Source organism: Hippopotamus amphibius, chromosome 9, assembly GCF_030028045.1.
Source record: "Hippopotamus amphibius kiboko isolate mHipAmp2 chromosome 9, mHipAmp2.hap2, whole genome shotgun sequence".
Classification (NCBI taxonomy): Eukaryota; Metazoa; Chordata; class Mammalia; order Artiodactyla; family Hippopotamidae; genus Hippopotamus; species Hippopotamus amphibius.
This window is the reverse complement of record NC_080194.1, coordinates 140342387-140481761: the sequence shown is the minus strand read 5'-3', so window position 1 is coordinate 140481761 and position 139375 is coordinate 140342387. Positions and strand designations below refer to the sequence as shown.

Genomic DNA, 139375 nt, shown 5'->3' with positions numbered 1-139375 from the left:
GGAGAGAATCCTGGGGTTTATTTATTCAACTTGCCTTTTTTGCCCAGATGGTTGGGTCTCATTTTCTCCCGAGCTTGACGCCACGATGCTCGAATGAAGAGGCACAGGCGGGGTGGGGCCGACCGCGTCCTGGCCTGTGACGCGGGCCAGGGCCTTTTCCTCTCGGGCCGGGGGTCCGGGCAGTCCCGGGGGGCCTCTCCGTCCAGATCAGAAGCCTGGCCCCTGGGTCTGCCCTAAGGTGACTGACAACACCCGTGTCCTGGGCTCACTGTGAGCGTGAAATCCGGTTCATGTATGGCTGTGACTGCGACCTGGGTCACGGTTACAAGACCCACCACCCCCTCATCCCAGCCTCACCACTCCCCCGCTGGCTTCCTCAGCTCTAACAAGGGGCTCCTGGGGTGCCCCGGTCCCTGTAAGAACTGGAGGAGGGGAGGCAGACGGAGGCCGCTCCTTGCACCGGTGGGGAGGAGACCCTCATCCCTCCACCACCTGCTGAGGCCTGGCCTGCCCCGCACGGCCAGCTGGCCGGCCCTGGACAGCCCCGCCTCTGCCCGGCCAGGCCTCCGGACCCAGCCAGCCGCCTCCCCCTCCCGGCTATGTCCTGGGCAGGTCCCTCCCTTCTGTCTCTGTCTGGCTCTTGGCTGCACGTACAGGTTGATGGGAAGATTCTAATGGGCTTTAAGTTAATAAGTTGGGAATAAATTAGGTTTGACTCTGCAGGAAGCAGATGGCAGAGTCCTGGCGGCCTGGAACGGCCCCGTGGGAGCGGGGGCGGGGGCGGGGGCAGGGGCGCATCACTGGGCCCTCTTTCTCCCCCCACCCCCGACATTGTGTCGTGAATATTTTCAACATAAAGAAGAGTCGGAAGAATTACGCAGGGAACCCGCAGACGCTCCCTGCCTGCATTTTGCCCTGAGAGAGCTGTCCATCTCTCTACCGCCCCCACCCATCCACCAACCCACCTTCCCTTTTTTAAAGCAGTTCAAAGTCGATTGCAGACATCAGGACACGTCACCCCTAAACCTGCATAGCATTAGCTGGAGCTCAATATTTGGTTTTGGTTTGGGGATTTTTTTAGGCAAAATTTACCGACAGTGAAAGGCACAAATCTAAAGAGAACGTGTGCTGAGCTTTGACAGATGGACACATTGGATTAGCCAAACCTCTATCAAAACAGAGAGCATTGCTCATCCCCGTGCCGCCTCCCACCCTCCTCGAGGGTAAGGACCGCCTCGATGACCTTGGCTTCATCCCGCCTATTCTAGAATTCCATGTGGACGGAACCATAGGATGCCTGTTCTTCTTTGTCCGTCTTTTCCACTCGGCATGATGTACTTGACGGTCATCCAGCTACTGGGGTACAAGCCGTGTGTCCCTTCTTGTTGCCCAGTAGTATTCCACGGTAGGGGTGGACCACAGTCTGTTTAACCATCTCCCCTTGAAAGGCCCTGGGCTGTTTCCAGGTTTCTACTATTATGCATAAAATCTGTATACCTCTTTTTGTAGACATTTAGTTTATTTTTAAGATTGAGTCCCTTCCCACCCACCCCCAGACAAGCCAAGCCTACTCTGTAGCTGGAGGGGACAGGAAAATACCCCAATACGCCCGCTGCTCTTCGGGTGGGCACATCACCCCACACTGAGTCACCTTGGTGGGCTACAGCGGTCTGGGGTGGCGCCTACTCCCTGGGGAGCGATGGACCGTGGGCAGGCTGGTAGCTGTTGTCACTACAACAGTGGGAGTTATTCTAAAAAGTCTACCTTGGGCCCAAAGTGCCTCCGCTGAGAGTCACGCACAAGGGCACCCACCTGGAGGGTTGGTTAGAAGGGCTGCCAGGAGTAACAAACCCAGGAGCCTCCAGGAGAGGAGTCATCTGAAGGCAAAGATCAAATGTAGAGTACGGCCAATAAAACATGGTCTCAGGTCAAGCAAACTCTCAAGATACCACTGTTAGGAGTACAGGACATGGTTAAGAAATATTGAAGGTAGTGCCTGGAAACGCTCTCAGCTAGATGAAACGACTTCTAAGAATTTTAAAAGCATGCATCTTAGACTTTCTCGATCAGACTAGAGAGCCTCTAAAGACCCTAAGGGCCTTGTTCCACAGCCCAGCACAGAGAGACGTGTGGGTGCAGCTTTTACCTAGTGGAATGTGCTAGAATCTGATACACAGGAAGCCCACAAAGTTTTTGCAGTAAGTATATCAGCCTGGACTGAGCAGCGGAGCCGCATCCCTGCCGGTGGGACCTGTGGCAGAAGAACCCACCAGCCCACCCGTTCCTCAGCAGCGACTGTGCGGGAGGAAACGGAGAGGGCAGCTGGGGTCGGAACACTCTGGGCTGAGGGTGTTACCCCTGCAGGCCCCGAGGAACCGTGGGAGAGGGTCAGTGGGAGAAGAACACCTTTTAGAAAGCTCATTCTCTCTGCCTGGGGAGCAGGGTCGGAGGGCACGGCGGAGGGATCTCAGAGACCTGGTAGCCATCCTGCTGAAACTGACTCTGGGGGGCGCACCTGAGGCCATTTAGAACAGCGCCCAGCCTCTGCCAAGTGAGGGCCGAGCAGGGCTCCTGGTCTCTGGCGGTGGCAGCGCCCTGGTCCCTGTGCACCCCACCCCAGTCTCTCCCTCCACCAGCCCGGCTGCCTTCACAAGCCCAGGTAACAGCACAGGGATGGCTGCTGGGCCCTCCCTCAATCCTGCCGCGGCCTGTCTCCTGCTCATCCTGTGGGGCCTTAATTGGCTGCATTTTTCTTCCTGGCGGGTGGCTTTTCTCCACGGGAAGGTTGCTAGCAGGAGTGGCACGGCAGGCATCGATCAGCAGAGTCCTTGCCGCTGTCAGAGAGGCTTGGGTGTCATCGGCAGTGACAGCAGGCTGGCCCCGAGCCTGGCACCCTCACAGAGAACACTTTCCTGGGTCTGCCTCTCACCCCCCACAGAGGCAGCCACGCCTAGCCGCAAGCACAGGATGCAGAGCCGCAAGACTCAGCTTCGACCTGCCAGCCAGGGACCTTTTGGGGCCTCAGTTTGCTCGCATGTAAAATGTGTGGTGACAGTAGAGGTCTCCCAGCACAGGGCAGCTGGGAGAAGTCAATGGAAGGATGTCTGTAAAGTGTTTCCTGAGAACTTAGCAAGTGTCAGCCCCCTGTGAACAGTGTTATGTCTTTTGTGCCTCACAACAGTCCTTTCAGTGCCCCTTTTCCAGGTGAGACGCAGAGAGGGGTGGCAAGTGGTCAAGGGTCACACAGCCGGAAGGCTGAGCTCTTACCAGCTGCTGAGCTGCCGGAGGCCTGAGGGTTCCCGTGGGGAGATGAAGGCATGCTATCTCCCTCAGAGGGTAAAGCGAGTTGACATTTAACACCAGGGCACAGGGCAGAGAACGAGTCAGTCAGTCAGTCAGTGTATCTGTTATCACAGCCACAGCAATGCTGCGTAACAAACACCCTCCAAAGGTCAGTGGCATAGACAGTAAGTGTGTGTGGCTTTCACATCTCAGGCGGCCCTGCAGAGCTCACAGCTGGACTGGCCCCGAGGAAGGGTCCTGACACAGCAGGTTGTGGGGGTTGCCTGCCCCTCTCAGTTCTGAGCCCCCCTCAAATGCATCTGCCACCACCGGGGCCCCTCTGAGTCCCCAGGACACAGCCCTGAGCTCCCCATCACATCACCAGCCCCTCCTGTGAGGTCCCTTGGACACTGAGCACGTCCATCGCCCTCCCAGACCTTGGCCCTAATCTAAACCCCAAAGCCTCTCCCCGCCCCCAGCACGTGGATGGGCTTTCCCCTGCGCAGGGTGAATACACGGTATGCACAACTGTGTCTCGTGCTTGTCCACTTAATGTTAAAAAGTTCAAAGTGTACAGAAGGCTGCAGTGAAAACATAAGCATCCTTTCTCCAATCCTGTCCCCACCCCACCCCCATCGCCCTGCTCAGAAGCAATCACTATTTGCTAATATTTTATTTAGGGTTTTATGCTGATATTCACAGGCGAGACTGGTCTATTGTTTTCTTAGGGAAAACTCTGTCAGGTTTATGATGTTCTTTCTTTTTTGCTGTGCTCTGGAATGAGTAAGTTGCACTGTGGCTCCTTATTCTTTAAAAGTTGGGTAGAACTGTAATTCTGTGAAACTGCCCACACCTGGGGTTTGGGAGCCAAGGAGAAGTAGTTCCTTAACAAAATTCTGTCTCCTCTCTGGTAAGTGTTCTATTTAGATTTGTTTCTCATCTGACGGCAGCCTGTCTGCTCATTTTTATTTTCCCAGAAAATCATTTTACCCAGCTTTTCCAGTTTGGGGCACAAACGCAGAGTGTATTTCCGGCTTCTGTGTCAGTTGCCTTCACGCTGTCAGTTTCCCACGTTATTATCAGTCCTTCATAACTGTACATCCTAGTGGTGACTGACGTCATTCCACTAGTTTTCTTGGTTTTTCTCAAATCTAACAATCATGTCGTCTGTCTCCCACCATGATGAATATCCCTTGTCTTCTCTTCTTGGGTAATCAGGCTATCTGCAATGTTTGCCTATTACCATATGATGAACATTTTTGTATATAAAGCCTTTTCTATATTTAGAATGATTTCCTTAGGCTAGATGTTCTGGATCAAAGGCATGTTTTTTTTTAGGCCAATTTACTTTCCAGAAGGGTTGTTCCAATTTGCACTCCCACCAGGAGTCTAGGTTTGAAAACCTCCTCCACTAAAACATGCCAGGGGCCTCCCTGGTGGTCCAGTGGTTGAGGCTCCACCCTTCCACTTCAGGGGAGCTGGTTCCATCCCTGACAGTGGAACTAAGATCCCACATGCTGCCTGGAACCAATAAATAAATAAAAGACTCCAGGGGCTCCAACAAAACCCCCCCCCCCCCGCCCCCCGCCGTATTCTCCCCTGGGAATGGCTTCTCCCTTCCTTTGTTCCAGATATACTGGCCTTCTTTCTGTTTTTGAATAGAATGTGCTTTTTCTGGCCTCAGGACTTTATACTGGCTGTTCCTCTGCCCAGAACACCCTTCCCACAAACCTCCCCACCAGGGGCAAGTCTCTCAGGTCCAGGCCACCTTCTAGTGGCCTTCCCTGACCACTGGACAATGACGCCCACCCATCCCCATAGACACAGGCCATTGTCTGTCCCACCACTGTCTCCCAGTCTTCCAGGCATTTGATGCTTCTGGAAATGACTGTACCTGTTTATTGCCTGCAAAACCCCATGGGGGCAGGGACCTGCTGTGTCCCCTGCATCTAGAACAATGTCTCACAGGCACCAAGTAATTTTCATTTACACCCAGGGCAGCTCCGCGTGGCTTCCTGAATTGGCCCTTTCAAAGCTCTAGAGCCATGGGAAGCATCAGGCTCATTAACTTTGAGATTAATTACTTTGAACAACTGGCCCTGTCCCCGCAGCCTACCCTCATTCACCAGGGGTGGGTCTCCAGGGAGCAAGAGGGGATAGTTTGGTGGACACCGAGGGGAGGGCATCCAGGTAGGGACTTGGCACCAGCCCTGGCAGGCACCTGTGTTGATCCCACCTGGAGGGCTCAGCCCTGGTTGGGGGCCTCCATGGGCAGGCTCATCTACCTCCCTCCTGGTGGCTGTTCTCCCCTTGAGGCTGGACCCCTTTCCTGGCAAGGAACACTCCCTCCCTCCTCCCCGTCCTGGGTTCCTCCCAGAACGCTCTCTCCTAGGGCCACGTTACAGTGGAGGGAACCGAGGCTGAGAGAGAGGTGCGCGCTGGGACAAACAGCCCTGGGGAGGGTTATAATTCCATCTTCCTGGGAGAAAACTGAGGCTCCGTGATAGGAAGCGACCTCGTCAGGGCCTGACCTGCTACGAGCAGGGGGACTCCGGGCAGGGATGGGGACCAGGTGAGGGAGCCCCTAGACCTGTTTGGAATCCACACATTCTCCTGCCCACGGAGAATCAGGTCACCCGGTGACCTGTCCCACCCACCCTTGGAGCAGCGCAGGCCTCCCCCGCGAGGGGACACGGGTGGGTGGGCCTGGACGGGGTGGGGGGTGGGGAGCAGTAGGCCTGGGCACCCAGGCGGGGAGGTGGGCAGGGGGGTGGCGGGCGGATCGGCCACAGGTCACCCCGGGGTCGCTGGGGCCACCAAGTCCCCCGGGGCGCCTGGGGCCCCCGACCGCAGCTTCCGCCCCTCCCCCACCGCTGCGGGCGCCGAGGGCGGGGGAGGGCGGGGAAGGGGCGGGGCTCCGCGCGGGGGGCGGGCCGGGGCGGAGCGCGGGGTCCCCCGCCGTGCTCGCCGCTGCCGCTGCGCCCCCCGGATGCGCTCGCCGACCCGGGGGCCGGCGGACCGGGCACCCACGGAGGACGCCGGCCGCGCCCGGCCCGAGGCGGGGGGCGGGGAGCGGGGCGCAGCGGGCCGGGGCGCGGGCGCCCAGGGGTCCCGGCGCGGGGGCGTTGGGCACGGGAGGGGCCGGGCGCGCCGAGGACCCCCGGACCCGACCGGGCCGAGGTAAGCGCTCACCACCGGGGAGGCGGGCGGGGGCGGGGACCGGCTGGGACGCGGGGACCTGTCGGAGCCTTTGTCTGAGGCGCGCGCGGCCGGGCTCCGCGCCTCCTCGCGCTCCGAGCCGGCTCCGGCCGCCGAGCCCAGGGGCGGGGGCACGTGACCCCAGAGGACCCCCCCCCCCCCAGTCCCCACCTTCCCACCCTCATCCCGGAATGAGCGGGCTCCCACCGCCGCCCTGTCCAGCATCCGGACCGGGCCAGCCCCCCGCCAGCCCATCTGCGAGCGCAGGACCCAGACCCGGGAAGGAGGAGAGTGGCCGGCGGCTCCAGGCCCTGCCCAGGGCCACGCGCCACCTCCTCCCCGGGCACACCCCAAGTGGCCTTCCGCCTGAAGTTGCTCCCGGGAACCTCCTTCGCACCCCCTCACCTCTTCCTCCTGCCGGCCCCCTCGCAGCTCTTGGGAAAGCGGCTGGAAGAGGTGGGGCCTGCGCCCAGAGGTCACCTCCCAGTGGTCCTGGAGTCTGTCCTTCGCCTAGGAGCGTAGGCCTGGGAACCAACTTTGTTGCGGATGGGGCTGGACTGGCAGAGTGAGCCTGGGGTTGAGGGGAACTGCAGCACCAAGGCCGGGGGGCAGGGGCCGGGCACCCCAGGAGCCGGCCAGCGCCTGTGGCCAGCGCGTTGGCGCATCCCCCCAGGCTCCAGGGAGGGGGTGGCCCAAGGTCTTGAAATCCGCTTTCCTGTGGGCAGAACCAACAGGGAGGAGTTGGGCAGGTCCGGAACACTTGGCTGGGGAAAGAGCCGCAGAGAAGTAAGCTGGCCCAGGCACAGGGGGCCAGGGCCATCCAAGGGCGTCCAGGCAGCCGGGCTCGGGGCTCACGAGGAGCCTGAGGCTCGAGGAGGACCAGCAGGCTGGCTTTGCAGATAGAATTCAGGCTCCCCTGTGCCCTCTGGCTGGAGCGCTGCCCGAGGGGGTCAGCCTGGCCTTGGGGTTCAGAAGCCAGTGCCTTCTCCATGCCCTGGGGGCACTGTCAGAACCCGTGTCCACTCAGTTGCCTCTGAAATGGGGGGAGGCAAAGGTGCTCGGCCTGCTGGGGCTCCAGTACTAGCTGCAGGACCTCTGGACCTGGCTCTCTGTACCTCCGTCTCCCTTTCTGCAAACTGGGGGCAGAAGCCAGGCCTTCAGAACCGCTGGGGTTGGGAGAAGATCTCTGTTGCTGTCCTTAAATTTTAATTAAAAGGGGACCCCAGTGGGGAGGGGGTTGGGGGAAAAGCTGAAGCTCTGAGCTGCTGGTGTGGAGCGGGGGGTGGGTCTGGAGGGGCGGGTTGAGGCCTGCAGCCCAGGAGAGGTGGGGGCAGCCTCCTCGGTGCACCCCCTGCCCTGCCACCATGGGAGGTCACATCATGGACCATGGGAGGTCACATCAGGGGTCATGGGGTCACGGCAGGGGGAGCCAGAGCACCTCCCAGGAGGGGGCCTGGAGGAGCACGTGGGGACAGTGGCTGAGGTGGGCAGTGGGGGTGGCAGCTGCCGGCCTCACCCGCTGAGCGGGAGGGAGCCGTGGGGCGGCCTCCCGGCTTCGTGAGGAGCGCGTCCCCCTTCCCCGGGTGGCGTGGCCTCTCGGCTGGGCGGAAACCTCAGCGGGAGGCCAGGCGTGTCCAGGGCGCTGCAACCGTCTTGGGAACACAGGCCAGGGGGTCGGGGGTCGACGTCCTCCAGGGCTGGAGGGAGGAGTGTCCATTGGTGTAGACGCCGCTCTGCCGCGGGCTCCTTTCCCGGCCCCACCCAGGAGGCTGCGTGGCTGGGGACCGAGGGTGTCCAGGCCTCCAGGGCAGGATCCTGCCCAAGGCCACGGTCATTCAAACCCAGGGCAAGCTCTCTCCTGTCTTGTTCAGCCCCCCAGCTCCACATGTGGCAGGAGGCCCAGGGCTGGGGGCACCAGGAAGAGCACCGAGCCCAGAGGGGTTCACGCCTGGCTTCCCAGCCCCAGAAGGAGAAGCCCGCAGCCCTCTCCTCCGCTGCTCCTGAGTGCCCATCAGCCGGGTCAGTCCCCAGCTGGCAGGACCAGAATTTCCCCAATCCTCAGGGCCCACCCGGAAGCAGGGATGGCTTCTGGCTCTCAGACCCCAACGAAAACTCTCTATGGGGAGTGAGGAAGGGGGAAGCCCAGGGGAGGTGCTCGGTAACTGGTCAGCACACCCTGTCTGGAGGCTGGGGAGTGGGTAAACTGAGGCAGGGTTGCTGGAGGAAATTAGATGAAACAAGCAGAGGCAGAGGAGGCGGGCGTGGCCGTGGGCCAACCTCAGAGAGACTTGGAGTAGCTCCGGGCACACGGGATCCCCCGGGAAGTGGTCCCTCTCCCCGCTTCTTCCGTGGGTTCCCCCAAACATGGTCGGGGCAAGCGGGGAAGCAGAGGTGCTACACTCAGTACTCCATGCTGCCGTGTCCCATCTCCATCTCAAATTCTCTACGATGAGGGTGTATCTTGCAATCAGATAAATGAATAAAGGTTGTTAGAAAAACAAATTGATCAACATTTTAGGGAAAAAACTAGACCCTCCCCAACACCCACAGGGTTACCTACACAGTGGGGGGGTTAGTCCATCGAGGATCAGTCAGCTCCTCCCCTTCCTCCAGAGATTAGGGCTACAGATTTGAACGGCGAGAGTGACGGAGGGAGGACTTCCTGCTGCTGCACGGGGTCGGCCCCAGAACCGTGGGCCGTGGTGGCTCAGGGTCCCACGGGCCTGGGTCCCGGTTCAGGCCCCAGCGCTTACTGCCTGTGAGGTCGGGGCGGCGGGGCAGGGGGGATGGTCACCCGCTAATGCTCATTTTCCCAGGCCGTCAAATGAGTGACCCTCGGAACCTCCTCCCAGAGGGAAATGGTTCGTGGGACACTCGAGCACGGTGCTGGCATACAAAGTGTTCAAAATATCTCTCCCCTCATCTATTTCTCTCCACGCCCACTGCTGCCGCCCTCATGCAGGCCTCCAGCCTTGCTCTCTGCTGCAGCCAGGGAGCCTCTTAAGACACAAGTCACGTGGCATCACCTGTCTGCTTAGGTTTGTGTGCTCCAGTGCGCAGTTTCAAAATGGGTGGTATAAAACTCCTAGAGGAAAACATAGGCAGAGCACTCTATGACATACATCAAAGCAAGATCCTTTTTGACCCACCTCCTAGAATAATGGAAATAAAATCAAGAATAAACAAATGGGACCTAATGAAACAAAAGCTTTTGCACAGCGAAGTAAACCATAAACAAGACAAGAAGACACCCCTCAGAATGGGAGAAAATACTTGCCAATGAAGCAACTGACAAAGGATTAATCTCCAAAATATACAAGCAGCTCATTCAGCTTAATACCAAAAAAGCAAATAACCCAATCCACAAATGGGCGGAAGACCTAAATAGACGTTTCTCCAAAGACATACAGATGGCCAACAAACACATGAAAAGATGCCCAACATCACTAATCATTAGAGAAATGCAAGTCAAAGCCACAATGAGGTATCACCTCACACCAGTCAGAATGGCCATCATCACAAAATCTGGAAACAATAAATGCTGGAGAGGTGTGGAGAAAAGGGAACCCTCCTGCACTGTTGGTGGAAATGTAAGTTGGTACAGCCACTATGGAAAACAGTTTGGAGGTTCCTTAAAAAACTAAAACTGGAACTACCATATGATCCAGTAATCCCACTACTGGGCATATACCCAGAGAAAACCATAATCCAAAAAGAAACATGTACCATAATGTTCATTGCAGCACTATTTACAATAGCCAGGACATGGAAACAACCTAAATGCCCATCAACAGATAAATGGATAAAGAAGATGTGGCACATACATACAATGGAATATTACTCAGCCATAAAAAGGAATGAAATGGAGCTATATGTAGTGAGGTGGATTGACCTAGAGACTGTCATACAGAGTGAAGTAAGCCAGAAAGAGAAAACAAATACCGTATGCTAACTCATATATACGGAATCTTAAAAAAAAAAAAAAAAAAAAAGGTACTTATGAACCCAGTTGACAGGGCAAGAATAAGGATGCAGATGCAGAGGATGGACTAGAGGACACAGGGTTGGGGGGCAGGGGGCAAAGGGGAAGCTGGGAGGAAGTGAGAGAGTAGCATAGACATAGATACACTACCCACTGTAAAATAAATAGCTAGGGGGAAGTTGCTGTATAACAAAGGGAGATCAACTCGATGATGGGTGATGCCTTAGAGGGCCAGAACAGGGAGAGCGGGAGGGAGGGGATGTAGGGATATGTGTATACATACAGCTGATTCACCTTGGTGTGCCTCAAAAGCTGGTACAAGAGTGTAAAGCAATTATATTCCAATAAAGAGCTTAAAAAAAAATGGGTGGGATGAATAGAGAGGATGGTGCCCGGGCACGCAGGCTTGGCTGTGTGACAGTGGGGCGGGGGTCCTCTCCTGCCCCCCCCACAGCCAGCCTCCTCTGCTTTCTCTGCAGCAGGGCTGCCATGGGCTCGGTGGGCAGCCAGCGCCTCCAGGAGCCCAGCGTGGCGAGCACGCCGCACAGGAGCACAGGGGTGAGCTTCAGCTTCGACAGCAGCCAGCTGGAGGAGGCCGTGGCAGGGGTGGCCCAGGCCCAGGGCGCTAGGGCCAGGGGCATCCCGGTGTTCACGGACTCTGGTGAGTGAGGGTGTGGCCAGGGTGTGTGCCCCAAAGCAGGGACGGCCATGGGAGCCCTCAGGAGCCTTCCTGGGACGGGAAACCTTCGGGGGTGGGGGGTCATTGAGCCCGGGAGCCTGCATCGGTCAGGATGGAGTAGATCTGCTGCAGGAACAAAGGAGCCCACTGGCCCTGTGCCTTCACCAATGCCATGTGCCCCGGGAAGATTCCATCTTAACGTGGGTTTCTACAACCACTGGGCAGGTGGAAGAGCACACAGCAAATCATGCGCTGGTCCATATGTAAACTTCTGTCTGCAATCGATGCATATTGTGTTGGCCGCGTTCTTTGGCCAGAGCAAGCCATTCCTCACTTCAGTGGAGACAGGAGTGTCTGAAAAGAGGGAGACTGATGTGAGGTTCAAAGACCCCGGTTTTTGGGAATTCCCTGGCAGTCTAGTGGTTAGGACTCTGTGTTTTCAGTGCTGCAGTTGAACCCGAGGACCTGGGTTCAATCCCTGGTCAGGAAACTAAGATCCCACAAGCCATGCAGCACGGCCAAAAAAAAAACCAAAAATAAGAACAAAACCAAAGACCCAGTTTTCTACCTGGCTGTGTGTCCTTGGGCAAGAGCCTCAACCTCTCTGAGCCTCAGGTTCCCTACATGGAGAAAACAGGCCAGTTGCCTGTGAGATCAGACTTGTAGAATGTGCAGCGTGTGGGTCTGGAGTCAGGCAGATTTGAGTTCCACCTCAGCCCCCGTCTCTTTGTCCATTCAGGGACCTTGGGCAAGTCACTGTTCTCTGGGCCTTAGTTTCTTCATCTGGAAAAGGGGAATGATCCTGGAGCCACCATAACATGCTTGCAACAGGATCCACAAAACGTGGTTTAGGACATTTCCTGGCACTCAGGAATCCTCCTCTAAGGGATAGCTCATCTTGGGGGTGGCTATAGGTTATACCAGGACCAGTTCAGGCTCAGACAAGGGGGCTTATTCTCAGGTTCCATCACCTCTCTGCAAATGGGGAGTGGAGATTCTGCTGGCTGAGGCCCACACTGGGTGGGGATGATCTCCCTGCACCCGTGTGTGTGGATGGTCAGCTCAGGGCCCACCCCCAAGGTGCCAGGCTTCTGGGCAGGCAGTGGATAGTGTGGTAGTGGCCATAGAAGTGGATGGTAGCCATGGTAACCAGGGCAGTGGTCATGGCCATGGTGATGGTGGCTGCATCAGTCAAGGTTCTACCAGAGCCAGCAGGATAGACAGACAGACAGACCTAGAAAGAGAGTTCAAGATGCATTACAGATACATACATCTCTGTACGGATTTATTGCAGGACATTGGCAAACTAAAGGGGAGGCTGACTAAGCCAACCTGAAGTCCATCAGGCAGGTGGTCAGGATGGAGGAGCACAAGCAGGCTGGAATCCCAGGGGCACGAGCTGTTTGGGGTCCCTGAGCTCTGGGAAGGCCTCAAGGTCTTACCTGATTAGGTCAGGCCCACCCAGGGTCTCCCTTTTGTTTGAACCTGAAATATCTAAGGAGCTGCTTTGCAAAATCTTTTCACAGCAGCACCTTGGTCAGCATTTGATTGAACAACTGAGGACTGTGGTTCAGCCTCCAAGCTGACCTGCGAATTGGCCATCACAGTTCACCCCTGGCCTCCTGTACACAGCTCCCTAAACCACAGTTAACCTCCAAATAAAGACACTAACAGTAAGACTCCCACCTGCCAGGCATAAGCAACCCCTGTAACCCCTGTACGAACAAAAACACACAAACCCTTGCCCCAGAGGATGCAAAGTCCTTGTGTGGTGGTGTTCACACCTCTCCTCGGGTCCCCGTCACTTCGGTACTGAGATACAGAGTTAGCTGTTATGAGCACATCTTATGGGAGATGACACAGGGGTGAGAAAGGGAATACAGTAAAAGCATTTGATGAATACATACACACACACGTTCCTATCGACATAAGGAAGAAATACTCGTAGCAATTAGTCCTCGCGTCTGTGACGGGTCACGTGGTTGCAGCTGGTATTTCTAACACCTTCTCCCACCACCCACCCATCCCGTATTCCCTTTGCCCACCACAAGCACCTTAACTGGTCACGGTTCTTTACCTGGTGCGTGACCCAACCTTCATTCTTTTTTTTCCCCACCCTGGATGCACCATGTGGCTTATGGGATTTTACTTCCTCGACCAGGGATCAAACCCGGGGCCCCAGCAGGGAGAGTGCCGCCTCCTAACCACCGGACGGCCAGGGGATCCCCTCAACCTTCCTTCTTTAAGGGTCCGGGCCACCAGCAGTCCGGCTGGACTTGGGTTGGTGTTGTTTTCCCTGAGTGTGTCACAGGGAGTACGCGTCCTGAGAGAGGCCATGACGACCGTCCTGTCTTGCAGACCTGCTCTCTTACTCCCACACATGGGAGCAACCTGATTTCCCCGTGATGGTCGGGGTCAGTCCCGCAGCCAGCGCAGCGACCCTGTCCTCTGCAGGGTCCCTGTGTCTCGGGGTGGAACCGTTCCTCCCTTTGGGGTGAAGCCCCCGGACCAGCGGAGCCTCGGGCCATGGGGGTGGGAAGCGGACATTTGCTCTAAGGGTCACAGTGAGCGGTCCTGCCCCCGCCTCCGCCCGTGGTTCCTGGATATGTGAATGCTAACTGTAGGAGAATCGGCCCCGTGTCCTGGGCGCTGATTTAGAGTGTAGACAGCCTCCCAGAGGACACTGCCTCAGCCCCACCACCACTGGTCTGGCCACCCAGCTGGCCCCGGAGCTGAGTCTCTAAAAGGCCATTTCACCGTTCTCTCCAGCCAGCTGCTTCAGTGGCCGTGATGGTGAGAGTCTCAGTGGCAGTGGCCTCTTGGTGATGGACAGTGGCCGTGGTTTTGGTGGTTGTATGTCTAGCAGCCATGACTGATGACTGGGGCAGCTGTGGCCATGAAGGTGGACACTGGCCATGGTGACAGTGACCACAGTTACCATGGCTGTGCAGGTGATGAAAACAGCCATGACATGGTGGCTCTCGCAACCATGGCTATGGGGAGGGACGGTGGCCAGGGTGATGGCAGCCGTGAGGCTGGTGGGTACGGCGGCAGTGCCCGCAGGGATGACGGACCGTGGGTGGGGGATGGTGGCCATCATGGTGGGTACGATGGTGACAGTGGCCATGGTGCTTGGTGACTTTGATCATGGCCATGACGGCGGTGGTCTGGGCGGCTGTGGCCGTAGTGATGGAGAGTGGCCATGGTCATGATGGCTTTGGTGGCTTGGATATAGTGGGAGTGGCCATGGGACGGTGGTCATGATGGTGGCTAAGGTGGCAGTGGTTCTGGTGGCAGCGACAGATGAATGGTGGCCTGGGATGGTGGGGTGCCATGTCTGTGGTTAGGCGCACAGCCGGAGTGGCTGTGGCTGTGGTGGTCATGATGGTAGATGCTGTGGGACTGTGGCCATGGTGGCGGACCACAACCCTGATGTGGTGGCCGTGGCCACCAGTGGGCTCACCCGCATCTCACCTGGTGTCTGGGCTCATCGGCAGAGGAGCCGGTGCCTGACGACCGCTACCACGCCATCTACTTTGCGATGCTGCTGGCTGGTGTGGGCTTCCTGCTGCCGTACAACAGCTTCATCACCGACGTGGACTACCTGCACCACAAGTACCCAGGTGGGTCCCCACAGTCGCGTCCTGCCATCACACACTGCCCTGCACACTCAGCTCGGGCCTGCCACCCTCCAGAAACCCCTCGGGTGGGACCTCGCTCAGGGAGCTCGTTTTATTCAAACCCTAGCTCAGCTGTGAATTGCTGTGTGACCCCAGGGCAGCCGCTCACCCTTTCTGGGCTGTCAGCCCCTTTGGGGCAGAGGGAGGAAGCAGTGCCCAGTGGGGGCAGGTGCAGGGGTGGGGCTCCCCTGAGCCCCTGCTACCCTCCCCCGCCCCAGGGACCTCGATCGTGTTTGACATGAGCCTCACCTACATCCTGGTGGCGCTGGTGGCCGTGCTCCTGAACAACGCGCTGGTGGAGAGACTGAGCCTGCACACGAGGATCACGGCGGGTATGCCGCCCACCCGGCTCCCAGCCCGCACACCTGGCCGCACGCACCCTCCATTCCCTGCGTGTGCCTCACTCTCCTTGTCTGTAAGATGGGCACACCTAGGAATGTCATGGGGTTCAGCTATGAAGACGGGCAGGCCCAGCGGGTGCAGCGCACACGGACGTGACCCCCGCACCTGGGGAGGCCGCTGTGCGTCCCACGTGTGTCCCAGGGCCTGTGCTCTTCCCTGCTCTTCCTCTCCCACTTGTCTCCGTGGTAACATTCAGCTTCAAAGCCCAGCTCAAAAGGCGCCTCCTCCAGGAAGCCTTCCAGGTGCCCCTCTTAGACCTCTAGGATGTCCGCACCCGCCCAGTATTAAGGGGAAGGGCAGAGAGAGGGCTCCTCAGACCTGGCTCTATGAGGGGATGAGGGGGCTCCCGCAGCCCACCGCCCATCGCCCCCTCTCTGGCCTCTCCCCACACAGGCTACCTCTTAGCCTTGGGCCCCCTCCTCTTCATCAGCATCTGCGACGTGTGGCTGCAGCTCTTCTCTCGTGACCAGGCTTACGCCATCAACCTGGCCGCGGTGGGCACCGTGGCCTTCGGCTGCACAGGTAGGGCCGGGGGCCGGGGTGGGTGAGCCCCCCGGGTGCCCACTGCAGGCTGTTCCACCGCCTGTTCGCGTGCTGGGGGCACGTTACATGGGGTGAGCCAGGCTCGGTGCCGGTACGTGTCCGTGGGCACACACACTGCACACCCACCGGCCGGCACGCGCTCGGCACACAGTGTCAGAGCACACCCGCCACGCACACGTCTGCACACCCACGTGCCACGTGGACATCGAGGCGGGTCCCTTGTTTTCTCAGGTCTAAACTGTGCCTCACAAACTCTCCTGCCCATGTCACCGTGTCACTGTGTTTCTCTTCAGTGGTGGCTTTCAAAGTTTGGTGGGGTTTTTTTTTTTAGTTTTTTTTTTAAGATGTTTATTTTATTTTTGGCTGCATCGCTTCTTAGTTGCAGCACGTGGGATCTTCGTTGAGGCACGTGGGATCTTTCGTTGTGGCGTGTGGGCTTCTCTCTAGTTGTGGCGTGCAGGTTTTCTCATCTCTAGTTGTGGTGCGCAGGCTCCAGGGCCCATGGGCTCTGTAGTTGTGGTGTACAGGCTCTCTAGCTGACACGTGCGAGCTCAGTAGTTCTGGCGCGCAGGCTTAGTTGCCCTGCGGCACGTGGGATCTTAGTTCCCTGACCAGTCAAACCTGTGTCCCTTGTGTTGTAAGGCGGATTTTTTTACCACTGGACCACCAGGAAAGTCCCCAAACATATTTTTTTAAATGTTTTATTCTGAAATGATTTCAAACCTATGGAAAGTTTTAAGAATAATATACTGAGTTCCCGTGCACCCTTCACCTAGATTCACCAATTGTTAACATTTTCCCGCATATGCTTTCTTTCCTAATCTTGCTTTCTCTGTTCCCCCCACCCCACCTTCTAAAGTAGATGTTTATATATAAATTTTCCCCCTAAATATATATAAATGTAAAATAATACATGTTTTCTCTTTAAGCCATTCGGGAGTTACTTGCAGACATCATCACACTTCTTGCCTGAACACTAGCAGTTCAGGGTGTTTAACCGATAAACCTAAAACATTTCTTCTAGAACCATGTTTACAGTTGCCAACGTCAGGACATTTAACATTGATACAGTACATTATCAAATCTATGAACTGTATTCAGATTTCACCGACTGTCCCGATAATGTCCTTTACAGCGTTTGGTTTTTCTCACCCAGGACCCCGCCCAGGATCGCACATTGCATTACTGGTCACATCTTTAGTCTCCCTTAATCCGAACGGTCCTCAGCCTTTCTCTGTCTTTTGTGGCAGTGACGTTTGCAAAGGTCCAGGCCAGTTGCTCTGTTGATCATGACTTCCAGGAAGAAACACATTTCACATTATGACCCAGCAAACGTGTGTGTGTGTGTGTGTGTGTGTGTGTTTATAAATGAAACCAAGGCTTTGTGAAACCATATTCTCAATCCAGGCATTTCACTCAGGTCTCTTCTGTTCTACTTCATTTTAAAAACAAAAACAAAAACAAATGCTGGTGATGAGCAGGAGATCCTAGCTTGCCAGCCCTGCTCCAGGGTTTACATGTAGGCGTGGAGTCACTGGACCGTAGGGCGTGAGCCAGTGTGATTTCATTTTCCCCGGATACTGCTGCACTTCTGTCTTGTTGGTCAGGATGAGAGAGGTTTTGCTGGTAACAAATGAGCCCGGAAATGCCAGTGGCTTCGCAGAACCAGGCTCATTTCTGGCTCTCGCTACACGTCCACCATGTTGGCAGGGTTATGTCCACACTCGGACTGACAGCGGCTCCCTGTCTAACACACGGCCTCTTCTGTGGCCACCCCTGGGGAAGAATAGCCCAGAAGACCACGTGGGCTGTTCCTACCCGGTCCAGGAGTGACGCGCATCATTTCTGCTGGGGGGTGAATAACCACAGGGGGTTGGGGAGCCTGAGTCCCGGGTGGGGATGTGGAAGGCAGGACTGAGCTATGTGGGGGAGGGGTGCTGTTTCCATCACGCCCTGCGAGGGGGTTGGACATGGTCCCTCTGCCCCCAGCGGTGGTAACATCTTTTCCCGCACCCTTGCCAGCAGTGTTCTCAAACGTCTGAATTCTGTTCCAAGCCAATAGGTGATAAGTGGTGTCTCATAGTTAACTTCTCTCTCTCTCTCAAGTGCAGCAATCCAGCTTCTACGGGTACACGGGGATGCTGCCCAAGAGGTACACGCAGGGGGTGATGACGGGGGAGAGTGAGTATCCGCAGACCCCAGGAGCGGGGCGCTGGGCTGCCTGGGCTCTTGGACCCTCTTCCTGGGACCCAGGAGGGGCTTATGAGCTTTGGGCACGCGGGGCTGGGAGGGGGTGCGGGGGTGGGACTCCCAGACGGGAAGGATGCGGCTGTGAGAGGTATGGTCTCTTGCGGTGTGCGGTCCTTTGTGACGTGAGGAGCGTGTGTTCCTCTGAGATCGGGTCTAGACTGTCTTGGAGCGCCTGTGCGAGGCGGGTGCGTGGGGTCAGCCCATCCACACCCGTGATGTCAAGTGCCAGCCCTCCGCATCAAGCTCTCCTCAGATCCCCAGACCTACGAGCCATCCTGACTTGGCGTCTCACTTTCCCAAGCCCACCTGTCATCTCTGCGCCCCCCCCAGCCCCGCTCAATGAAGGGCACCCCCTCGCTCAAACCTAAAACCCACCCGACACCCAGTTCTCCTCCAAGTTGTGTGCACCTGCCCTCCGTTCCCGCCCCCAATCTGAGCAGCTGACTCCCCGTCTTGCCCTGCCAGCCCCTCTCAACACTGGGGCAGCACGGCCCTCAGCCCGGCCCCAAGCACCAGAGGCCCCGCACTGTGACGTGCCTCATCCAGATGCTCTCACCGTCCTTCCGCGCCTGGATGGGCCAGGCTCAGTGGGGCGGTCTGGCCGAACACACATGGACTCTGGTCCCCATTTCTCCCCTTTGGGATACTCTGTAACCTCTACCATACGGTGAGGTGCCCCCCAGAGCGCCGAGCCTGGCGTCTGTGGAGTTTGGTTCCAGGAAGGCACCCTGCTCGCTGTGACCCCCCTCCCACTTTCCCCTGGGACCTCAGGACCCCACCCACCTGGTTCCAAGCCCACCACGTTCTTTCAGCTCCTCCAACACAAACACGCAGAGCTCATGCCAGCCCCCTGCCAGGGATGCTCGTCCCCTAGTCTCTCTGCCTGTCCCCCTAAATCCTGCACAGTCATGGGTGTTTTTCTGTGACCTGTTTGGGGCCTCTGCCCACTGAGCCCCAGAAGGAAAGGGCCGTGTGTGTCACCCCACTGTGTCCCCAGGGCGGGTCGGTGCCAGGCACGGCAGCAGGCACTCCGTCAGTGCTCCTGGGGGGTGCGTGTGAGCAGGCGGCAGGCCGGGGAAGGGCGGTCTGCACGGACGCAGCCGGTGGGCATCCATGGCCGGGGCGGGGCCTGCGGCGGGGTGGGGGAGGGGCGGCGTCACGGCCCCTCTCCCCGCAGGCACGGCGGGCGTGATGGTCTCCCTGAGCCGCATCCTCACCAAGCTGCTGCTGCCGGACGAGCGGGCCGGCACGCTCATCTTCTTCCTGGTGTCCGCGGGCCTGGAGCTGCTCTGCTTCCTGCTGCACCTGCTGGTGCGGGGCAGCCGTTTCGTGCTCTACCACACGGCGCGGCCCCGCCACGGCCGCGCGGGCCGCAGGGCCGGCTACCGCGTGCACCACGACGTGGCGGCCGAGGACGTGCACTTTGTAAGTCGCTGGCACGGCCGCCCCCGTCCCAGCCTGGCGGCTCCGGCCGCGGCCCCCCTCCCGCTCCAGCTCCTCCTGTGGCCCCAGGCTCTTTCCCACGCGACCTCCTCGGTTCTGTGGGCTAAGCTTTCATCCCTTCGTGGCACCATGCCCCTGTGGCCTGAGCCCCCCGTGGCTGTGATGCCCAGGTCTGTGCCCTGACACACCCCGCCCCGGCTATGACAGCCCACCCATGAGGCCTGAGCCCCACGTCCACACCCCCTCTGCGGTGGCCCAGCCCTGTGGCCTGAGCCCCACGTCCACACCCCCTCTGCGGTGGCCCAGCCCTGTGGCCTGAGCCCCACGCCCAGCCCCTCTGCGGTGGCCCAGCCCTGTGGCCTGAGCCCCACGTCCACACCCCCTCTGCGGTGGCCCACCCATGAGGCCTGAGCCCCACGCCCACCCCCTCTGCGGTGGCCCACACCTGTAGCCTGAGCCCCACGTCCACACCCCCTCTGCGGTGGCCCACACCTGTAGCCTGAGCCCCACGTCCACACCCCCTCTGCGGTGGCCCACACCTGTAGCCTGAGCCCCCCCCCAGGCCCGCCCAGAGCCGTCCTGGGGGCTGGGGCGCCCTCTGGCGGCGGCAGCGCCACATAGCAACCCCCACAGGCCCAGGGATGGCGGGTGTGGACCGGGAGGCGCAGGGGGGTCAGGCCACGAGGAGGGCAGGGCAGGGGGAGCCAGAACGCTCCCGAAGACGTCGTTCCCGCGAGTCACCCTTGCTGGGCTCTCGGCTGCGGACACCGCGGTAGCCAGCGGTGGGCCCCAGGGAGGCCTGCTGTGACAAGGCCCAGGTCGGAAACCGGGGCCCCCTTGATGGTCAGGGAGGCCGAGACCGGAGCCCTGCGCTGGGCGGAGGGGGCGTGGGGGGCAGAGGGAAGCGCCCGGAGGCTCAGCGGCTGGGGGGAGCTTGGCGTGCTCGCGGGACAGCGAGGAGGCCGCAGGGGCCCCCGCCCAACCCCGGCCCACCCCGCTTTCCCGCCAGGAGCATCAGGGCCCGGGCCTGGCCGACGGCGGGTCCCCGAAGGACAGCCCAGCCCACGAGGTGCCCGGCCGCGGGGGCGCCTACACGCGCTTCGACGTGCCTCGGCCGGGAATCAGGCGCAGCTGGCCCTCCTTCCGAGGTGCGGCGGGCGGGGCCGCGTCCCGGCTGCGCGCGGGGGCGGGGGGCGGGGCTGGAGGGCTCAGGCGGGCAGGGGGCCTCGGGGGGCCGCCCCCCGACCTTGCCGGCCGCCCACAGCCCTGCTGCTGCACCGCTACGTGGTGGCCCGCGTCATCTGGGCGGACATGCTCTCCATCGCCGTGACCTACTTCATCACGCTGTGCCTGTTCCCGGGCCTCGAGTCCGAGATCCGCCACTGCATCCTGGGCGAGTGGCTGCCCATCCTCATCATGGCCGTGTTCAACCTCTCTGACTTCGTGGGCAAGGTGGGCGCCCGCCCCGGCCCTGGGGGGAGGACGCCGTGGGCGGGGGGCGGGAGACACCAGGGCCCCTGGGGCGGCGCAGGCCCCGAATTGCGGACGCACCGCGGCTCCAGGTGGGGGGGGGGGGGTGGGAGCCGAGCCGCGTCCCAGACCACAGCCGCGGTGGGGGTGGGGGGCAGGGTCGCTCTGGAGGGCGGCTGTGTCCCAGAGGCCGGCACCTGGCTCTCACCCCTCCGCCCCACCCTCGCTAGTTGATGGGTGTCTGACGGCACAGGGGCGGGCACACGAAGGGGAGCAGGAGCGCCCGGAAGTGGCTGGCCTGTCGCTGGCCTTCTCTAGAAGAAGGCAAGGTTCAGAGAGGGAGAGCCATCTGCTTGGGGTCACACAGCTGGGAGGTCTGAGAAACGCGAGTGTGTGCTTCCCGAGGGAGTAAAGCTTAGTGAGCGGCTTCAGCTGCTACCACTGCCTACGGGCCGACGCCGGCGGGGCTGACCCTCTGGGCCTCCACCTCCTCGTTTCTCAAATAGGATCAAGAGCCCCACCGGGTGGGGGTGCTGTGAGGACTGAAACGGGCCACGTGTGTTGTGTTTAGCTGGGTGTCGGGCACACGGCAAGGACCGTGTGTTGCCACGATGAGGGGTTTGTGGGTTTCCGTGGACAGAGCTGGGTAGGGACAGGGACACGGCCTGAGCCGGGAGTGTCCGGGGACGGGGTGTGTCTGGAGGCGGCGGGGAAGATGCGAGGGGGCGGGCTCGGGGAGAGGCAGGGGACCCACACGTCTGCCTCCGCACAGATCCTGGCGGCGCTGCCCATGGACTGGCGGGGCACCCACCTGCTGGCCTGCTCCTGCCTCCGCGTGGTCTTCATCCCGCTGTTCATCCTGTGCGTCTACCCCAGCGGCACGCCTGCCCTCCGCCACCCGGCCTGGCCCTGCGTCCTCTCCCTGCTCATGGGCATCAGCAACGGCTACTTCGGCAGCGTGCCCATGATCCTGGCGGCGGGCAAAGTGAGCCCCAAGCAGCGGGAGCTGGCAGGTAAGGCCCCATGAGGCCCGCACCCGGCTTGCCTGCGGGACCGTCCATGGCCAGGCAGGGAAGCCCAGGCCCATAGCCGTCAAAGCCACACAGCGAGAAGCTGCATTTGGGTCCCTGGGTCAGGTCAGCCTGGGAGCTCATAGCTGGGGACGTGCGCCAGCCTCTTCCTCCTTCGTCCGTCCTACAACTACTTGGTGAGCTGTGCCGGCACCAGGCACTGTTCTAGGCTTTGTGGACACAGTGGCGACAAAACAGCGATTCCTGTGCTTTGGGGTTGACTGTCTACAGGTGACAGAGACAGATTACAAAAAGATGTAATATGTTGGATGGTGATGAGCGTGACTGAGGAATGTGAAACAGCAGCGGGATGAGGGAGTCAGGATGGGGGCTTCACGATGGAAGCAGAGCAGTCTGGGAAGGCTTCACGGAAGAGGTGACTTAAGCAGAGACCTGGAGGAAGTAGTGAGGGGCCAGCCACGTAGCAATGCAAAGGAAGAGTGTTGGGGGTGGCAGGAATAACATGTCCAAAGGCCCTGGGGCAGAAGTGGCCGTGCGTGGCAGGGCAGTGGCGTGAAGAGGCAGGAGGAGCCTGGAAGAAAGTGCTGGATTCTGGGTCTGTTTTGACTGTAGGGCCCAGGCGGCCAGCTGACAGATTGGGAGATGGAGTGAGAAAGGGCCGGGGGGGCTGGGGGTGGGGTGGTGGTGGTCCAAGAAGGACTCCCAGGTTTGGGACTGCTGCTCAGGGCAAGAAGATTGGGTTGCTGTCAAGTGAGATGGGGAAGGGGCACTGGAGGTGGGTTCTAGACACGGTATGTGCAGGAAGCCAAGCAGACATCCCAGGTCATCCATGACGAGGAAGCAGTTGGAGGCGGGAGGCTGGAGAGAAAGGCAGGTGAGGCCTGGTGCACCTGGCATGTCCAGTCAGGGCACAGCAAACAGTCCCCGGGAGGCCGCCTCCCCGGGCAGGAGCTGCCTGTGGTCACTGCTTCCCACCTGAGAAACCAGGGCTTCGGCTCCAGCCCTTGCTGTGGTCCCCCTCCCCAGGGCCCCTCGAGGCCCTGCCCCTCCCGCCAGCTGAGGTCCGGTCCTGTCCGCAGGCAACACCATGACCGTGTCCTACATGACGGGGCTGACGCTGGGCTCGGCCGTGGCCTACTGCACCTACAGCCTCACGCGGGACGCGCACAGCAGCTGCCTCCGCCCCTCTGCTGCCAACGCCTCCTTCCCGCCTGGCCTCTGAGCCAGGCCCGGGCCCCCAGCCCTGTCCAGGGAGGGCCACGGGGCCCCCTCCCCACCCCTGCCTGCAGTGCCTGCGGGGCCCCGGCCTCCTCCCTGTGCCAATAACGCCACCCTCTCTGGGCCCAACCGCTGTCTCTCCGGCCCCAGGGTTCTGCCGAGTTCTCGGAGGCCTGGACGTGTGGCTGCCACAGGGTTCCGCCAGCACTGTGCTCCGCGTCCCGTCTCACGCCGCCCTCCGCGCCCCGCCTGTGTCCAGTGGTCCCAGCGCTAGCCAGGCCAGTGCTCTGAGGGGTCCCATACAGCCGTCCCTGCCATGGGGAGCAGACCACCAGCTGGTGCCCCTCCTGGCGACCCTCACCTGGGTCTGCTTTGAGGGCCCCATGGCCCTGATCACACGGTCCGCCGCACCTCCTTCACCAGGGACCCCTCCCCCACCGACCTCCCCCCTTCCGGATCTTAAACACTGGGTCTCCCCAGCGAAACGCGTTTGCTGTGAAGGAGCTGTAGCCGGGGGTCTGAGTGGTCTCAGCCCGCGGTCTGCGCTGGCCTTCCTGCAGCCCCACCCCACGCCGGCACCCTGTGCACCGGGTACCCACCTGATGCCACAGGCCTGGGGGTCTGTGCCTGCCTGGGGACCCCCATCGACTCCTCTGGCTCCTCCACCTGTGATAGAAGAGGGGGATGGTTTGGGGGCCACAGAGCAGGGCCCACACCCTGACTGATGTCAGCCCGTGACCTAGGCCTTGAGCCCTGTCCAGGGAGGCTCCAGGAGGGGCAGACATGACAGAGTCCTTGGCAGGTAGGATGGAGTGGGGTCCCCCCCAGAGGTCCAGGCTGGCTCGGTGCCCTGAGCTGGGGGATTCCCAGAGCATCCTGCCAAAGACAGGCTTCTCCAAGGGGAGGACAGGTGCCCTTCCACACCCGTGGCACCCATGACCACCCCACCCCTCTGTGTCCCGTCCAGCTGTCTGTCCACTCACTGTACCGCACTGGCCATTAAAGATGAAGGCAGAGCAACTGCCCCACCTGTGCCTCCAAGGAGCATCTGTGCCGCCATCTCAGCCCCTGGGGTGGGAGGAGGGGTCCTGGCTGGGACGCCAAGTCTTAACCTCCACACACCTGGGAGGCCCAGGACAGGTGTGTGGAGCGGGTGGGGGTGGGGACAGGAAGCATTTGGAGTTTGAAGGGCGCCTTGGTGCCCCTTTGGCCCTGAGGACGGTCAGAGGCAGTGGCTGCATCCCGCCCGCGTGAAGGGGACGCGAAAGGGGAGGCTGCTTGCCTGCACCCCCGGGGATCAGAGCCAGGCCCTGAGGCCGAGCCTTCTGGGGGCGAGTCCCAGCTCTGTTGCTGATTTGTGTGATGTGGACAAATGCCTCCACTGTCCTGTGGCTTAGTTTCCCCAGGAGCGCAGCTGCTGCACTTTTTGACGTGGGTTCCTGGGAGGAGGGTTGGGGAGGAGGGGTCTAGCTGCTTGAGGGTAGCCTGTGCTCCAGGCAGGCCCGTGTCCTTGGGGACCCACCCACCTCCCAACAGGCACAGCCCCCGGCCGCCACATGGGCCAAGACCGCCCGCCGCTGCTCCCGAGATGCCAGGTACTGCGGGGGCGGGGCACGCACTCCCTCGTGACTCGGTTTCTCTGAAATGGGAAGACTGTCCGAGCCCTTCTCTAGCCAGACACTGAGGGGCTGTGTCCGCCACCGCCACCTGTTCCCTCCACACACAGCCCTCAAGCAGCAAAGCCGGACGGCCCTCTGTGTCCCATGCACGCCCCGTGCGTGGGGGCGCTGGGAAGGTGCCTGTGGGGTCAGGCCCGAGCTGCCCTGGGGTGGGGGCTGGGGTAGCAGCGCCAGGACCCCGGCCCAGCCTCCCTGACCCCGGCAGGGGTGCCACCCTAGCATCTCGCACCGGCTCAGGGCTGCTCAGACCATCGGCACCAGTGTCAGCTCTTCCCGTGTGGGTGCGGCCGGGAGCCCTCAGCTCCACGTGTTTTTGTTTTGTTACTGTCTTGCTTTTCTTAAAAGCAGTCCCTGTTGTAGCCTCCTCCACTCTCCTGATTTTTTTTTTTTTTTTGAAGTGTGGTTGATGTCCAATATTGTGTAAGTTATAGATGTATAGTGTAGTGATTCACAATTTTTATTAATTAATTTATTTATTGGCTGCGTTGGGTGTTCCTCACTACAAACAGGCTTTCTCTGGTTGTGGCGAGCAGGGGCTACTCTTCGTTGCTGTCACGGGCTTCTCAGTGTGGTGGCTTGTCTTGTTGTGGAGCACAGGCTCTAGGCACTCGGGCTTCAGTAGTTGTGACACACAGCCTCAGTAGTTGCGGCACACAGGCTCAGTAGTTGTGGCTCACGGGCTCTAGAGTGCAGGCTCAGTAGTTGTCACTTGTTTTACTTAGCATAGTGCCCTCCCAGTCCATCCATGTTGTTGCAAATGGCAACATTTCATTCTTTTTTATGGCTGAGTAGTGTTCCGTTGTACGGATGTTCCACACCTTCTTTATCCATTCATCTGTTAGTGGACACTTAGGTTGCTTCCATATCTTGGCAATTGTAGATAATGCTGCAGTGAACGTTGGGCTGCATGTATATTTTTGAATTAGTGTTTTGGGTTTTTTTTTTTTAAGTATATACCCAGGAGTGGAATTGCTGGGTCGTATGGTAGTTCTATTTTTAGTTTTTTGAGAAACTTCCATGCTGTCTTCCATAGTGGCTGCACCAGTTTACATTCCAACAGTGTACGAGGGGTCCCTTTTCTCTGCATCCTCACCAATATTTAGTATTTGTGTTCTTTTTGATGATGGCCATTCTGACAGGTGTGAGGTGGTATCTCATTGTGGTTTGATGTGCATTTCCCTGATGACTGGTGATGTTGAGCATCTTTTCATATGCCTGTTGGCCATTTGTATGTCCTCTTTGGAAAAGTGTCTAGTCAGGTCTTCTGCCCATTTCATTTATTTATTTGTTTGTTTGTTTGTTATTGGGGTATAGTTGTCTTACAGTGTTGTGCTAGTGTCTACTGTGCAATGAAGTGGAGTTCCCTGTGCGCTACAGCAGGCTCTCATTAGTTATCTATTTTGTACATATTAGTGTATATATGTCAGTCCCAATCTCCCAATTCATCCCACCCCCCTTCTGCCCATTTTTTTAAATTATTTTTTTTAACTCATTCATTCATTTATTTATTTTTATTGGCTGTGTTGGGTCTCTCTTTCTTGCTGTGTGTGGGCTTTCTTTAGTTGTGGTGAGTGGGGGCTACTCTTCACTGTGCTGCACGGGCTCCTCATTGCCGTGGCTTCTCTTGTTGCGGAGCACGGGCTCTAGGCGCATGGGCTTCAGTAGTTGCAGCACATGGGCTCAATAGTTGTGGCTCATGGGCTGTAAAGCACAGGCTCAATAGTTGTGGCACACAGGCTTAGTTGCTCCGCGGCATGTGGTATCTTCCTGGAACAGGGCTCGAACCCATGTCCCCTGCATTGGCCGGTGAATTCTTAACCACTGCGCCACCTAGGAAGCCCTCTGCCCATTTTTAAATCAGGTTTTTTTTTATGTTGAGTTGTGTGGACTGTTTATATATTGATATTGTGGATATTGATCCCTCATTGGTCATATCATTAGCAAATATTTCCTCCCATTCAGTAGGATGTCTTTTTGTTTTGTTGTTGATTCCCTTTGCTGTGCAAAAAGCTTTTAAGTTTAATTAGGTCCCATTTGTTTGTTTTTGCTTTTATTTCCTTTGCTTTAGGAAACAGATCCAAAAAAATATTGCTACGATTGATGTCACAGTGTTCTGCTTGTGTTTTGTGCTTTTTCTAGGAGTTTTATGGTGTCTGATCTTACATTTAGATCTTTAATCCATTTTGAGTTTAATTTTGTATATGGTGTTAGAGAATGTTCCAATTTCATTCTTTCACATGTAGCTGTCCAGTTTTCCCAGCACCACATGTTGAAGAGACTTTCTCCACTGTATATTCTTGTCTACTTTGTTATAGATTAATTGGCAATAAGTGCATGAGTTTATTTCTGGGCACTCCATTCTGTTTCATTGATGTATATGTATGTTTTTGTGTCGCTACCATACTGTTGATTATTTTAGCTTTGTTGTACAGTCTGAAGTCAGGGAGCATGATTCCTCCAGCTCCATTCTTTCTTGAGATCATTTTGGCTATTTTGTGTTTCCATACAAATTTAAAAATTATCCTAGTTCTGTGGGAAATGCCATTGGTATTTTGATTGGGATTGCACTGAATCTGTAGATTACCTTGAGTAGTGTGGGCATTTTAACAATATCAGTTCTTCCCATCCAAGAAGACGGTGTATATTTCCATCTGTTTGTGTTGTCTTCAGTTTCTTTCATTGATGTCTTACAGTTTCAGAGTACAGGTTTTTTATTTCTTAGGTATTTCATTTTTGATGGGGTGGTAAATAGGATTGTTCCTTGATTTCTCTGTAATTCATTGTTAGTGTGTAGAAATGCAGCCGTTTTTTGTATATTAATTCTGTATTCTCCAGTTTTACCAAACTCATTGATGAGGTCTAATAGTTTTCTGGTGTTTTTTTAGGATTTTCTATGGATAGTGTCCTGTTATCTGCAAACAGTGACAGTTTTACTTCTTCCTTTCCAATTTGGATTCCTTTTTCCTTTTCTTGTCTGATTGGTGTGGCTAGGACTTCCAATACTATGTTGAATAGAAGTAGCAGGAGTGGGCATTCTTGTCTTGTTCCTGATCTTAGAGGGAGGCTTTCAGTTTTTCACCATTGGGAATGATGTTTGCTGTGGGTTTGTCATATATGGTCTTTATTATGTTGAGGTGTGTTCTCTCTATGCCTACATTCTGGAGAGTTTTTTATCATGGTGGATGTTGAATTCTGTCAAAAGCTTTTTCTGCATGTATTGTGATGATCACATGGGTTTTATTCTTCAGTTTGTAATTTGGTGTATCACATTGATTGATTTGCAGATATTGAAAAAAATCCTTGTATTCCTGGGATAAGTCCCATTTGATCATCGTGTGTGATCCTTTTAATGTATTGTTGGATTTGGTTTGCTAGTATTTTTTTGAGGGTTTTTGCATTTATGTTTATCAGTGAATTGGCCTGTAATTTTGGTTTTTGAGATACCTTTGGTTTTGGTATCAGAGTGATGCTTGCCTCATAGAATGAACTTGGAAGTGTTCCTTCCTCTGCAGTTTTTTGGAGTAGTTGGAGGAGGATAGGTGTTAACTCTTTTCTAAATGTTTGGTAGTATTCATCAGTGAAGCCATCTGGTCCTGGACTTTTGTTTGTTGGGAGTTTCTGAATGACTGATTCAGTTTAATTACTGGTAATTGGTTGGTTCATATTTTCCATTTCTTCCTGGTTCAGTCTTGGGTGATTGTACATTTCTAAGAATTTGCCCATTTCTTGTTGGTTGTCCATTTTATTGGCATGTAGTTGCTTGCAGTCATCTCTTATGATCCTTTGTATTTCTGTGGTGTCAGCTGTAGCTTCTTTTTCATTTCTGATTTTATTGATCTGGGCCCTCTCCATTTTTTTTCTTGGTGAGTCTGGCTGAAGGATTGTCAAATTTATCTTTTCTAAGAACCAGCTTTTAGTTTCATTGGTCTTTTCTATTTTTATTTTTATTTTTTAGTCTCTCTTTCATGTATTTCTGTTCCGATCTTTATGCTGTCTTGCCTTTTACTAACTTTGGCTTTTGTTTGTTCTTTCTGTAGTTCCTTTAGGTGTAAGTTTAGATTGTTTCAGATTTTTCTTGTTTCCAGAGGGAAGCTTCTATCACTATCAACGTCCCACTTAGAACTGCTTTTGCCGTGTCCCATAGGTTTTGGATCATCATGTTTTTCATTTCCACTTGCCTTTAGGTATTTTTTAATTCCCTCTTTGACTTCTTCAGTGGTCCATTGGTTGTTCAGTAACATATTGTTTAGCCTCCATGTTTGTGTTTTTTGCAGTTTTTTCCTTATAGTTGATTTCTAGTCTCATAGCATTGTGGTCAGCAAAGATGCCTGATATGATTTCAATTTTCTTAAATTTACCGAAGCTTGTTTTGTGGCCCAGCATGTGCTCTGCCCTGGAGAATGTTCCATGTGCACTTGAGAAGGAGTGTGTTCTGCTGCTTTCAGATGGAATGTTCTGTGTATATCAATTAAGTCCATCTCGTCTAATGTGTCATTTAAGGCCAATGTTTCCTTATTGATTTTCTATCAATGGGTGATCTGTCCATTGATGTAAGTGGGGTGTTAAAGTCCCCTACTATTATTATGCTACTGTTAATTTCTCCCTTTTTGTTGGTTAATAATTTCCTTCCATATTTTAGGTACTCCTGTGTTGGTTGCATACATATTTACAATTGTTATATTTTCTGCTTGGATTGATCCCTTGATCATTATGTAGTGTCCTTTTTTGTCTTTTGTAACAATCTTTATTTAAAGTTTACTTTGGGGAATTCCCTGGTGGTCCAGTGGTTAAAATTCTGAGCTTCGACTGCAGGGGTCCAGGGTTTGATCCCTGGTCAGAGAACTAAGATCCCACAAGCTGTGTGGGATGGGGAGTGGGGGTGGGGATGAATCCTAAAGTCTATTTTGTCTGAAACAAGTATTGCTACTCCAGCTTTCCTTTGATTTCCATTTGCATGGAATATCTTTTTCCATCCCCTCACTTTCAGTCTGTTATGTGTCTCTAAATCTGAAATGAGTCTCTTGTAGACAACATATATACAAGTCTTTGCTTTTGTATCCATTCAGCCACTCTGTGTCTTTTGATTGGAGCATTTAGTCCATTTACATTTAAGGTAATTATTGATGTGTATGTTCTTGTTGCCATTTTGCTAATTGTTTGCAGGTTGTCTTTTTTTCCTTTCTTCTTTTGTTCCTTTGTCCTTTTGATTTGATGACTGTTTTAAGAGTTATGTTTATATTCCTTTTTCTTTGTGAGTATCTATTATAGATTTTTGGGGGTTTTTCAGTTTTAATATTTTTTATTGAAGTATAGTTGATTTGCAATGTTGTTAATTTCTGCTATACATCAAAGTGATTCAGTTATAAATGTATATATTCTTTTTTCATATTTTCTTTTCCATTATAATTTATCATAGGATATTGAATATAGTTCTCTCTGCTGTACAGTAGGACCTCATTGTTCATCCATTCTATATATAAAACCTTACATCTGCTAACCCCAGCCTCCCACTCCATCCCTTCCCCAGCCCCCTCCCCCTTGGCAAGTTCTGTTCTCTATGTCTGATTCTGTTTCTGTTTCTGTTTTATAGCTAGGATCATTTGTGTCATATTTTAGATTCCATATATAAGTGGTATTATATGGTATTTGTCTCTGTCTGACTTCACTTAGTATGATAACCTCTAGTTGCATCCATGTTGCTGCAAATGGCATTATTTCATTCTTTTTCATGGCTGAGTAGTATTCCATCTTCATCCATTTATCTGTTGATGGACATTTAGGTTGTTTCCATGTCTTGGCTATTGTAAATAGTGCTGCTATGAACACAGGGGTGCATGTATCTTTTTGAATTAGAATTTTGTCTGGATATATGCCCAGGAGTGGAATTGCTGGATCATATGGTAATTCTACTTTTAGTTTTCTGAGGAACCTCCATACTGTTTTCCACAGTGGCTGCATCAACTTACATTCCCACCAACAGGGTAAGAAGGGTTCTCTTTCCTCCATACCCTCTCCAGCATTTGTTATTTGTAGACATTTTAATGGTGGCCATTCTGACCAGTGTGAGGTGGTACCTCATTGTAGTTTTGATTTGCATTTTTCTAATAATTAGCAATATAGAGCATCTTTTCTTTTTTTTTTTTCTTGAAAAAAATTTTAAATATTTATTTTTGGCTATGTTGGGCCTTAGTTGCAGCATGTGGGAATCTTCGTTGTGGAATGCAGGCTCTTCATTGCAGCACACAGGCTTCTCTCTAGTTGTGGCATGTGGGCTCTAGAGCACATGAGCTCTGTGGTTTGTGGCACGCAGGCTCTCTGGTTGAGGCACACAGGCTCAGTAATTGTAATGCATGGCCTTAGTTGCCCTACAGCATGCGGGATCTTAGTTGCTCAACTGGGGATCAGACCCACATCTCCTGCATTGGAAGGCAGATTCTTTACCACTAGACCACCAGGGAAGTCCCTAGAGCATCTTTTCACGTGCCCACTGGTCATCTGAACGTCTTTTTTGGAGAAATGTTTATTTAGGTCTCCTGCCCATTTTTCGATTGGGTTGTTTTTGTTGTTGAGTTGTATGAGCCATTTGTATATTTTGGAGATTAAGCCCTTGTTAGTCACATAGTTTGCAAATATTTACTCCCATTTTGTAAGTTGTCATTTTTTTAATGATTTCCTTTGCTGTGCAAAAGCTTGTAAGTTTGATTAAGTCCCATTTATTTTTGGTTTGATTTCTATTGCCTTGGAAGATGGTCCTAAGAAAACATTGGTATGATTTATGTCAGAATGTCTTGCCTATGATCTCTTCTAGGAGTTTTATGGTGTCATGTGTTATGTTTAAGACTTGTTTATATTTGGGGTTTATTTTTGTGTATGATGAGAGGATGTGTGTTCTAACTTCATTGATTTATATGCGGCTAACTTTCCCAGAACCATTTGCTAAAGAGACTGTCTTTTTCCTGTTGTATATTCTTGCCTCCTTTCTCAAAGATTAATTGACCATAGGTGTGTGGGTTTATTTTGGGGCTCTCTATTCTGTTCCATTGATCCATATGTCTGTTTTTGTGTCAGTACCACACTGTTTTGATTACTGTAGCTTTCTAGTATTTTCTGAAGTCTGGGAGGGTTATGCCTCTTGAGATTTTTGGTTTGTGGTTACCATGAGGTTTTTAAATAGTGGTCTACATATACATATATACAGTCTATATATACATATATATACACACACACACACATACACATAATTGTTTTAAGCTGCCAACCTCTTAATTTCAAATGCATTTTAATTTTTTTTAAGTTTATTTATTTGTTGGCTGTGTTGGGTCTTTGTTGCTGCGCGCAGTCTTTCTCTAGTTGTGGTGAGGAGGGGTTACTCTTCTTTGCAGTGTGCGGGCTTATTGCAGTGGCTTCTTTTGTTGCAGAGCACAGGCTCTAGGTGCACAGGCTTCCATAGTTGCGGCACGTGGCTTCAGTAGTTGTCCACTCATGGGCTCTAGAGCACAGGCTCAGTAGTTGTGGCACATGGGCTCAGTTGCTTCACGGCATGTGGGGTCTTCCTGGACCAGGGATTGAACCCATGTCCCCTGTGTTGGCAGCGGATCCTTGCCACCAGGGAAGTCCAAAATGCATTTTAAATACCCTGCATTTGTAGTCTCCTCCGCTCACGATTACTGTTTTTGATGTCATATTTTACATCTCATTATTTTGTGTATCCCTTAACTGCTTATCATGGATATGATTTTACTGCTGTTATCTTTTAACCTTTCCTACTAGCTTTGTGCATGAATGATTTCCTGCCTTTACTGTATGTTTGCCTTTACTAATGAGCTTTTTCCTTTCATAACTTTCATGTTTCTAGTTGTGGCCTTTTCTTTTTCATTTAGAGAAAATTCTTTAACATTTGTCATAAAGCTCGTTTGGTGGTGCTGAACTCTTTTAGCTTTTGCTTGTCTGTCAAGGTTTTAGTTTCTCCATCCAGTCTGAACGAGAGCCTTGTAGAGTACTCTTGGTTGTAGGTTTTTCTCACTCATCACTGTAAATATATCATGCCACTCCCTTCTGGCCTGTGGGGTTTTGGCTGAAAAGTCAGCTGATAGCCTTATGGGAGTCCCCTTGTATGTTGTTTTTCCCTTGCTGCTTTTAATATTCTCTTTATGGTTAATTTTTGCCATTTTAATTACAGTGTGACTTGGTGTATTCCCCTTTGGGTTAATCCTGTGTTGGACTCTGTGCTTCCTGGACTTGGATGACTGTTTTCTTTTCCAGGTTAGGGAAGGTTTCAGCTATTATGTGTTCAGATATGTTCTCAACCCCTTTCTCTGTCTTCTCCTCCTGGGACCCCTATAATGTGAATATTACACGCCTGATGTTGTCCCAGGGGTCTCTTCAACTGTCCTCATTTTTTTCCGTCCTTTTTTCTGTTCAGCATCAGTGATTTCCAGCTCACTGATCTGTTCCTCTGTACCGTTTAGTCTACTGTTGATTCCTTCTAGCGTATTTCTCATTTCAGTTATTCTTCATCTGTGGTGGTTCTTTGTATTTTCTAACTCTGTTAAGAACTTCTCACTTCTCGCTCTGTGCGTCCGTTCTGCCTCCAAGTTCTTGGATCATCTTTACAGTCATGACCCTGAACTCCTTCTCCGGTAGGCTGGCTGCCTGTCTCCCCTCACTTAGTTGTTCTTCTGGGCTTTTATCTTGTTCCTTCATCTGGAGCACGTGCCTGTCGCCTCATTTTGCCTAAGTTGCTGTTTGTGTTTCTGCATGTCTGGCAGGCGAGTTACGTTTCCCAACCTTGGAGAAGTGGCCTCTGTAGGAGACGTCCTATGCACCCCAGCAGCGCACTCCCTTCCTCACCCAAGCTGTATGCTCCGGGAGGTCCCCCGTGAGGGCCCCATGGGTATTTGTGTTGTGGTGGGCTGACTGCATGGGCAGTCTGGCAGGCTGGTTGGCCCTTGTCCAGTTGGTTGCCAGACTGTGCTGTGTGGTGGCTGCTGGCTGCTGCTTGGTAGGGCCAGATGACTGCAGAGGTGGCTGACTGCAGAGCCCCAGCGGGCTCCGGGGCTCGTGCCGCCTCACTCCCTGGTGGTTGAGTCAGAGGCCATAAGACTCCAGGGTTGTTGCTTGCCCACTGGTGGGAGAAGTCAGGTCCTGGAGTTAGTGCCTGACTACTGACAGGCAGAGCTGGGTCCTAAGTTTGGTTGCAGGAGATCCCAGAGCTGGTGTCAGGTCACTGAGGCGAGGGGTGGGGTAGGGGGATTCCTAACAGTTGGGGCTAGGGGGTCCTGAAGCTTGTGTTGGCCTGCTGCTGGTGGCCAGGACCTGGACCCAGCTTATCCCAAGGCAGGGTCTGGCCTGCTGTGGGCAGGCTGTGGGATTATGGTTTTCTTACAGCTGGTGTGTGCCCCCTGGCTGGGGAGGATGGTCCAGAGGCTGCAGCAGGCCTCTTGGAGGGCAGGGCCAGGGCCTGGGGCTGCTGCCTGCTCACTGAGGGGAGGAGCTGGGTCCTGGGCCCTCTGGTGGGCAGGGTCATGTGTAGAGGCGGCTGTGGCCTCAGGAGGTCTTGAGGCAGCCTGTTGATGGGGGGGCTGTGTCCCCATGCAATTAGTTGTATGGCTGGAGGTGTCCCCGCACTGGTGCCTACAGGCTGTTAGATGGGGCCAGGTCTTGGCGCTGAGGAGCTGGGGAGAATTCCACAACTGCCAGCAGCAGCATCCACGCAGTAGACGTGCCCAAGAACGGCCACGGGCAGCGTCTGTGTCCCCAGGGCAGCTGCCTGACTCTCCGGGAGCCTCTCCGAGACCAGGGTCCTGGAGCACGTGAAATTTTGTGCACCCTGTGAGAGTGGTCTGTCTTTCCCCTAGTCCTGTGGAAATCCTGAAAGTAACCCCACTGGCCTTCAAAGCCAAAAGCTCTGGCGGGGGGGGGGGGGGGCACGTCTTCCCGGTGTAGGACCCCCGAGCAGGGGCGCTGATGTGGGGCTCAGAACTCACTGCTGTGGGAGAACCTCTACGATGCGATTCTTCTCCAGTATGTGGGTCGCCCCCCTGGGGACATGGGCGTGACTGTACTGCAGGTCTGCCCCACCTGCTATACCCGTGCGCTCCCTTCTCTGTGTCTTCAGGTGCAGAAGACCTTGTCTGTAGGTTCCGCTCTTTTTCCTAGACGATCGTTGTGTAGGGCTGTGATTTGGGAGTGCTCGTGAGAGGAGGTGAGCGCAGGGCCTTTCTGCTCTGCCCCCTTGGCCAAGCTCCAGCTCCAGTCTGGCCAGAACAGAGAACTTTCTGCCCTGGTGGACACGGGCCAGCCTCCGCCAATACAGTAGCCACTAACCACGTCTGACTGTTGACCACCAAAGACAGCGTCGGTGCAACCAAGAAACTTTCCATTTCTTTTCATTTGAATTGGCTCATAAACAGTCACACGTGGCCAGGGGCTGCTGTACTCCCCCCGGAAACGTCCGCCCCCCCCCCCCCCCCGCCTCCAGGAGCTGCATCCTGACGCCAAGCCCACCAGCCCCTGAAATGAACCACTCCAGACAACTGTATTCTTCCAATTATAGCTTTTTCTTTTTTTTATGAAAAAGATCACACAGAATTCGCCAACAAACAAAATTCCAAAAGAAACTTTAAAAAAAAGGAAAACAATAATTCCCCCAAAAAACAAAACCGAAGTCTGGCTTTTCCTTCCCTTAAGATTGTCTGGACGAGGCCTCCGTCCCCTGGAAGGCGCGGGGGCTGGTAAGTGCTTTCGTGGGCTGAGCAGGGCCGCCGAGCTTGCGGCTCCCTCGCCCCCTCCCCCAGCCTCTGCTCTCCCTCAGTCCTTCTCCATCCTGGGGGCAAGTACAGTACACCTGGGCAGGGGGGTGGGTGGGCGGGCGGGGTGTGCTTGGGACAAGGTGGGGGGGGGGGGTCCCGTGAAGCTGGGTGCTAGACACTCACAATCTAACAGGAAATAAAAAATAATATTCTGCACGTCAGAATGTGTTCGCTTTTTTTTTTTTATAATTTCATAGCTATTTTTTTCACAGTTTTAAAAAGTTTATATTTATATATATTTATATATATTTATCTTTATATATATAATTAAAAAGTTGACTCCATTTAAAGGCGTATGATACAGGGGAGAGTCTCTCGGTACAATAAAACTGTACAGGTTAAGAACTGCCGCCTCCCTCCGGGCGTGGCCGGGACAAGGATTTCAGCACCATGGGGGTTGTCTGTAGTGTGAGGATCTGGACCGGCGGGGTGGGCCCTCCCCAGGGCCTCAGGGTGCGCAGCCCCGTCCCCTGGCGCCTGGCCAGCGCTCCTGGGCCCCACCCCCACCTGGCTCTGTTCCCCAAGTCCAGGCCATCCTGAGAGGACAGAGGCCAGGCCCCAGGCAGGCACCCAGAGCAGGCCCGGCCTGGTCGGTGAGGCTGGGGGACGCCAACCAGGCCGGGCGACGTGGGGCTGCCCCTATCCTGTGGTGGGAGGCTTGGGACGGGCTCCGTGCTGAGGGGACCAGGCACTGGGAGGACCCACCCGCAACGGGAACCCCTGAGCAAGCATCCGTGTGGCTGCTCAGAAACCCCCTCCCACTGAATCCCCAGCTGGCATCGGCCTGAGGGCACCAGGGTCCTGGGGGCCTGGCCTGGCCAAGTGCTTACAAGGTGCCGAGGGGGCCCCGGGGGGCCGGCAGAACCATACCCTGATAGCTGAGAGGAGCCCCTCTTGTGGGGGCACCGGAGGGTGCAGGAAGGGGATCTGGACGTGTGCACACGTGCGCACACCCGTGCATGCGTCCAGGCACGCACACGCACACACTTACGCACGGGGTGTCCGCGGGCACACCTGCATGCACACAACCAAGCACGTGGCCGCCGAGCCGTGGCAGTGAGGGCGCGCCCCGCCGGCCGGGCGCTCAGCAGAGCACAGGCACGCCGTCGGTGGAGAATATCATGCCCGTGGTGGGCTCGTAGGTGCCCGCCAGGTAGTACAGGCCCTCGCTGTCCTGGTACTTCTTGGTCTTGAGCATCTGCTCATACTGCTCCAGGCCCACCACCAGGCACTTGTGAGACACCGTCTGCACATCGTTCTCGTCCACGTGGGAGGACTGGTACAGGGCACGCTGCGGGCACACGGGCGGCATCAGGGGGAGGGCTGGGAGGACCACGGGGAGAGCCCGAAGGGCAGAGAGGGGCTGCGGACGCGTGTGGACAGAGACCGAGAGACCCGAGGAGTGAGAGGCCCAGGGTGACAGGCAGGCAGAGGCTGGGAGGGACAGGCCAAGAAACAGCCGTTCAGGGGCAGAGAGAGGGGACCAGAGGCGAGGGAGCCTGGCCCGCCCCGCGTCCTCCTACCTCCATGAAGTCCTTCCTCTGGCTGGAGGCCCGCAGGGCTGCGGGGAGGCTGCGGCCAGACTTCTGGTCCCAGTGCTGTGTGCGCAGACAAGGGGCCGCCGTGAGCCCCAGCCCCGCCTTCCCTGACCCTGGACCCTGACGCAGACCCGGCCATCGCCGCCCCCAGCACCGGCGGGGCCCCAGCTCACCTGGCCCTCGTGGAGGCGCTTGCCCGGGCTGGTCTCCTCGGGGTGGTAGAACCACTTGACGCGGACCACCATGTTGCTGCCCCACGACTCCCACATGCTCTGGATGCGGCCGATGTAGGGCAGGTTGGGGCGGCCGGCCGACAGGAAGACGGCGCAGTCCCCGATGCGGATCATCTCCTTCCCGCGCACGATGGCCTTGTAGAAGAGCTTGCGGGCCTTGCCCTTCATGCCGCGGCGCTGCGGGCAGGCGAGGCGGGTCAGGGCGTGTGCACCCACCTACCCCCCCCAAACCCCGGGGTTCCACAAGGAGGGCGGGAGGGGAGGAAGCGCCCTGCCCGCTCTGCTCGGGGAGCCCCCGCTCATCCCCTTGGCGGACTGGGTCTCCAAGAGGACCCTCAAGGGCAGGGAGGGCTCTGCAGCTGAGCGCGACGCGCAGCTCCGCAGCGCTGACCGTGCTGGCCAGCGAGGCCGGCGGGGCCCAGGGACGCCCGCACGCTGGAGCGCCGCAGACGCCACCGCCGCCGCCCGCCCTGGAAGTGCCACCGGCCCCTGCGGGCCCCCGATGTCCAGACGGGGACAGGGAGGTCCCGGGAGGGCCGCATGTGCCGCCTCGCACATCGGGGCGCCTGGAGACAGACCCACGCCGCACCCCGGGGCACGGAGCGGCCCACTCGCGGCGCAGCCCCGACCTACAGCACGCCGAGCAGCCCTAGCGGGGGTGAGGCAGCGGGGCATGGGCCGCGGCAAACCCCGTGACCCCAGGGAAGCCACCAACCGGGACCAGAGCCCGGCCAGCAGGGTCCGGCCCAGGGCCCACGGCTGCCGGGCCCCCAGTGCGGCCAGATTTCTTTTTTTTTTTTATTTACGCTCAAAAAACACTTCCTGGAGCCGCCTCAGTGCCCCGGCCTGGGCAGGCTCCGAGGAGGGGCGAGACCGGCCATCAGCCCAGAGCCCCCCACGAGGCAGCTGTGGCTCAGCGGCCAAGCGCGCCTGTCCTTGCCCGGGACGGCCACTAGGCGGCGCCAGAGCCTGTTTCTTCCTTTTCCTTTTTTCCGGGCTCATTTCCTCCCTTATCTGGCTGTCCCTTTTCTACTTTTAATTCCCTGGATCTCTGGTGAGACTTCTTTTTGTTTGCCCACATTCCGGCATGTGGGATCGTAGTTTCCCGAGCAGGGATTGAACCTGTGCCCCCTGCAGTGCAGAGCCCTAACCACTGGACAGCCAGGGATCCCAGGAGACCTTTTAATGTCCATGTCAGTAATTTCTTATGTGTTCTGTAAACTGCTCTGTAAAATTATTTTCAGCTTAAGGCACGTACAAACTGATTTCAAGGTGAGATGGATGGCTAAGATTGCTAAACCAATGCATCTCTTACAGCAGGTATGCTTCTCACAGACTCCTCTCCTCACAGACTCGCAGATCCGCCCGCCTTGGTCCATGGAATTCCCAGTGCGGCTGATTCCACCTCTGTGGCCCGCACAGGACTTGGTCTGGCCAATCCAAACATCCCATCCTCCCCCAGCCATTGTGATTGGTTCGGGACCTAAGCCAAAGACACTACACCAACTTTAGCTTGAACCCTAAAAAAGACATTTCCTGCTGTCACTTCTGGAAGGTCAGCTGAAAACTACCAGACTACCTTTTGCCGAGAAGAGAGGGGCTGCCAGAGAAGGAGACCAGCACAGAGGAAGGAAGGAGAAACTGAAGCCTGGAACACAGGCCCAAGAGTGGATCTGAAGACAGCCTTCAGGCCCCTGGATCCAGCTGTACCTGAAGCTGTACACCCTGGACTTTTCTAATAAATGGGTTTGGTTCTGTGCTCTGATCTCTGCAGCAGTAAGTGCCCCCAGTAACACTGACATTAGAACATGCAAATGGCAGATGCTAAGATAAGGAACTGCCCAATCACTGCGGGGGAAGGAGAGTGAGGACGTGCCTGTCCTAAGCTCAGAAACCATCACTGATACATTCCTGGATAAAGTGCCTGCCAGGATCAGAGCTGGAATGTCTGAGTGTGGCTTGTGTCAACTATAAATTGGAACTTGCCATCTGCCTGTACAAGAATTAAATCACTTTGTGCTGTTATAGCTGCTGACCTTCCACATCCCCTGAAGGGAATTCAGGGTGGAGACCAGGAATGAGGCACTCTGTGCTGTGGAGGATGGGCAGAACAGGTCTTTAGATAGTTAGATGTTTTCAGGAGCTGATTTTATGAGCCCAACCCTTGCATCCTCTCATATCTAGAAAAGCATTAAATCCCTACATGGTGAACCTGTCTGCTCCTCGTGACGAGCAGAAACCCCCTACAAAAAAACGTATTTGATCACATGTACTCCTCCTTTACCAAGAATACATATACACTAATCTTCTCCCTGTCTCTTGGAACAGTTTCTCAGAGCTATCTGGGATCCTGTCTCCCAGGCTGCAGTCCTCATTTTGCCCCAAATGAACGCAACTCTCACGTTGTCCATTTTTTTTAAGTCAACACTTGTCAGTGAAGATTCTACAAGAATCTGCAGGTACAAGTTCACTGTCTCAAGTGGTGGCCTTGCCAAAAGAGGCTCTTTCAGCCTGGACCCCACAATCCAAGGGGGGTTAGAGTCAGAGAACACATGCCCTGCAGGGTCGGAGAAGCTGAGCACCTGCCCCAGGTTCAAGGTGCTGCCTCAAAGACAGGGAGGCTGGAAGGAGTGCAGGAGCTGCAAGGGTGGGGAAGACCCTCACCAACGTCCTGCTCTGCACCCTTTGCCTGACGAAGGGGGGAATCCCCCACCCTATTCTAAAGCGCCTTTGGGGGTGCAGCCTGGGGCAGGAGGAGCTGTCCAACTGCCCCTGGGTGGCACAGTGGGGGCCCTAAAAGGCTGCTGCTGAGACAGAAACCCCCAAGCTAGAGTCTTCCCTCAGAACACCTCCCGCTCCTCTGGCCTTGCTGATGCAGCCAGGGAGCGCCACATGCCGGAAGCTTCCTAGATGGTCCACAGCCAGAGACCCCACCAGCTCATCACCGGCAGCCCCCGACCCCTAAACCCTGCCCAGCAGCACTGGCGCTGGAGAGGTCCAGACCCAGCGTGGCACCTCCTCCAAGCCCGGCCCCGGTGTGGCCTCGGGGGACCCCGGACCAGGGCAGCGCATGCCCGGGCAAACCTGACTGCTGGCACCCAGACAAGGAGCCCGGCTCCTCCGGGCCAGGGGCATGGGACGGCCTGGTGGACTCCAGGCTGCCCCCCTCTACACACAGAAGCTTTGCGGCGTGCACGTGAACGCAGGTGCATGCATGTGTGTGCGTGCATGTGTGTGCGTGCACGTGTGTGTCCATGTGTGTCTGCGTGTGCACAAGGCACGTGGTGGGCCAGGAGGGCTCCTTCTGGAGAACCAGCCCCACCGACTACAGGGGTGGCCATGTGACTCAGACCCAATCAACCAGAATGTTCTGCCTTCCAGGCCACACGGATTAGCTCAGGGGTGGATAGTGACGCAGGCCAGGCCCAGGAGACAACCTTGGATTTCCACCGGCAAAGAGAGGGAAAGAAGCACCTTCTGCGACAACTGCTAATAACGTGGCTGGCCAGAAGCCTCGGGCCACGCGTCTTCCGTGGAAATGAAGCAAAGGCAGAGAGACTAGCCTGTGGCCACGCCATCGTGAGACCCCCTGCCGCACACACGTAAAGGCCTGCCAGCGGATCCGCATGCGGCCACGGGCTTCCGCAGACAGCGGGTCTGGGCCCCAGGGACGGGCGAGCACTGCTGCTCCGTCAGACGGACGCCACACCTGTCACACCAACCCTCTGCCGTGGGGATGCCGGGAGGACAGAGAAAGACTAGCCCAGGCGACGCCCACCGCCCTGCTACCTGGGTGGGCTTGCCGAACCACTTCCAGAGCTGCCGGGCGGGCAGGAAGGCGGCGATCTTGGGCCGGTTCTCCACGGACGGCAGGCGCTGCCTCTTGGCCAGCTCCTTTGTGGTGGGGAGGTGGACGCCCTCCCTCTTCTTGGGCCGGCTCTTGGCCCCGGCCTGAGCCTTGGGCTGCAGAGGCTGCGGAGGCTGCGGCGGGGGGGCCTGGGGCGCGGGCGCCGGCGCCTTCTTGCCTGGAGAGTGGGCCGAGGAGCGGGCCTTGCCCGCCTGTTTGGGCGCCTTGCTGGGGAGGGCCGGCGGGGCGGAGGGCCCGGCTGCAGGGGCGGGGGCGGCCTCGTCATCTGAGCTGCAGGAAGACTCGTCTGTGGTGGAGGAGGAGGAGGAAGAGGAGGAGGAGGAGGACGAGGAGGAGGACGAGGACGAGGAGGACGAGGAGGAAGAGGAGGAGGACGACGAGGACGAGGAGGATGAAGAGGAGGAGGAGGAGGAGGAGGAGGAGGACGAGGAGGAGGAGGACGAGGACGAGGAGGAGGACGAGGAGGAGGAGGAGGCCCTGGAGCTGGAGGCGCTGCGGTTCCGGCCGCCCCCGCCGCCCCCGCCGTCCTCCTCTGCCTCCGTCTCGGAGCTGCTGCTGCCGCCGCTGTCGCTGCTGCTGCCGCCGCCGCTCTCCGACTCCTCGGCCCCGTCCTGCTCAGCCTGGCCCTTGTCCGGGCTCTGGGGGTCGCCCGAGTCCGCGAACGTGAGGCCGGCCCCAGGCTCCTGGGCCAGGTCGCCCTCCCCCGCCTTGGGCCAGGCCGCCTTGGGCTCGCCGCTGCCGGCCGCCGGGGGGTAGCTGCCCAGGCTCAGCAGGCTCTTGGGCTCCTGCCAGCCCCCCGCCCCGGGCTCCTCCCGCAGAAGCAGGGCCTCTTTGGCCTTCTTGCTCTTGGGTGACGTCACGCCCTCGTGGTCCAGCTTGACGAGCAGCTCAGCCTCTTCCCCGGGCCTCCGGGCACCCTTGGTGGCTGACTCCTCAGCAGCCCGGGCCTTCTTGGGCTTGGGACGGGTGGCGGGCATGGTGACGGGCACGGGGACGAGGGGGGTGGGGGCCAGGGCCGCGGTGGGGGCCGGTGGCTCCCCAAAGGGCTCGGGAGCCGGGCAGCTGGCGAAGGTGGATGGCGCTGGGCTGGGCTGTGGGGGTGCTGGGCGAGCCTTGGGGGCCTTGGCCCGCTTGTCCACAGGTTCTGGCGGGCTCTTCTTGGAACTTGGGGTGCTGATGGGCTCCAGGGCCAACGGGGTACTGGGGACCTCATCCGTCGAGCCCCCCTCCTCCAGGACGGCAGCTCTGTCTGGAAGAGAGAGGAGAAGACCCACGTGAGGCCAGGGCTCCTGAGCCAGGGAGCCCGCCTCCGCCCTGGTTCTGCTGGGTCCTAGACAAGCGAGGCTGGGGCGGCGCCTCTCAGACCTCAGGATGAGCAGCTCCCACACCTCGGTGTGCTGGCCCCAGGGTGGTCCTGGGGAGCCTGGGCTCTTAGCCTGAAGCACTTTGCTCTGGGCTCTGGAGGGAACACACCTGGCTGGATCCCAGCTTTGCCTCTCACAGATCAATGCACCTCCCTGAGCCTCAGTTTCCTCATCTGTCACAGGGTTCAAACAGCCCCACGGCACCGAGTTCCCGCACAGGTGGGGCGTGGTCTCTGTGCAGAGACCCTGTGTGGGCAACAGTCTCGGCGGGCCAGGCATGGCCAACGTACCGCTCTTGGCTTTGGTGCTGGGTTTCCGCCCACGCCCCCGCGCCTTGGCGCCGGACTCCTCGGACCCTGGCGCGGCCCCTTCTTTGCTCTCCCCGGTGTCTTTGCTGGTCTTCCGGCTGCGGCGCTTGGCGCTCGGCACCAGGAGGGCCGGGGACGGCTCAGCACCTGCGGGGCAGGACAGACAGTGGCTCAGGCCCGGTCCCCGCTCTCCCGGCGGCCAGAGCATCACCCGTCGGGGGGAGGAGGGGTGCAGGGAACCAGGTGACACTGCGCGGCCGAGCCCACGTGGCCTGCCCGGATAGACTGTGCTGTCGGGCGGGAGGCCCGGCTGCAGGGACGCCGCTTGGGTGCCTGCACACATGCACAACGGGGGCTCCTCGAGTCAATGAACAGGGCAGGGCTGACTACGTAGTTTTAATGATCCACTTGGAGGACTCACAAGAGTCCTAGTCGAGGGACCCTGGGTAAGTCATTTTACCTCCTAAACACGAGTTTCATGTTGGTCAAAGGGGATGGTACTTCCAGACACACAGGCCTGGACAAGAACTGAACGCGACCACGGACACAGAGCGTAGACCTGTCCGTAACAGTTACGGATCCCTCCCCTGGCCTGGACCGTCTGGCCTGGGGCTGGTCTCGTGGGCCTCAGGATGCAGATCTGGGGAGGCCTGGGATCCCTCCCCCGAGACCATTCTGGGAGCCCCTCCAGACACTTTCTGCCGGGGGCGGGCCCACCACTCACACTGGATCTTGTAGTCAGGGGGCAGCAGGCGGATGTGCGAGAGGGGGATCCTCCCAGTGTCCCCATCGTCGAACTCCACGGTGATCAGGTCCCCGTCGTCCTCGAGGCCCAGCAAGCCTGCGGGAGGAGGGCGCGGTCAGCGGAGGCGAAGGGCAGCAGCCTGGGCGCTGCAGGCGCGAGGGCGGGTATGCGGCGGGCAGAACGCGGGCGCGAGGGCCAGGCAGCCCCGGGAACACCAGCTCCCCCGTCCAGCCGAGCACCAGGTCGCGTCCACTCATCCCAGGACCCTCCCCAGAGCAACGGGGGAACAGCAAGGGCGGGACCGTAAGGGACAGAGGGAGCGGGTGAGGACCGCGTGGACAAGCTGAACTGCCTTCGCTCCGGGCTCTCTGCTCGGTTAGGGGCCTGGGAGGAGGCGGCGTCAACGAGAAGAAACGCAGCTTTCACAGGGGAGCCCCGGGATACCGTCTCCTGAGCGCCGAGCACCTCTGCAGGCAGGGGTGCAGGGGACCCCACCACTGGACACACTGGGGGTCACACAGCAGCAGAAGCTGTGAGCTTTATGCCTGGACACGGGGCACAGCAGAGGAGGGTGGTGGGCACCACACCAACCAGGGTGACAGGGAAGTCCAAACACTGAGTGGTGACCACCCCATTCCCAAGTGCTGGACGCTGAGCCCGGCGCCCCGAGGATGGAGCCGTGACGGCCGAAGAGCCACAGGTGCTGGTACTCGGCGTCCCCCCAACAAAACATCCCTCCCCCACCGTCAGGAGGCCCTGGCCACACACAGCTTCACCTCCTGGCCTGAAAATTCCAAGCACTTTCTCAGTTATTCATAAGTGGATCCTGAAGTGTCATTTTCATCTTGGACAGTCTGAATTCTAAACCTCTAGTTCAGTGCATCATGGAGGATCGCCTAAGGATCGCCCGCGACAGAAGAACAGCCTCCAACAAAGGACAGCACAGGACAGGGAGGTGCAGACACAGAGCCACAGGGAGAGGAAGGGAAACAGGAGGAAAGGGAGCTGAGGACATCTAAACTGCAAACAGCACATCCCTGGAAAAAAAAAAGAATCCACAAAACAGATTATTTTTTTTTAAGGAATATTCAGAGATAAGAAAGAACTCTTCAGAATTTTGTAAATGATAGCAAAAATATCAAAAATTCAATAGTACAGAAGGGCCAGAAGGCACAGGTGAGGGAATCTCCCAGAAAGTAAGAACAAAAAGATACAAAAATGGAAAAAAGATACCAGTCTTGAGGGCCACCAGATGAGTGTGAGTTCCAGGGAAAAGAGGGTAAAGGAGGGAAGGAAACTCCAAGAAGTAATATGAGAAAAATTTCTAGGAACAAAGGAAATCTGCTTCCAGATCAAAGCCCCTTTCCCCCAAATGCCCAGCAAAACACACACACACACACACACACACAGCGAGAGAGCGAGGAAGAGAGACCACGTGAAATTCCAGATCTAGGAATACTGAGAAGATTCTGAGTTTTCAGAGAGAAAAAGCAGGTCTCCTATGAAGATTTGGGAATAACCCTGGTGTTGAATGCCTCCGACATCAGAATTTAGATAAAAATAGAACAGTGACTTCAAAAGGGTGAGGGAAGATTATTTCTAATGTAGAATTTATACCCAGCCCTACTATCTCTAAAGAACAGGATAGAATAAGGAGATCTCGGGCACATGTGTACTTGAGGAATTTACCTGAGGACCCTTCTTCTCAGAAAGCCACAGAAAGATCCTCTGCCACAAGGAGGGAAAGAAATGAGGAAGAGAAAGACCGGGATGCAGCACCGGAGAGAGAGAAATGGAGTTCTCAGCACGGCAGCAAGGGGCAAGTGCCAAGAGTGACACCATGAGGCAGGCCTAGAAAGCCGCCAGCCCACAAGGCTCGGCGGGCAGAGAGCCCCAGGAGAGCTGAATGCAGATGAACTTCTCTCTTTGTAAGAGGACCTCCTGCCCGGCGTCCCGCTCCCATCTCCTGGGCGTGAGTGGATGACGTTCGGTGGCCAACGGGTGGACTACCTTGGGCCTCTGGTTTTGGCTTTGGGCTGTAACACACCAGACCCCCGGCTCCCGGATGCGTTGGTTCTGTGACGGCTGAGTGTGCACTGTATGCTCCTGCTGGTGTGGTCTGTCAAGCATGCACACCCAAGGCACCTGGGCTACCTGTTGTTGTGTCTGCCCAGCTTCCAATCTCTTATCCTGCTAACAACGCCAACTTAACTGGGGAAGCAGCCTTCCCATCTCTCAGTCCATATGCAAAATCGGGAAGCCACCTCACTCATGAGCAAGGACCAGTGAGCCCCGTGAAATCCACGTGACCCAAGTCAGTTCAGTAGGACTCCACCCTAAGACTCAGATGGGGAACGTGGGAGGTTCTCTGATGACAGGATTTGTTAGAAGGTGAGAGACAGTCCCCAGGAGCAGGGTGTGGAGCCAGCACAGCTGAGAGCACGGCTGACAGACACAGGGAGCCTGCGTCCTGATGACACCGTGGAACAGTCCCTGGGTCCAGCCATGCCTGAAGCCCTGCAGGTCTTCACTCACACAAGCTGATGAAACCCACGCTCAAGCGCATCTGAGCTGGACTTCGGGAACCGAACGGATCCACGCTGACACACTGGGAAACAGGGTTGCCGGGGACTGTCTTAGGGGAGGATCTCACCTCGGACCACGGTGCCTGGGTAGAGGCAGCGGTACTGCTGGCTCCAGTAGGCTGCGATCCTGGTCCCTTGCGGCAGGAAGCGAGTGGAGGCCGGCCTCACATCAATGATCTGGGGAAGGGAAGGACCGAGCTCCAGGTGGTGACCAGCAGCAGCCCCAGCCCCACCCTCCCAGCAGCCCAGCTTCCCCTCCCCTCACCGCCTCCTGCAGCAGCTGCTCCAGACAGTAGATGTGGGGTCGGTTCCCGCGTTCACCCTCCACCACCACACGGTATCTGCAAGGCCGGGGCAAGCGTGGTGTGAGGTCCCCAGGGGGACCCCTGCACCCCTGACTCCCGGCCCCACCCAAGCCAGCTCCACCTCCCAGACCCCCGGGACGTGAGGTCGGAGCCTGAGGGCGTGCTGACCTGCCGCATACACCCGGGGCGGGTCTCTTCCCGCTAGGCCCCAGGCTCCTCATCCGCCCAGCCAGGGGTCTCAGATCCGGGAGGGGCCCGGCGCGCCCCCTCCTGTCCCCCCCTCCTGCACCCCCGCGCACCGGGCCCCAGCGGAGGGCCTGCCCGGAGCGCGTGCTGCCCGCAGGGCCGGCCCTCGCCCCGGCCCCAGGAGCGGAGCCACAGCTCAGAGGGTGGGAGGGGCGAGGCGGCGTGCCCAGGGGCCCCGCCCACTCACATGTCCGGCGAGTGCACGGTCTGCACGTGCCCGGCGTACAGCAGCTTGTCGTCCATGGGGATGAGCACGCGCAGCCCGTCCTTCAGCTCGTCCTTGTCGATGAGGCAGGAGCGCGGGGCTGGGGGCAGGCGGCGAGGGGCGGCTGGGGCCGGCGCGGCCGCGAGACGCCCCTCCAGGCCCCGCCCTCCCAGGCCCGCCCGGCCGCCCCCGGTCACCCCCGGTCACCCCTGGGCTGTGCGCCGGCGGACGGCCCGCGTGGCGGCTGCACGTGCGTGCCCCGTGTGCCAGCCCCACCCCACCCCCAGCCGCCGCAGAGGCTCCAGGCGGGCGGGAACCAGGGTGACACCCTGCACGTGCTGCCGGCGTGAGACTCGGCACCGTCAGACCCCATCGCGGCCCCTAGGCCCCGGCCCCGGGACTCTCCCAGCAGCTCTTCTCCACCTGGAACTCTCTCTTCTGGCGGAAACGATCCCCACAGCCAGGCCGCCGGCGCGCGCCCTGCCCCAGCCAGGCCTCAGCCCGAGGCTGCCACGCCCCATCACTGCCCCAGGCCACATCCCTTCCTGGGACCCCCCACCCCAGACTCTCCTCGGTTCTCCTCCTCTGGCCTGACCACACCGCTTCCACCTCCCGGGCCTGCTCTTCTTCTCTGCAGGACCTTGAACCTGGCCCCTCCCTGCCATTACTGCACACAGGGAGACCCAGATGGCTCGCCCAGGTGGACAGAATGACGGGCTCACTTCTCAGCCCCCATCTGCACCACACCCCTGCCACGGACTCACCATGGGCGGAGTGGACTTCCCACCTCGCGACCTTGGGCATGGCCTCGTGATCTACTTTGGCCAATGGATGAGGGTAGAAGTGCGTGAATCTGAACCGAGGCCTCAGGGGGCCTCACCGGTTCCCACTCTCCCTGACAGCACACCCGTGAGAAGAGAAAAACCTGGCCAGCCCAGCGGCCCAGGTGGGGCAGAGCCGTCTCTGCATCGGCGGACCCCGAACCATCCCATCATCACGGGAGCGAGTCCAGCTGAGGTCACCCCGCCATCCTGCTGACACTTATTGCCACCCACCACTGAGCCTGAGTGCTTGGTTGTTATACAGCAATAGCTGACAGATACACTCCCAAGCAGATGACAAAGCTCCTCAGGGCTGGCCCTGCTCTTCCTCTCATTCCACCCCCACCCCCACCTAATTCATATCCTCAATCTCAAGCTCCAGACCCCTAGGTCCAAGCGCCTACTAGATGTCACCTCCCTGGAACATCCTCCAGGCAACCCAAAGCCCAGCTTCTCCCCTCTGTGACCCGTCTCGATGACAGCTGCCCCCCCCAATACCCATCCACACCCCTTTTCTTCCCCTCACCTGCTCACACAGCCCATGCACTCCTAATGAGCTCAATCCCACCCCATCTCGCTCCCGGCTGCCCCCACAGGAGCTCCACCATCCATCACCTGGATCCTTACAACGGCCTCCTCCAATTCCTTCTCTACATGGCAGTCAGAGAGCTCACCTCAAAACTAATCTGACTGTACTGATCTGCTTATAACCGCTTGTTTTCATCAGGCAGAAGACCAAGCTCCCACCGAGGCGCTCGAGACTCCTGCCTGCCCCCCAGCCCAAGACCGCTCTCTTGCCCCCTGGTTACCAACACAGAGTCAAGCTGGCCTTCCTTCAGTTTACCTTGGGCACTGTGCTCCCACCCAACCCCAGGGCCTTTGCACACACCATCCCCTCTCACCCTATTCCCTGCCCGTCTCAGGCCCTAGTAACTGCCCCAGGGGAACCTCCTGCATCCCCAGCTTCCAGGCCTGAGCCAACACAGTGCTGGGCACTCACCAGGAGTTAGCGGCCGCTCCACAGCCCCGCCGCGTGGCAGGTGCTCATCCTCAGAGAAGCTCGAGTCCTGGTTGGGCTCAAAGTCCTCCTCGGCAGCCATGCTCTCCATCAGCTTGCTCACGGCTCCCCCTTTCCCCCGGTTCTGGGGACACAGCAGGACAGCCCAATGGTTTAGGACAGGGCATCCCAGTCCTGCCCGGCCAGGACCCTCCCCGGAAACCCGGGCTCACTAGTTAGGCCACGGTGGAGTCCGCCACGTGGGGGCCTGCGGTCCCAGCTGGGCTCACCCCCCAGGCCAGAGGGAAGACGAAATGGGCTGAAGCAGCACCTCCAGCCACACAATGGATCTCGGGGTGTGGGGGTGGGGCACATCCAGGGATGCCCTCATCTATCAACCAAGCAAAGCAATTCACCTAAGCCTGGGGCCACGGGGAGCCTCACCTCCTTCTTCACCTCCTTCCCTTTGGCTTTGGCCTTGCTCCTCTTGGCAGCAGCAGGGGAGCTGGTGTGAGGGGCCCGGGCCTCAGGGGGCAGGGCGGGAATGCGGGGTGGGGGCAGTGAGGCTCCTGATCCGGCCTCCTTCCCCTTCTTCTTCTGGGGATGAAGCAACAGAGCGGCCGTCAGAGGGCAGGGAGGGCCCAGGCCCCGCCGTTCACCCTCCAGAGAGACGAGCAGAACACCCTCCAAAAAACCAAACGGTATATAGGTGAGCTCCTCTCCAACGATCCCACAAACCGCAGAGGTAACTAGAGGGACTAACAACAGCGTGGCGTGTCCTTCCAGAACTTTCCGCAAGCACACACAACCATGTAAACACACAGGCTATGCTGACACACTTGTGCATACACAGTACTTTTTTTTTTTAAACACAGATGGGAATTTACCAAAAGTTCCACTCTGCAACTTTTTCTCCCTGGTATGTATGTCTGGTAGACACAGAGGTGGCGGCCTCACTTTTTATTTTGAACTGCTGCCCAAGGGGCCTCGATGAGGAGACCTAAAATTCATCTGACCACCTGCCTCTGTTTTTTCTTCTGCCGAACGATGCCAGAAAAAACGACAGCCGCGATTAGTTCTACAGCCATATTCCTGGAAGAGGCGCTTAGAACTGTGCACCCACTGCCCGATCGTTTCTGGAGGCCTGAGTTACTCTCCTCTCCCCCCAGCAGTGGGAGTGCCACATCTACTTCAGCTCAAAGCCCCCGGGGTGGCTCTGGGATGCTCCCCACGCAGGGAAACTGGGCCAGTGCACGGGGACTGTGCACGGCTCCACCTGTCAGAGTGCGGGGGTGGGGGGAACAACCTAGATGCCCTGCAACCTGGTGCGTCCACAGATACAGTTACAAGCTTTTATCACAGCAGCCCAGGGTCCTGTTCGGAGGAGGAGGTGACAGCATGGGAAACGGAAGTGACGATACTTTGTACAAGCAGCAGGCTCAGGCTACAGAGGTGACGGGCAGCGGGGGTGGGGGTCACTTTACGCCTTTTAAAAGAGACATGCCCAACGTCAACGACCCAGTCGTGGGGCCAAGGGAGGTGGAAAATTAAACAGAAAAAAGGAAGACTGGGTGCGTGTTACCAAGACAACAGCAGAAGTCACAGCTCCCGCATCAGAGGAGTGAGATTCAAAGCCAACAGTGTTAAAAGGAGCAAAGTGGGAAATGTTAGCGGGATAAAGGTATTCATTTTAATCTCTATATGGGGGCAGAAACACACACACACACACACACAATTATATTTTCTTGTTTCCGGTGCATGTCTTAATCCTGTGCACATTTCTGAAATCAGAAGGCATCTTGAGGGTTGAAGGACTTTTTCATGTGGTTATGTCTCCTTTTCCCCCTGACTTCTATTATAAAATAGACAGCTTGTCTTACGGGCACATCTTTGCAGCTGTACACACGGGACAGGGGAAACCGAAAGCAAAAAAAAAAAAAAAGTTATCTCTGTGTGGAATTTAATTTTCTTCCTTTTCTTTACCATCCAAATTACTGTTACAATCAGATAAAATTAATAACTGTTTCTTTCCCATTGACCAGAAAGCCTATTTCTGGGAAACTATTATTTTTTTTTAAATAAGAAAAGAGCTCCAAAAGTGACAAGTTCTGTACACAGAACGGAGATGTTCGCTGCTGTGGTAATCACCATAGCAAAACACCATCCTCAAATCACCAGTGGCCAGCGTGGCTGACAGCAGGGGATACTGAAAACCACGGGACAGCAAGATGGTGGGGGTTATCCAGCCATTTAGAGATAGTGGTTACAAAAAAAAAAAAGTAAAATAAAAGCTCATGGCATATGGCAATGCACAACACCTAAGGCCAGGGCTAAAAAGTGGGATACAAAAGTGTATCTCACAAAACTATGAACACTGCTCGTTCCTGGAGTGATTTGCTTGGTGTCTGACTTCTCCCTTTGCTGATAATTCGTCTGTTCTGTTCCAGTCTCTGACTGTGCCAGGAGAAGGCTGGGCTCAGGTGAGCCCCTGGGCCTCTCCCCAGCAGAAGGTGCCATCTTGGGAAAGGCCTGAAGAGGCTGGGGGCCCAGTGGTCCAGGCGTGGCTCTGGCGCTAGACCCCCAGCACTGAAAGCTCAGCTCTGATCATTAGCTGCTGGGCTAACTGGGCAGATTCCAGGACTACCTGTGAGGGGCAGTTAATATGAGTAACCTACTGCCTATGGCTTTGTAAGTACTCAACTATGACATCAAAAGAAATACATATTTGGCACTTCCCTGGTGGCGCACTGGTTAAGAATCTGCCTGCCAGAGCAGGGGACACGGGTTCAATCCCTGGTCCAGGAAGATCCCGCATGCTGTGGGGTAACTAAAAGCCTGTGCTCCACATCTACTGAGCCTGCGCTCTAGAGCCTGCGAGCCACAACTACTGAGCCTGCGTGCTGCCACTACTGAAGCCCGCATGCGTAGCGCCTGTGCTCCGCGACAAGAGAAGCCACTGCACTGAGAAGCCCATGCACCACAACAAAGAGTCGTCCCAGCTCGCCGTGACTAGAGAAAGCCTGCGTGCAGCAATGAAGACCCAACACAGCCAAACAATAATAAAGCTCTTCAAATAAAATAAAGTAAAACTGAACAAAAGAAAATAAAATGGCAAGGGCATAGTGAAAGGAAGGAAGGAAGGAAGGAAGGAAGGAAGGAAGGAAGGAAAGAAGGAAGGAAGGAAGGAAGGAAGGAGGGAAGGAGGGAAGGAAGAAAGACATAAATTTGGTCCTGCCCCCATTCCTGACACAGAGCTCCTAAATCCCTTGGAATTTCCTGGGTCTTAGGAGCATCTTTTGTTCTAATGAGGTGACCCTTGGTGAGCCCCTAGATGGCTTCATAATGGGGCCTGGTCACCAGAAAGACCAGCCGCGACTAAAAGCTTGAAACTTGCAGTCCCACCCCGACCCCTGGGCGGCAGAGAGGGGTGGAGACTGACCCACTAACTGACGGTGCCTCTGCGATGAGGCCTCCCTCCACGAAAACCCTCCACGGCAGGGTTCAGCGCGCTCGAGGGCTGTGAGCACACTGAGGAGGGCAGTGTGCCCCGACAGGGCGCGGGAGCTCTGCACCCCTTCCCACACACCCTGCTCTGTGCACCTCCTCCATCTGGCTGTTCCTGAGCTACATCCTTTACAACAAATCATAATAGTAAGTAAAGTGTTTTCCCCAGTTCTGTCATTCTGGTGAATTATCGACCTGAGGTGGGGGTCATGAAAATCCTTGATTTATAGCTGGTTGGTCACAAAGCACAGGGGACAACCTGGGACTTGTCACTGGCATCTGGAGTGGGGGTGGAGTGGGGGTGGGGCAGGGGCAGTCCTGGGGGGACTGAGCCCTTCACCTGTGGGGTCCGCGGCAACTTCGGGTAGTTAGTGTCTGACAGGTTGTGAGTAGAGGAAACGAGTTTTCCTTTACCAGCACATTACGTGTACATGGCAATGTGGTTAGAAGACGCCTGGCCCCACCATGGGTCAACCAGCATAATCACCATCGTTTTCTATTATTCCAGCACCTTCTCTCCAACGACCAGAAAAATCTGTGATGGCTTCAGCTGTGAGGAACCAAGAACAAGAGGTCCCTCTGGATGGCACTCAAGTGCAGCCCCTTCCTCACTACCGCCTGTAATCAGGAAACGGATGCCAAGTATCGTCCCTCTGTGTGGCTTTCTCTAGAATGACACTGTTACTTGAGGGTTCGTCCCCCATCAGGGATGTGCGGTGGAGAGGTCTGAATCAGAGAACAGTGTTGCAAGCTGGCCATTAGGTCTGAATGCAACCACCTAAAGGGGGAACTACTGGCCGTGAGCTTCCTAGCAGCCAGTGTAAAAAGAGTAACAGGTCTAACCATCACAGAGTTCTTGAAAAGCAGATGTTCCCAACCTGTGGTGTCCACAGAGAGAATCCACGGACCTCCAGACTTTGAATGGGGAAAAAGAAATCCCATCTCTGTTTTCACTAATCTCTCAAGAAACAAGGCTTTTTCCTTCAGGTGTGAGAGCTGAGACTTTGTCACCAACAGCAACCTCATGCAGCACAATGACAGTTACCGCAGACACCTTGAAATGTCACCTAAGCCCCTCACGTCACACAACGGCACTTACTAGCCCAGCTGCCAGGCATCCTTATCAAAAACACTCATCAAGGGGCACCCGGAGGAATACGCATCACTAACAGAGGTTTTCGGTAGGTGGGTAACTGCGTTTCAGCGTCACTGCTGCCCTTTGGGGTCCCTGCATCTCACGCAAGTCTGAGAACCTTACTCCAAGGCAGAAGGTCCAAAGGCCCCCGCTCCGTGGCCGCGCAGCGCCGGGCCCTACCTTCCTGGGGTCCTTCCTGTCCTTGGCGCGGCCGGCATCCTTGCGCGGGCTGGACAGGCCAGCCTTGCCGCAGCGGCCCGGCTTGGCAGCGGTGGGCGCGGCACTGCTGGGCGCAGGCGCGGCCGAGGCGTCATGCAGGAAGATGCGCTCACTGCGCCGCCGCGTCCACAGGTCATCGTCGCTGGCCTCGGGCCCCGCCTCCAGGCCAGGCTCCTTGGGGCCCCGTGGCTTGCGGGCCTTGCGCCCCTTCTCGGTCGCCAGCTTGGCCTTCTCAGGGCTGCCGGGGCCAGGACCCCGGGCACCGGGCGCCGCCAGCGCGGGACTGGGCTCCCCAAGCCCCTTCTTGGGCCGCAACAGCCCGGCGGGCGACCGCTTCCGAACCTTGACCTCACTCTCCGAGTCAGTGTACTCGAACTCCGTGCCTGCACGAGGGGAAGGGAGGCGCTATGGACAGGGGCTCCTGGGCCCCACTTCCCTCCCTCCCACCCACCCACCTGCGGCCCTAGCCACCAGCAGAAAGGCTACACAGCCCCATCCCTCCTGCAGGGAACCTCGCCATCCGTGGGGGTTTCTCCCCGTTTTGGGGGAGGAACTTAAGGCCCAGAAGAAGAGGACTTCTGGCTGCATGCCTGTGAGTGGCAGATCCTACAGGCCCTGCTCCCATCCCGAATCCTCCCCAGCTGCCCAGACTCTACTCGGAACCCTTCACCCCAAGAGCATCGTCTAGGAATGTGGACATTCCTGCCTGGGCAAGTGTGAGCTTCTCAGCTCTTCCTGTGCCCCCCACAGTAATCCCAGAAGCCAGGGCAGGGGAGCCGGGGAGGGCCCCACTCTGTAGGGGCAGCAGCTCTAAGGGAGACAGGTGGGAAAGCCCGCACAAAATCCCCGAGCCCAGTGGGGCCTCTCCTCTGCTTCCTGGTGCCAATTCTCAGAGCTGGGAGGTCCCCGGCACCCACTCCCCTTTCCAGAAGACAGGATGCACCAGAACCCACACGTCCCTGGCGCCCAGCCCCTACCCTTGCCCCAGAGCCCCCCCCCCCCCCCCGCTTCCCTCTGCCGCAGGGCAGCCCTGAGCCTAGGGCCCAGCTCCTGGGCTCCTTCAATGCACAACCTCTCACCAATATCCACTGTCCCCAGGTCTTTGCTCCTTCTGGTGCCTCTGCCCAGAGCACCATCTCTCCCCTGACCTCCACCTGGACAGCTGCAGCCTCCTTTCTGAGAAGACCCACTCTGTACCCTAGGGAAGTCCTCTGGCCACCCCTCCATCACCACAGGCACACAGCACATTGCAGAGGTCCCGACCATGTTTGTCTATCCTGTCCTGCTCTGCCACCCAGAGGTAGATCCCCGAGTTCTCCTGGAGCCCCCAACGTTGTCCAGCTCAGAACTTGGCCCCGAGCTGGTGGGCAGGGAAAGAATCTAAACGGGGAGTTAAAGGTGCTTCTCCCCATGGGGAGAATGAGGACAGCCTGCCTCGTCCAGGCAGACCCAGGGATGGGATGTCTGTGACAGCCCTGGGCTGACCACCCCAGAGAAGGACGTGCCCTGGGTCCCAGAGCAAGGAGCCAAGAAGCCAGGGCTGAACCCCAGGCCGACGGACCCTTGAGCAGCTGACAGCCTGGTCACAGAAGCTCCTGTGGGAGGCCCAGCCCCGTCACCCTAACAGATGAGCCGCAGTAGCAAGGGCTGGGCCAGGGGGCGGGGGCGCACTCCATGGGAAGGAACCACTTGCAAAGCTTAATGATCCTATTAATTAATCTTTTGTTAACAGGCTTCCTGCTGCAGGGGAGGCAGCTGGGGGCTTTCATGGCTGATTAGGGTGCAGGCCATAAAACACCATCGGCTTGTGAGTTCTGCTTCTGGGTATGAGAGAATGAGACCCCACCTGATGACAGCTCCACTGCAGGAAAGCACCAGAAAACCTAGATGCACACAGAACACTGTAGCTGCACTGCCCAGGGAGCTGGTGCAGGACAGTGGACAGAGCAGTGACCAGGAGTGGACGCCCGCTTGGAAGAGGGGAGGTTGGAGCCTCACGGGTAAGATCGGGTCGGAAGATAAATATTTATGAGACCAGTGGGGCAGCACGAACGGTGCCTGGGACAGAGACAGTGGTCTCTGTCAGGTCCTGCGGTGGGGACAAGCATGAAGCCCAGAGAAGGGGAAGGAGCTGCCACAGCCTCACTGCCAGACAGGCCAGAGCAGGGATTAGAGCCTGCATCCTTAACTCCCACTCAGCATCCTGTGCAAATGCCTCCTCCCCCAAAAAACAGGCAGTAAAGGAAGAACAAAGGAACAACAAAAAAACCAAAAGTAACAAAGAAAAGAGTAAGACACAAACAGACTGAAAGTCAAGGGATAAAAAAAAGATATATTAACAGTAACCAAAGGAGAGCTGTGGAGGCTGTACAGACATACCTCACTTTTATAGCGCTTTGCAGATACTGAATCTTTTTACAAATTCAAGGTTTGTGACAACCCTGCATGGAGCAAGTCTATCAGCATCATTTTTCCAACAGCGTTTGTTCACTTCCTGTCTCTGTGTCACATTCTGGTAATTCTCACAGTATTTCTCACTTTTTCATTATTATTATACTATATTACTGTGTGTGTGTTATATCTGTGATCAGTGATCTTCGGTGTCACTACCACGACTCACTGAAAGCTCAGATGATGGTTAGCAATTTTTAGCAATAAAGTATTTTTAAATTATGATATGTACATTTTTTTAGACATAATGCTCTTGCACCCTTAAGACTACAGTATAGTGTAAACCTAACTTTTATATGTACTGGGAAACCAAAACATTTGTGTGACTCACTTTACTGTGATACTGGATGTATTGTGTTGGTCTGGAGCTAAACCTACAATTATCTCTGAGGTATGTCTGTACTATTATCAGACAAAACAGATTTTAAGACAAAAATCTAGAGACAAAGAAGAATATTTTAAAATGATAAAACAGTCAATCCATCAAGAAGACATAATTATAAACAAATGTGAACATAATCCAGAAACGTAAAAAAGATTATACACCATGACCAAGTGGGATACACCTCAGGAATGCAAGGCTGGTTTGACATTAAAAAAAAAAATCATATTAATAGGATAAAGGATAAAAACCACATGAACACATCAACCGACACAGAAAAAGTAACAACAAAATCTAACACCCCTCATGATAACATCACTCAACAAATGAGAAACAGAAGGAACCTGACAAAGGACATCTATGAAAAAACCTAGCACTAACATCTTACTTAATGGTAGAAGAATGAGTGCTTTCTCCCTAAGATATCTACAGGACAGGGAGGGCAGGGGAAAAAAAACAAACAAGACAAAGCTATCTATACTCAATGACTTCTATTCAAGGTTGCAAAGGAGATTCTAGCCACAGCAATTAGGCAACAAAAATAAAAGGAATATGCACTGGAAAGGAAGACATAAAGCTATCTCTATTTTGTAGATGACATGATACTGTATATAGAAAATACTAAGCAATCTACTAAAAACTACTAGAATAAATGAGTTTAGCAAGGTTGCACGATACAAGATCAATTTACAAAAATCAATTGTATTTCTATACATTAGCAACAAACACTCCAAAAATGAAAAGAATTCCATTTACAATAGCATCAAAAAGAATAATTACTTAGGAATAAATTTAACAAAAGTGCAAGACTTGTACAATGAAAGCTACAAAAAACTGTTGAAAGAAATTAAAGACCCAAATAAACGGAAAGACATTCCATGTTCATGGACTGAAAAACTTACATTGTTGAGATGTTAATATTCCCTAGTATTATCTACTAATTCAGCACAATTCTTATCAGAATCCCAGATAATCCCAGAATCTTGGCTTTTTTGCAGAAATGGACAAACTGATCCTAAAATCCATGTGGAAATGCAAGGGACTCTGAAGCACCTATCTCGAATCCAGCCTTCCGACGCAGGGGACACGAGTTCAATCCCTGGTCAGGGAACTAAGATCCCACATGCCGTGGGGCAGCTAAGCCTGCACGCCGCAGCAACTGAGCCCGTGTGCTCTGGAGCCCGCACCACAACGAGAAAGCCTGCACACCGCAACTAAGACACGATGCAGCCAAATAAATAAATAAATTTTTTAAAAATTTAAAAATTAAGAAAATAAATTACACATGTAGTTTACATTATAAACAACAACAACAAAGAATAGACTTTTCAACACATGACCCTGGGGCAACTGGATCTCCACACGCAAAAACCCCCTACACATCACTCCATACAAGAAAATAATTCAAAATGGATCACAGACTTAGATGTAAGTCTCAAACTATTAAACTCCTGGGAGAAAACAGGACTGAATCTTTGTGACCTTGAATTAGGCAATGCTTTCTGACATATAACACCAGAAGTACAAGTGGTAACAGAAGAAATAGAAAATTGAACTTCATCAAAATTAAGAAATTTTGTTTCAAACAACACTATCAAGGGACTTCCCTGGTGGTGCAGTGGTTAGGTATCCACCTGCCAATGCAGGGTTAGATCCCTGGTCAGGAAGAGCCCACATGCCATGGAGCAACTAAGCCTGAGTGCCACAACTACTGAGCCTGCACTCCTAGAGCCCGCGAGCCACAACTAGTGAACCCACATGCCACAATTACTGAAGCATGCATGCCTAGAGCCCATGCTCTGCAACAGAAGCTGCCACAATGAGAAACCTGCACACCACGACAAAGAGTAGCCCCTACTTACCACAACTAGAAAAAGCCTGCATGCAGCAACAAAGACCCAACACAGCCAATCAATCAATCAATCAATAAAAAACAACACTATCAAGAAAGTGAAACAGAAAAACTCATAGAATGGGAAAAAACACTTGCAAACCACGTATCTGATGAGCGTTGGAGCCAGAATATATAAAGAACTCTTATTCAACAACAAAACCACAAATAACCCAATTTAAAAATTAGTAAAAGATTTAAACAGGCATTTCTCCAAAGATGGCATACAAATGGCTCCTAAGCATAGCTTACTAAATCAACATTATTAGTTATTAGAGAAATGCAAATCAAAATCATGAGGGACTTCCCTGGTGGCGCAGTGGTTAAGAATCCACCGGCCAATGCAGGGGACACGGGTTCCATCCCTGCTCTAGGAAGATCCTACATGCCACGGAGCAACTAAGTCCATGTGCCACAACTACTGAGTCTGCACTCTAGAGCCTGAGAGCCACAACTACTGAGCCCAAGTGCCACAACTACTGAAGCCCATGTGCCTAGAGCCCATGCTCTGTGACAAGAGAAGCCACTGCACTAAGAAGCCCGCACAACGCAACAAAGAGTAGCCCTCTGCTCACCGCAATAGAGAAAGCCCATAGGCAGCAACGAAGACCCAACATAGCCAAAAATAAATAAATAAATTAAAATAAATTAAAAGAAAAAAGAAGACAGATAATAACTAAGCACGGGAGAAGGTGTGGGGAAACTGGAACTCTCACACACTGCTGGTGGGACTATACAATGATGCAGCCACTTTGGAAAATAATTTAGTAGTTCCCCAAAAGGTTAACCATAGTTAGCAAATGACCGAGCAATTTTCCTCCTAGATATGTACCCAGGAGAACTGAAAATGTGTCCCCACAAAAACATGTACATGAATGTTCATAGCAGCACTGCTCACGATAGCCTAAAGGTAGAAACAAAACTAAGAAAGTAGGAAAACAAACTGGTATACCCATAAAATGGAATATTATTCAGCCACAGAAAGGAACGAAGTCACATGAGAAGAAACAGACAATGTGAACTGTCTTTTATTAAGAAATTGAATCAATAATTAATAACCCTTTGAAACAGAAAGCACCAGGCCCAGATGAGTTCACTGATGAATTCAAACAAACATTTAAAAAAGCAATCATACCAATTCTCTACAATCTCTTTCAGAAGACAGAAGCAGAAGGAATACTTTCTAACTCATTCTGTGACACCAGCATTACCCTAATACCAAAACCAGACAAAGACACGACAAAATAAGACAACTGCAGATCAATCTCTCTCATGTAAAGAAATGGAAAATCTTCAACAATATATTAGCAAATCAAATCTAACAACATATGAGAAGAATTATATACCACAACCAAGTAGGATTTACCCCAGGTATGCAAGGCTGATTCAATGTTCAAAAATCAATTAAGGTAACCCATCCCATCAGCAGGCTAAAGAAGGAAAATCACATGATCACATCAATAGATGTAGGAAAAGCATTTTACAAAATCCAACACTCCTTCATGAGAAAAACTCTCGGGAACTCCCTGGCAGTCCAGGGGTTAGGACTCCACACTTTCACTGCCGAGGGCGTGGGTTCGATCCCTGGTCAGGGAACAAGGGTCCTGCAAGCTGCATGGCACAGCAAAAAAACAAAAACAACAACAAAAAACTCTCAGTAAACTAAGAATAGAGGGGAACTGCCTCAACTTGATAAAGAATATCTTAAGAAAACCTACAGTTAACACCATATTTAGTGATGAGAAACTAGACGCTTTCCCACTAAGATCAGTAGCAAGAAAAGGATACCCCTTCTCACCGTTGCTTTTCAATATACTATTGGAAGTCCTAAGCTAATGCAATAAGAAGAGGAAATAAAAGGTATACTGATGAGAAGGAAAAAATAAAATTGTCTTTGTTCACAAATGACATGATTGTCTATGTAGAAAACCTGAAAAAAATCTACAAAAAAATATCTATTGGAACTAATCAGCAATTATAGCAAGGTTGGGGACTTCACTGGTGGTCCAACGGTTAAGATTTCACATTTCCACTGCAGGGGGGCACGGGTTCGATTCCTGGTTGGGGAACTAAGATCCCACGTGCCACATAGCATGCCAAAAAATTAAACAATAAAATAAATAAAAAATAAAGTGAAACACATAAAAGATAAAAAAAATAAAAATATAGCAAGGTTGCATGATGCAAGGTTAATACACAGAATTCACTTTCCTGTATACTAGCAATAAAAAAGTGGAATTTGAAATTTAAAACACGATACTACTTACATTAACACTCCCCAAGATGAAACATGTAGGTTAAATCTAACAAAATATGTACAAGATCCATATGAGGAAAACTAAAAAATTATGATAAAAGAAATCAATGTTCATGGATAGGAAGCTTGAAACTGTCAAGATGTCATTTCTTCCCAACTTGATCTATAGATTCAATGTAATCCTAATAAAAACCCCAGCAAGTTATTTTGTAGATATAAACACAGTAACTCGATAGTTTATATGGCGAGGCAAAAGACCCAGAACAGCCAACTCAATATTTAAAGATAAGAACAAAGTCGGAAGACTGACAGTCGCTGATTTCAAGACTTACTATACGACTTCCCTGGTGGCACAGTGGTTAAGAATCCATCTGCCAATGCAGAGGACACAGGATTGATCCCTACTCCAGGAAGATCCCACATGCCACAAAGCAACTAAGCCCGTGCGCCACAACTGTTGAGCCAGTGCTCTAGAGCCCATAAGCCACAACTTTTGAGGCTGTGTGCTGCAACTACTGAAGCCCTAGAGCCCGTGCTCCACAACAAGGGAAGCTGCCAAAATGAAGAGCCCGCGCACCACAATGAAGAGCAGCCACCGCTTGCCGCAACTAGAGAAAGCCCATGTGCAGCAACAAAGACCCAATGCAGCCAATAAATAAATAAACAAATTTATTTAAAAAAAAAAAACTTACTATAAAGCTAGAGTAATCAAGACAGTGAGATATTAGCAAAAAGATAGACAAACAGGTCGATGGAACAGACAGAGAGCCCAGAAATAGACTGCAATAAACATACAGTCAAATGATATATGACAAAGGAGTTAAAGGCAATACAATGGAGTAAAGATAGTCTTTTCAACAAACAGTCCTGGAACCAGTGGACATCCACAAGCAAAAAAACAGAACCTAGACGCAGACCTTACACCCTTCACAAAAACGAATTCATGATGGATCACAGACCTAAACGTAAACTGCAAAAATACAAAATTTCTAGAAGATGATGTAGGAGAAAACCTAGATGCTCTTTGGTATGGCAGTGAATTTTCAGATACAAACCAAAGGCATAATCCATAAAAGAAAGATCTGATAAGCTGGCCGTCACTGTAATTAAAAACGTCTGCTTTGTGAAAGGCACTGCCAAGAGGATGAAAAGACAAGCCCTAGACAGGGAGAAAATATTTGCAAAAGACATCTGATAAAGTACTGTTATCTAAAATATAAAAAGAACTCTTAAAATTCAACACTGGACTTCCCTGGCGGTGCAGTGGTTAAGAATCTGCCTGCCAGTGCAGGGGACACAGGTTCAAACCCTGGTCCGGGAAGATCCCACATGCTGCGGAGCAACTAAACCCGGGCACCACAACTACTAAGCCTGCGAGCCACAACTACTGAAGCCTGTGTGCCTAGAGCCTGTGCTCCGCAACAAGAGAAGCCATCGCAATGAGAAGCCTACGCACTGCAACGAAGAGTAGCCCCCACTCACTGCAACTGGAGAAAGCCTGAGCACAGCAATGAAGACCCAACACAGCCAAAAGATAAATAACATAAAAACTAAGAGTCAAATCGAAAAACCCAATTTAAAAATGGGACAAAAACTTTTCCAGACACTTTACCAAAGAAGATATGCAGATGGCAAATAAGCATATGAAAAGGCGCTCCACAGCATATCATTAGGAAAAAGCAAATTAAAACAAAAGTGAAATACTACCACACACCTATGAGAATGGCCAAAATCCAAAGAACACTAACACCAAATGCTGGCAAGGATGTAGAGCAACAGGAACTTTCATTCACTGCTGGTGGGAATACAAAATGGTACAGTTACTTTGGAAGATAGTTTGGCAATTTCTTAAAAAACTAAGCATGATCTTACCATATGCATATAATCCAGTAATCACGCTCCTTGGTATTTACCCAAAGGAGTTGAAAACATGTCCACACAAAAACCTGCACACAGATGTTTACAGCAGCTTTAGTCAAAACTGCTAAACCTGGGATGCCACCCAGATGTCCTAGGTGCCCTTGAGTAGGAGAATGAAGAAATAACTGCAGTCCATCCTGACAATGGAATATTACTCAGCGCTGGAAAGAAATGAGCTATCAAGCCACAAAAAGCCATGGAAAAACCTTAAATGCATATTACTAACTGACAGAAGCTAATCTGAAAAGGCAACACAGTGTATGATTCCAAGTATATAATATTCTGGAAAAGACAAAACGACAGAGACAATAAAAATACCAGTGGGTACCAGAGGTGGGGGCGGCAGGCAGAGAGGATCAGGTGGAGTATAAGGAGTTTTTAGGGCAATGGAACTATTCTGTATGATACTATAATGGCGGGTACGTGACACTACACGTGTCCAAACCCACAGAATGTACAACACCAAGAGTGAACCCTAATGCAAACCGTGGATTCTGGGGGATAATGAGGTGTCAGTGCAGGTTCACAGCTGTAACAAGTGCGCCACTTTCATGGGCGATGTTGACAATGGGGGAGGCTGGGTATGGACGGGGCAGCGGGTATATGGAAAATCTGTTATCCTCCTCTCAATTTTGCTGTAAATCTAAAACTGCTCTAAAAAATAAAGTCTACTCTAAAAAAAAAGGGAATGAAGTACTGATACACTTTACAACATGGATGAACCTTCAAACAATTATGGGTTTTTAGGGCGATGAAACTCTTCTGTATGATGGGGTTTCTTTTGGGGATGATGAAAGTGTTCTGAAATTAAATAGTGGTGACGGTTGCACAGCTCTGTGAATACAGTAAAAAAAAAAAACCACTGAGTTATACACTGTAGAAGGGTAAACTTTATGGTATGTGAATTGTATCTCAACAAAGCTGTTATTTTTTTAAAAGGTGGATTCAAACCCAGTCATATCAATAATTATGTTAGATACTAACAGCTTAAACACTCCAATGAAAAGACAGATTTCAAAAAGGATTAAAAAAAAAAAAAAAGACCCAACTATTAGCTGTCTATAAGAGACTGACTTTAAATATGAAGACAAAGATAAAATGAGAGTAAATGGATGTAAAAAGATATACCATGCAAATAGTAAGCATAATAAAGCTGGAGTGACTACTTAATACCAGATAAAATGGATTTCAAAACAAAATACATTATGAGATAAAAAGAACTTTTTGTAATAATAAAAGGGTCAACTCAAGGGGAAAACACAGCAATCATAACTGTGTATGTACCCAACAACAGAGCTTCAAATATGTGAAGCAGATACTGACAGCCATAAAAGGAGAAAGAGAATTCTATAGTCATAGTTGGAGATTTTAACACCCATCTGTAAGCAACTGACAAAAACCAGCAAAAATAGACCAGGTCTTAGCACTTCCAATCACATTGACTGGACTGATAGAACTGGTGGACTTACAGAATACTACACCTGATGACGTCCAAATACATATTAAAGTGCAAAAGGTACATTTACTAGGAAAGACCTGTACCCCTAAGTTTTTAAAATTTAAAAAGATTGAAATGATACAGGACATGTTCTCCCACCAAGGTGGAATTAAATGAAAAATCACTAACAATAAGACAGCCAAGCAACCCCTACCAATATATGGAAATTAAGGAACCCTGGTCTAAATAATCATTGTTCGAAGTAGAAATCCCAAGAGAAAGTAGAAATTATTTTCAACTGAGTAATAATGAAAATATGACAACATATCAAAATGTAAGATGTAACTAAAGCAGTGTTTACAGCAGCGGTCCCCAACCTTTTTGGCACCAGGGACCCGTTTTGTGGAAGACAATTTTTCCACAGACAGGGGTGGGGGCGGTTCAGGCCGTACTGCGAACCCTGGGGAGGGGCAGATGAAGCTTCTCGCCGGCTGCTCTCCTCCCGCTGTGCAGCGCGGCTGGGGACCCCTCGTTTAAAGGGAGGTTTATGGCTTTAAATATTGCTTGAAGAAAAGGAGGCCTCAAGTCAATGACCCACGCTTGCACCTTAAGAAATAGGAAGTGGTTGCAAGTTATACCCAAAGAAAAAGGAAGGAAGAAAATAACAAAGAGCAGAAATCAATGAAATCGATAACTTCTAGCCACACTGATCAAGAAACAGAGAAGAGACAAGTTACCTGTATCCGCAATGAAAAAGGAAACATCACTACAGACCCCCATGACATTGAAAGCATCAAAAGGGGAAATTTTAAACTCTCTGCCAACACGTTTGACAATTTGGATGAAATGGATGCCTGGGGCAAGTGCAGGGGCCTGAAGGCTCTGGGACGGCCGGTGCAAACAGAGGTGGGGTGGAGGCTGTGGACAGGATGCTGCCGTCTGAGCGGCCACAGTCTGAGGGTGGAGGGTCGGACAGAGGCAATCCGTCCAGAGGGCCATGGGAGCAGCAGAGGTTCTACACAGAGTAGTGGCCTGGTCGAGTGTGAGCTCTGAGGAAAAGCCCCTGCAGTTCTCTTCTGTGTAGAGAACACCCGAGAGGGGTGAGCCTGGAGGGAGGCCTGTGCCACTGCCCAGGGGAGCCAGGCCAGAAGCCCCCAGGGAACAATGGCAGAGCACGGGGGTAAGAGAAAAAGAAGGGAGAGGAAGGAGGCAGGGCAGAGCCTGGAGCCTGGTGGGGACTCCAGGGAGACAGTGCGGTTGTCCCAGAGTTGGGGTCCCAGGAGGTGGTACAGGCCCCTGTGAATGGGCTTTGGAGTGCGTGAAGCCAGGGCAGCTGGGAGAAGCCGGACAGGGGGCCAGCAGAGTAACACCCAGTGCCCATTTTCCTTGCCCCAGCCCCTGCCAGAAGGGCCTCACGTGTACCACTGAGGCTCCAAAAAGGGCAGGGAGGCCAAAGCGGCCAGGGCAAGGACGTGCCCCTCCTGAGGCCAGGCAAGCTCACAGCCCAAACACATGCAGAACCATCTCAGTCTCAAACACCAGCCCCAGTGAAGGTGGGCTGGGCCCATGTGGGGAGAGCGGGCCCCGAAGAAACGTGAGTGGGCCCAACAGAGGGTCCCAAGACGTCTGGCTGTCCCAAGAAGGCAGGGATATGACCGGAGACGCAGAAAGAGGAGGGAAGCGGGGCCAGGTGTTCTGGCTGAGCCTCCTGCCAGAGTGTCAGTGTCGGCTGCCTCTGTCTGCCCATCCTGGCAGTGGGATGGTAAGCCTGGCTCATAGGGGCCTGGCACCTGGCCACCCCCACTAACGACCTCCTTCAAGTTGCAACCCTGGGCCCCGTGAGTCCTGCCTTGTCTGGGCCAGTGCACCTCACTGCATGAAGCCCCTCTACTGCCCCAAGTGCAAAGAGCTTCCCCTTCTTCCAAACCTTTGCACGGCCTGGTCCTTCCACGGGCACCCTGATTTCTTCTACGTATGCTTAGCCAGCTCCCACTTCTCTCTCATGGCTCAGCCAGGGTGTCACCAGCCTGGAGTGGCCTCCCACAGCCCCCACCCCGGTACAGATCTGAGGCCTGTGCTTCCCAGAGCTGCCCAACATCGGGCACCTGAAGCGGGAGATCAGGCCATGTTTGTTGGGAGTGTCAACAGTGAAGGTCTCCACACAGCTGTGGAGACCCCTCCCGCAGAGTGACAGGCCAAGGACCCCACCACCAGCCCCCTCTGCTCAGGCTGGCCCAGGAGGCAGAGTTCCCAGCTCTACCGCTTCTCTCAGCCTCGTATGCTCCATCTGCAGGATGGGGCAGCAGTACCCACCTCCCCGCAGCCCATCTGCTGGTATTTACCCATCAGGCTCTGCCGCTCCTCCTTCTTCCGGGCCTTCTGCTTGGCCTCCAGCTGCACCACCGACAGGGATGGCCCCACAGTGGGGCTGGGGAGGGCACTGGCCGCAAAGCGGGCCAGGAGGCCCAGCCCACTCTCCTCCAGGCCTGGCGACAGGGCCCGCTCCCGGGCCCCCAGCCTATAGACGCCGGCAGCCTCGTCCTCCTCCTCCAGCTCGTCCTCCTCGTCCTCCTCCTCCTCGGAGCTCTCATCTGGCGTGCAGAGAAAAGGGAGCGAGTCAGAGCCCTGGCCTAAGCCTTGCCACCCCCCGCCGCCCTCCACTCGGCCGCAGCGCCAGGGAGGGGGGCCGCGGCTCCAGCCCAGTTCCTCACTCCTCACCAGCCCACGCGTCCCCCCGATGGCCCAGCGCCCCCATCAACGCGAGCCCAAGACCTGGGCATCCTGGACAGCCCAGAGGTGGGCAGCAGCTTTGGGAGTCGCGTGTTTCTGCGGGGGGGGGGCACCGACATGCACCTGTGCTGCGGGGAGGGGATGGACACACGGACAAGGACTGGAGACAGTGCTCTCCACGGACCCACGCGCACGCACGCACACACACGCCCCGACGCACAACGTGAAGGCTGGGAGGGAGGCAGGAGGGGAGAGAAAGCAAGAGGCGAGGGCGGGGCAGAGGGGGCAGGAGGGCCCTGGGGGCTCAGGCTGGGGCTCTGGGCACAGGCACCCAGGGGCAGTTCCACCAGCCGGAGGCCTGGGGGCTGGTGGCAGGAGAAGGTGCAGTTTGGTCTCTTCTTGGGGAGGTGGGGGCTCCACGGCTGAAACCCTGAACAGGCTCTGGGGGCCAAAGCTGACTCCCAGCAACACACCCGCACGGGGACGCCTGGGGCAGCAAATCCCTGGTCTTCTCTGAGCCACTATTTCCTCATCTGCGAAAACTTCATCTCATCTCAGCTGAGGACGCCGCAAGCGGGCTACCCTCCTTGGCCCACGGGAGCAGGAAGGGGGCGGGCGGTCAGCCCACTCTGCTCCAGGAGGCTGAGGCTCGGTGTGCTCAGGCGCTCAGGCAGCAGAGCAGAACCTGGGTGGGCTGGCTCACCACCCACAGCCTAGTGGAGGCTCTAAGGAAGGCCCGGCCTGTCTCGGTCGGTGAACAGAAACGTGCTGCTCCCCAGGAACTGGCCCAGCTGCCCGAGGACCTGCAGCCCTGCGCCCAGCTCAGCCGTCGGGACGGAGGTGGGGCGGGCGGCCACAGCAGGCAAGACGGCGCTCCCTGCATGTGGACGAAGCGCTCCACCACAAAGAGAGGCTGTCTGGAGGTACAGGCTTGCTTCCTGCCTTTCCAGGGAGGCAGTCCAGCTGACCCTACAAGGGTGGCGGGCGGGAGGGCGCCCCGTACCTCTGCCTGTGAGGTACTGCAGCCGAGGAGCTGTGGAGGGACACCTGCCAGGGGGTGCCTGTCTGCCCAGAGCGCTACAGGAGTGAATGCCAGGGCCAGGCCAGGTCAGGTCAGAGGCAACTCTCCAGCAAGAAGAGGCGGGAGGAAAATGAGCTGTCATCTCTCCCTATCGTCTGGGGGCAGGGAGCCTGGGCCCGGGGTGGGGGTGGGGGGTGGACGGGCCGTAGACGACGGCCGACCGCGTGTTCTCCTGCCAACGCCCCAAGCCGCCTGCCTGCTGGAATGCAACGAGCAGCCGAAAGCGGCGGCCCCGCGGTGCCCATGAGGACGGGGCTCCGTCTGCCCACTCATCCGAGGGAGCCCTCGGTGAGGGAGGCGGACAAGAGTTCGAGGAATGCCCGAAGGGAGTCGAGAGAGGAAGGAGGCAGAGAGAGAGAAGGTCTGCTAAGAGGGGTGAGAAGACGGAGAGCCGGCTCCCTGAGCGATGGATGCAGCGGGAGGGAGGCCGGGGTGGGGACAGGCGCAGGCAGGCAGTGCACACTCGCCATCCAGTCACACTGCGGACGTCACACGGCTCTGTCTCCGCCCAGTGGGCCGCAGCGGCAAAGCGGGCTAAGTGTAGGCAGACTTCTGGCAGCACCTGGGTCCCCCACATCAGGCAGGCCCCCCGGGGCTGGCCAATCTGGGCAGGGCGGCGGGCAGGGGGCTGGCTGGGGTGGGGCACGGGGTCGGACGTGGGGCCAGCTTTCCCTTCTAGAGGTGTCCTTCCCGGGGCTGCTCAGGTGTGGAGACTCCGGGACTCTCTCCCACCCAGGATTCTCCGTCAGTGGGGCTGGGCTGGCTCTGGGTTTCTGGATGCCTGGACAATGTCCATACCAGATCCCAGAAAGCCAGTGGCAGCCCAAACCCAGCACCCTGAGATGGAAAAATGTTTGGAAGGCAAAAGCCACAAAGAGGTCTGCTTTCCACAAAATGCTGACACGGGTTATCTCGGTCTCCTGAGACCCTCCCTGCCTCCTGCTCCCGTGAGCCTGGAGGCCCGCCACGGCCGCCTCCCACAGTGGTTGGTCCGCTCAGGCCAGCGCCCGAGGAGGAGTGGGGAGCAGAAGGGGTCTCGGGACCAAGAGAGCCTTTCTGGAGTTGTCCACACCTGAGGCAACACAGAGCTTGCCAAGGGCAGGGGGAGAAAAAGTCCCAGCAAGGAAACCCCGAGGAAACGCAGAAAAACTTTTTTTCATAGAAAAAAAAAACCTCTTGGCTCAGCACTTGGGGTTGGCTGTCGTCACGTGGTTTGGTTTGGTTTTCCAAAACCCGATTCAGAAATGCCAAAGGATCCGCTGCTGCCGTAGCCGGTGGGGGCACACCCCGAGGAGGGGGGCAGGGGGACACAAAGAAAAGGGTTTTGCCTACCTACGGAGCAACGAGCCAGGCTCGGACCCAAGCTCAGTGACCCGCTGCGCCGTCTGCCCTACTCCCAGCCTTCGCTTTGCGTCCAGAGTGCAGCGTGAGAGCAAATGCAAGAGACCAAAACAGACATTCAAAGCATCATGGGTAGGGGTCAAGGGTGAAGGTATGGTCAAGCTGCTGAGAGGAGAAAGCAGACACACTAGAAAAGCCAAGCCAATTAGGTGTTTTAGTACCAGATGTCAGTAAGGCCCTATTACCCAAATATCCCTTTCAAAACCTGACCAGCGGTCTGGATGCAGCGGGGACCCCTCTCCTCACCCCCTGCACTCCCCCTATCCGGACTCTGTCCACTGCTGTGTCTGGCCCCGGTTTGAGGGCCCCTAGCTTCCTCTGCCCCTCGCTACGAGATCTGGGGGCTGCCTGCTTCGCCACAGGGTCTGAGCTGGGGCAGGAGAGCTCCAAAACTTGGAAGCTGGAACTCTGGCTTTACAGGGGAGGAGGCATAAGGGTCCAGCCCAGGGGGGAGGTGGAGAGAGGAACGGCGACCCAGCCAGACTTGTCCACAGAGGCCCAGGCTGGGGGAGGCCTCGGAAGACGAGGCTGGCTGGAGAGCGAGTGGCCCGGGTTGCCTCTGCTCAGGTGCGGCGGTACACCTGAGAACCTGAGCCCTGGCGGACCCCGGCCCCCGTCCACGTCACCTCCTGGTCACCCAGAATGCACCCTAGCCAGAGCATCAGGGTCCAGGCTCTGACCCGCGGGCACTGCTACCAAGGCTCCAGGATCCTTGAAGGGGGTCTGCCCTGAAGCAAGTCCTAACCCAGGGCAAGAGGCATCTAAGGATGGGCTGGCTGCCTCGCCCCCACCCCAGGACACGTGTGACTGGAGGTCCTAGAAGACGGAGATGCTTCCACCCCAGAAGTATTCTGACCTTAGGTAAATCAGAGCCAGGCTGCTCGAAGGGGTCCCTGAAGCCAACCCCTTCTTCATAAGTGAGGCCGAGAGCAGACTAGCCTGGGGCTCGCCCTGAGCTTTGCCCCCCAACACGGCAATGAAGCCTTTTGAATCTCACAACAAAACTGGTCTTGACCCTGCACAGCGACTGTCCTTGACCCTTCACTGCCTACATGCCCTTCGGAACAGAAATATGCGTTAGAAAGTGAGTGTTTGCAAATATTTTTTAACCGCTGTTGCGTAAGAATAGAGCTTTAAGAAAACAAAAGACAAACAAGCAGCTTAAAAAAAAAGATGAAGCTGGAGATGAAAGCAGTTGACTTTAAACCTGAAAAATGAAAGGCATGCCAACAGCTACCAGGGATATTTGAATAATAGAGAGAGCGCAGACTGCATTACTCCATCTACCCCTTCTGGGGTGGGCTGGGTGGGGTGGGTGGGGCGGGGAGAGGGGAAGGAGGAACAAAACGAGGGAAGCGGCAACCTAACGGTCAGGACACAGCAAGAGAGACAAGGCACACGGGTTTAGTTAAAAATGAACTCGATATGTTTAATAAAGCTTGGTATTACCAAAATCGCGGTACAAACATCAAGTCACACGCCCACACGACAGAATTCCATTTACAAAACGTCCCCCGGAGGCCTCCATGGGCCACGCGGGAAGACCCACCCAGGCCTGCGGTCCAGGGGGCGGGGGAGGCAAGGGGAGGGGGCGGGTGGAAAGGGAAGGGGGAGGAAGACTAAGAACAGTCCATATAAAAGCTCACAAAGAGCCAGCCAAGGGTCTTATCACAATGATACAGGTACAAATAAAAACAAAAATAAAAAGACGGGCTGATACAGCAGGCTACGCTGCCAAGAACCAGACGGCCGCCCTGGCCGGGCCATCCCGGGGCGCGGCCCCTGCGCGCACGCGCTCTCGCTCTCGCACTCACTCTCTCGCTAGGGGACACGCACGGTATTGTGTGTTTGGAGCTAGTAACCTTGGTCAAATGAGTCCTCCGAGGAATCGCTGAAGGAGGAACGGGCCTGGACCTCTTGAAGCAGCAAACAAAACGGCTGCTTCCTGCCGGTGGCCGGCTTGGGCTTCAGAGTCCGGGCGGCCGCCAGGCCCCTCTTGGTCAGCTTGGGGCCGCCAGCCGGCTTGCTGTTCTTCGCCACCATGCCACACAGGAGGGAAGACGTCAGTTTGGAGCTGGAGGGGCCTTGGGCAGCCCACTCGTCCTTCAGGAATTCCTCCTCTTCCTCTGAGTCCGTATCTGCAGTCAAAGTAGTTTTTAATACAGATAAGTCACAGAGCGCCGGGGGAGGGAGGGTGTGGTCCGTTACTCTCAGTGCTTCCGAGGACACTCTCCTGCTTGCCAGAGAGATCCAAGTGCCTACCAGCCGTGGAACCAGCTGAGGTCCACCACCTGGAGCTCTCCTCCCGACCTGGGCCTCGCCTCTCGCCTGGGAGGCCTCTGGGCTGCAGGCATCACACAGCCCATCTGTCGTGGGTGTGGACCCAGGTCCTCCCTAGGCTGGCTTCGGCAAGCACCACCCACCACGGCCACTCGGCAAACAGCCTTTCCAGGCCCTGCGGGAGGCAGGCGCCTCCACTCTCAGGAGGGTCTCTACCCTGGACTCGGAGATCACCACCCAGTCCCACTACCCCACGGGACTGAAGCCAGCCCAGAGGCTCCTTTTGGAGAGGCACAAAGCCCAGGAGAAAGTCGGGTAAAGCCCTTCTCTCCCTAAATACCAGCTCCCAGGGGTGCGCAGGGCCAGCGCACGAAGACTCACAACCCAGCCCCCTGCTCAGCAGTGTCAGGACGGCGGCTCGAAACAGTGACACCAAGGAAACTGGCCAATGATACTGCAACTCCTGGCTGCCCCCCCCACCCCCATTGCTACCAGAGCCGGGGGAGGAGCACACTGCTGCTGCCGTCCCGCAGGCCTCCAGCCCCACGCGCAGGCGAGACCGTCCTGGGAGAGGATCGGCCAGTTCTGGGGAGGGGGGCTGTCAAGTGGGCACAGCTCTGGCCCCTTCCAATCGCACCCCAAACATACACCGTTTCGATCCCTTTTTACACGTGAGGCCGTTGAGCAAGATCTCACTGGATGGAAAGGCTCTGCAGCCAAAGACTGTAATCCCTTAACTGGGCGAAACGCATACAAACGTGGGGGAACGTTAACGAACGCAGCTACAGCTCTGGCAGCGCCTGCTTCTTCCAAGTCCAGGGGGGGGAGGGGGGGGGAGAGGGGAGTGTGTGTGTGTGTGTGTGTGTGTGTGTGTGTGTGTGTGTGTGGCGGGGGGGGGGGAGTGAGGGGCGGGGGCCGGGGTCCTCTGCCTCCTCCAACTTCTACGCTTTCCACTCTAAAACCCCTACTGCAGGATGGCCTGGCAACCCTAGGGCAAGGACAAACCTCTGCCCGTCCCCTAGCCTCAGCTCTCTCTCCCGTGTGCTCCCTCCTGTCCTTCCTAGGGCCACATCAGGCTGGAGACATTCGCGGGTGAAGGCCAGCAACCTGGCTTCCCACCAGAACCCACCAAGCCTGCCACCCAAGCCCTACAACCCAACATGAAAACGTGGGAGAGCAACGTTCTCTCTTCCCATCTTCTTCTGGCACAGCATCTCTCTTCCAGGAAACAACCGACCTCTCTGTGACAGTGCGTGCACCCTCATTTATCGAGAACGGCAGAAAAGCCAATGTAAAGAATGGAGAGACACACTCTCTCCACAGCCAGGTGCATATCACAGCCATCAGCTAACTGGAGACAGGCCTTCGGATCTCCTTCGGGCAATGCTAATCCATTTCTCTCACCTGGACTGTGTGCTTTCAGACAAGAACGTAACCGAGTCAGAAGAGCAATCTAAACGCTGCTTTGCACGCACCCACACGTCTGCTGCTGTGAACCCAGCAGCTCAGAGCACCCCAAAGACCTCAGCTTACCTCTGGCCCCTAGCCACATCCACCAGCAAGTGGGAAGGAGTAGAGGATTCTTCCGGCAACCAGCCAGACCCCATCCATTGAAAGATGAAGGCAGCAGCACTCCTCCCCGCTCTCTCTTCAGTATTCCAAAACGAGCAGAGGAAAGCCCTTTCCTCCTCCTTCAGAGCTACCAGTCTCTAAACCCGGCCCACGGTGGCCAGAGGCCTGGGGCGTGCTGCTCGCAGGACACCCATTCAAATCCGAGGGCCAAGAAGCTTTGGCAACCGAAAGCATCTGCAGTACATAGGCACAAAAGGAGCTACCTGCTCCCATGCCCATCTGAACATTAACTCTGGAGACCCAACGCAACCCAAACCACGAGCGTTAAACACAAAACAAAACCAAACCCAGCAGCAGTGAATCTCGTGCCCGGTGCCACAGCCAACTCTTCCCCCAGGTGAGCGCACCGAGGGCTCCCGACAGCCCCCTGCAGCGGACGACAGTGTCTTACCTCCAAGTCCGCAGAGACTTCCTTTCCTTAAAGAGAACACACTCTACTAGGACATTACAGGTGTCCCTTGCTCCCCCATGACAGTCAACACCCCCAACCCCACGAACCAGGAAGGGCCAAGCAAAGGCCCCGTCACGCAGACCGACGCAGTCAACCAGGAGAAGGCCTCCCCGCCCCCCGTCACGGCCTGGGGTCTCCCAGGGGCCGGCGGGCACGAAGCCCTCCGGGCCTCGCTGCAGCGGCCGCGGAGCCGGGCCCGCACCCATCCCGGGCACCACGCATCCCGCGCGCAAGTACTGGCTAAACACCTACGGCATGCCGGACGGCGGGCTCGGGGCCCCCGAGGCCACGGAGAGCCGGCACGGCGCGGGCCAAAGCTGCCCGGCTCCCAGGGAAGGCGCTCCACGGCCGCAGGCCCCCCGGGCCCCCGAGCTGGGAGGTTCGGGGGCAGCGCACAGGCCGCGTGCATCCCCCGCGGCACCACGCCCTGCGCGGCTGCGTCTGGCCGGCTGGGCCTCGCCCCGGCCCGGCCTAAGCATCTACCCTCAGCGACAACACAGGTGACCGCTCACAGGGCTGTCACGAAGACCGAGGGAAACCCGCCTGTGCCAGCCTCCCTGACGCGTGGCCCAAGGACGGACAGCCGCCCGCGGGCAGGGGAGGCCGCGTCACCTCTATGGGCCTCACGTCACCTCTATGGGCCTCACGGGCCGCTGCTCTAGCCCGAGCAGCCGCCAACTCCGTGGCGCGAGGCCTCCACGGCGAACGAAGGCTTCACAGCCAACACACGGAGGGCGGTGCCCAGGGCAGGCCGACTTCCGCTCCCACCTGCCCGCCAATCACGAGCCCCCACCAATCACAGGTGGCCACCCAGTGGGGCGCCCACCCATCAAAGGCACTTCCGCTTCCGGCCCGCTGCCGGCTCAGAGACTCGAGGGAGACCTCCGAGTGGCTCGAAGCTGAAACACGAGGAGCAAAGGGAGGAAGGAGAGAAAGCACGGCCCCGAGGAGGCGCGGCCCGCTACTTACTGTAGGAGTAGCTGCTCACTTCCGAGGCGAACGGGGAGTGGGCCGGCTTGGGCTGACCTCTGGCCTTGAACCCCACCTCCATCTTCCGGGCTTTGGCAGCCCTTTTGTGTTTACCTTCTCGGGAGGCTTTCAGAGACAGGCTGAGACCTTTGGCCAGCGCCTTCCTGTCCTTGCCCAGAAGGCTGTCATAGGGTGTCAAGTACCCGCCACAGCCCCCACTCGTCTTTGACTTCCCCCCAGAACTGTCCGAGAACTTGAAGGGCGACTTGAGTTTGTCCTGCTTTGTGAGGGAGAGGGCTTTGTCCAGCTTGCTTGCCAGCTGCTCCTGGTCGCTGGCCATCTTCTTCTTCTTAATCTTTAGCTGGAGAGGGAAGTGGGGAAGTCACAGGTTAAGACACTGGACAAACGCCTTGCCATTCTCTGCTCCGACGGGCCCGGGCCCCTGCTCCCTGCCTCTGGCTTCTGGCAAGGTGCTTAACACCGTTCAGCCTCAGTTCCCCTGCTCTGTGAAATGGGGGTGATTATGTACCAGCATCACCAGGTTGTTATGAAGACGAACTGAGAAAAGGCACGTGGAGCACTTATTAAATAGCTGTTGCTGTGGTTACAGTTACCAGTGACACTGGGCTTTGCCACTGGCTCTCCCTGGCGCTACCCGGTGCATTCTAGGGGAAGCGCTTGAAGGGAGCAGGGCTGTCACGGAGCGGGAGAAGGCGGCTGGGTTAAGGGAGGGGGGATGAACCCAAGATGGAAAACCCAGATCACAGCACAAGCTGATCTGCTTTCTCAACCGCTTGAAGCAGGTGAGGACAGACGGCTGCCCGGCCGCCCAGCTAGATGGGCTGAAGCTGCCAAGAAAATGCTTTCAGTGTGCCTTGGACGCCTGCAGCAGAAAGAACGATTAGAGATTTCACAGATAAATTCCTGCTTGTGTCTCTCGTCAGCTGTAGTCATTTGTTGTGCGCAGTCTCAGTGGCCCTCATCTGAACATTTTATCACTATTTAATCAGTTAACATTTCATAAGGAGAGAAAAGTTGGAATAGCGTCAAACAACAAAAGTGTCCTTCACAATTCGAGAGTACAGAGGATCCTGATGTACAAACTGGCTCTCGCCCCTCCCCCTGGACCCAGTCTCTCCTGTGTGAGTCCTTCCCTCTGATGGCCACATCAGCCAAACGGCCCCCGCCCCCCACAGGGTTTTACTGGGAGGGATGACAAGATACGTTAGCACGCAGCAACGAGGGTCTTAAGTGGACGATTCCAGTGCTCTGCGGAACGAAATAAAATCAAGGCGTTGGCTCCCACCCCCTTACCTCGGGAGAGTTCACAGAGGAAACTACAATGGCATCAAGCCCTCGTTTCTTAGAACTACAGAATGGTGAAGCTGCTTGTTAAACAATTATACTGTGAAGCAACAGATTAACTGCACTATTTGGTTAAGAACTTGCAGTCTCTCTTCTCGGCTTCAGGGGCACGGAGCTCGCACAAAGGACGTGGCTTTCAGCCTCAGCTCCACCTGAGACTGTGTCTCTTTGGTACGTCTCTGACCCGCCCTCAGCCTTACTTTCCCCCTCTGCACAACGAGGAACACTGGAGGAGAGTCCCTGGCACGAAGGCAACCCTCTCCACAGCTTGTACGCACAGCAGCCAGCAGCCGGGCCCGCAGACCTGCAAAGGGAGCGTGAACTCCAGCACTCCCCCAGACCTCCCGCCCGACGCTGGCAGCGCACCTGGAAGACAGACGGGGCCACCGACCTGACTCACGAAGTCCGCCGAGGCTTCGTGCTCGTCCCAAGGCTGGCTCCTCCCCCTGGCCTTCCCCGTCCCACCGAGGGCGTCACGGTCCTCCTCGGGCCCCTTGTGTCTCTTCCGCATCCCCGCTGCCAGCTCGTAGTCCTCTGAGGTCAGCAGGGGCTTGTCGCTCAGCCTGAAACCCAGATGCACCAGCAGTCAGCGCCCTGGCCAGGCCGCACGCACAGGCTGGGGGTCCGCCCTCATGGCCCTGAAGGGTGGGCTCTGGAGGTCGACGCACAGACCGTGACGACCGAGCGACGCGTCTGGGGAGATACAGCCTGAAGCACTATGGTGCCGGGGCACCTGGGACACGTGTGAAAGAGGCAGAATGAGAGTTTAATGGGAAAAAAGAAGAACGTCTCGAAAGCAGTGTCTCCTCTGCTGGCCTCTCTCTCGTGCTCCTTCAGGTACACACTCACACACATATCTTTACACGGTGAGATACCTCTGTACCAAAGCATGCCAAGAATAAGGATCAGGAATGCCACAGAAATCCACCAGGATGGGAGAGGGATTAAGATCAAGAGCTTCTATGACGGAAGAGCCACTGGCTGGCCTCCTGTACCCCTGGGAGTATAAGCAGTTGGGCCACGGTCCTGGTTCGAACGCCTCTTTTGCCTGCTTTAAGCTAAACCCTCACAAGTAATAAGATAGTAATAATAATTTTTACTTGGTGTTTTCTACATGTCTCGTTCCATGTCTGTGCTTTATACGTTAACCATCAAACAATGCTTTGTTCTATATACTGTTTTTTTAATAGATGAAGGAACTCATCTATAAAAACGAACACCCGGTCCAAGGTCACAATGAGAGGCAGACCTGGGACTCCAGCAGGAGGTGCGCCCGCCCACCGCGGGGGCCCACACGCCTCACCAGGGGCTCCACATGCTGGTGGCCCCAGCCTCTGCTCTCTTCCCCAGGAGCTGCTCTCCCTGCCCGCCTGTGGCTGGGGACGGAGTATTTCTTCCTCTCTCCAGCCTCTCATCCATCAGGAACATCCAGGAAGGTTAAATGCAAGACGTGGGGGCCCTTGGAGCTGTCTTCTCCCGAGAAGACCTGTGGCCAACCCACTGCCTCTCCCGTGCCTTTGAAGGCAGGGCACCCTCTGCTTCCTGTCACCTGGGGTTCACCCGGCCCTGCTGTCCCAGGCAGAGAGCCCTCCAGCCCCTTCCCGTTGAGCTGTGCTACGACACCCAGACGCCCAGGGAGAACCGCAGCCTCGTTCTGTGCACGCCCGGCCTGGAGGAAAAGCTCCCGTGCCAACCACCCGTGCCAGCTGCTGCTCCTGAGGAGCCTGTCCGCCGAGCGCACGGAGGCGGCAGCCCGGTCCCAGGAAGCCGGCTCGGGCACAGCAAGCCAGGAGGACGGGAGTGACGCCGTCCGGCACAGGGGGACTCGCGCAAGCGCACAGGTGGGGCGCCCGTCCCAGCAGGGCTGGCGGTTCAGCGTGGCTCTCCGCAACGTGGAGGTGCGTGGAGCAGCTTGGGAATCGGTCCCTAGCCGTGGAGGAAGCCCGTGCGGCAGGGAGACGGGCCCCACACTCGGGTGGCGCGCGACGCGCTGGCTGGGGTGGGTCTGCCTGTCCATTCCACACGCGCCCTCCTGGCCTGCCTGGGGCAGCGCGCCGTGCTGCCCGCGAGCCGCCAATGCAGTGGGTCGGGGCCTGAGGGACGTGAGGTCCCCGGCGCCAACACAGGCCGCGCGCGGGCCCAGGCTCCTCCCCTCCGAGCTCTGTGCAGTCCCCGACCCACCGAGGGGCCAGCCTTACTTTCCGCTACGGATGCGGCTCTTCCCTCTCTTGCGGGGGGGCGACAGGGCGCTCAGGGCGTGGGTCCGTTTCCGCGGCCTGCCAGGGCCTCTGCGTGCCAAGCTTCTATGGGGTTCCTCGCGCCTGTCCCTTAAAGAGAATCACACGCTTGGCTGTGAACCCGGGGGGCGCAGGGCGCGGAGAAGGGACGCACGGTGCGCACACGTCACTCGCGGCCACGCACACCTGGCGGCCTGCCTCGGCCGACCTCCTGAGCGCGGCGCCTACAGAGCCCGGGCGGCGGGCCCGCGGGGCGCACTCACTCGGCATCGCGGCGCCTCTGCAGCTTCACCAGCTCGCGCTGCTTCTCCTTGTACTGGCGCTGCACCTCCGCCAGCCGCATCCGGAAGTCCAGCTCCATGGCGTCCATGCTCTCCAGGGACGACTTCATGGCGTACATCTGCGGGGAGGGGCGGGTGAGGACGCCGCCCTCGGCCAGGGTGCAGGGCCTCACGGCAGAGACGGGGGCCCGGGTCACACCCCAATCCTGCCCCTCACTAGCTGTGACCTTGGGCAAAACAGACTCCCCTGTCTGCATGTCGGGGATCGAAAAGCCAACTTTGCGGGGCGTTGTCCAGGCCGAACTGGCCCGTAAGGCCCGCTCAGGCAGATCCGGCTGTTGGATCACCTGTCGTGGGCAGAGGCGAAGCCACCTGTCCGAGGCCCACAGGCAGCAGGGGCGCAGCCAGGTCTGCTCTTCCTGAGTCCGCGCTCTTGACACGTGATTACGTGATAAACTGAGGCCCAGAAGAGGAGACAACTTGCCCGGGACCACCCAGCAAGTCAGTGGTGGAAACTGGGTGCAAAACAGGCCCTTGCGAATGTGAAGCCTGCCGAGGCCCAGGCGAGGTGGCCTCTCTGGGGGCACCCCCGACCCCCACCCAACCCCCCAGGCCAGGCCCGGGACACCTCACCCGCTCGTCTTTCTTCTGCATCCAGCTGTACTTCTTGTTGGGGTTCAGCTCCCTCGGAAGCCGCAGGTTCTTGAGCGGATCCACGAAGGGGCCGTCCAGCACCTCCTTCAGCATGTGGCTGCTGGCCACCAGCAGGCTCTCCAGCGAGGGCCGCACCGCCGGGCCCCGCTCCGCACCTGCAGGAGGAGACAGGTGAGCGTGAGCCCCCGGGGGCCAGACGCACAGGCACCCCGGCCAGCCCCCTCCTCAGGCCCCCATGCAGAAGAGGATGAGGCCAGAGTGAGCTCCCAGCTGGCCTGAGGCCACACAGTGCCCAGATGCTGACGGCCCGCGGCCCTTCCCGGACACCGGAGACGGCGCTCAGTGAGAGGTGCTCAGTGAGAGGCGGGGAGAGCACGGGGCGCACGGCGCGGTCCTGTCCGCCACCACACGCGTGCGCACAGGCTTGCGGAGAGCGCCCCCAGTCCGGCAGAGCTGCTCTCCGGCGCTGCGGCTCTCGTTTCGCTTATCTATCCTTAAATCCTCCGTGAGGAATACGCATGGTTTTCATAATCAGAAAAAAAGAGCCCCACATTAAGTTCAGTAAACTGTAAAAGTAACATGTGCACATAATAGAAACCACAAACCAAGCAGAAAAGTGTGACGAAAGAGAAGCCTTCCTCCTCCCCAACACACAGGTCCCTCCCTCCCCGGAGGTGCCTCTGCTGACAGTGTCTGGCAGGTGATTCCAGAAACTTTTATACATATTCAAACACATGTAACACCCGGGCATCCTTTATAAACATAAAAATGGCACTAATCAATAAATACCATATCACACTCTGCTTTTTTCTACTCAACCTTTTTTCACATTCGCACAAAAATACAAATATGCACACACATTATAGCTTGACCCTTACAAAAAGCACCATTTCTGTAGGTCAAAAACACTAGAATATCAGTAATTTTATGTGACCAAAGGGAGCGATGGCAGCCTAGAATTCTCCTCATACTGATGAGTTTTAATTTCTCTAAATGCTCCCCCACCGAGGGCATATAGGTGGCTCCCGATTTTGTCTGTCGTGAAAGGGCAGGCGCTGTGTTAGGACACAGCCAGCCTGTGCAGTGAACGTGATCAAGGTACGTGTGTTTACCTGTGATGAATATTCTAGCTGCCCTTTGGAAAGGCTGCACCAGCTGAGGATCTCAACAACGGTACCTGAGAGCCTGTTCCTCCACAATCCTTCTACCGAAGTAACATGAGTTTTCATTTTTCAATTGATGTTTTCTTTGTGATCCATTTTTGTGAATGTCCACATGTGCTTGAGGAAAAAGTGTATTCTTTACCACGCACGTGTCAAGTTCCCTAAAACTGACATTAACAATGACATTGCCTGGCGCCATTCACATTTCCAGGGGCTCGGTCCCTCCTGGGCATCGCCCTAGGATGTTAGCAACGTGCCTCGCCTCTACCCGCCAGAGGTCAGTAGTACTCCCCTCAAGCTGTCACAACCAAGTGTCACCGGTGGCCAGTTGAGTCACTGGTTTTGCTCTTCTGTCTTTTACAGACAGTGAGGCCACAAAGTGGCGAACTCCATCAGCCTCCAGGGGCTGGGGCTAGACCGAAGCCCGTGGCCCACCCCCAGGTGCCACTTAACACACCAGCCTGCCCCCTTCGAGGTCCTCTGAGCCACAAGATTCTTAGTTGCTGGGGCGGGGGGGGGGGGGGAGGGGGGGGAGGGCCCTGCTCCGTCACCTCCTTCACCCTCCTACACACCAGCCTTGCTGAGGCCCCCAGGACTGAAAGCCCACAGTAGCAGCTGTGGGTTGAACTGTGTGCCCCCAAATCCGTGTGCTGAAAGTCCTATATGCCAGTATCTCAGAACGTAAAGTCCTTAAAGAGGAAATCAAAGTTAAAGTGCAGTCTTTACGGTGGGCCCTAATGCAACATGACTGTGTCCCTATTAAAGGGGGACACTTGGGGACTTCCCTGTTGGCGCAGTGGTTAAGAATCCGCCTGCCAACGCAGGGGACACGGTTCGAGCGCTGATCCGGGAAGATCCCATATGCCGCGGAGCAACTAAGCCCATGCACCACAACTAGTGAGCCTGCACTCTAGAGCCCATGAGCCACAACTACTGAGCCCCCGTGCCACAACTACTGAAGCCCGTGTGCCTAGAGCCTGTACTCTGCAACAAGGGAAGCCACAGCAATGAGAAGCCCCTGCACCGCAATGAAGAGTAGCCCCCGCTTGCCGCAACTAGAGAAAGCCCGCACAGCAACGAAGACTCAATGCAGCCAGTAAATAAATAAACACGTAAATAAACAAGTAAATAAATAATTCCTTCAAAAATAAATAAAAATAAATGAAAGGGGACACTTGGATACAGAGATACACGCAGAGAAAGACCATGGGAAGACACCAGGAGAAGACGGCCATCCACAAGCCAACCAAGGAGAGAGGCCTCAGAAGGAACCAACCCAACCCTGCCGACACCTTGATCCAGAACTTCCAGCCTCCAGAACCACGAGACCACACACTTGTGTTATTCAAGACACCCCTCACCGCTACCCTATCCCACCCACCCCATCTATAGTATTTGTTACAGCAGCCCGAGAGAATACAACAACCTTGTGGCTTTACCCATGTGGCCGTGGGAACAGGGGCCTGACATGCACGGGAGCCCCCACGGGACAGGTGTCAGTCACAGAGGCTAAGGCGCCGGGGGGGCGGGAAGGATGGCCAGCTCGCCCGGGGATGCTCAGGCTCACTGACCGTGGGCAGCTGCAGGTGGCAGGAGGGGCGAAGCGGGAGGGCCAGCAGCTCCAGGAAGCGACGTGGGCCGTGGGAAAAGCTCCAACAGGCCCAGGAGCCTTGCACCTGCTGCACCGCCTGGGCCCACACACGGCCCAGCTGAGCAGAACCTGCAGGGGACTGACGCGCGGTGTCCGTCAGCAACTGTCAGAAGGGGAAGGGCCACTGGGGCCTCCCTCGCCCCCACGGTGCACACACTCCCGCACACCAGTGCCTCCAAGGGCGCTTTCCAGCCCCAACGCCGCCCCGGGCCTCGGGGCTGCAGATCCTGCCGCTGGGCCACGCCCCCTGCACCCCACCCCCACGGCCCCCGGCCACTGCAGAGCACTGAGGGCATCGCACACATCCACCTCAAACGTCCACGTCCACACCAGCTGCTGAGCTTCCCCACACGTGCTCCCGCCACCGCTTCCCCAGCTCAGAAACTGGAATTCCAGCAGCTCAGGCCAAAACCCTTGGCATCGTCCTTACACACCCACGCTCAGTCCACCAGCAAAGCCTGCTGGCCGCAGACGTCCACCCAGAACCCACCTGTGCGCCCCTCGCCAGCCCGGGCCTGGGTGGAGACTGGAGCCTCTGCCTGGGTCTCCCTGCCTCCACCCTCGCCCTGCATCAGCCCTCCACACAGCCCTCAAAGGGATCCCAGTTAAGTCTGAGCCTAGCTCTCCGACTCAAAACCATCTTCCAAAGGCCTCTCGTTTCACTCCAAGTGAAAGACACCCGCCCGGATCACCCCCACCCAAGCTATCCCTCCAACCTCCTCGCCACCACTCTCCCCTTCCGGCTCCGCTCCAGCTCCCGGCCTCCCTGGCCTCTCTGCCTTGGTTCTAACATGGCCCCATCCACAGTCACCACAGGGCCTTTGAGCTTGCTGTTCCTTGAGCCTAGCATGGTTTTCTCCAGAAGACTCTTCCTCCCCTGCCTATTAAGAGAGACTTCTCTGGCCGTCCACTGTAGGAAACCACCCCTCCCACCGCTAGCCTGTCCCCATCAGACGGTGCTGAGGGTAAATGAGGCAGGAATGTGAGAAGGGGCCAGAGTGGGCAGAGGCCCCCCAAAACGGTGACCCATCCTCAGGCCCCTCCTTCCCAGATGCCCCTGGCCCTCTGCGGTCCCCACTGAAAACCGACCAGTTACCAAACCCTTTTCATTCCCTTCGGGAAAAAAAAAATTTTTTTCTACCAAACTATTTTTATTTTGTACTGAACTGTTTAAATGAAAGAAAAGAAACAATGAACTCTAGAACAACAACAACAACAAAAACAGATGCCTGCAACGCCTGCGGAGGAGTGGGCGTCCCTCATCCAAGCTTCCTGGAAGGGGGCATTTGACGGTGACAATAAAAAAACCCTGAAAATATGGCCTGGTACTGACCCAGCAACTCCACCCCGGGAACAAATCCCTGGGAAAACAGAGATGTAGACAGAGAGTTTTCTTCAAAAGTAATCATCACATCATTTACAAGAGCAAAAGAAAAAAAGAAAGGAAAAAAGGAAAATAACAGAAAAGAAGGCAAATTAAAATGCCTAACAATCTAGGATTGGGTCATTGAAGACTGGGCCTCCACCGGGCAGAAAACTCTGTAGTCCCTAAAAAAATTTCTAAGAACACACAGCTTTGGAGCTAACTGGTGGCGCAGTGAGTGGTTAAGAATCCACCTGCCAATGCAAGGGACACAGTTTCAATCCCTGGTCCGGGAAGATCCCACGTGCCACGGAGCAACTAAGTCCGTGCGCCACAACTACTGAAGCCCACACTCCTAGAGCCTGTGCTCCACAACAAGAGAAGCCACTGCAATGAGAAGCCAATGCACCACAACAAAGTGTAGCCCCCACTCGCCACAACTAGAGAAAGCCCGCGCACAGCCACAAAGACCCAGCACACCCAAAAGTAAAAATAAATGAATAAATGCATATTTTAAAAAATAAATACATTTACTTTTTAAAAAAAGGACACAGCTTTCAGACATGTTTAATAAAGGGTATACTGAGTGAAAAAGGCAGGTTACAGAACACTGTTTACAAAATGACCCTAATTTTAGAAATGTGTGCGTGTGTAAAAAAAGTTCTAAAGGAAACACACCAAAACACCTGGCGCTGCTATGATCATCCCCTCCACAGCCACACCCCTCCTCCTCACCGGTCCTGGCCCGAGCGTGGGCTCTCGAGGCTGCACCTGACCCCTCAGCCTCTCCGCACTCTTCCTGGAGCACCTGGATTTCCATGCTGAACATCAGTGGTTTATGCCAGCCCAGAACTCACTCCCTCCCCTTCTGCTCAAGGCGCTCCATTCCCTCTGAGGACTGCCCCTCCTACATCCTGGAAGTGGCTGCACACCCCACCCCATCCCACCACCCCCCACACTGAAGGCTGGGCATGATCAGCCTGGTCCATCCCATCTCCTGGACCACAGGGTTTGCTTCTGCAAAAAGCATGAACCAGAGTCAGCCAATCACTGAGAGTGCGTCACAGCATCTTCGCCAGAGCTACCTGGAAAGAGGTGGCCTCTACTGTGTGTCTGCTGAGCTAAGCAGGCCCATGGGCTTGGGAGAAAGTATCGGTGACTCCCATAAGGACCGTGGACCCACCTTGAATGAAGCCAACAGAAAGACGTGAAACGGGGATGAGAGGACAGGGAAGAGGGAAAAGAAACTCCTTGGTTTGAGCACCTAGATCCCACCATACCTGAAACATTACATAATTACAGACATACTTCGGTTCTACAAGTCAATAAATTTCCCCCAACTTTCTCTAAGCCAGTTAAAACAAGTATCTCAGTCCCTCACAACCCAAAGCACCCTGCTGCTAGAAAACTCATCACTGACAGAACGAGGAGAAATCTCACCACTGAGAAACCCACAGGCAGGTTATGCAACAGTGTGACTGTACACAGCACCACTGCCCTGTACACTTATAAACAGTTAAGATGGTGACACCTACAGCATGTATACTTTACCACAATTTCTGTGTGTGTGTGGGGGGGGGGGGGGGGGTGCATGGGCTGAGTTGCTCCGTGGCATGTGGGATCTTCCTGGAGCAGGGATCGAACCCGTGTCCCCTGCACTGGCAGGCGGATTCTTAACCACTGCGCCATCAGGGAAGCCCACCACAATTTTTTAAAAGTGAGTATGAATAAACCATATACTAGAGATTTTGAAATTTTTAAAATCCTTTTTTTTAAAAAGTTTTTTTTTTTAAATAAGGGAAAAAGCAGGAATTCCTTGGTGGCCTAGTGATTAGGATTCTGGGCTTTCACTGCTGTGGCCTGGGTTCAATCCCTGGTCAGGAAACTGAGATCCGGAAACCACGCAGCACAGCCGAAAAAGAAATAAGTGAGAAGGGAGCGGCTTCCCTGGTGGCGCAGTGGTTAAGAATCTGCCTGGCAATGGGTCTGATCCCTGCACTGGGAAGATCCCACATGCCGCAACTAAGCCCATGTGCCACAACTACTGAGCCTGTGTGCCGCAACTACTGAAACCCACGTGCCTAGAGCTTGTACTCCGCAACAAGAGAAACCGCCAAAATAGGGAGCCCGTGCACCACAATGAAGAACAGCCCCCGCTCACCACAACTAGAGAAAGCCCGTGTACAGCAATGAAGACCCAACACAGCCAATAAATAAATAAAGACATTTTTTTTTAAAATAAAATGAAATAAAAAGGAAAAAACCAACTGAGGGATACCCACCGCGCTGCGCGGCTCACCTGCCACCGCCTGGCTCCTCCTCTCCAGCTCCAGCTCCGCGATCTCGCTCAGCAGGGTGATGCCGTGCAGGCAGCTCTGCCCCAGGACCAGGCCCTGTGCCGCCTCCGGCTTCTCCAGGGCCAGAGCTCCCGCGCCTGGGGAGGGCAGAGGCCTGGCCTGCGGCAACTCTGCCGCCGCCACCAGGGCGTTCATGCCGGCCAGCGGGTCCTCCAGGCCGGGCAGGAACGGGTCGGAGCCCGCCTCCTCCAGGAAGCAGGTGCCGCCGGGCGCAGGTGCGGCCTCCCGGGCCTCCAGGCTTACGCACTCTCCCTCCCCGGCGGGCACGTCACAGGCCGGCCGTTCCAGGCTGGGCCGGGGCTCGCTCGGGGCCGCCTGGGCCAGGTCTTCCTCGGGCACCGCCTCCACCAAGGGCACGGCCACGGGCACGTCCACGGGCACCTCCACCGGCTCCTCCTTCGCCTCGACCAGCGGCTCGGGCGTCAGCCGCGCCGCCAGGTCCGGGGCGGCCATACAGGATTCTGTCCGGCCCGGCGAACCGATGCACGCCTCGGCCCCCTCGGCAAAGTCCGGGCGCCTGGAGGGCTCCGCGGGCCCCTGGCCGCCAGCACTCAGCGCCTGGGCCTCCAGAAGGCCGCCCGCGCAGCCGCCCGCTGGGCTCGGGGCCGCCAGGGCCTCCTCGGGGGGCAGCGTCAGCGGCGACGCGAGGGAGGGCAGCTCCGCGGGGCCTTCGTCCACGTCCTCCACCTCCGCCTTCACCTCCCGCTCCACCAGCGGCTCTCCGTCCGGGACCTCCCTCAGTGGCTCCGGGATCTTGGACGGGGACAGGCGGATGGGCTTGTCCTCAGGCGAGAGCGCCAGGCGCTCGGGCCCCTCGGCCGGGAGCGGCACATCAGGGGCCAGGCCGTCGGCGTCGGCAGCCGCCGTGGGCTGCAGTAGGAACGGGTAGGGCCTCCCGTAGTGTGGTGGCAGGGCTTGGAACGGGTACCTGGGTGGGATGTCTGCCAAGGACACCGAGGGTCAGCGGAGGCCCCTTCTTCTGCCATGTCCCACACCCCCGTCCCCATCAACACCCACCCACAGCCAGCCTCTCTGCTTGGCCGGCCCGGGGGCCTGGGACCCCTTCCAGATGGCATCGGAGGAACTCCAGGGCCTTTCTGCACATCTGGGCCGCAGAGAGGAAAAACTGGCCACATCCTGTCCCCGAGGGTCTTCAAGTTTCAAAGGCCGAAACCACCGCTGGCTCTCTCTCTGGTCCCTCCCGCCTCAGCACCCAGCACAAGGCTGGGCCAGAAGCACACGCTTCATAAGACCCTAAGGGGAACTTGCTGGTGATCCACTGGTTAGGGCTCCGCAGGCTCACTGCTGAGGGCGCGGGTTCAATCCCTGGTTGGGGAACTAAGAGCCTGCAAGCCGGGCGGTGCGGCCAAAAAAAAAAAAAGAGACCCTAAATGGTGCCTACCCGGCCTGTGCTAACTCCGCCCTCCACCTCACCCCACTGGAGCAGAGCCGGGGCGTCCAAGGTGTTCAAAAGCTAACAGTGACACAGGGCTCCTCCACCCTCCCACTGCTTCCCTCTGAACTCCCGCCCCTGCGTGCAGCCGCCCCGAGAGCAGGACGGGGTGCGGCTGAGTCTGCAGCGTCCCAGGCCCAGCCCAGAGCCGGGCAAGCAGCAGGGGCTCAGAAGGAACCTAACGGGGAGACAGACACACAGAGCGCGCCCACCCCGCTCCGGGGCCGGGCACGTGCTCCACACTTGACTTGATTAGCAAGACATCGATTCTCCCCACCAGAGAAGAGCAGCCCGCGGTCCGAGACCACACACAGCATTCCAGTGGCAGAAATCTGGATTTCGGAATTCGAACTCAAGTCTTCCCACGGGAGGAGGAACACAGGCCTCGGGCCCCATCGAGGCCCCCTGCTGCGTGCCCCCTGGACACAGGTCACGGGGAGAGGGCACGTGCGTGCACACAGCACGTGCGGTGGGGGTGCTACCCAGGATGTACTGTTGTCAGCAGTGGGACAACACAGCACCTGCTCTGCACCAGGCATGGTGCTAAACGCCCTGCAAGTCCTACTTTCATGCTCAGAACAAGTCCTTCTGAACTTAGAACCTACTTCTAACATTACACCCACTTCCCCAACCCTACTACTGAGGGAAGGCTGGACAGAGATGACGGCCGACGGCGTGCCCGGCCATTCGTTCCAGAGCCCGGCGGCAGGCCCGCCGTATGGCAGGTGCTCGACACAGAAAGGAGGAACAAGGGGCTGAACGGATGACTGAGCGAGTGACCAGACGGGAGACCCGTTTCACCAGCTCTTACCTGAGAACAAGGCCTGGAAGGGGCTGGGGGCTTCCTTCTCCAATTCTAAGTCCTTCTTCTCGACGACGTTCTCGGGGGCCTCCTCCTTGCGGGTGAGGCCAGGCGTGGGCGGCGGGGAGGCAGGCGGCGGGCTGGTGGGGTGGGAGCTGGGCGTGGCGGGGTAGGCGTAGGTGGGCGGCTTGGACACATCCTCCAGCTTCTGGATGACCTTGGCCTTCAGGGCAGCCACTGGGGAAGCTCGGGGAGATGGCGGTGGGCTCATGGCCTTGCCATAGGTGCCCGCGGAGCCGGCAGCCAGGCCAGGGGGCTTCCGAGGCAGCAGCCCGGGGCCCGAGGCGCCCAGGCCAGCTTTGCCCGCAGCGTCCAGGCTCCGCTTGCCCACCTTCTCCTCCATCTCAGCCCGCTGCTCCTGGGCCTTCAGCCGCTCCTGCTGGGGAAGGGGCCGGCAGGCAGGGTCAGCACCCGCCCTGCCCCGGGGTCCCCCCGGCAGGGGCTGCAGCCACCCACCCCACCCCCCAGCCTGAGGTGGGCATTCCGTCACAGCATGCGTAACAAGCACGGCATTCCTTGTAGAATTCCAGCAGATGGGGCCGGGGGGCCTCCAGTCCAGACCCTGGGCCCTCTGGGGCCCACAGTCAGGGTGAGGGGTCCAGGTGGAGGTATGAGGCTCTTTCATGACATTAGGATAGCTTCCTGCACGGAGAACTCACTACCTGAGCGCACTCTCCTGCCTTCTCATTTGTGGGTCTCAAAACACCTCCAAATGTGGGCAGGGCCTTCCCCGGTCTCCGATGACTTGAGGACACGGGAGGGAGCTGGCTCACCAGGGGCCAGGCAGGCAGCGCACAAACACAGGCAGAAGAACAACTCCAGGCCCAGCCCCTCTCCCGACTGTTCAATCTCACTGAACAACCGGATGACACAGGAATTACTAGCATCTCCATTTTCACTGGAGGAAACTTGAAACCCAGAGAGGTGAAGTCACTTGCCCGAGGGCACACAGCCAGGTGTGGCAGAACTAAGGTTCAAACCGAAGGCCCCATTTGCTGCATATGTCACCTCGGTTGACTCCTCCAGAGTGACTGCCACACGAGAAAGGAGGGACAAGCCCAAGCAGAGGACAAACGTGGAGGCAGGAGGGCTATGGGGCTTTAGGGAGTCCACGCACACGGGGGTCACTGAGTGTTACCCATCTCATGGGAATCAGACAATGTGGGCGGAGGCCAGCGCCGGCGCGAGAGGCGAGCCAGGGCCATGGAGCAGGCAGACAGGCCAGGCTGGGCTCAGGAAACAGCGGGAGCCCGTGGGGATCCCTTCAGTTCCCATGCAAATGTCTCCAGCCCAAAGGGCCACCTCTCCTGCCTTGGTTTCCCCATTGCTCCCTGTACCCGCCCCTGCCAGGGTCTGTCCACCTCTTTGCCCTGCTCACACCATCCCCTCTACCCAGAGGGCTCCTCCACAACTGACTTGTTCAGGTCTCTGGGCAGATGTCACCTCCTCCAGGAGGCCCTCCCTGACCACCAGCCTATCTCATTTTTCCTCCCTCACGGTCCAGAACTAGACTTTCTGTTGGTTGATGCCTCTGCCTCACCACCAACAGGGGGCTCCGGGAAGGACTCCACTGCCCCCATCACCCTCCTTGACCACCCCCACCCCAACTCACCACCAGCTGGGCGCTCCTCTGCAGTTCCAGGGCCTGGGCTGCCTGCTGCTGTAGGTACAGGAATTCCTGCTGCCGCAGGAAGTGCTGCTGGGAGAAGAGCTGCAGCTGCTGGGCATGGTGCAGGGAGCTGCGGCCTGGCGGGTACAGGGCCGGCCAGAGAGGTGGCACCGCGGCCCGCTCCATCAGCTCCGCTGGGAAAAAGAAGACAGGGAGGCTGCACCTACTGCCTGGCGCCCATCACCCCATTTTACAGATGGGAAAGCTGAGGCAGAGCTGGGCTCAGCTGGGCCTCCGGTTGCCTCCTGAGGGCCGGGAAGCCTGTCCACCCCCCCTTTGCCATGGGCAGCCACATCCCAGACCCAGGGCCCACGTGGGGCGTCCCTGAGGCCACACAGCTGGAGTGGCGGACATGGGAACTCTTACGCTTTCTCCCACTGCACCCAGTGGTCTGCAAAGTGGATTCCTGAGGGATGGGCACACCAAGGCAGAGGGTCCAGGCCCCCCACCAGGGCGGCTCTGCTCTGGTTCTCCACATGGGCTTTCTGGGTGGGAACGCATCAGAACAAGGACCCTTGTGGCTTTATGACACACCCACCCTATTCTGCTGGGTAGACACCCCCCGCCGTGGGAGGCCCACGGCATGTGGGACAGTCTCACAGCGCGAGGCCATCACAGGCCCTGCCCCCAACCACGGGACCACCACTTACCGAAGTGAGGCAAGTGATCGCTGGGGATGACCACAAGCTGGCCCGACTGGGGGTCCCTGACGAACTGGTAGGCCGATGGGAGAGAGCCCCCCAGGCCGGGCGGAAAGGCAGGCGCCATGCCCTGGTGCAGAGAAGGGGGGCCCAAGCCTAGGAGAGACCCAGGCCCAAGTCAATGCCGGGGACCCAGGCCCAGCCCCTACCCCGCCCACTGCCCAGTCCCCCACACCTCCGGGGCCTCCGAGCCGGAAGCCGAGGTGAAGGGCTGTGACCAGGCCCCCAGCCACCCGCTCTGGGCACCGCACACAGAGAGGCTTAGAGGACGCCCCCGTGGCTGGTGCCGTGAATAATGACCCTGCCTGGACGGGTGAGGGAGCTGAGCTACGGGACGAGAGGAGGGGCCCTGCCCCTGCACCAGCCCCCAGCGCGGCGCTCCCGCAGCCACACAGCCGCCGCCCTCCCGCTCACCGTAGGGGTGTCCGGCGAGCCACATGGACGTGCTGCCCGAGCGGGGCAGCCAGGGGTGCGTGGCCAGGTGGGCCGCAGGGTCCGCGGACCAGCGACCGGAACCCGCCAGCGCCGGGCCCCCAGTCACCATGAGGTTGGGGTTCAGACCGTTAGCAGCACAGCTGGTGGGGTGCAGGCGGGCCAGGTCAGCCAGCTCCTTACTTTCTCTGGAAAGGAACACAGGCATCAGTGGCAGCCCGGACAGCCCCAGGGGAGGGTGAGGGACAAGGGGTGTCGCCCCACATCACCAGGGACACCAGGCTGCTGCTGGGCCAGCGCTGCACCCGGAGGACAGGAGAGCCAGCTGGGGCTCCGCAAAGGGCCTCCGGGGCTTTCCTCGGGAAGGGGTGGGGATCCCACGCCCACGTAGGGTCATCCACCCTCGCCTCAGGGGCCCCCGGGCCCTCACCTGAGCAGCTTCTCTTGGTCCCGGTCCAGCCGCGCCCCCAGCAGCCGCTCCTCCCGGTGCCTGGCCCGTTCATCCCCACAGTCCTCATCCGCTCGGCCGTGCCCTGGGCGGGGAAGACAGGCAGGAAGTGAGCCCCACTCAGGGCTCCAACAAGCCCTCAGCATCCAAGCAGTTCCCTCGCCCTGGCCGGACGTCCTCTGTACGCAGACGTGTCCCTCCATCCCCCCTCAAAGAGCCTACCTGTAACTCGCACAGGTAACCACCAGGATGTTGCAGTAAAACATCGTAAAATGGATTGAGTAACAACACCGTGAACCGAGTGGCACTCGCTGACACGGCTTTACCACTTTAATGCCGGAAAGGCAGGTTCTGGGGGCGGGTCAGGATGGAGGGGAAACCACAACCCAAAACAGCGGTCGCCATTCAGAAGCACAGCCCGCCCGCGTCACGGGACATCAGCCGCCACCCTGAGGTCTCTCTGCTGCAGACGTGCAGCTCATCTTTCCAAAATCAAGATAGAAAAGTGAAACCAGAGAACGCTGTAAGCGTGTGGGCGAGTGGAGGATGTGCGGGCTGCCACCTGGTTCGCCCATCCCCGCCACGGTGCCCAGGGGACGTCCCCCAACCCGTGGCTGGTCCAGCTGCACCTTCTCTGAGCTCCCCGCCCTCCCCAGAGCAGAGAAGGCGGGTCCCCAAGTCCCAGCCTGTTCTGCAGGGGCAGGAGCCCATAGAGGGCACCCACCGTCTGGCCCTCCTCACCCGCCACCTGCCCCAGCCCCTCTTCCTGGGTGTTTTCTAAACCATGAGCCAGAATTCAGTGTGCATGTGGTAGCCCCAGGTAGGCTAGGGCCCAGGAGGCGGGCACGGTCACCAGCAGCAGAAGCCACTCAGCTGGCAACCAAGACTTTTCTCAAAAGAGAAACCCACTGAGGCTGGACTAACCCCTCCTCTAGGGTCAGCACCCTGGGGCTGGTGTCCTCCCACCCGGGTCTCAGGAGGTGTGCTCAGGGAGGAAGCCGGCCCCAGCTCACCCCCGGCACACAGACCTTGTTGTTACTACTCTGCTGGAGACAAGTGTCCCAGGCCCCCCTCTCCAGGGTCCACCAGCAGCCCCCACACTCACAGCCCTCATGGGCAGGGACCCAACCTGGAATACAGCCGCCGGCCATCTCCCCCTCGTTTCTCCCCTCCTGCACCCCCAACACCAGAAGCTCCCAAAGAACAGAGCCCCCAGGAGAGGCTCAGGGATGCGGGGGCTTCTCCTTTCCCTTCTGGAAGGTGGGAACCCACCATCCCAGAACAAAGAAGAGGAGCCCATGGGGAGGGCACAGCCGCGCAAGCCCACGTGTCCAATGGACCATGGGAAACAGGAGGCAAGCAGCCTAGCATGGGGGGGGGGGGGGGCATCTCAAGAGGCAGCTGGACGTGGGCTGGGGGCCACCGGGGGCCAGTCTGGACGTTCCAGAAGCTGCTGGAGCAACAAGGAAGCAGCGTGCGCGGTTTAGCAGAGAAAAGCCAGTGAATTGGGGCCCCGGGAGGGCAGGAGTGAGGGGGACAAGGGAGTCTTGCAGACCTGGCCCCTGGGGGTCACAGAGGTGCATCCCAGGCAGCCCCCCCATGCAGGCCCTGAGACAACTCTCAGTTTGTGCCAACGCCCAGTCACCATGCCTGTTCCCGGCATGCGGCAGGAGGCGCAGGAAGCAGAAGGGAAAGGTAGGCAGTGGGAGAGCAAGGCCACAGCAACGCGGCGTGCGACCCAGCCAGGGCACCCTGGCCTCCAGTGTCCACGTGGTTCCCAAATCCAAGGGGACCCTGAGCCCGCCTGCCCCCTTCACCACAGAATGGAAGGGGCCCTGCTCGTGGGCTCCACCCCCACCCCAGGAATGAGGCCTACGAGGGTGGCTGGGCTTTCAGGCAGGGCCACCCAGCGTCCTGCAGCTGGACTGGCAAAGCAGAGCACGTGCATTATCCCGGAGGAATGGCCTCCCAGGCCCACAGACCCCTCTGGGTGACCCGCTGGGACACACTGGGGTGGGGGACTGGCTTTGGCACAGAGCTCCTGGTGTCCCCAGAAGGGACAGGTGCCTGGAGCGTGGCCTGCCCCCAAGACCTCTGTCCTTAGGCCTGATGCCTCTCCTCGGCCCTGGCTGTCACCACACAGGCCCTCAGGGGCTTCCCACACCAGGCCCCACCTGCAGCAGAAACCTGCATGCAGGCCCACACACCTGGGAGCACCCACCACCCCCAGGGTCACTCAGGCCAGAGCCCCAGACAGCTCCCCCTCCCACCCCGTGCAGCTGACCTCCAAACAAATGTGACATGCCTTCCACCATCTCACCCTGGGGCACCACCCTCATTCTCCTGTACCAACCTGTTCCCCCTAACCCCTGCTCACCCCGTCCCTCTGCAGGAGGGCCAGCCCCATGGAACCAAGCCCCTGGGCCTGACTCATGTCTCCCCGCTGTCCCTCCAGTGTACCCCCAGCCTATCCGCCCTCCAGTCACACTCAGGGCCACATACACTGTTCCCTCCACCCAGTGTGCCCTTCCCCTGTATACTGCTCAGCCTCCACAGTAAGAACTCAGCTCACATGCTACCTCCTCCAGAAAGCCCTCCCAGACCACCTCTCCTTTACCATGCTCCTTTATTTGTCTCCCTCACGGTGCTGAGAACAACACACAGCCATTTTGCTTGTGGGTTGTTCACCGTCTGTCTCCTCCATCAGACTGTGCATTGCTCTGGTCTGAACAGTCGCACTCCTGGCTCTGGCTGTCTACCTCTCCCCTACACATTGCCTAACACAGAGGAAGCTGCTCAGCAAATGTGTAGGGAGTGAATGAATGAATTCGTGAAAATATCTAGAGGAAGAGTGAGCTATGCAGAAAGAACAAAGAGCAGGTGCAAAGGCCCTGAGGCAGAAGCTTGCCAAAGAACATCACGGAGGCCATGGTGGCTAGAGAGAAATGAGGAAGAGAGGGAGCAGGTGAAGGGCGGGGTACAGGCTGTGGAAGGAAACGTGGTTGAGATTTTGTTCAAGGTAAAAGGAGAAGCCAGAGGAAGTTGTGAGCAGGAACAAGATGTGATCTGACTGAGGCTTTGAAAACCAACCTCCCTCCAGCCACCTGTGGACAAGTGAACCAGAAAGCCCATCGCCTCTCTGTGCTGAGCTCCAGGCTGGCGGGATACCAGCTCCCGCCAGGCGTGTGGGGCAGAGAGTCACCCGCTCCGAGGTCCCAGACACACAAGAGCCCTCCACCCCAGCACTCGAGGCATGAGCTCTGGAGATGTCCGGCATTTTAAAGCCACCTCTGTGCCCAGCAGGGTCCTGGGCACTCTCCATGCACACCTCATTCAGTGGTCCTCAACCCAGGAGGTGGCTTCCAGCCTCGTCCCATCCCAGATGAGGAAACTGAGGCACAAGACGATAACCTACTCAGGTCATACCACTGACTGACAAGGAGGCGTCAGGCTAGCCTTGTGTTCTGAGCGGGTCTTCCTGACCCCCAGGGTGCACGCCCCTCCCCCCTCCCCCCCACAGAGTCAACACAAGGTGGACACTGGTAGAACAGCAGCACTACGGCCATCCCTTACCTGAAGCCCTGCCCCATGGCCCACGTCCCCAGCAGTGACAGCCCCTCCGCGGGTCACACGCTCTAATCTGGCCGTGATGGCTGAGACTCAGGCTCGGTTCCCATGGCAACTCCCTCAGAGACTCCACCTAAGCGTTTCTGCAAACACGGTGGCCACCAGCTCCGCCGACTCTGTGCTCTCTGGAGTCTGGGGTCAACACCACTGCTCACCTGCGACACAACCCCCGCTCTGCCCAGTGGGTCGGGCAGCAGAGCGGGGTGGGGGCACCCTCCCAGCCCCCCAGATCTGGTCCCCAATTTGCCTCCACCACAGAGACGATGACAGGCAAAGGGGAGAGGTGGGAGCCACAGGGCTTAGAGTTCAAGCTCAGCCCGCCTCTTCTAGCCGGGTGACCCAGGGCACGTCACCTCACCTCCACAGGCCCTGCTCTCCTGTCTGTGAAGCTGGCAGAATAACAGATCCTCCTTTGAAGGGCTGCTGGGAGGAGCACGGGGCTCCAGGGGGCTGCCTACACACGGCCCCCTGCTGAACGGCAGGGGCCGTGCTGGCCTGCCGGCCTCTCGGGCGTAGGCGTCACTGTCTGGGACTCACGGGTGTACACGATGCCCGTCCTTCATCTCAGCGTCTGACACCCCTGAAGCCAGACCAGACCCTGGCCGAGCCCTAGCGGCATTTCTCAAAAAGGATCTGGGGCTCAGGGCAGAAGCTCTGAGCCCTTAAGGTTCTGAATATGAGCAGAGAAAAGGGCAGGACTGTTTATGAAGCACCTACTATGTGCCCGTCAGCCCACCTGGCATCAGGGAGCGAGGAGGCCCCCCCCCCAGCGCCACGCAGTAAATGTGGGCAACAGGGCCCAGAGGGCTTAGGTCTCTGCTTCAAGATCACGCAGCTGCAAGAGGCGGAGCCCGGACGTGAAACCGCTGACAGGCAGAGGGGTCACTCCACAGAGGCGCTGGGGGGTCGGGAAGACCCAGGAGCCCCCCGGCTGATGAGCGCCGCTCAGCTGGGGTAACCCCAACTCCTCCCCTCCCCCAAGCTCACCCAGACTGGGGAAAGACCGTCACTTCTTACAGGCATTCTTTTTAAGGAGAGTAAGATTCCCATCACCTACCTTCCCATGGTCACCAGCAAACAAAAAGGCAGTCTCACCCAATAATCCCTGAAGGTCTCACGCCCAAACTGTCCCATCCTCGCTCCCCCCACTCTCTCTCACACATTCTGTCTCACACACGCGCGCACAACCCTGTGGACGTGGCCAGGTACTCTGGGCACCAGGATGAGCTCTGGGGACCATAAGTCCCAACAGGGGTGCCACAGCACATCACACGAGAATTCTTCTAGAAAAAGGGCCCCGAAAGACCGTTCCCTGCCAGAAGGATCTACCCAGCGAGCGGGCCTGTCTGCCACGCAGCCGTCCACCTCCACGCCAAGGGCCAATGCCCAGACTTTCAATCTCAGACTAAGCAGGGCCACGTGTGAGCCCCTGGGGTCAAAGGACAGCCCTCCCTGGCTCCAGAGGGGCTCCACACAGACAGTGGGCTCAGCTGGTTATTCAACAAACATTCCTTCAGACATCACAGGCTCTGAGCCTTCTGGCTGGATAAAGATCCCCTGCAGCTGAGGTGCAGTCAGATGGGCGAGGCCCAGAGGCGCCTTGAGCGGTACTGGGCTCCTCTAGGAGAGCAGGGCTGGGGCTGCGGGTCTAGGAAGCAGCTGGGACAGGACACGGCGCTGGCCGCTCACTGTGGACAGAGGATGAAACCCAGGCAGGAGTCAGCGTGGGTGGGCACAGGGGGGCCAGGCTCAGGGAGGGACAGGGACCCAGGCGACGTGTACCCCAGATGCCAGTGTATCTTGGAAAGTCTACAAGGCGCAGGGAAGGGGGTCGCATGGGGGCCGCGGATGTGAGCCAAGCCTGAGGCGGGAGCGAGCTGGGGAAGCAACAGAGACGCAGGGAAGAAACCCAGGCCGACTGCTGAGAAGTCACGTGAGCAAAGGGCAGCGGGACACAGCCTTCTGGGGCCATTTCCCCAGCCTGCCAACCCCCCCATGTCTCGACACACTAACCACAACCTGTGGGGAGCAGGGTGGCCTCAGTGCCTGAGCCACAGGTGAGGGCCCTTGGCGCAACACTGGGCTCTCTCTGGGCAGCCCAAGTCCAGAGTTCCAACCAAGATGCCACAAGTAGCAGCTCTCCAAAACCCCAGGAAGGAGTCCAAAGGCAAAACATGCAAGAGACAAAAGAAATCGTAACCAATCAACCGAGCTCTGAAAAAATATTTAACTCCACTAGTAATTCAAAGAATTGCACCATTCCTCCCTACCAAACTTAACATTTGTTTGTTTTTTAATAACATTAAAGCACAGTTCTGAGAAGTCTAAAGTGAAACAGCAAACAAGCATATAAAATCTCTAACCACCTAAAAAGTCACGAAAGGATTTGATGTGGAGACCACAAGGACACTGGGGCCCTAGTTTCCCTCCGTCACACTCAGTCATTCACTCACTTATCAAACACCTACTATGCGCCAGGCCCCACGCTAAGTATTGGGAACACGGAATTAGGTAAGTAAGGCACCGTTACCTCCCTCAAGGACTTCGAATTGAAAGCTTAAAGCTAATCTATTCGTAGGCATCTATTCTTAGATTATGACTCAAGATATCAGTAAAGCTCAATGCACAAAAATATGCAAAGCAATTTCCTAAACACAAAAGCATCAGAGAAAGGAAAACTAAAACGCCACGAGGGAACAGCTAACTGAGCTATGGTGCCCACTCTGGACAGAACAGGAAAGGCCATTAAAAAATCACACAGTTTGCAAAAGCAAGAGCCCACCCACACGGGAAAAAGACAAGGCCCAAAACCCTAGTGCCCCGGGAGCTCTGCAGATCAAACGGGAAAATGGACCTGCGGAAAGATCTCAAAGCGTTCAGGGTGGGAGAAAACAATCTAATGGTCCCTTTTCTTCTTTCTCCTTTCCTGCATTTTACACATTTTTCTACGTGCATAATAGAAAAAACAATAAACTTTAAATGGCAGCCACAGCCCACAAAGTGGGATAAAGGACAAATAGCACCAGGGAGGTGGGAGAGAGGGACGTGGAAGGCGGGTAAGCAGGTAGAAACGGAGAGCAAAGGTGAGGAGGTGAAGGGCGGAAGAAAACATGAGGGGTAGGACTGTGACCCAGGGCCCACCTTTGACGCTGCTCAGCGACAGGGAACGCTCCTGGTCCGCCAGCCGGCCACTGCCGCCACTGTCCTTCTGCCGGGCCACGGCCACCGCGATGCCCACGGGTGGGTGTCGCACCTCTGCCTCTCCCTGGGCGCCGGAGCCCTCACGAGCGAAGGCCTTGGCGCTCTCGGGCCTCTCCGGGTCCCGCTTCAGCTGCCGGCCCCCGGCCGCTGCAGGGCCCGTGGGGTGTGCGAGGCGGGCCTGGGCGCGCGGGGCCGCCGTGGGAGCGGGCTCAGGCTTCATGGTGCCCAGGCCTCCGAAGGGGCTCTTCTTGCCGCAGCCGCCGGGGCGCACGGCCACAGCCTCGCGGGCGAAGCTGCCGCTGTACTTGATGAGGCTCTGCATGGCCGAGGCCTCTCCAGGCCCGTGGGCCGCGGCATGCACGTCGGCGCCCGGCCTGGCGCAGGCGGCCGCGGCGCGGGGCAGCGCGCCCCCAGGGTCCAAGTAGGCCTTCTTGGAGGCGGCGGCGGCCTCCTCCTCGGCACGGCTGGCGTGGTGGTGCTGTGCGGCCAGCACGGCCATCTGGGTGGTGGCGAAGTTGCCCAGCTCGAAAGGTTTCCATTTGTGCTCAGGGCCGGCGGGCGGGGGCGGCCGCGCGGGCTCCAGGCCGAAAAGCTTGGCGGCCTGCTGGGAGGCGGCGGCGGCGGGGCCGCGCGGGGCGCGCTCGCAGGGCCGCGGCTCGGCCTCGGGCTTGAGCAGCTCCTTGGCGGGGAGGTAGGCCCGGGGGTCCGGGGAGGCGCGCGAGGCCCGCGCCGGCGGGGCCTCGGCGGGCGGCGGCCGCTTGAGCGAGCGGATCACGGAGTTCTTCTCGCGGAGGCTCTCGGGCCGGTCCGGGGGCGGCCGCGGGGAGCCCGGCGGGGCCTGCAGGACGCCGGGCCTGCCCGCCTCGCGCTCCCGGGCCCGGGCGTCGCGCGCCTGCGACGCGATCTGGATGGGCCCCGGGCGCTCGTCGAAGGCCTCCACGGAAGGCACGAAGGTGGGCGCCACCACGCGGTGCTCGCGGCCCGGCTCGCGCGCGGCCGGCGCGGGGAAGATGGTGTAGACGCCGGCGGGGGCGGGCTGCGGCGCGCCGAAGGGCCCGGGGGCGGCGGGGGGCGCGGACGGGCCCTTGCTCGGCGGCGGCGGGAGCGGCGAGGGGCAGGGGCACGGCCCGGGGAGCAGGGCCTCTGCGCGCCGCAGCCGCGCGCTCTCGTCCTGGCGCGCGGCCTCCTTGGCGCCGCGGGCCGCCTCGGCCACCAGGGCGGGGAGCCCCGCGTCCCCCGCGCCGTTGCAGAGGCTCAGCGCCGATGGTGGTGGTGGCGGCGGCGGGTTCTTGCCCTTGGACTCGGGGACCGCCGTGCCAGGTGCCCGCGGGGGCCCCGGCTCAGCCAGGAAGGGCGACAGGCGCTCGGGGAGGCGCGGGGGCCCACGGTCCTGGCGGCCCTCCGCCCGCGCCTCTTGGGTCAGGTCCACCACGCCGCGCGGCCCAGCGGCCTCTTCGCGGGCCCGCGGGTCCTTCTTGCCAAACAGGGGGGGCGGCTCCCCGCCGCGGCCCGTCCGCTCCTTGGCTGGACCGTCCCGAGAAGAGCCTTTGGTGGAGGCGCCCGAGGAGTGGCCGCCTGGGGTCCTGGAGGAGGGCGCGTGAGCGTGCAGGGCGCCCGGAGCCCCCGCGGCGGGCAGGTAGAAGCCGTCTGCAGAAAAGCAAGAGCGCAGCCGTGAGCGCGTGCCCCCTCTGCCGGGGGGAAGCAAAGGCAGGCCCCAGAGGGTGCCCTAAACCCCAGGGGAAGAAGGATGGCCACGCACAGGGCAGCCCGGGGAGGACGGGCTCTGGAGATGAACGAAGCCAAGTTGAAACCTCGCCCTGGCCACCTACTAACCTTTCTGAGCCTCAGTTTCTTCATCTGTGAAAGGGGGAGGCCAGAATTAAGAGCTGCCCAAGGGCCCAACGGGACAGGACAACTAGAAGGCACCAGAAGGCTACAGGTGGGTCCAGAGAGCCTGTGGGGGCCCTTGGGGGCTGGGGCCTTGGAAAACAGCTGGGGTGCTGCCTGGAGTACTGGGTAGTGGTCTCCCGAACCTCATTCCACAGGCCCCACCCCACCCCCCAGTTTCCCCACTCCTGCCCTCTGACCTTTCTGGGTATCGAAAATGCTGGGCTGGCCCAGCTGGCTGAGGAGGGGGCTCCCGCTGCTGGGGGGCTCCAGGTGGTTCAGGTGGAGGTAGGATGGGTACAGCCCGCTGGGCAGGTGGGAGAAGCCTGCAAGAGAGAAAAGAAGCCAGCTGGGACACCTCCCGCCTCCCACTGGGAGCTTCCTTCCACCCTCTCTGCTTCTTGGAAATAAGGGCCTTGGCTGTCAGCCCCTGGTGCAGGGAGCCCTGAGGTTTACCACCAGCTCCCACAGCGAGGACTGACCCCTCCCAGTCCCGGCACTCCACTCCCAGGCAGCCCCCAGGGGCTAGGTCTCTCGAATCCCCCAGGAAAGGAATCAGACTGGATCCAGGGGAGGGCCGTGATGAAGAAGATGATGGCAGTTCTAATCGCAGACCAAGCCCTTTCAACTGCTTTGCCTTTGTTATTTTCATTTACATTTCAAAGAAAAAAACCTGTAAGGCAGATACTCTTAATATCCCCATTTTACAGATGAGAAAACTGAGGCTCAGAGAGGCCCCCTTGCCCAAGGTCCCCCAGCAGAGGAGCCTGGTTTTGCACTGAGGTCACCAGGACTTTTAACCTCAGCCCAACATAGACCTGGTTGAGTGGTGTACTGGTTTAACTTTTCTGCTGTGTGATGCCAAGCAGATTGCTTGCCTTCTCTGAACTTCAGCCTACCCAGCATGCCCTCCAGTGATGCCCAGAACCAGGGCCTTACAGGGTGCAAAAGACAGGAAAGGGCAGCCACGGAGAAAGAAACAAGAGGCCTAAAAGGGTACACGAGGCCGTTCAGCGGTCCCCAGAGGGCCAGGCAGGCAGGTGCTGGGGCACTGGGGGAGGGTCCTGCCTCTCCGCCTGGGCTTTGGGTTCTACAGGACCTCAGACTCATTGGCAATCCCTGAGGGACTTGGGTCCCCCATGCCCCCACTCCCTCCCTCCGATCTTCCCCCACAGCCCCACCCAATAATGACATTAATGACAATCACAAAACAATATGGAACACCCGATACATTATTTCACTTCACCACTGAAACAATGCTCCCAGGAAGGCAGTGGTCCTGCCGCCTTCTCATCTGTAAAATGAGCATAATAGTCCCTTCCTCACGGCTTGTTCTGGAGATAAAGTGAGTTCAAGTGTGCAGTGCTCTGTGCACAGGAAGAAGACTGCCTGTTTGCTGTCATTACGATCATTACTGGTATTTGCTGGCAAAGGAGAAAAGGGAGTCAGAGAGGGCAGGCAGAGGAGCAAGCTGCTGGCAGGTAGGCACCAGAGGCAGCCTCTGCTTCAGGCCCCTCAGCACCTCCCCCCGCGCTGTGGAAATGGGAGGCTCAGATGGGACCCCAGCCTGGAAGGACTGCCCACCATCCCAGACCTAGAGGCAGGATCGCCCTCTCCGTGTGGGGCACACGCAAGTCTGGACAATGACGGACTCACTCAGTGACAACGGCACAGAGGAGGAAGTGGGGAGACAGCAGATGGCGAAACGCCCAGGAAAGCCTGAACCTGCAGCAGGTGCTTCCAGGACCTGGGAGCACCCCGGGACACCCAGGAGGCAGCAGGAGCGAGCTAGCACCCAGCATCGGAAATCCACGGGAGCCCAAGGTGGGGGAGAAACTTGGGGTCCCCCAGGCCCATCCCTTCACTAACAGAGGGGAAACTGAGGCTCCAGGGAGACCCAGGGTTTGCTCTGGGCCAGCAGGGAAGCCAAGCTGGCAGACCCCTCACATGTAGGGGCGTCCCTGCAGGGCGGCAACAGGAAAGCCCAATGGCACCTGCTCCCACTGCTCCCAGAATTACAATGACTGTTGAGCTGACCGTGAGGGAGACGGCAGCACGCAGGACGAACTAGGCCCCGGCCTCGGGGCGCACGCTGGTAGGAAAAAGGGTATTTCACGAAAAAACACACAGATAAATGTGTCCTCAGGAGTGAGAGGTGGAACGGGGGTGGGGTGGGATGGGGATGGGGGAGAGTTTGAGCCAAGCCCTGAAGGCTGAACAGGAGACAGGCAGTGAGGGGCTGGGGAGAGGGGCTGCAAGCAGAGGGAACAGCATGTGTAAAGGCCCTGGGACAGCGGCAAGAAACGCTGAGCATCTGGAGAACAGCAGGGAGGCTGGATGACCAGGCTGGGCCCCACGGGCCACAGTGTAGAGGGGTGACCGTGGAGGTGGAGGGGAGGGTGCAGATTTGAGACGTGCTGGAGACAGCGGCCCAGTGCCCTCGGCCCGCCCGCCTGGCTTGCTCCTTACCTTCGTGGGCATGGGCGGCCCACAGCTGCACCATGGGCAGGTTGCTGGGGGTGGGGGAGCGGAAGGAGAGGTCAGAGGGCAGGGGCACCGGGTTCCCATGGGATGAGGCCGAGGGGCCCATCCCGCTGGCCACAAAGCTGCCCAAGAAGGCCTCGCCTGCAGAGAGAAGGGGGGCTGTCAGGCAGCCACCAGGCCACTGCCGCCCAGCCCACTGCCCCAAGAGCCCCGCCTCTCCCCACTTCTCGAAGCGGACCCTGGCAGGGAGACCAAAGAAACCTCCCTTGCCCTACCCAAGCCCCCGGGGCTCAGGACCAGCCTGGGTCAACTCAGCTAGACTCAGGGCTTGAGAAAACTGCCCAGTGAGACCCCAGACGCCTCCAGGACAGAAAGGCAGTACCATCCCCAGACCCTAGGGCGTATGGTTCTCCCCATCTGCAGCTGAAACCTGAGGCTCAGTGTGGGGCAGAGACCTCCAGAGGCTACAGAGGAGGTGGAGAGAAGTGCAGGTTCTGAGCTCCTGGACCAGGGAGGACACCAGAGCTGGTGAATGACCTCCAAGGACCCCACGGCAGCCCCTGGACAGGCCCAAACCAACCCTTCAGTCAACCCCGTGTGGAAGGAACCGTGTGCCCATTTCACAGATGAGGACGCTGAGGCTCGGTTATGGGACGTGCCTGATCTCACAGCCTGTGAGCAGGGACTCTGAATGCAGCTCAGCACTGGGTCCCAGAACTACAGGGAATTAGCAAGTGAATCAGGGAATGAATGAGAGCAGTGGGCACGGGAGGCAGCCCAGTCCCAGCGGGCTGTCCCTCAGAGAGCAGAGACCCCACTGGGGTCTCTCAAGTGGGGGTGTAGGGCCGACGGATGCCAGGAAGGACCATCGACTGGGGCCTGGGTGGAAACTGCACCCACCCCTGCCACGCCCCACTTGGCCAGGCCCCCACCTGCAGGGGCGTCTCCTCCCTCCTGCCACCCAGGGGCGCTTCCCCTACGCGCCAAACAGCCGCCTTTCAGGGGAAGACCCTGGCCGTCCGCCAGCTCACAGGCCGGAGGTGGGGGGCCTGTGAGACCTGGGCGGGGCCTTCCCTTCCCGGGCCTCTGCCTGCTCATCAGCAAAATGGGGATGACAGCTCCTCCCTGGAGAATCTTAGGGAAGGAAGACACACGCACTTAACAACAACAAGAAGCCGCTGCAGCCGCTCCGGCCGCCGAGGCACGAGCTCCCCGGGGGCCCCTCAGGCAGCCTCTCCCAGGCCCTGCGACGGGCGCTGTCTGCAGCGGCCCAGAGCGAAGTGGCCGCGGGGCCCACCGTGGGGGGGGCCCGGCCCGGCCCGCAGGGGGCTCACAGACGCCCGCCCACCCTCTGAGTCCCACCGCTCCGCGTGCAGGGCCTACAGACCCTCCCTCACCACCTCCCCTGGGGCACGGGAGGCCCCAGCACCCACCCAGGCCCTTCAGGGCGCACACAAGGGGCAGGGGCTCCTCCCCGTCCCCCCGAGCGGGCCGGGGGCAGGCGCAGCGACGCGAGGACGCCTTCTGGCCACACGTGGCGTCACCACCCCCCGCGTCCAGGCCCCCCCGCTGCAGCCCCGCCAGCCCCCTCACCGGACTCCAGCGCCAAGCCCTCGGGACCCAGGGCCATGGTGGCCGGTCAGCGCGCCCATGTGGCCCCAGCCCGGGCAGCAGGGCCTCCGGGCCGCTAGGCCCCCGGCTTCCTCCTCGGCGGGCGGCGGGGGGCCGGCTCCGGAAGCCGGCACCAGGGCTTTGCGCAAGGGCTTACATCAGCCGCCGGCTCTTCCTGCCCGGGGCCTCGCGGAAGCCGGGTGGCCCAGGCCTGCCCCTGCCCAGGCTTGTGAAACCCGCCCAGCAGCACCCCAGGCCCGACAGGGCGTTGCAGCCCGGATGCCACCAACGGCTCCCGCCTGCCACGGGGCTCAACGGTGCCCGAACCCCCTCCCCCGGGCCCGGCAGGGGCGGCGCGGGCAGGCCTGTGCCCTCCAAGAGCCGCTCTGTAACTCGGGCATGCCAGCCCCAGGACGGTGGCATGTATTTGCACAACTCCACTGTCCCCACCCCTTCCCCAAACTCTGCTCCTGAAGCAGCAGAGGGACAGATCTCGGACACACGAGACACACGTGCTGCCTGCCTCCCTCTCCACCTCGGGGCCGTCCCCGGGCCTCAGAGAAGCCCTCTGCCCAGGACAACGTGGAAATGTAGATCTGTGGCCCCCAGAAACGATTCTCCCCCTGCAGGTGGGACCGACGGCCTCACCCGAGGTACCCAGGACCCCGCACACAGCGGGCCTCAACTCTTGGCCTCCGTGACTGTATAGTATCTAATCTTCTCGGGGCAAAAGCAGACGGACGCGGGTTTGGATCAGGAGAGGAGGCACGCGCAGCCCGCGACACCTGAGCGTGCGAGTGCCACCCCGGCGGTCCTGCCTGGTTCCCCTGGGGTCGAGGACAGGCAGCTGACCCCACCTCCCCGCCACCAGCGTCTCCAGACTGCCTTCTGAGCTCCACACCGGGCCCCTCACCCCCACCCTGCCTCCCCGCAACGTACCTGGGGCTTTCATCAGGTACACATCTTCCGCTCCTCGCATCCTAACCCCTGCGTACAAAGAGGCGGCCTCGGGGCTCTGGGGGCAGTGAAGTCAAGCCAGAGCACCGCCGACCGCCGACCCCCACCCCCACCCCCGGGGCCTTTCCCCAGACTGAGCCTGGAGTGGGAGGGGTCTCCATCCCTCTCTTGAGGGACTGAGGTCAAGACCTGGCCACCCACCCTGGTCCCAGGCCGCCCCCTGGTGACCAGAGGCCTCCGTGCCACCTGCCCACCCAGGCAAGTGTCTCACTCCAGGCCTGCCCAAGCCTAGAACACAGAGTGGACCGATAGTAAAGTACCATCATTCACAGTTAGAAAGGGGAACCTAACCCAACTCCCGCAGCCACCGGGCTTCACACGAGGACGCTCAAGGAAACTTCCAACCAGCGTTTCATGGGGCACAGAGGACAGTCCCAAAGCCACACACAGGCCTGGACCAGAGACAGAGCCAGGGCTGAGCCGGAGCCCCGCCACGCAGCCCACACCCCTCCTACGGGGCAGCCACTCGAGGGCCCCCTGTGGGAGAGCGTTCCCGCTGGCCTGCCTGCCATCCTGGACAGACCAGAACCTGGTCAATCAGTGACACCTGTAACCAAGATGCCTGCACCTATTCTAGACCTTCGCTGGACACTCCAGGAGCCACTGGCCACTTGTGGCCACTGAGCCCTTGAAACGTGTGGCTGGTGAGACAGAGGAACCGCATCTTCAATTTTATTAAATTTTAATTAATTTAGACTTAATTTAGCCACAGTCTGGGTGGATCCTCCCTGCCCGAAACTGGAGCAGGGCAGGGACGGGGCCTCTGACAGGCCAAGCCCCCGCCACAGACGGGGGCGCAACAGAAGGGCCCCCAGGGGACAGGGAAAGATGAAACCCTGGTCCCAGTGCCCACAGGCTCTGTGATTCTGGGCGAGGTGCCTCACTTCCCCAGGCAGGATGACAGGACCCTCTCCCACTCCAGGTGGACGCACAGATTAAATGAGTCCACCTTTGTTAAACGCTCTGGTGAACTGCCTCACTATTTATAGCTACACAACCTGGGGTTTGGAGAAGCCCAGCAACTGCTCAAGGTCAGGGTCTGAGCGGGGACCACCGCCCAAATTCCATCTGTCCTTCCTTAAAATAAAATTTTAATTCTGAAACTAGAGAGCTGGTGTTCCACCTTTGTGCATGCACGTCCTAGGATGGAATCGCACGCATTCAATAGGTAATTGCGCATTATGTGAATTTCGTCGCGATTTAAAACAAAACACATAAGCTCCTCTCTCTGCCTCTGAATCTAACGCTGGGTCTCCCTGACCTCACTGCCCAGGGCACCCCAGGGCCCAGAGGTTCCTGGCCTGGTACCTTCCCATCCTAGCTCACCCTCCCACAGCGCTGGGCGTGAAGGAATCTTATTACCCCCACTTTACAGACTAAGAAACTGAGGCTCGGGACTTCCCTGGTGGTCCAGTGGGTACAACTCCAATGCAGGGGGCCCGGGTTCGATCCCTGCTCAAGGAACTGGATCCCCCGAGCCGCAACGAAGACCCGGCAAAGCCTAAATAAATTTTTTTTAAAAATGAAAAAAAAAGAAACCGAGGCTCAGAGAGATCGACATCACCAGGCCTGGACAACCAAGTCGCTCAGCTGACGCTACAAGCCCACTGCACACTGAGGCCTCGGCTCAGGAGTCCCACCACACTGGGCCCTCCACTCCAGACGGGCCACTGTCCCTCCGAACCTGAGTGAGGGAACCCCCCACACAGGGCCTGGCCCTCGGAGGTGCCTGGAAAACGGTCTTCCCCTTCTCTGGTCCCCAGTGAGAGAGGAAGGATGCCCCGCGGCAAGAAAGGAGGCCCGAGGCCGGCTATGGGGGAACTCGCCCCTGCTGCCGCCTGGAGGAGGGGCCTGGGGTCCCTCTGGGAACATAAGCAGCAGGGAGCTGGGCATGGGGCCCCCACTCCACCCGGCCTTGGCACCCCCCACCCCATCTCTGCCCCCTCCCGCACTGAGCTAACAGGCCCTGCCCTAGCTGCGACCCGCCAGCATCCCAGCCCCTCCCACCCCACGCACTGCACCCCGGGAGCACAGCAGAGAGCCGTGAGTTTGGGGGTGAGCCTGTTTTCAGCCATCGCCACCCCCCGATTTACACCCAGAACAAAGGAAGGGCTTCAGGGCTTGGCCGCCTCCAAGGCTTGGCCGCCTCCAAGGCTTGGCCAAGGTCCGTAGGAAGCAGAACTCAAAGCTCAAAAAGGTGTTTGCTTCCTTGCTTCCTCTCTTCCTCCCCTCGCCGCTCAGGCAGGGCTCCCAGGCGCGAGGGGCTGGGGACTGCCAGGCGCACCCTTTACGGGGCTGCACTACGCTCACCTGCCGGCAGTCCCCAGAGAGGGCAACGGCGAGGCCACCTTAGCCGGCCTCTGTAGAGGATGGAGTCTCTGGGATTCTTCCAGAAGCTGACTGTATAACAGGCACCTGAAGCCCTCGCTCCCACCAGCGGAGGAGGGGGACTTGGATGAGATCACACGGTGGGTACAAAGGTCTGGTAAACAATGAAGGACTCAGAGGACTTTATCACAGGCTAGGCTGGAATGTGGAGCAGCACAGCCCCACGGGCTGCACCCCAGGGCCTTTGCACCTCAGCCTGGAATCCATTCCTCCCTCCAGATACAGCAAGTTATGCAAGTTATCTGTATACTCCCCTCGGTATATACCTCACTCCCTTCTCTTACAGCCAAGGTGACACGGGATGAATGCGGCCTTCCCCGACTTGTGTCTCGTAAACTGCAACCCGCCCCACCCCACACCCTCGCCTGAATTATTCTTTCCACCGTGCTTATCACCACTTATCAGACCACATACACGTTAGTTCCTCCTTCATTGTAGTTCCTCCCCACCCACTGGAACAGGAGTCGCAAGCTTTTTTTGAAAAGGCCAGGTGATAAACACTGGAGGCGCTGCAGGCCTATCCCTCCTGCCTAACTGTACTTAAAACTCCTGGGCTTTGTCCCAGGGAAACTTTATTTACAAAAAACAAGAGATGCACCAGATCTGGAGGCAGTTTGCAGACCCCTGCGTTACAGGGTAAGTTTACTCCATCCCCAGTGCTCCCCCAGGCTGTACACCGTAGGTGCTCAATTAATGTTCATGGGTGGGAGGGACAGGCAAGGTCACAATCAGCTAGACTGAATGAAGGACGAGGAAGAGCCTTTCCTGGGTCCTACTTCACAGCCAGTAGGGCTTCAAGGCTTCACTTCATTCTGTCTCTAACCCACCGCCCCCACTCCACCAGCCCCCCAGCCTACCCGCCCTCCGCCATCAACTCTGGAAGGGAGAGAGTCTCGTCCCTTTTATAGATGAGGAAACCGAGGCTCTGACTCCAAAATTGACGCTATTCCACTCAGCCACACCACCCGGACTCCAGACCCTGCTTTCTTCTTTTCACTCCCAAAGACCGCTACCCAACCAAACAAGAAACGAATGTATCTTCCCTTCCTATTTTAATAGGTTTAGGCTTCACAAAGGAACTGCATCCCTTAAGATGTCACCAAAGGCTATCAGAGCATCTCATCAGCATGATCAGATCAGGGTTATCATCCAAAAAAAGAGCCCATTCTAGCCCAGAGCGCAGACATGTGACTTAGCCGTTTCTATGACAGCAGCTGAAAATAGTTTGAGGACCCTCTGGATAAAATGACCTTCAGATTCCCATTCATCCCAAGATTTCTGTTAATATCTAAGCCAGAGCAGGGGTTAATGCCCCGTCTTATAAAGAAAGAGCCTTATCATTCAATAAGAACCCCAAGCAATTCACAAATGAAGAACAGTAAATAATGGTCGAATTCAGGAAAAAGTATCACAAACAAGTATCGAAACAGGATGACATCATGTTCATCTATCAAATCAGCATATTTTTGGTTTGATTGTGGGCGGGGGGGGGGGGGGGGGAGTAGCACAGGGAGGGTGAGGACAGAGCCAACTCATCCCCAGCTTTCAGAAAGCAAATCAGCAGGCTAGCAAAGCCCAGACCCATTTCTGGGGGTCCCTCCCAAGAAAATCACCTTTGTGGGCAAAGATGTACTTGCCAGGATGCTCACTGCAGCCAAACTGATCTAGAGATTTAATGCCATCCCAATCCAAACCCCAGCAGGGGCAGGGGGCATGGAAATTGAGAAACTGTCTCTAAAAGTGACACAGAAAATGAAAGTAGGGTGAAAAGTTGATGAGATATTTGCACGCCCATGTTCACAGCAGCATTATTCCTATTCACAATAGCCGAAAGGTGGAAGCAACCCAAGGTTCTACTGGATAAACAAAATACGGTCTATCTTTACACCGTGAAATATCATTCAACCTTAAAAAGAAAGGAAATTCTGACACCTGACCCAACATGGATGAACCTTGAAGACAGGATACTAAGCAAATAAGCCAGGAACAGAAGGTCAAACACACTTCTAGGAGGTCCCTGGAGGAGTCAAATCCATTGCGACAGGAAGTAGAAGGGTGGGCGCCAGGGGCTGCGGGAGGGGGAATTAGTGTTTAATGGGGACAGAGTTTCGGTTTGGGAAGATGAAGAGTTCTGGAGATGGAAGGTGGTGACAGTTACATGACAATGTGAATGTATGTAATGCCTCTGAACTGTACATGTGAAAATCGTTATAACAGTAAACTTCTATGTATTTTACTAGTTAAAAGAAAAAGTTATATAGAAACACAGAAAATCAAGAATAGCCAAGGCAAGGGACTTCCCTGGTGGCGCAGTGGTTAAGAATCCGCCGGCCAGTGCAGGGGACACAGGTTCGATCCCTGGTCCCAGAAGATCCCACGTGCCGCGGAGCAACTAAGCCCATGAGCCACAACTACTGAGCCTGTGCTCTAGAGCCCAAGATCCACAACTGCTGAGCCCATGTGCCACAACTACTGGAGCCCGCACACCTAGAGCCCCTACTCTGCAACAAGAGAGGCCACTGCAATGAGAAGCCCACGCATCACAATGAAGAGTAGCCCCTGTTGGCCTCAACTAGAGAGAGACCGCATGCAACACAGCCAAATAAAGAAATAAATAAATTTATATTAAAAAAAAAGAATAGCCAAGGCAACCTTCAAGATAAGAATAACACAGGAAGACTCAGGCTATCAAATACCAATAATGCAGCTGGTGTGGCATGGGCACATGGGCACGTGAACAGGCCTAGGGGGACAGGACAGTTCAGGAACAGGCCCACCACTGCACACGGTGGAGAAAGGGTGGTCTTTTCAATAAACACTGCTGGTCTGCTCGGACACCCATATGAGAAAAGCCATGGATCTTGACCCCCTATTTCACACCATACACAAAAATCCATTCCAGGTGCACTGCAGATCCTCATAGGAAAGCCAAAGTTTCTAGAAGAAAACACTGGAAAATTCCTTTGTGACCCAACGGCAGCTAAAGTTTTCTTAGAGACCCCATAAAAAGCACTGACCATAAAGATGAGATCAATATACAGAAGAACATGATAATTAGGAATGTCTATTCATCACGTGACACCATTAGGAGAATGAAAACGTAAGCCACCTCATGGAAAAAGACCTGTGGCCCAATAAAGGGCTTCTATCCAGACTATATAAAGAATGTCTGCAAATCAATAAACAAAAGACAGACAACACAACGTAAAAACCTGCAAGATTCAACAAGAGGGTGGCAAATAAAGACATCCAAGTGGCCAGTACATCCATGACAAGGTCCTCAGCCTCTTCAACCATGAAGGAAATGTGAATGAAAACGTCTATACACACACCAGAAGGGTTAACGCATCTGAAAGGAAAAATGGGGACTTCCCTGGTGGTCCAGTGGTTAAGACTCAGAACTTCCACTGCAGAGGGCACGGGTTTGATCCCTGGGGAACTAAGATCCCGCCAGCCACATGGCACGGCCCAAAAAAAAGGAAAAATGGACAATATTATTACACAGTCAGAGGGAGCATAAATTAGCACAACCATTCTCAAAGAGTTTGGCAGAATCTAGAAACCTTTCTGACCCAGCAATGCCCTTGCAGGTCTGTGGACAAAGATTGCAAGTTGGAATTCAAAGACCTTCTCACCAGTAATTGCCAAAACTGGAAAATAACCCAAATGTCCAACAAAACCTGGATGAACAAATTGTGACATTCCCACAGGAGGGAAACCCTTCAGCAAGGAGAAGGCACCACGCGACCGGGGCAGGATAAATCTTACCACCTCACACCTGAGGGCCCCAGCAGACAATTCAGAGAGCGGGTGGTTTAAGCCAGGCAGGGGTCACCCTGGGGGAGGGTGACGGAACAGGGCGCCTGGGTTTCCTCCTCAACGTGGTCGGTTCCGTTTGTGAAAAAAATAATTAAACTGTACGTTTATGATCTCTGCTTATTTCTGTGTGTCCCTAAAACCCCAATATAAAAATATCCTTTAAAAAATTGAGCAAGGAGGGAGGCCAATCTGAACACAAGCATGGAAAGTGTTACATTTTCAGTAATTTTCATGGAACTCTCACACTGACAAAATTTGCAAAAACCAAAACAAATATATAAACAAAAATGAACGCAGAAAGGAAAAGGGGAAGAGCAAGAAAAATTCTTCTTCATACCTCATCTCTCCCCAGCCCCTGCCTTTCTCACCAGAGAGCTCAGGTCTGGCCCCTAGACCCCACACTTCCTGGCTGTGTGACCTTGGGGAGGTGACACAACCTCTCTGAGCCTTACCTTCCTCTAAAATACAATGGGGAGTTCCCTGGTGGATTAGCGGTTAGGATTCCAGGCTTTCACTGCCATAGCCCAGGTTCAATCCCCGGTCGGGGAACTGAGATCCCACAAGCTGCGTGGTGTGGCCAAAGAAATAATAACAATAAAATAAAATGTTTAAAGGAAAAAAAAAGCTATCACCTTTAAAAAAATAAAATAAAATCAAGTAAAACTAAGGGCAGGAAAGAAAGGAAAGAAGCTGTGACTGGAGCCACGCCTATGTCCTCCACTTCCTGGCACTCCCCTCTCCCCGAGGAAGGTGACACAAGACAGACCAGCAAGGCTGAGGGGACAGAGCTAGACGGTGGGGGGCTTACCCTGTACATTCTTGGTGCTGTGACTAGGCCACAGGACGTGTGACCACTGCCAACGTCCCCGAGCTCCCATCCACGCGGTACACGTGGCTGAGAAGCTTGAGCTGCAGTGGTTCCTCCTCGGAGCTAAGCAGAGGCTCTGAAGCCACCGGGCCAAATCGACCTGCCCCACCCCCCCACCCCCACCCCCAGGAGGGGAAGGGTCCAGCTGGCCTGAGGGCTGGCCCGAGGGAGGCAGGAGGGGCTTCATTCCTCCAGCTCCCCACTCCTCCCTCCCCTCCTGCTGGAGCCAGCCCTGACCCCAAGACAGTCGGAGCCCAACAGGCACCTTTCAGCCACCCAGACCTCCCAGCTCCTCCCCAGCAGAGGTCACCGCAAGAGAAGGGCCATCTGGGTTTAAGGCAACCCCTCCCCCAGCCCAGAATCTGGGCCCCCTGTAGGCTAGGGCTTTGCCTCGCTCCCACCAGACGCCCAGCCCACAAAGTAGGTGCTCGAATCTAAATAAAGGGAATCCCAAGACAGCCCAGAGCGGTCAAGGCCGCAGCCCGGCCAATGATATGCAAATGCATCCACCCCAGCCTCGCCCCAGGGCTCCAGACGTTCTCAATTCTAAAGCAATTACAGAGGATTTCCCCCATTGATTTCTCTTCCCCCTAGCGGAGGTCCTGGCCTAGAGGAAGCAGAGGTAGGGATGCAGGGAGGGCCTTCTAGGAACTGTGGACCAAAAGCAAGGCAGCTTCTGAGTGGGGAAGGCGGAGACAGGGAGGAGCCAGGTCCCTTGGCACACGGGCCAGGGGAGGAGAGGGGGTCGGATCCCAGAGTGGGGGCACTGAGACCTAATAGGAAAAATCCTTTCCTGGGGCCCTCCCTGGCGGTCCAGTGGTTAGGACTCCACGCTTCCACTGCAGGGGGCACCAGTTCCATCCCTGGTCGGGGAACTAAGATCCCGCGTGCTCAGCCCCTCCAAAAAAAAAAAAATCCTTTCCCAGAACGTCACAAAGCGACAGTAACATGGTTTAAAAAGGGAACAGATTACTGGGGACCAATGGAGCCCTTAAGGGTCTTGGCTGCATTCTCAGGGCTGGTGTGGGGACCAAAGTGAAAATGGGGTCTGAGTACAAATCCTCATCCTTAAAAGGTACACTTAGTTCTTGGAAGAGGGGCGGCCGGGTTTAAACTCCCTGCAGGCAGTTAACAGAACTCCTGCCTGTTCCACTCAGTCAACAAGTCCCACACTTGGATCCCAGTCCCATCAGCTTGCTAGCACCTCTTTCTAAAAGGGAAAACCAGTCACCAGACAGCCGCAGAGCTGCAGAGTCTCCTACGTGAAAGACAAATGAACAAAAAAGACCCAGAGGAACAGAGACCATACCTGAGAGAAGAAAACTCTGGAAAAAAATACAATATCTCCCAAGAGATGAGACCGAATGTAACCATGAAACAAGAACAGGAGGCTATTGAAAAAAAAAAAAAAAGGAGCCGCCAGATTATGAAAAAGAGCTCCTAGATATTAAAAATATGACAACTTAATTTAAAAAATCAAGCTGCAGGGTTAGAAGACACAGTTGAGAACATCTAGAAGGCAGAAGAAACAACGAGATGGAAAAATAGCAAAGAAAGTAGAAGAAAAGTAGATAAGCCATCCAGGAAATCCGCTAATGGAGGCACTAGAGAGAACAGCGAAAATGGTGGGGAGGAATTTATAAAATATCAATAAAATTAACCGTAATTCAAAAAGTCTTCATACAAACTGTAAAAGTTAAGCACTATTACTCACTTTGCAAAAGAGAAAACTGAAGTTTAGAGGGTGAGCCAACATGTTCAAGGCCACGTGGCTAGTAACTGGAAGAGCATGTATAGGAATTTCAGAGCCCGTGCTCTTAACTAGTATCTGGTTCTAAGAGATTTTAAGCATTTGTAAAAAGAAAGGAAAAAAGTTCACCTACAAAGGTCAAGAATCAAAATAACATCACACCTTCAAAAAGCTGCACTAGAATTTAGAAGGTGATGTTAGTTTCCCCAAATTATTTCCAAGATGCCAGTCAGGTATGAAGGCAGAATAAAGGCATTTTCAGGTGGACTAGGCCTCAAAAAAGTTGCCTTCCATGTTCCCTTTCACAGAAGGCTAATGCAAGATATGCTCCACCAAAACAAGGAAGAAAAGCAGGAAAAAGGAAGGAATGAGACTCAGGAAACAGGAGATGCAACACAGCACAGGGGGATAGTGAGTCTGAACAGGTCCGAGCACCAGGCAAACCAGACTAGAGCAGGAAGAAGAAAAAGCGCAGGAAGGAAATCTCCAAGAAAAGAAAGAGGCAGCCCATCCAACAGATTTAACCAAATGAAACGATCTAAGCAACAGATGAGAAGACAGAGATTCTAAAAACTCCCCGCAAACTGGGGTAAAAAAAAAAAGAGGCAATTAATAACTCAAGGAAATAAAGAAATGAATATTATACTGCTTGGCTCAAATAGGAACAACACTTACAAACTCAAAGCCGTAATAATAAAACTGGTTTAAACAAAACTGTATTTCACAAATTTGGGGAGGAGAGAGGGAGTAGAAATGCGGGCAGGGAAGACACCAAGGCAACAACAGCAACAAACACTAATTATTTTCCAGACACTGTTCTAAATGCTTTACCCGTATTAACAATTTAATCCTCACAACAATCTCATGAAGTAGATACTATGATTATTCCCATTTTACAGATGAGAAAACCAAGGTAGGAGAGGTAAAAACACTTGCCTACGGTCTCATACTGTAAATAGGAGAGTCAGGATAGAGACGTGGACCATCTATGCAAAATCCCCATCTTCTGTAGAAGTCAATAAAGAATCTCAAAACCTGAAAAATAACTAGCAGTAGAAGCAAGTTATTACAGAGAAATATGGATGAAAAGGCCAAAAGAAATAGCTAAGAGATTAAAAGGCAGCAAGAGATTGCTGGTTCTCTTTATAATCCTTCTCTCTCCGACTTTTTAAATGATACCTAACTTTGACTCTAAAGTTTATGCCATGCATAAAGCAGAGTGTACACTTTCACTGGGTGAATTTTACAGGATGCAAAGTTTTCCTCAATGAGGGGAAAAAATGTTTAAGATGCACGCACAGGGTTTCCCTGGTGGTCCAGTGGTTAAGAATCTGCACTTCCACTGCAGGGGACATGGGTTTGATCCCTGGTAGGGGAGCTAAGATTCCGCATGCCACACGGTGCAGCAGGAAAAAAAAAAAAAAAAAGAGGATGCATGCACAATTAGATACTACTATTTACTCACCAGAATGAATAGAATTTAAAGCAACTGACAATATCACATGCTGAGAAGACAGGGAATGGTGCAACCATTAGAAAGCTCACAGCTACAAAAGCTGAATCTACACACACTCTGTGACCCACCAATTCCAGTCCTGGATCCTATATACGCAGCCAAAGAAATGTGTACCTATGTGCGCCAAAAGGCCGTGATCATTGCAGCACTATTCACAGCAAACACTGGAAACAACCTGAAAGTCCATCGACAGAGGAGTGGGTGGACTGTGCTGTGCGGGATGCTAAACAGCGACCAGAAACTGATGCCTGCCTCACACCTCAGGTATGGGTGAATCTTACACACCCAGGATGAGGGAAAACAGCCAGAAATCAAAAAGGACACGCGGCGTGATTCCATTCACAGAAAGTTCAGATACAAGCAAAACGCATCTAAGGTAACAGAAATAAGAATGAGGTTGGGGGTGGGGTGGAAAGTGACCAGGAGAGAGCAGAGGGAATCCTCTACATGCGGGAAATGTCCTGATCTTGAGCTGGCTGGTGCTGGCATGGGTGTGTTTGTTTTGTAAACCTGCGAGTACTGACCACTCCAGATTGAAGTATTTTACAGAATACCCGCTGTACCAAAAAAGGAGAATAATAAAAATGACGGGTTCCGTTTGGGACCGTGCAGTCTAAGGAAACTGTGGACCACCCAGAGGGACTAAATACACAATTTCAGAGGCCCTGCAAGAGGACCAGACTAGAGCTAGGGATTCATGAGTCATTGGTTAATGACAATTATAATTACAGCAATCACGTTTACTGTAACTTTTACAGAGGGCTATTTGTGTGCAGGCACTTCAATACCACTAATGAACCCATTTCACAGATAAGAAAATCTAGGCTTAGAGTCATCACCCGGTAAGTGGAGGAGCAAGATCTAAACTCCAGCAATCCGACCTCGGCCTGAGGCCCTCCTGATCCCAACAGTTATCTGGAGATTGCAAGACAGAACCGCAGGGACTTCCCTGGTGGTGCAGTGCTTAAGAATCTGCCTGCCAATCCAGGGGACAGGGGTTTGATCCCTGGTCCGGAAAGATCCCACATGCCACCTGTGTGCCAGAACTACTGAGCCCAAGCACCGTAACAACTGACGCTCCAGCACTCTAGGGCTCGCGTGCCACAACTACTGAAGCTCCGCAACAAAAGAAGCTACCACACTGAGAAGCCTGTGCACCTCCATGAAGAGTAGCCCCCGCTCACCACAACCAGAGAAAGCCCCCACATAGCAACAAAGACCCAATGCAACCAAATAAAATAAAATAAAATGATAGAACCTCAGCTGGTGCATGAAGGCCCTGAACATGCAAAATTATTACTGAGAGTGTGTGAAGCAGGTTTTTTATCCTGGGCTGGGGGTCCATCACTTTCATTAGCTCATAAGGAATCTGGGATGCAGCGGGTAAACGCATTCAAAGCCTGCAAAGGTGGTGAGTTTCTGTGATTCCCCTCAAGCAGCCTTGATTTCCTCCAGAGTCACATGCCACACCTCTGCGGGCAGCTGGTGTGGCAAGGACCCTAGCCCTGGGGGCCAAGATTGACCCCTGGCCGGGGCTCCCCGCAGCCCCAGGGGAGGCCCAAGGCCTGTCCTGAGCAGCGCCCACTGATGCCCTCAAAAGCTGGGCTGGGAAGTAAAGGACAGGGGAGGTCCACGATGGGGATAGAGTCTCGGTGAGAGACAGGACAGGGCTCCAAGTGACCTGGTGGCAGTTAAGTGAGATCAGACCGCAGACTGCTCCACAGCAGGAGCCGAGAGCACCCTGACCTGGCCAAGTCAAATGAGAAATGCTCAATCACCGCCTTCTCCCCACATCTGTTCCTCCCCTTTCCTCCAAAAGTAGCATTGACCAAAAATCCATCTGTTGTCCTCCTTATCTGCCCCTCCACATCTATCTCAGCAGCCCCACCTCCGCAAGGCACCAAACCCTGGCCACGTCCAGCCTCCCCCACCCCGCCTCCCCAGTCCCTATCACCTCCCGGACAGCCTCCTCACCACTGACAAGTTCTCTGCTTCCCTCCCGTCTACCAGTCTCCAGCCATCCAGACTCATTTTGTGCAATGCTTATTTGGAAATCGTTTCAAACTCAAAGCAAAGTCTAAAATAATATGACTAAGGAATGGTCCAACTGCCATATGACTTCCCCCAGGTTCGGCAGTCGTGAACTGCTTTTTCACCCCACATGTTATTTGAAGTTGTTTCATTTATTGTTTTCTCCCACGTCTACAAATCTTAGATATTGTTTTTGTCTCTGCCTGAGCCATTCCTGAGAGTACGCTGCAGACGCTGTGTCCCCTGCCCCTCAACACTTCAGTGTTCCTACTTCCTAAGAGCAAGGACGTTCTCTTACGTAATCACAGTACAGCGCTCAACTCCAGGAAACATAATACTGACTTGATGCTATCGGCTAATCTACAGTCCATATTCCAATTTCGTCAATTGCCCCAGTGATGTCCTTTAGAGCAATTTCTTCCCTGATCCAAGATCCAATCGAGGGCCATATATGGCCTTTTGCTGTCGGTTTTTTCATCTCCTTTAACCAGGAATGATTCTCAACCTTCATCTCACATGCCACTGACATTTTTTAAGAGTTCAGACTAGTTCTGTAAAATGTCCCTCAATTTGAGTCATTCCCTCCATTTGAAACCCTCCACTGCCTTCTCATTCCTCACAGTTTGAAATTCCAAGACCTCATTACTGGCCTTCAGGGACCTGCAGGGTCCCACCCCCACAACCCCTCCACCCCACCCCCAGCTCTGGCCATTCTCAGGGCTCACAGCCCCTCACCACTCCGGCCAAAAAAGACCCTCAGCATTTCTTTCCTTCGCAGCCTCTCTCTCTTTAAAATGCCTTCCTTTGCTGACTTACGTTTACTGCCTGGCCCTGCACACTAAGACGGGAGCTCCAACGACAGCAAAGATTTCTGTGTCTGGTCATCACTGATTCCCAGGGCCAGAGCAGTGCCTGGCATGCAGGAGGCACTTGGAAATCCTTTGCCGAATAAATGAACAAGTGAGGAAAGAAGAAAGCGCTGAGGCTGAGAGCTAAAGAACCAGGAGGCTCAGAGAGCCAGGGGGCTGGGGAAGCCCTTCCAGATTCTAGAACCTTCCCCAGGCCTGCCCTGTGCCTCTGCCCAGAGAAGGATGCACCCAGCAAAGCTCCCTTATCTTGGGGATCGCATCCCTCCATCAGCCAGTCCCACTGATTAATCTTTTTAAATCAATCCCAGTAGGCTGACAGGCTGGATTCCAGAGATAGAGCTGATCAGACCCTGGAGAAGGCCTGTAGCCCGCTATTGTCCACTGGTTGGTCCAAAGTGCAGGGCCTCTCCATCCTGATCCTGGGTTCCCACCCCTCATTCACATACCCTCCAGGGGCCAGCCCGGGGTGTGGGGGCAGGGAGAATAAACATCTAAGCACAAAATCCTGCGAATAGCTCTTTAATTGCAATGGTGAGGAGGACTGAGTCCAGGCCTCTCCACCCCAGAGCAGAGGGGCAGGTCCACCAGGTGCTTGGCACTTACTTGTCCATTTCACCCACTGCTGTGAACATTTTAGGGCTCACGTACCTAATAATACTCAAGGTTATGGGAAAGGTAACTGGGACCCTTTACCCCAAACCCCTTTTATTCTTGATTTCACCTCCTCTTCTGCAGAGGAAGGAACCACCCCTCGCCACCCAGACCATGATGCAGAAAGCCATCTCCCAACACCCCCGTCAATACCCGCCTGAGTGGGGTCCCAGCCACCACCCCCCAGCCAGGGTCCCTTCCAGCTGTGAGCTCCCGGCGGCAGCACTCTGCCCTGGAAAGCTGAGCTCCCGCCCACGCTGGAGTCCAGCGGTAACTCGGCCTCTCGGGCTGTGTGACCTGGGGCAAATAGCTCAGCTGCTCCAGGCTTCCCAGTACAAACATAAACAAATAAAGATGAGGCCGATAACGCTGGCGAGACTTAGGGAGCTGACAGCCAAGAAGGTGATGCCCGTTGAAAGCGAAAATGGAGCACCTGCACCCCGCAAGGAAGGCGGGACGGGCGCTGGGCTGAGAAATTTGTAATCCGTCCCCACCCCAAGCAGTGAATGGGGAGCAGGTCCCCACCTCCTGGCTCATGGGATTAGCACCGGGCTCGGCCTGGGCGCTGGCCCAGGGTCTGGGGGTCCCTCGGTCTCAGGGCAGCCAGTGGACATGCGGGGAGCAAGAGGCAGCGCCAGCCCCCCACCCTTCCCTCCCGGGTGAGCACCCGCCCGAGCGGCGGCTTCCGCGCCCTTCCCAGGCAGCGCTTCCCGCGCCGGCGGCTGTTTCCTCCATGACCTCAGCCGCCGAGCACGCAGAACTCCGGCAGCTCGTAACGCACAAGGTGCCGGCACAGGCCTCTGCGGCCACCCACCTCCCGCTGCACGTCCTCGTCCTGCCTGGCCCTCCACCAAGCCCCTTCGGCCCGTGCCTCAGCCTCCCCATCCACCCCATGGGCCTCAGGCGGTCTGGCTGCTGCGACTGGGCTCGGCGCGGCCCCGGCACGGTGCGCGCACGCAGAGGCCCCCTTGAGTCGTGGCTGTGTTCCCGGCTTCTGATTAGAACGCTTGGCCGCTGCCGGGCCCGAGCCCGATTGGAGACCGCGAGTCCGCGGCGCCCTCTCCCAGCCCCTCTCGGAAGGCGAGGGACGGCTCTGCCAGCCAGAAAGACCCGGGGTCTGACTCCTAGGCCACAGAATCCTGCCACCTCCCCGGGCTGGGCCAAGCGACCCTAAGAGCACAAAGATTACCGCGGCCTCTGGGGGCGCGCAAATGCGAACATAACAGTCCAAGCGGCCCTTTGTACCCCAGGGCCGCCCCCAGCCCTGCCTCTAGGGTCTCCAGCACCCCTCCATCGCCCGGAGCGCACCACTTGGGAGAAAACCCTAACACTCATTGTGGCCACCCGAGCAGAGTTCCTGGGGGACACGCGCGCCCCAAGGCCACGACCGGGTCCTCGTCCCCCCCCTCCCCCCAGGCGGGGATCTTCGCGCTCCCGGCCCCCGCGCGTGCCCCTCCCCCGCCTGGCGCCTCACAAAGACCCTTTGTCCCGCCGAGTCCTGGGACTCAGGTTCCCGAAAAGTTCCAAGAGAAAAATCAAAGAGAGAGGCAAAAACAGCAAGTGCTGCAGAGCGGGCTGGGTCGGCGGGGCAGGGCCAAGGCGGCTGCTGCGGCCAGAGGTGTCCCCTCCAAGACCCCAAGGCCAAGGGAGCGTCGGGGGCTCCCAGGGAAGTCACAAGAATCCTAGACTACACTTTGTTGTGGGAGAAGTGTATTTTTTAAAAGTCGAGGCGTGGGACACCAGGCACAGAAGCTGGAGGCAGCCGGGGGAGGAGGCACCGGGTTTCCTGCGGCGGCCGAAGGCAGGTCTGGAGGTCCCCGCGTCTCCCTTCCCACCCCGCCGGACTGGAGCGGCCGAGGCCTGCCTAGGGCAAGCTTCTCCCTCTCCGGTGCGGTCCCCACTGAGCCTGGGCAGCCCCTCTTGGGAAATGACAGGAGCCACCGGGCCTTCTCGGCAACCTCCTCCCGCGCTTGCATGTCAGACCCAAGGTGTTCCCTGCGCCGACCGTGGCCGCCGATCCGCTCCGACGCCTCTTCCTTCCCCTAGCTTCGGGATGGCGGCTTCCCAACGTCTGCATCCCTGCCGCGCGGCGCGCCTGCCTTCCCACCGGAGAACAAGGGGTCCCCGGGGCCGGGATTGCTGCCCTCCTCCCAGAGTGTGGGTCCTGCCACCGCCGTTGTCTTCCCGGGGGATGAGGGGTTTTCCAAAGGCCGCCGGCCGCCCGCCGGAGGCCGCATTCCCGGGGCTGGGGTCTCCGTCCTCCCGCAACCCCAGGCACCCGGGCTGGTGAGAGACCCCGCACGAGAGCTGAGAACCTAAGGGCCGAACCCGGGCCCACAGCGCTGAAAGCACATTTGCCAAGAAGAGTATTCCAGCTCTGGGAGCAGATGTCTCGAAGGGCATGGAGCTGATTTGTTCTTTTTTCGCCCAGATTTTGAAAACTCCAGCCCACGCTCGAGCTGCTGGAGCCCGGGGTTTGGAATCGCCGCTGGTGGCTCTGATTTCGGCAGACTCGAGAGAGCCCGACGAGCTGGGGGAGGCAACTGAGTCGCGCACCCCTTTCCGCCGGGGCCTCCAGACTGGCCTCCGCCTCGGGCCCAGGGGTCTCCCCGCCCCGGGACCTGAGCCTTGCCCGCGTCCCGTGGGCACCCCGTGGACCGGCCGAGGGAGAAGGAGGGGGCCGAACCCCCGCTGCGAACTCGGGAGACCAGACCTAGCAGTTTCCCCGGGCCTCCCTCCCAGGATCCCGAGGGGATGAGAAGGGGCGGCCACAGCGCAAGGCACTTACCCGGGTGCGGGTGGAGGTTGAGGCCGGCCATGTACTTCCCGGGCGGCAGCGGGCCGGGCAGGCCTGAGGCGGGCAGCCGTCCGGCCGTGGCCGCGCCCACGCGGTGGCTGTCCATGGCCAGGCCGGAGAGCAGCGGCGGCGGGGGGCCGTGCACGGACCGCGGGGGCCCGAAGTCTCGGCCATCCATCCTCCGCGGGAGTGCCGCGGCCAGCCCCCCACCCGGCCCGCGGGCCTCGTTCAGCGGGACCTAAAAGTTCGGCCTCGGCGTAGTCCCAGAGTCCTCGGGCGGCGGGGGCTCCGCGGCGTGCATGGCGGCGGCGGCCGGCGGGGCTTGCGCTCGGCGACGGGCCCGCGGCCCGAGGCGCACAGACGGCCGGCGGCGGCGGGGCCCCTCCGGGCGGCCAGGCGGAGCTGCGCGAGGCAGCGCACAAGGCGTCTTGGCGGGGAGAGGAGACGGGCCGCGAAAGAAACAGAAGAGGAGGGAAGAAAAAGAAGGGGGGGAAAAAAAGAAACAAGTTCAGAAAGTCGTCTTGCCGTTCGGGGTCGGGGGCCGCCGATGTGGTGGCCAGAAATGAAATCGGGAGTAGCCCCTTTTCCATAAAAAGTTAAATTCCATGCTCCTTCCTTCGGCGGCTTCAGACTCACGGCACCGGGCTCAGAAAGTGGCCGGTGGCGCGCTGTGCCCCAGCCCGGACTCTGCCTCGGCAGCTCAGGGGTGCTCCCGAAACTGCGGAAGGCCCCTCGGCCGCGCCAGGGGCGCGTCCATACAAACCTCCGAAGTGTGTTGCATTCCTGGGCTTCACATGCCCCGGGATTTCAAACCATGCACCCTTTCCGTGAGCAGTTCGAAATGTCTCCCTAAACACTGTGTCACTATCTGATCCGGAAAGTTTAATATTTAACCTTTGGGGACCCTTGTCTCCCTTTTCTGAGTTTGGTTCCCCTGAGCTCGCCCCGAGCCGCGGAATTAGTAGGTTTTTCACGAGAGAGGCTGCTAAACGGGTTTATTATTTTTAAAGAGAGTCATCGCCCCCTCCCGCCAGCCCCCTCCGGCCACTGTGAGTCGCAGAGTCCGAGGACCCAAGACGTGGCATTCTCGCCCGAGGACTGGAAAGAATCTTTCAAAACAAGCTTTGGTTTCATTTTCCAACGCCCTGGCCTGGGAATCCTGCGGGCCGAGGACTTGGCCAGGCGCGGGGGGATTTGGGGGGCGTCAGAGGGGAAGGGAGGGACTCAAAGGTCTTGATCCTACCCTAGCTTGCCCCCAACCCCAAAAATAACCTACAAAGAACACCTTCGCGGTGCGGGCCGACTGAGGGGCGCCTCCCCCGGCGTTGGGCAAATCTCCCTGTAGTTCCAGTTTAAAGCTGTTTGTTTAAAAGATTTGCCGATTCCCGTGGGGGCGGGAGGGGGTCTGGGAGCCAACCCCAACCCTGCCCTCGCTCTCCATCTACCCGCAGCAGCTCGGATTCCTGATTCCAAGAGGCCCAGGCACTCCTAGAAGCCGCCGATCACGCCGAAGCCACCGGCTCCCGGGTGCCCGCCCTGCGCCCCGCGCCCGGCGCCCAGGCCCCGGAGCTGCAGACCCTCAGCCGCAAACCCCCCGGCGTCCTCCAGCCTCCCTCCCCAACTTTGCTAAGAGTGCTTATTTTAACCCGGTTTTGGTTACAAACACCCCCTCCCTCCCTCCCATCAGGCTCTGATTACCAGATCCGCGTTTACTTTGGAAAAATCTAAGATCGCCACATCCGAAGATACATGTCTTAAGGAGGCGACGAGCTTTCCGTGATTTTTAAGAAAAAAGAAAAAATTTTCTTTGTGCAGCTTTCTTTTTAAAAGCCAGGGCTTTGGGGCATGCCCCAGCGCCCCACTTTGGGGAAGTCGGGGTGAAGCCCCCCGGAACACCCTTGCTCTGGTAGAGAAGCTGGCTCGGCCATCTGCGGGCTCTGCTGCGTTCTCCCTACTTTTCTCCCCCTCTTAAATGCAGTTAAAATGGCTGAATTCCGGCTTTTAATTAAAAACAGCCTATAATCGAAAACGTCTAGGCGTCCCTGGCTCCCCCGCCGCCTGCCGGGAACCGAGAAGGGAACCGACGCCCCTCAGCCCGGCTGGGCGGGCTAGAGCAGGGCTGGGGGCTCAGGTGGTGGCCCGGGGCGCAGCGACTCGCCCCCACCCCTCCCAGGGCGCCCCACCACACCGTCCCTGGTCCCCCGATGCTGTTCTTGGGAGCTGCAGAGCTGCGGGGATCCCCGGCGCACCCCGAGGGGGAGGCGGGGTGGGGGGCCACCTGGAGAAGTTTGGAGACCCCTGCGCCCGGCCAGGGGCAGGCGGGTGGCTCGGCGGCGTACCTGGCGCGGCGGGGCTCCCGGCTCCGGGCTCCGGCGACAGCGACTCCGGCGGCGGCCCCGACTCCCGGCGCGGCTAGGCGCCCGAGCTGCCCGCCATCCCGCGGCCGCTGCTCCCCTTCGCCACCCGCAGCCGCCTCACACTTTTTGCCCGCCTTTCCTTTTTTTGGTAGAAAACCGCTCCCCGGGCCGAGCGCTCGGCGCGCCAACTCCTCCGCCCTCCCGCGGCCGGGCTCCCGCAGCCCCCGGAAAAGCCAGCTTTCCTCCCGCCGAGCTCCCCGCTTTTTAATAAAATCCAGGTAGCGCCGGTTTAAAGAATCCCAAATCTCCATATACAGCCCGGGATTGGAAAAGGTACATTACACAACCCCCCTTTCAAGTTCCTCTCGCTGGATCTAAAAAAAAAAAAAAAAAAAAAAAATCCCGCGGAGGGTGGGGGGGAAGGGGAGGCTGGGGGAGGGGAACACTCTCAGGCAAAGAAACACGCATTGTTCCCGGGTGCCCGCCTCCCCCCAGGCCGGCCCCCGGCCACCACCCATTGGCGGCGCGCGCCGCCAATCACGCGCATGTAAACACCTTGGCCCTCAGCCATTCCTATAAAACCAATTACGGACCAAGGGGCTCCAGCAGTTTCCAGGCTCCCCTCGGCGGGGCTGAATGATCAAAACTGGTGGTGAGAATTTTTCCGGGCCGTTTCTAGGCAGCCCTCCCCCTCCACCAGCTCGGACCCCCCCTTCCTCCTCCTCCCTTTTCCTCCCCCCTCCCCCCAGCGTCTGGGCTGAGTGATCAAAATAGAGGAAGATGGTTGTCGCCGCAATCCAGGGCTTTGCAAGGCGCGGTTTAATGGGCCGCCTGTCAGCTTCCTACTCGCAGGAGGAGGTGACAAGCCGAGCGAGCCGGGAAGGGCCTGGGGCCCGGCGGGCTGCACCCCGCGCCTGGGCCCCCGGCTCCCTACCTCCCCTGGGGCGCGCGCCTTCTCGAACGCGCGGTGGAGACGCCAAAACGGACAAGGGCTGCTTTTTCCCTCCTCCCCCCACCTCACTTTAAAACAAAGCCGCGATTCATTCCCTCTCCCCGAACAGCGCGGTTGGGTGGGATGGGCAGGCGAGAAGGCCGTTTTCCTAGCCCCGGTCTGCGGGTTCCTCCCTGAAACGCGGTGTCAGATGGTTACTGATTAATATTTTGGAGAGGCCGCGGCGGCGGGCAGCGGGTGAGTCTCTAATCTTCTAAAAGGGGTTCCTATAGAAACGCGGGCCGGGGCGCGCCCTCCGCTCGGCCCTGGTCGGGGCTGCGGCGCTTTGCACCGCGCCCCTCCCCAAAGGCTCTCTTTGCGTGGGCGCTCCCCTCCCTTTCTCTCCCCCCCCCAAAAAAAATCAGAGCAGAAAAAAGGATTAGATCGGCTGAGCGCGAACTGACTCCCTCTCAATTCTGACATTTCAGCCTATTAGCATTTCTCCACGGGGCCTTCTGAAACCTATTAAAGTGTAATATTAAAAACCTCTTGGCTGGGGGCCTCTCTCGCCTTCCATCCGCCGCGCCCCCTCCAGGGAGGGCGAGACCAGGGGAAAAAAAAAAAAAAGAAAGAAAGAAAATCTGTTGAGCTCAGAGGAAGCAGCAGCCAAGCCCCAAAAGTGCTTGGCTGGCCGCGGCGGCCGGAGGGGGAGGGGAGACCCAATCCCCCAGACTTTGTACTTTTATTTTGCGCTTTCAGCAAAATCCTTTCTGGGTTGAGTAGCCGGGAGCTGCCCGCGGCAACCTACTTGGCTGCGGGCGCGAGGAGTGCGGACGCGGTCGGAGGGGCAGCCCCGCAGGGACCAGTGCCCGGCTAGGCAATGCGTACCCTCGTAAGGAAGCTTGGAGGGGCAGAAATCCTTGCCGAGCCTGCCTCAGAGAGCAGCTGCGGTGATTAGATTTTAATTAAAACAAGAGAAGCCCGCTCTTTCGCCCCGCGCTGCGGACTCAGCGTTTTCGCATCGTTCGTTCTATTTTCCCCCCAATCCATTTTTAAGGCAACTTTTCTGGAGGGGGGGGGATAATGAGCTAGTTAGCACCCATTCGTTCTATTTTCTCTTCTCCACTTTTAGAAAAAGAGGGGGGGCAGGCTTGGAGAGCGAACTGGGGGTGTCTAATTTAATTCCAGTATAAATTTGAGGAAAAAAGTTCAGCCTCTTGAGGGCAGTTTCAAGTTGCCCTTTCTGGAGCCTCCTGCGCTGGTTTCTAGGCTGCCCTCTTTTGGAAGCTGGAGCTCTGCGTGGGGGAGGGAGGAGTGAGAAGGAAAGAAAGCCACGAAAATAGCCGGAGCCGAGGGGAACGAGCGACGGAGCAGGGCACGCAGGTCTCAGTGGCGGCCGGGGCGGCGGGAGGCTCCCAGTGAAGCCCCGGGACGGCCAGGAGCAAAGACGGACAGGAGAGGGGGGTTAGAGAAAGGAGGTATTGTGTCTGTGTGCCTTGGGGGAGGGGGCGACTGCAGGAATAAAGTAAATTCAGTTGAGCTGCCGCAAGGCTGCTGGAAGCCAAGGCAGGAGAAGGGGCCGTGCGTGGGCACGCAGCCCGGGTGGGCGCCGAGTGACCTCCAGTTTCATCCAGAGGCCTTTGTGGGTTCCTAGTAAACGCTCCCACTCCCGAGCCCCCATCGCTCAATATTCAGACCCCAGACACGGATCCCCTATTCCATTATGCCCCGCCCGGGATCTGGAATGTTTTTCTTTGTTTTAATATAGCTCAAGAAAAAAAAATACGTACGTTGAGAGAGTTGGGGTGGGGAATACAAAGGGCTTGTGGGGCGGAAAAAAAAAACAAAAGCCTATTTTTATAAATGTTTAATGTTTTCACCCCTGGATGCTCCAAGACGCCGTAATTGTGACGGCGGGATATGTGTGCCATAAATCATTTAGTTGCTAATAACAATTCTGCCTGTTGGCCCTGGGTTTGCCAGTGGCGTTTGCATTTTGCAAGCGCGCTCCTGGTCGGCGTGGCGAGCCAAGCCTGCATTTCATTAGGGCCGAGGTTCGGGGCAGGCGAGGCCCCCGCCCCCACCCGGGGCCTTTGTGGGCTGCGGCCCCCGTGCGCCGCCCTCCCCGCACACACCCGCACCCGCGCGAGCCGCCGCCGCCGCCGCGGCCCTCCCGCCACCGCCCGCCCGGGCGCAGGGCCGGGGAACGCGGCGGCTCTCGGTCGCGGAGCGGGGCTCTCCGGCCGGACCGGAGAGCTGCCGCGTGGCTGCGGGCGCAGCGGGGAGCCGCCGGCCGCGGACGACCTACGCGCGCCCGGGTCGCCGCGCGGTGCCCGCCGTCGCCGGGTAAACAGCGGCCGGGAGCCATCTTAGGGCGGGGGACGGGCCCCAAGCCCGGGGGTGGGCGCAGCCCCGGCTCTTTCCAGGACCCCTGCCATTCGTAGGGGGGCCTCGGGGGCACCCCCGGCCGGGCCCTGGGGTCTGGGGACACGCCCTCCCCGCGCCGGTGGCCACACCGAGGTCACCCCGGCCCGGGCGCCCCGCGGGGAGCGGCGCGCAGCCCGCGGTCGTCCCGGCCCCGCCGCCATCTTCCGCCCCGCCCCCACATGCTCGTGTTTACTCGGCAGCTCCGCAGCCAAAAAGAGTGTGCGGACGCAGAGTGTGTGTGTGTCTGTGTCTGTATGTCTGTATGTGTGTGTGTTTTGTACTGGCCGGGCGGAAAATCGGCCGAAGGCGGGGAACTCGTCGCAGCCCCGCACCTCCGTTCGCGGAGAGCCCGGCGCGGCCAGCGCTGTGGTGCGCGGCCGCCTGGGCCGCCGGAGCCGGGGCCCTTTTGTATGCCGCTAGGCCTCCTGCGCCGTGAACGCGGCCTGACTGACAGCGCTCTTTCACTTCGTTTTCAAAGCAAAGGACAGGCCAGCCGGGGACTCGGCTCTCCCGGGCTGCGCCTTTGTCGCGGCGCGCGCTCAGCCCCCTGCGCCTCGGCCGGGCCTCCCCTCCTCAGGGCCGCACCCGGCGCTCCCCGAAGCCCTGGTGTGGCTGGCCGCCGGGACGCGTGCTCCCTCACCCCCTTCCCCCGAGAAGCGGCATCCTTTCCTAGGCGGGGACGCCCGCGCCACCGCCCCTGCCCCCCGAACCGCCCTTCGCGGTGGAGGCCCAAATCCCCGCGCTCCCCCAGCCTCTCGGGCCCTCGCCGGCCCCTGCTGCCCGCTCGGGAAGCCGTGACGCGGTCTGTTCAGCGCCAGGTTCCAGGTCCGACAACCGCGGAGCTCCCGGCCCGGGTGCCGCAAAAACCCGGAGAGGCCCCGCCCGGGAAAGCCAGGCTCGCCATCCCTCTGCTGGGACAGGCCCAGTCACGACTCGGCGCCGAGCCGAGGTTCGGGCCAGGCCAGCCCAGATGAGTCCAGGCCAGCCCAGATGAGTCCCGACCCGCCGGGAAGACCAAGTACGCGGCGCCGGAGCCTGGAAAGCCGCAGGGACCAGGGCGCAGGGCGGGCAGAGCCTGGACCGCAGCGCCAGGCCGGCCCTGGCAGATCCCGGCGGCTCTCGGCTCCGCCTCCGGCCCTGGCCTCTTCCCCCGGCCGGGTCGGGTCTTCCACTCTACTGTTTGGCTCTAAGGGGATGGAGACACTCTCCGAGCGCAGGGGGCTGGCTGCGGCCATAAATCTCGGCGCGGGTACTCCCAGTCCTCCCCGCGTCCAGACCCCACCGGATGCCTTGCTCTCCAGGTCAGGGCCTGGGGGCCCCGCGACTGCGCAGGGAGTCAAGCCAGAAGCTTCCCTGTTCGCCAGAGAGAGGGAACAGCCCTGTCCACTCGGTGCCACCATCTTCCATCCCCGCGGCCACCGGACCCTGAGGCGGCTTGGGCCTCACCACATCGCTGCCTGGGGTGGGGGCCCCCGGGCCGGACGCTTACTTGTAGGAAGGCTACGTGAGGCTGGGATGGGCCCAGTGCTACCCCCCTGAGCCCAACTCTGGCTCTACCTGTACCATCAAGGGGCGACATCAGGGTCACAGTGGTTTCCCAGAACTCAGCCTGCCACCCCTCCACAGACCGTGCTTTTTTTTTTTTTTTTTTTGCTTATAATTTTTTATTTATTTTTTTTATTATTTTTGGGGGGGGTACGCCAAGTCAGACCGTGCTTTAATCCTGGGCCATCGTTCTGCCCTTGGAGCCCTCTGCGGGCGCACCGTGAGGAAAGGGGGACTTTCTTCTGAAGGGTGTCTGCAGGCGCCTTGCCTGTAGGCAGGGACTCATCTGGTTCGCCACCGGTGCCAACCCATCTTCTCCTTGCCGGGGATACCCCAGCTTTTTCCCCGTCTGGCCCCGGCTTGGCACCCTCGTCAGCCACCCGCTTTGGCGCAAATAGGCAAACCATTCAGAAAGCAGGAACTGGTCCAGCGCTGGTAGCATGTTAAGGACGGTGGTCTTTCTACCCCAGGCAGGAGAGGAAGGTAAAGGGGGACAGATCCAGACAGGGTGTATTTGCAGTAATAATGCTTAATGTCACCAGCTTTGTTTGTCTCTTTGCCAGAGGGGCGGGGAACAGGCCACGGAGCTGGTGTCCTGCATCAGCCGAGTAGGCCGCGTGGCTATTGATCCAGGGACAGCCACCTCCAAACAACCACCTCTTGCGCAGGACCTCGGGCGGAGACAACCGCAGAGGGGGGGGCATTCACCCCTCCTGGGTGCCTCTGGAGAGCCTCCCTGTGCCAGTGACACGATGGCAAACTGGCACGTGGCAGATGCCAGAGGCGGAGGGTTTGGAAACCTTGCTGCGAAACACTCACCCAGGGAGCTTCGGCTCCTTCCTGGAATTTCTAAAAGCACATTTGGAGGGACGGAGGCCTGCTGGTCGAGCCCAGAAGAATTTGAGCGCTGGTCTCAGTGGCGGAACGCAACCTGGGAGTGAAGAGGCGGCAGAGCCACATTCCGGCCGCGCCTCCCCCCTGGGCCCCAGCCCCGGGCTGCCCCAGGAAGCGCCTCTGAAAACAAAGCGCTGCGGTTTCAGCCCAAGGTTAAAGTCCACCGCGAGCATTTTTTCCCCCAGAATCCAAGAGCGATCGTGTTTCTCCAAATAAACCGCCAATAAATCAGCACAGGGGCCGCCTGCTGAGGAGCTCTGCTGACCTTGGGGAATGGATTTCCTGCTAGACCCGTTGGAGGACAGGCATGGGGAGGGGGACACCATGCCAGCCGTGCCCCCCTCCAGAGAGAAGCGGAAGAGGGATTGGCCAAGGGCATTCATGGGCGTTTATCGTGGTACTTGTATGCCCAGAGGGGATGAGGCGGCTCTGGTTATTTGGGGGGCTGGCACTGCCGGGTTGTGGGGGGTGGCTGTGGGAGATGGTTGCTTTGAGGGAAGCTAACCGCGTGTTCACTGAGCACCCAGGGTCCCCACACTGTTCTAGGCACTGGGGAAGAGACACCAGGGACAGACAAGGCCTCTCTGGGGGCTTCCTCGTCCGGGTGTGCCTGGGTGTGTTCCGAGAGCCAGTCTGTGAGAGTGTGACGAATGGGATTTATGTATGTCAGCGCCAGGGTGACTAATGGAGGGCCTGGCAGCACGTGTGTTTGGGGAGGGCTGTGCCTGCCTGGGGAGGGGTGCTGCGCCTGGGAGTGCGCGTGGGAGGGGGCTGCCTGGTCTCGAGGAACGCTTCTGCTACCGGATCGCAGCTTTGTTTGGGCCTCTGAGCGCTGCCTAGCAGGCCTGTGCACGCTGAGGAGCAAGTTCCACCACCAGCCTGGCCCCCAGAGGCGCCGCCATCCCTTCCCACCGCCCTGACCCACATGGCCACTGCCGATCCAGCCCATCCCACCCCCTTCCACAGCAGAGCCCTCCAGCGTCCTCTCTTTCAGTCTGAAAATTCCTTCTGCTGCAAATCCGTGCAGGCCTGGACAGCCCTCCGTCACAGGGACTGTCACGCCCATTTAACAGACCAGAAACCAGAGGTGCAGAAAGAGAAGCAAGAGACCCACACAGCTGAGACGCAGCGGCAGGCACCGTCAGCTGAGCCGGGTGGGGCGGCGGGGATACCAATGTGAACCCCAGCACCCCTGGGAGCCCCCGGCCTGGCCAGAACTAGCTCAGAGAAGGTACCCGGTCGACTGCACTAACCCAGCCGGCCGGCCCCCTCCCTGTCCTGGCCTGTGCGTTCTCTCCACTTTCTGCGGCCTCTCTCCTGCCCTTGCCCCGGGGGGTGGGGGGGCAACAGAGGTCAGAGGTTAACGGGAGCCCATTTGGCCTGAGCCTGGTAAGGGCAGAGCGAGGTCAGGCTAGCCCAGGGAGCCTGGCCCGCATTCCCCACTGAGAGGGGGCTGTGGTCAGGAGTTCAGGGCGCCAGGGCTCATACCTGGTGGAGGTCGGGCTCAGGACACACCTGGAGAATCCCATCTCCCTGTGGGTCTCCTGGTTTCCGACCACCCCACACTGCACCCCTCCCCCCCGCCCCCAGCAGTCTCTGGGCGTTCCTCTGTTGCTGCTCCTTGCACGTGCATTCTGTCCCACACGGCTGTGCCCCTGTTAGACACAGTCATCAAAAGGGTCCCCATGAGCCACAGGAGTGGGGTGACTCCCTAAGCTCACCCAGCCTGGGTGGCAACAAGGAAGCCAGACAGGTTTCAGCCCAGCTCTGCACCTCCGGTGCTCCCAGCCAGTGCCCTGTGGCCCCTGGTGGCATCTCCAGGGACGGGACAGCAGGGCCTAACCGTTCTTCCCAGGTCTCCCGGGAGCCTCCCACCCCCACAGACTCCCAGGATGTCTCTCTCTGTCTCTCTCTCACACAACACACACACACACACACACACACACACACACACACACCACACACACACACACACACACACACCCCCCCCACGTCTCTCACTCTCATCACCCCCGCCCCCCTTTTTTTTTTTTTTAATCCTTCTTTGGCATTTTCTTTCAAGCAGAAAATAAAAACATTTCCCAGGGCTGCAGCTTTGAAAGCTTCCCTTGCCTTCCTGCCTCTCTCTCGCCCCCACGCCCAGGTCCGTCCATTTCCAGAGTCAGCAGAAAGTCAAAAACAAACCCACAAAGATCAAACCCGACAGGCCCCCCCCCACCCCCCGCTTTCCCGCATCCCTCCACTTTCTCTGCATGTCTCCGTCTGTCTCCACCCTGGAGAGGCGCAAGGGGACAGGCCCCCCACTATACATGCACACACACTCTTGCATACTTTCCGTGGCCACGTGGAGTCTCTTAAGAACCTTCTAGAGCCCTGCCAGAAAGGCCTGCTTATGCGGTTCCTTCTGCTGGAAGTATGTGGGTTCTCCCCTACCCTCCCCAGTCTAGCCCGGCTCCCCTGGCCCAGCTCCCCTGGACCTTCCTCTGGGAGGCCATCTGTTGTGTGTTGAATAACTCCCAAAGTTCATATGTTCAAGTCCTGACCCCCGATACCTCAAAGTGTAACGTTATTTGGAAATAGGGTTGTTGTAACTGTCGTTACAATGAGGTCATCGTGGAGTGGACTAGAATGGGCCCCTAATCCAATATGACTGGTGTCCTCATAAAACCAGGACACAGGGACTTCTCTGGGGGTCCAGTGGGTGGGACGCCACGCTCCCAATGCAGGGGGCCTGGGTTCGATCCTTGGTCGGGGAACTAGGTCCCACATGCATACCGCAGCTGAGAAGCCTGCATGCTGCAACTGAAGATACTGCATACCACAACAAAGATCCCATGTGCTGCCACTAGGACCCGGTGCAGCCAAAATAAATATTTAAAAAAACAAAAAAACAGGACACACACAGAGGCGGGGCCTGGAATGCATCCTCCCCCACAGCCCCCAGAAGGAACCAACACGGCCCACACCTTGATCTTGGGGTTCCATCCTTCAGAACTGAGAGAGAATACATTTCTATTGTTTAAGCCACCCAGTTTGTGACCTTTTGTTATACCAGCCTTAGCAAACGAATACAGCATCTCAATTTTTTTTTTTTTTTTTTTTTTTGTGCGGAGCCACATGGCTTGTAGGATCTTGGTTCCCCAACCAGGGACTGAACCTGCGCCCTCAGCAGTGAAAGCACAGAGCCCTAAACCATGGACCACCAGGGAATTCCCACATCATCCCAAATTTAAGCACCCACAAGAGTCAGGCGGGAAACGCAAATGAGCAGAAGTGGGACAGCATCTAGAGGATGACTGGTCGCAGCCCAGCCAGTAGTCCCCAGGAGTTCATATCTGCTATTGTTCATGTGAAGCTGGTGCATCAGTCAGAATGGGCTAGGTTATGCTGCAGTGACAAAAATCCCCAACATCTCAACGGCTTAACACATAAAAATGTATTCTCCCCAATACATTGTCTGCTCTGAGCTTGGGCAACCATCCAGGGCAGCTGAACTCCGTGTGGTAACTCAGCACCCCAAGCCACTTAGATTTCTTGGGTTGCCCACCTCTGTGTGAGGCCATCACAGGGAAGAGAGGATCATTGCACAGAGGACTTTCACTGCCAGAGCACTTATCGTTCCTTGTACTAATCCACTTGTGTTTATTTAAGAAATACTTACTGGGGCTCCCCTGGGGGCACAGTGGTTAAGAATCTGCCTGCCAATGCAGGGGACACGGGTTTGATCCCTGGGCCAGGAAGATCCCACATGCTGTGGAGCAACTAAGCACATGCACCACAACTACTGAGCCCACATGCCACAACTACTGAAGCTTGCATGCCTAGAGCCTGAGCTCTGCAGCAAAGAGTAGCCCCCACTCGCCACAGCTAGAGAAAGCCCACATGCAGCAATGAAGACCCAACACAGCCCCTCCACCCCCCCCCCCAAAAAAAAATACTTACTGCTCAGGCTCCAGGCTAAGCCCTGACGATAAAGTGATAAACACAGTGGACCAGAGTCCTGTCCTCATGGAGCTTGCAGTCCAGTGAGAGGGCCAGCTGGTTAACAAAGAACTCTTTAAGTGTGGTGAGCCCTGCCAAGGAGAAGGCCCAGCAACAGTGGGAGGAGCCAGACCATGCAGGGCCTCAACCTAAAGCAAGAAAGAGATGTTTTAAGTGGGTCCCACAACTAGGAAGCCCAAAAGTATAACACCTTCAGGTATGGATGGATGAAGGAGATACACTGTCCTCTCCCTCTCATGACCCCTCCCTCCCTCTCAATTTTAATTCGCTTTCCATTGGCCCCATTCTCTCCTACAAACATCCATTTTCTCTGGTAGGATATGGCCAGCCTCACATCTGCAGCAAGAAAGAAGCAATTCCCCAGCAGTTTATCAGGAGAGATGATAATGTGGGACAGAAAACAGACTGCAGGTGAGCTGTCTCCCCATCACACTCTTCTCTAAGGGCAAGATCTAATCAGACCTGAGGAATGACTGATGGATGAGATTTATCACACAGCCTTGCCCAAGAGGCAGAACTTCACCAAGGGGGTTGTATTGGCCACAAACCTTGTGGCTTCTCCAATCACTGCCCCACCTTCCCCTCCCCTTCCTCCTCTTTCTGCTCCTTCTCTCTTGTTTTCTCTCCATCTCTCTCTCCACATCCTGCTCACACCGGCACACCAGGTCACAGTACCAGTTCCAGATGACAAAATGCCATGCTGTGGGGCATGGGGCCTGGCTCCCCGACTGGCTGTCATGACACACTGTATCCTCTGGGGATGGCCACGCCGTGTGTCCCTTCTACACTGTGACCTTGACATTCCTCCCAGTGGAGGCTAACCAGACACATGAAGTGACACTGTGACTTCCAAAGCAAGGTCAGAAAAGGAGATGCAATGTCACCCCTTCCGAGCTGGGGGTCGAACTCTGTTCTGTCCATCCCTGGTAAGGCTGCCTTTGCTGGGGGTGGGGGTGCTGACTGAATGACCGGAGGAAACAGGAGGGAACTGAGGAGTCAGCCAACCTGGGTTCAAGTCCTGATTCTGCCTTTCACTTGGTAGGTGACGTTTACAAGCTGTTTCCCCTCTCTGAGCCTCAGTTTACCTGTCTGTAAACTAGAGCTGAACATACCTCCTTTCCTGGGATCAAGTGAGAGTGTGTGTGCCTACAGTGACCACGCAGATGGTGCCGAGATGCTCATTCTGAATACTAGCAGGCGCTCAGGAAGCCCCGTGCCCCAGGTGACCACCGCCCTACTTCCTATACTAGTGAGGGCTGGGTACCAAGCAGGTGCTCAGGAAAGGATGGTTTCCCAACTGGCACTGCGTGGACTGTGGTCAGCCCTGTCCCCAGGCCATGCCCCAGCATGTCTTGACCAGGACAGGACTGAAGCCAACTATTGCTTGCCTGGGGCCACCATGACAATGGCCACAAACTGGGTGGCTGTAGACAGCAGAAATTTATTCTCTCACAGTTTAGGCAAGAAGTTCAAAGTCAAGATGTCAGCAGAGTTGGCTCCTTCTCGGGGGCTCTGGTAGAGAATCTGCTCCAGGCCTCTCTCCTAGCCTCTGGGGGTGGCCAGCAGCCTTGGCGTTTCTTGGCTTAAAGCTGCATCAGCCTGATCTCTGTGTCTATAGTCACAAGGCCAGCGTCCCTCTGTGTCTGTGTCTTCACGTGGCATCTCCTCTCTGTGTGGGTCTGTCTCTGTGTTTCTTCTCTTCTTATAAGGACACCAGTCATATTGGATTGTGTCCACCTTACTCCAGTGTGACCTCATCTTAACTAATTATATCACCAATGGCCCTATTTCTAAGTAAGGCCACATACTGAGGTTCCAGAGGGCAGGACTTTAACATACCTTTGTGGGGCACGCAATTCCACCCACAACACTGACCGTGGGCCCTTGCCCCTCTCCTTATCCCAGCGCAGACACAACTCGAAAGCCCTCCTGCAGAAGGGCTGGGGCCCTCCAGCTGTCCATGATGCAGAAAGGGAGACTGAGGTCTCGTGGTGTAGGGACAGTGCTCACATCCCCTAATCGGAGGGCCTGCAGTCAGAAGCTGCTGTGACTTGGGGGGCTTCCCCTGGTCAGGTGCAAGGCAGGCCAGGAGGAACGGGAAGTTCCCCCAGCACCCCTCAACAGACACTAGAGTGAGGTCATCCACTTCCCCTGCCAGGTTCTACATGTCTCCAGGGTCGCCATCAGGCTGAGCCCAATAACACGCCCCCTGAGCAGGGCGAGGGGAATGGAGTGGGAGTTTGGGGTTGGTAAGATGTAAACTGTTACATTTAGCATGGATAAAGAAGGTCCTACTGTAGAGCACAGGGAACTGTATCCAGTCTCCTGGGATAAACCATAATGGAAGACAATATTTTAAAAAAAAGAATGTCTATACCTGTATAACTGAGTCACTTCACTATACAGCAGAGATTGGCACAACATTGTAAACCAACTATACGTCAATTTTAAAAAAATGATTTAAAAAATTATTAAAGGGACTTCCCTCGTGTTTCAGTGGTTAAGAATCCGCCTTCCAGTGCAGGGGATGCGGGTTCGATCCCTGGTCGGAGAACCAAGATCCCCCGTGCCGAGGGGCCGCTGAGCCCACGTGCTGCCACTGCTGCACCCGCACGCTCTGCAGCCAGCATGCCACAACTAGAGAGAAGCCCACGTGCCGCAGCGAAGAGCCTGTGCACCACAACAAAAGATCCCGAATGCCGCAACTAAGACCCGATGCAGCCAAAAATAAAAGTATTTTTTTAAATGATTGAAAAAAAAAAAAAATAACACACCCTGTTCTGGTTGTGTTTCTTGGCCAACGTCTCTCCCCTACCTAACTTGGGTCGCCCCCCAAATAAACTACCTGCACCTGCATCCTGATTGCGGGGATCTGCCTCTGCGGGGCCCCTCCCACACTGGCTGCTGCCCTGCAGCCACACAGGGTCACCTCCTGTGCTGTGTCATCATCTCCACCCCAAGAGGCCGATGGGGCTCAGGAAGGGCCATCTCCGCCCAGGTCACCCAGGCCACAGCTGGCAGGCCCAGACGTCCTCCTGCACGGCCTTTGCTGTGCTGCCCGGGTGTGGTGGCGGCAACAGCACTGCTATGTCTTGGGGTCTTGTTTTGATGCGGAAACGGAGGCCCAGGTGGGGGAAGGGACTTGGCCAAGGTCACGGGGCTGAATGGTGTTGGAGGATTTGAACCCAGATCTCTTGGGAGCTCCAATCCAGATGGCGGAGTAGGAGGACATGGAAATCACCTCCTCGCACAAATACATCAAAAATACACCTACAAATGGAACAGTTCTCACAGAACACCTACTGAACCCTAGCAGAAGACCTCAAACACCTGAAAGGACGAGAAAGATTTCCACATAACCAGGTCGGACGAAAGGGGAAAAAAAAAAAAAGGGACCTGCGCCCCTGGGAGGGAGCTGAAAACACATCTCTGCCCATCTTGTACCCTCCCAACAGCCCCCATCACCCCTCTTCCAATTGTCTCCTACCTGTCTGTCACCCTACAAGCCTAAGAGGCCGTATCCGTCCACTTGGGCTGCCACAACCAAGACAGGGCAGCTTAAACCACAGAAATATATTTCTCACGGTTCCGGAGGCTGGACGTCCAAGATCAAGGTGTCAGCCAGGTTGGCTTCCTCTGAGACCCCTCTCCTCAGGGCGTGTCGATGGCCGTCTTCTCCCTGTGTCTTCACGTGGCCATCCCCCTGTGCATGTTGTGTCCTGATCTCTTCTTATAAGGACACCACTCCTATTGGATTGAGGGCCACCCTAATGACCTCATTTTAACTTCATTACCCCTTTAAAGGTCCCTTCTCTTGAGACTTCCCTGGTGGTCAGTGATTAAGACTCTGCGCTTCCACTGCGGGGTGGGGGGGGGGGGGGCGGGTACGGGTTCGATCCCAGGTCAGGGTGGAACTAGATCCCACATGCTGCGTGGGGCGGCCAAAATAATAAATAAATGCAATAAAATAAAGGTTCCTTCTCCAAACACATTTTGAGGTGCCGGGCTAGGACTTCAACGTATGAATTATATGGGGAAAAATTCAGCCTGTCTTAGCCCGTTTGGGCTGCTGTAACAAAAACACCATAGATTGGGTGACTTAAACAACAGAAATTTATTTCTCACAGTTCTAGAGGCTAGACGTCCGAGACCACGGCGCCAGTAGATTTGGTGTCGGGTGAGGACCTGCTTCCTGGTTCACAGGTGGCTGTTTTTCACTGTGTCCCCACATGGGAGGAGGGACAGGGGGCTCTCTGGGGGCTCTCGTACAAGACCACCAACCCCATTCGTGAGGACCCCACCATCATAACTTAATCACCTCCCGAAGGGCCCCCACCTCCTAATACCATCACCTTCGGGGGATAGGAGCTCAACGTACGAGTTTTGGGGGCCACAGACATTCAGTCCATCATGTAGCCTGTGCCAGGGGCCCGTTGCTTTATTGTGCTCTCTCTCCGCCATGCCCAGCCCAGGAGACCTCAGTGAACGTCCTCTCAATGCGTGAGTGGAATGACATCATGTTGGTAGGGTTTTCAAGGATGAATAGACGTTTACGAGGCAGGGAAATCAGAGGCAGGCATCCGGGCTGGAAGAACAGCCTGGGGGAGGGGAGAGAGTCAGATAAGGCCCCCCATTCCAGGCAACTGGCTCTCCTGGGTCAGCACAGGCGACGGGGGCCCGGGCTGCCCGCTGCGGCCCCCGTGGGCCTCCTGCACGTGGGCTGGGCTCATCCACAAGGAGCAGGGCCCTGTCGCCTCAGCCCACGGGAGCCCAGCTCCGATGAGTTTAGATGTCTCTTTTCCCCTTCACGCCCAGGTGGGTTGAGCGGTATTTTTATTCAAGCTCTCATTTTGTGAGTGTTGTGTTGAAAGCACAGGAATTATTCATGGAGGGTTTCAGTTCTCTTCCGGCAACAACCGCATCTTTGTACACAAGGTACAAATGATGTGTCAGCTCAATTCACCGTCAGTCGGAAGCGGCCCCCAAGCAGCAAGCAACGGAGGCCCGGAATGTGCTGGAGGGCAAGTCTGGCTGGAGGCAGCGCGGGCCTGAAGGGTCACGGTCCCCGAAGTCGCTAGGGACAGGGGACGTGGAGGGGGTACAAAGGGGGTGATGGGGGAACAAAGCCCACCTCTGTCCCTTCCCCTCTGTGACCTGGTCAGGCTCAGTCTTCTCATCTGTAAATTGGGCTCTGATGTGAGTGTTTTATACGGGGAACCATCCACACTGCCACGCACGGGTGTTGTCACCCACTGCCTGGCTGAGCCTGGAACACTGGGGGCCCTCTGCAGACCTTCAAGGGTCGGGGTGCCAAGAGAAACGAGAGATGAAAACAGAAGTACCAGCCTCAGCTCCTCCGGCCTCTGGAGGGTGGTGATGTGAAAACGTGGCCCTAAGATCCTTTGACCCTCCTTTTGAAAGGTGGGGCTCCCCAGGACTTTCC

The 139375-nt window shown here is 56.8% G+C and overlaps 3 protein-coding genes and 1 long non-coding RNA gene across 13 annotated transcripts; 3 read left to right on the top strand and 1 right to left on the bottom strand.

Annotated features, from left to right (window-relative positions):
• The first annotated feature begins 10941 nt into the window (after window positions 1-10941).
• SLC29A4 (solute carrier family 29 member 4) lies at window positions 10942-23947 on the top strand. The gene is made up of 10 exons (XM_057750473.1): window positions 10942-11123; window positions 14639-14764; window positions 15040-15153; window positions 15617-15745; window positions 17873-17947; window positions 19194-19441; window positions 20469-20607; window positions 20724-20911; window positions 21702-21942; window positions 23040-23947. The coding sequence occupies exons 1-10, from the start codon at window positions 10952-10954 to the stop codon at window positions 23180-23182; spliced, it is 1575 nt and encodes a 524-aa protein (XP_057606456.1). The 5' UTR covers window positions 10942-10951; the 3' UTR covers window positions 23183-23947.
• An 11456-nt stretch (window positions 23948-35403) lies between these two features.
• On the bottom strand, window positions 35404-124516 carry TNRC18 (trinucleotide repeat containing 18). Of its 7 annotated transcripts, none has more exons than XM_057695054.1 (30): window positions 124116-124516; window positions 121768-122203; window positions 102445-102600; window positions 100176-100301; window positions 98029-99735; window positions 91243-91345; window positions 90795-91000; window positions 90330-90476; window positions 89623-89813; window positions 87960-88389; window positions 85638-86636; window positions 79141-79316; window positions 78490-78626; window positions 78188-78316; window positions 76381-76552; window positions 74625-74985; window positions 71155-71430; window positions 66423-66671; window positions 53703-54124; window positions 49328-49480; window positions 48887-49028; window positions 47048-47165; window positions 46575-46650; window positions 46378-46486; window positions 43704-43820; window positions 42962-43126; window positions 41229-42556; window positions 37380-37616; window positions 37192-37266; window positions 35404-36959 (listed from the first exon to the last, which is right to left on the bottom strand). In XM_057695054.1, exons 2-30 carry the CDS (start codon window positions 121952-121954, stop codon window positions 36753-36755), a joined length of 8901 nt encoding a protein of 2966 aa, XP_057551037.1. In that variant the 5' UTR covers window positions 121955-122203; window positions 124116-124516; the 3' UTR covers window positions 35404-36752. The 7 variants fall into 7 exon arrangements, with proteins under 7 accessions (XP_057551037.1, XP_057551038.1, XP_057551040.1 ...); XM_057695055.1 differs by having other exon boundaries at window positions 87960-88386; XM_057695057.1 differs by lacking the exon at window positions 78188-78316.
• Window positions 124517-125004: 488 nt separating this feature from the next.
• Window positions 125005-136764, top strand: LOC130828989 (uncharacterized). The gene is made up of 3 exons (XR_009047443.1): window positions 125005-125322; window positions 134250-134343; window positions 136430-136764. It is a non-coding gene; the product is annotated as an uncharacterized LOC130828989 (long non-coding RNA).
• LOC130828988 (uncharacterized) lies at window positions 125345-131822 on the top strand. 4 transcript variants are annotated; one of them, XR_009047441.1, is made up of 2 exons: window positions 125345-126447; window positions 129600-131822. XR_009047441.1 is itself a non-coding variant. In XM_057695063.1 (2 exons), exons 1-2 carry the CDS (start codon window positions 126985-126987, stop codon window positions 131108-131110), a joined length of 579 nt encoding a protein of 192 aa, XP_057551046.1. In that variant the 5' UTR covers window positions 126551-126984; the 3' UTR covers window positions 131111-131822. The 4 variants fall into 4 exon arrangements, 2 of the variants coding, with proteins under 2 accessions (XP_057551046.1, XP_057551045.1); XM_057695063.1 differs by lacking the exon at window positions 125345-126447 and adding an exon at window positions 126551-127410 and having other exon boundaries at window positions 130958-131822; XM_057695062.1 differs by lacking the exon at window positions 125345-126447 and adding an exon at window positions 126555-127410 and having other exon boundaries at window positions 129600-131818.
• Window positions 136765-139375: the final 2611 nt, after the last annotated feature.

Excerpts from the sequence above, each read along its gene's own strand:
- LOC130828988 (XM_057695062.1), top strand. The coding sequence starts at position 126,985 with ATGTGTGCCATAAATCATTTAGTTGCTAATAACAATTCTGCCTGTTGG. Across the intron at positions 127,411-129,599 it reads GCGGTGCCCGCCGTCGCCGG|AGGGGCGGGGAACAGGCCAC; the intron begins GTAAACAGCGGC and ends TCTCTTTGCCAG.
- TNRC18 (XM_057695054.1), bottom strand. The coding sequence starts at position 121,954 with ATGGATGGCCGAGACTTCGGGCCCCCGCGGTCCGTGCACGGCCCCCCG. Across the intron at positions 91,001-91,242 it reads GACCAAGAGAAGCTGCTCAG|AGAAAGTAAGGAGCTGGCTG; the intron begins GTGAGGGCCCGG and ends GTTCCTTTCCAG. Across the intron at positions 86,637-87,959 it reads CTTCCAGGCCTTGTTCTCAG|ACATCCCACCCAGGTACCCG; the intron begins GTAAGAGCTGGT and ends TGTCCTTGGCAG.
- SLC29A4 (XM_057750473.1), top strand. The coding sequence starts at position 10,952 with ATGGGCTCGGTGGGCAGCCAGCGCCTCCAGGAGCCCAGCGTGGCGAGC. Across the intron at positions 15,154-15,616 it reads GCACACGAGGATCACGGCGG|GCTACCTCTTAGCCTTGGGC; the intron begins GTATGCCGCCCA and ends CTCCCCACACAG. Across the intron at positions 15,746-17,872 it reads CGTGGCCTTCGGCTGCACAG|TGCAGCAATCCAGCTTCTAC; the intron begins GTAGGGCCGGGG and ends CTCTCTCTCAAG.